This window comes from Pinus tabuliformis, chromosome X, assembly GCF_031772625.1.
Source record: "Pinus tabuliformis cultivar Carrire ecotype Pingquan chromosome X, CPIR1, whole genome shotgun sequence".
Taxonomy (NCBI): Eukaryota; Viridiplantae; Streptophyta; class Pinopsida; order Pinales; family Pinaceae; genus Pinus; species Pinus tabuliformis.
In genome coordinates, this window is record NC_142308.1 from 389,741,485 (window position 1) to 389,885,663 (window position 144,179).

The 144,179-nt window shown below is 38.4% G+C and overlaps 1 protein-coding gene across 2 annotated transcripts; it reads left to right on the forward strand.

The window, feature by feature from the left end:
• Positions 1-11,103: 11,103 nt before the first annotated feature.
• On the forward strand, positions 11,104-102,788 carry LOC149140175 (protein IQ-DOMAIN 9-like). Of its 2 annotated transcripts, none has more exons than XM_089448821.1 (7): positions 11,104-11,579; positions 34,325-34,451; positions 42,941-43,010; positions 43,115-43,191; positions 83,790-84,017; positions 101,631-101,744; positions 101,840-102,788. In XM_089448821.1, the coding sequence occupies exons 2-7, from the start codon at positions 34,368-34,370 to the stop codon at positions 102,284-102,286; spliced, it is 1,020 nt and encodes a 339-aa protein (XP_089304947.1). In that variant the 5' UTR covers positions 11,104-11,579; positions 34,325-34,367; the 3' UTR covers positions 102,287-102,788. The 2 variants fall into 2 exon arrangements, with proteins under 2 accessions (XP_089304947.1, XP_089304946.1); XM_089448820.1 differs by having other exon boundaries at positions 11,105-11,579; positions 42,938-43,010.
• Positions 102,789-144,179: the final 41,391 nt, after the last annotated feature.

The following is a 144,179-nucleotide window of genomic DNA, read 5'->3' on the forward strand; positions in this document are numbered from 1 at the left end:
CAAAATTCTTTTGGTCTGAATCTCAACAGAAGACATTCACAGAGTTGAAAGGTCGCCTCTGCACAGCACCAATGCTCGCATTACCAGACTTGCAACAACCATTTGAGGTCGAGATAGATGCCTTTGACTATGATATTGGGGTAGTCCTTACTCAACATGGGCATCCAGTGGCATATCACAGTGAGACACTTTCAGACACAGTCCAGAAGTATTCCACTTATGACAAAGAGATGTATTCCATTGTGCAGGCCTGCCGATAATGGAAGCATTATATTTTGGGGAAAGAAACGGTCATCCACATAAACCACCGACCCCTACAGTTCATACAGACCCAAGGGAAATTGCAGAATGATCGCCATCAGAAGTGGTCCACATACCTGCAACAGTTCCATTTGAATATCAAGTATAAGAAGGGCAGCACCAATAATGTTGTAGATTGCCTCAGTCGACCACCGATCATGGTGTTAACCACTATGCTCAACTCTTGTGGGCACGAGACTTCTGATTGGCCACTTCTCTACAAAAATGACCCAAAATTCGACCAGACATACCATAAACTCTTGGAGGGTCACCATGTTCCAGATTTTCACCTCTAGGATGCCCTGTTATGCCACCTGGGTCACTTTTGTGTTCCTTCAAGCGAGTGTGCCAAGATGATTTGGGAAACACACTACAGTCGAGCTGTTGGGTATTTCGAGGTCGAGAAAACGGTGGAAGTACTGCAGAAGTATTTCTATTGGCCGAATCTTCGACACGATGTCAGGAAGTACATCAGATCATGCACTGCCTGCACCATTGCAAACCGACCATCAAGAATCAAGGCCTCTATACCCTATTGCCTACCCCTAGTCGACCTTGGGAATCCATCTCCGTGGATTACATGTCAGGCCTTCCTTCCACTAAGCATGGAAACAACTATGTTTTTGTGGTCGTTGACAGGGTCTCGAAAATGGCCATTATGGCGGCCTGCAAGAAAAATATCACAGCAGAAGCCACTGCCAAACTCTTCTTTGAACGAGTGTGGGTACACTTTGGAATCCCACAGTCTATCATCTCAGATCGGGATAGCAGGTTTCTCAGTACATTTTGGTCCAGTCTCTGGTCGATGCTGGACACCAAACTCACTAAGTCCACAGCCTTCCATCCTCAAACTGATGGCCAAACAAAGGTTGTCAACAGGATGATCGTACACATTCTGCGCATGTACAACTCAAAGCATCCATGCACATGGGACAAGAGCCTCCCCTATGTTCAGCACAGCTACAACCGGGCTCTCCACAACTCGACTAGCCACAACCCTTTTCAGGTGGGCTTGGGATTCCAGCCACTATGTCCCATTGATGTGGCCATGCCATTTGCAGCTACTCACGCAGATTCGGCTCATGTCCAGTCCGAAATAGATAAGGCAAACAGATTCATTGAGCACATCCAACATATTTTCCCAGCAGGTCCATGACATTCTGGAGAAATCAAATGCCAAGTACAAGCAGCGACATGATCAACATCGGGTGCCACACAAGTTTCAGGTGGGTGACAAAGTCTGGTTGCATTTGCAAAAGGAATGCCTTACCGGAGTTTATCGAAAACTCAGACCACTCTGATATGGTCCTTACACCATTACCAAGGCTATGGGAGACAATGCATTTGATCTCAGCATTCCCCCATTCCTTGGCCTGCACCCAATGTTCAATGTGGACCACCTTCGACCATACTTTCCACCATTACTAGACACATCCGACATTGCAGAACATCTCACACCCACAGAGTTAAATCCAGATTGCATGGAACAAGATGCAACTGATCGAATCATGGACACACAGATCAAGCACACTCGCCAGCAGAATATCCAAATGTATCAAGTTGTCAAAGCAGGCCAACTCCTTCACCAAGGCAAGTGGCTCACCAGGGACCAAGTTTAGCATAAGTTTCCTCATCTCACGGAGGAACTCAACGCAATGGGGACAATTGCTTCCTAAGGGGGGACGAATTATCTAGGTGGATATTGGTGGCCACCTGCCAAGTCCACTTGGACCCCCACCATTGTTTCTTTCAACTTTTCAGTTTCCTTAATTGTAGCACAATTTACTATTTTTAGAAATTTTTTGGGTCCTGAACTTCCGGAGCCTTTTTGAGGCCCTAAACGACGTTTTTGGAAAAATTGGGAGCACCATGGGTCCATGGACATGTTTCTCTTCCCAAAGTTGTAGTTCTCGGATAGATCTTTCTAACGAGATATTGTGTGCATCAAATGGAGATCGTATGCCAAAGTTACAACCCCGGGAAGTTGATGTACCAATTTACCCAAACGGGGCCCACAGTTTGGCTTTTCATCTTCTAGGGTTAGGTTTTTGGATGTTTAGGGTTTTCCATTGTTGCTCAACAATAAATAGGCCTTCGAGCCTCATTGTAACATAGTTCAGAGGCATGTAGCCGCCACATCTCTTCTCAGAGATAAGCTACCATCGCCCTAGCTGGTTTATTTCCATTGTTGTTTGTAAGCACATTTCAGTATTTTACATTAATGAAATGAAGTATTATATCCATTGCATCTCTATGTTTATGGTTATCTTTGTGATTTGTTGTGTTCCTGTTTAAATCCGAATCACAAGGCCTGGGCCGAAAGGTCTGCGAGACTGCTATTATGAGGAGGTGTTGTCGGGGGGTTGGGAATTGGCATGGAACTGGGGTTGGATATGCCAGAATTGGAAGAATAGGGGAAGGCTTCTTAGTTAATGGGTCTCTGGCGGGATGGCTCCTGGGTTGGGAAACCACAACCTGCATCAGAATGGCTGCAAGGTCATTATAGATGGGGTGAGCCATTGGAGGGTCTGCAGGGGTGTCGAGAGGTTGCTTCTTTACTTGGGCTTGGGGAATGGTCCCAAAAGGGCTGGAACTGGGTGCGAGAGGCTTGGAATTTGCGAGCTGGGTCGCCATGCTACAGGGCCTGTGGCCAGATGGCTGTTGGGGTGCTGCACCCATGTCCTGGGTTGCAGTATATGCAAAATAGCTATTGTGGGGGTGTGCCAGTCAAGGCACAGGCATTTTCACGTGGGTGCGGGAATGGGTCATATTGGGCTCAGGATTGTCTACACTGCTTGTTATGCAAGAGGTCAGGGGGGGCACGATACTGCATGCGCAAAGGGGATGGTGGACTTTGATGGGTGGCAGAGCATGTGGGTGATGAAATGACACAGTATAATTGATTGCCAAATTTGGTTTCTTGACACCATGACAGGTACACAGAGTGGTAAACCTCCTCTGGGGGTTTCAAGGCCTATCCCGTCATTGGTTCAAGGATCGACCAGTTCACATCAAATTATTAAGCGTCGGGACAATGTCGCTATGGCTCATACTACAAAGACCAAGGGCCGAGGTAAGAGGTCACAGGGGACTGAGTAGGGAAATGAGCCCAACTCCTCAGGAGGAAAATGCGACAGAAAGCCTGTCGCGAACCTCATCAATGAAGCGACAACAACTATCGGGGGGGACCAACGAGGATATTAGGGGATTGATAGAGGAATGGGAGGCTGACCTAAACCGACAGGCGAGCGTGACTGAGATAGAGGTGGATGATTAGAGAAACCTTGTGCCAGACCCTAGACATACCTGCGTGTGAGGGATTCAGTTTAAGTAGACCCTTTATCTGTATTGGCTAATGAAAAGTCTCCTGGGCAAGGCCATGGAGCAGATTTCAGTGAGCATGGCGACAACGGTTCAGGATTTCCCAAACTACAAACAAGATTTTCAGAAGTTGCAATTTCAAATGCAGAAACAAGAAGGACGCCTTGGCCGCATTGAGAAACACCTTCCATGTCTGCTCTCACAGACAGAGCTACCAGGCTCTAATGTCAAAGATTGGCTTCGGTTGATTTTGTCTTTGCTGAGCAGGAAGATTAGAATGTTGGTTTCCTGTTAGTTTTGTTCAGTACTTATGCATATAGCTTTTAATTTTCAATATGCAGTTATATATGAATATAGGAAACTAGAGTATGGGTGTGGACATGAAAATCAAACTTATATAACTTGGCGAGAAAGACTCAAAATTTTTTGCTACTTGATGGCTTATCATGCAGTTAGATGGCCAACATACTTGGTTTTCCGCTGGGCAAATTAAGGCCACCTAAACTATTTTATATGGTATCAATTTGCTTATTATTAATGAAAAAAATCTAATAACAATAATAATAATTTAAAAGTATTTAAAAAAATAACACTTTACTTCTTATAGATTACTGATAAGTAAAGTGATTTTTCCTTTTTCCCCCTCGTCTTCTGGCCTTTCCCTCCCTCTAGATTAGTAAGATAATAATCCTTTCCATTATCATTATGATATAAATAAATGAATTAGAATTGTTGTCAGAATTTTAAAGTTGTGAACTATGGATCTTACCAACCCTTTGGACATTGTCAATAATGAATTAACTAACCTATTAGGAATAGCTATATTCTTTCTCATTAGTTCTTTAATTTAATATTCTAATTCCCTAGTGTTAGATTTCTTTAATTTAGTATGAGGTCAATTAGTTAATCTACTTAAATAAACTTTTATAAAAAACCTTATTATTATTTCATATGATATTAATGATAAGATATTGCCATGATCTAACTAACGGGGTAAGTTGGCCCCTTAATAAATAATTCTAAAAATTTCTTATTATTTCATTCTATATTAATAATATTATTTTGTTTTTAATTTGTATAGCTTTAATAGGAATAATAAATCTATCAAATTAAACCTTAGTTAATTATTAGGAGGGTGTAATAATTAATATAATAAGTTTCACCTTAATAAATAAATTTAATGATTGATGCTAATTACCCTATTATATCTTTAATATAAATGAATAAGAAATTAAAAATGAATTTAACTAATAAAGGTCCTTTGATTTAATATCTAACTAACTAAATAATATTAATTTATATTTGATTTATATTATTTTAATAATAATAATGAATCTATTATTAGTTTATACTCATTTAATATAAACAGTGAATTTTATTCCTATTTAGTAATAAAGTTAACATAACAAATTTTTTTTGAATGGCCCTATCCCTATCCCTCGGTCCAGTATAGTTTCCCGGTACAGTTTCCTGGTCAAATATAGTTGTTTCCTAGTCAAATATAGTTGTTTCCTAGTCAATTATAGTCATTGGATGATCTGCTCTCCCTATTTAAACTGCTGCCATGATTTGGTTCCTCAACTTGTCCTGATGATGAACCACACTTGTTGGTTCGAAATGCGTTGACAAATGTATTATTATGTGATTTCCGCCGAAAACTCTCCTCAAAATAACTAAATTATAATAAAAAAAATCCATTTAAAACAGAAATTTTAATCTTTTATTAATATCATATACACTCTACTAAAATATACCAATACGTTATATCAATACTTCAAATTATCTTATCACCATCAATGGATATTAATACACTTATCTTTATAACCCCCAAAAAATATCATATCAATATAGCGGAATTCTTTAATTATGGTGAAAAAGAATAACAATTAATTATTAATGTGTTTGGAACTCCCATGGTGTGCCACTACATTGCCTTCATAGATATTAACGCTGTTAATTCATGGGAATTTTCAGAAAAAATCACATAGAGAGTATTTGGTCGACGTGTTTCGAACCAGCCAGTGTGGTTCATCTCCAGGACAAGATATTAATGTTATTAAAGGTTTGACTAATTATTCCATTCGCTTATTATGATGATATTTTTTTCATCAAAATTTAAATTAAAAAAAATAAAAATAAAATAAAATAATAATAATAATAATAATATTTAAATTTGATTAAAATAGTTTTTTTACAAATATTTAAATATAAATAAAAAATTATTATAATTTATTTTGTATACATAATATAATGATGAATTGGGTTTAATTTTAAGTTAATTAATTATAAATTTTATTAAAATTAAATATTTAAAAAAAATGGTAGCATTTTATATAGGTTTAGTCTAATTTATAGATGAAATGACTTTTTTCATAATATGTTTTCTCGTTAATTTTAATCAAAATCTGGTATGAATTTTTAAAATCTTAAGTTAAGTTGTTCAATCTGGAGAATTTGAGTGCCCTATGGGTTTTCCAGGGTGCTAAATCCATTTATGCATTAAAAAATGCATTTAAGACAACAAAAAATCACATTCTTTCTTGAAATTGTTTTGTTGGATTCTGGTGAAAAGTCTATTTCATCTATAATACATACTACGTCTTTTATATATATATCAAAACTGGAAACAAGTCAGGTCCTTTACATTCACATATTGCTCTAGTTTAGTTCTTTCCCAAATTGGTTAAAAGGAGTACTTATAGCTACCCTAGTGTGTTCACCAGGTCCAACGGAGATATGCATTCCTGCCTTGCGACGTTCCTGTCCCTCTTCCTTGCCAACCTGAGAACCAGATGGTGTCGTTTCTCTGAACTCGAAGACTTCCTTCAACACACCAATTGTTGCCGCTTCTACCTTGACTTCCATGATGTCAACTTTGAAATTTAGATTGATCATTTTTGTGTTCAGTTGGTCCACAAACTTTTGCAACAACTCCAAATCCTTCCCTATTACACTGAGATGAGACATCACAACTATGAATTGGTCACATACTTCTTGGATGATTTTCTCCCCAATTTTCTCTAACATCGTTGTTATATCCTCCTTAGACAGTGACCCCTACTCCTCCATACTGTCACAACTTCCATTGGTTATGGAGGATGCCATTATAAGTGAAATTCGTCCCTGTATGCGAATAACCTTTAAGTTTAATTGTTTCATGTAACTCTTTATATTACTATACTACTCCTTATCAAATGCAGAGAACATCCTATCACATTGAATGTAATTCCCTAGTCGTTGATCAACGTCGACACGAGCCTCCATCCCTGAAACCGCCATTTCGCTCTCACAACGTTTTACGAATGAATGACGTAGTTAGAAAGATGTACTACCTTTCCATTCACCGAGGTTGACAATTAATAACATTTCCTTCCTTCTCCACTTGTCCAACATCATGACGCTTGGTCTGTCCTGCCTCCATCTAGAAACGTGAAGTCCCAACTGCTTGTCTCGACTCCCGGAAGAGTCTTGTCATACCTCGATAAGAGCGATATGAGGTAGTGGAATGTCAACATTAAAAACTTGATTATTCCATTCCATGTTTATGTTCATTCTTTGAATGTTTTCAATCATGGAACATGGCATACTTGAGAGTGTATTTGATCTAATACCAATATCCCTTGTTTTAGAGCGACTCCCTTGTTGGCTTGTTCATTTGGCACCTGACTGTTCTCTCTTTTGCAATGGTAAAATTTATAATCTCCTACTTTATTTGGGAGTATCCCTATTCGTTGAAGAGTGGGGGATAGTACTGCTTCTTTTTGTTGCTTGATCTTGATGCACCTTTAAATAATGATCATTGAATCTCCAACTATACTTATTTGACGTAGGCCCTTTGAGATAGCAATCTTTAATCCTTGACAAAGATAAAAGGCTTCAACTTGACTATTTGAAGCATTTTCCAATCCCCAAAAATACCTTGTCTCTATATTTCCGTCAAGATTGTACAACACCCCTCCCCTACAACTTCGCCCAAAATTAAACAAATTATTACAAAATTAAATCACCAAAAATAATCAAAATTTCTAATTAATAAAAAATCAAAAATTTAACCTTTTAATAACACCACAATAAAATTAAAAACAATTTTATAACTTTTATAGTTAATTATATAAAAAATATTATTTATCCTACTACATTGTTATAACTTAAAAAACGCTAAAAATTAATTAAAAAAAAATATTTACAAAATTGGTGGACAATGTTATCCTTAAAAGAAATGGGTAATATTTATATTAGAAATAAATTACGATGGGAACCAAAAAAAACATAAAAAGTACGTCTCTTAATGAAAAACCAAAATATAAAATGCTACTAAAAAACATGTTCATCGAGCACCCCATTTTAAGCAATATTAAGCAATATTAGTGGGTCGTAATTCTTGATTGGCCAAGTCCATGTCTTAAATCATTTGGTGGATTGTTTCCTCTTTCTCGTGATCAATTGTATATGTTTTTTTATTGAGATTATAAATCATATTCCTTAATATTGAACATTTAACTTCTAGAATTTGGATTTCCCTTTTTTTTTGCCATACAAGTGTGTTCCCGATCAATGCATTTCCGACACTTATTCTCATGAACTTTTGTTGTCACCAAGAATATGGACATCTTATTGTTGATGATGAAATTCTCATGCCCACACAAAACTTTGTGCATATCTTGGATTTTTCTTTTTAATTTCTTATAAACCAGGTTATTGTTCAATGAAATAAACACATAACATGAATTTAAATGTTTTCTAACCAAATTTCATAACAATGAACACTTTGGGTTCATTTATTATCATGCACAACATAAGCAAATACACAAAACCACACACATAAAATTAATAACACAACTTTTATCTTCGAACCCTCAGTGTGAGGAAAACCAATAAACATTTGGCTTTCTATTCAACATCAGAATGAGGATTTACAAGGAGGAAATACATCATCAATCTACAACAACTATAGCCCAACAAGATCTGTGTACGACCCAACTCAAAAAGGTGTTGAATGGCCCATAAATGTGTTGTATGACCTGTTCATATAGTCCATAAATGTACCCTGTTTGTCCCAACAAGTATGGCATTGTATGACCTGCCTTTCCACACTACTTTGTTCCCTTGGAAGATACTCTTCTTCACTGATCCTTTTCAATCCTTGCACTCTAGTTGAATGCCCAGTTGTACCACTCAATTTGTCTCCTCAACAGCTCGATCCCCCTTCAAATAGTGGTTGACTTAATTCTCCAAAGAGATGGATGGCTGAGATTGCATCTCATCTTTTGAGATCAAGGACCACGACTTAATCTGTCATTGACCTTTTTACCTTTTACCAAAAAGGTGGCTAGAAAGTCAAATTATTAAATTTAACTTACACCCTAAAGTCCTAACTAAGGGAATAACATGGTTGGATGCATGTCATGGCACCTAACCTATGCAAGTGCCATCTTCCAAGTTACAAATTTAACATCCTTATAATCAATATCCCAAATCCCTCACATGCTTAAATAGAGAATACACAATATACACCAAATGAAACAATTCCAAAAGGATGAGCTAGGCCTTTCCAAATAACAAGCACAACAAACACCAAATAAATTTAAATGCCAAGCTAAGAAGGAAAATACACAATATGTGCTAAATAACACAACATACATAGGAAGGAGAGATTATTGAAAACCACATGGGTATCCCTCTTAAAGTCTATTCTAACTCTAAAGTTTAAAATTCAAAACATCTCCCAACAAGAATTTAACCGAAATCAAATGGAAGAGAAGTACAAGACCACAAACTCTAGTGTTGAGAATTGGGAGAAAGAAACTAGAGCTAAGAAAACTCCAATCAAATATTGACACATGACATAGACTAGGATGGAAATCATTAGACACTTATCCAAAACCACTTTAAAAACACCATAAAACACCAATGAGGTTCTAAGGGGAAGGCTTGCTTGAATATCTAGCAGAACTAAAGTGAACTACCACCAATTCTTCTTGTTGGATGTCGCAACTGCCCCCTTAGCCATATCCTTGTGCATAAAATCTCCCCAAGTTTCAAAATGTCAACAAAGCGTTAAGGTTGGCATGTGTGGGGATGTCTTAAGGGTGATGCACATTGCATCCCACCTCCATCTAATTACATTATGACGACTTTGCTGAGTTAGCATATGTTGTTCAATGAGCTTGCAACATGTCACCATGCACAAGTTTACATTAATCCTAGACCTAAGGGATAACTTAGAAAATATTTTCCCCATTTTTCCTTGAACTTCCATTATTCAATCTTGATGCCTTTGTTGGTAAGTGTATCAATTATTGATTTAGTACCCTCTTGACTTGGAAAAGTAATATCCTCAAATCGAATAATCTCCTTTTTTATTTTAGGAATAGTATACTAGCTTATTGTGGAACATGCTTTCTTGTTATTCATAAGATTGGAAATTATAGATAAATCTCTAATAACTATTAGATCTTTATGAAAATTATATTTATAAATAAAAGTTCCTAAATAAGAACATACACCTTTTTGTAGTTGTATCTACATCTCATTCATAAATGAATTCTTAATTCCTCCAAAATGGTCAAAAGAAAATAAGAAAAAACACTTTATCATAATTCATCATTAAATTAATAATATAAATAAATTTATCATCAAATGAAATGAAATGATATTTTAAGTTCCACGAGACTAAAAATAGTCTATGAGACCAAAAACGGTTAAGGGCCAAGGTTAAAGGGGCATGGGTTTGAAGTGTCCAAATTTCTTTTTCAACAGAAGAAATTATGCCTAGAGTAGCTTCCAAGGATACATAATCTTGCCCAAAATTGGACCACTGGACCTATTGGCATCAAACCTCCCCCTAACCACTGGACTACATTACATACCTTTCGGAATCCAACCTCCCCACTTAACCCTAAAATAAAAATACAAAATTCAAGTCTAAAACGATTCTCCCATAAATAATATTAATATTGAATATTATATCATACGATATCAAAATTCAAAACTCTTCTCAATTATTTAAAAGAAAAAACCTACCATATCAAATACAAAATTTAAATTCTAAACTTCCCCTGCAACTTAAAGAAAACAAACACTTAAAACAAGCAAACCACCTATAAAACAAACACTTAAAACAAGCAAACCACCTATTAAATCTATCCCAATAATTAGAATCCGTTAGTTGGGTGCAAGGCCTTTCATAGAAGCCTTGCATTTACTTCCAAAGTCACCATCATACGCTTAAGACCACTCTGTTAGTTGGGTCTAGGGCCGCTGTAGCCTTGCTTTTGCTTTGAAAATCACTATCAACTTGACTTTTTTTGGATACGGTCTCTTGTTTTTAGCTAAAACTTGGAAAATAAAAATACTTGCAGACCCCCCTGTATTTGTCCTACACGGAAGGAAAAAAAATTCTTGCACATGTCCAGGGTCAAATAAGCAATATAAATGTTTGAGAAAGAAGCAAACTCTGGATTTTAAAGCAAGAAACCCAAGTGCCACCTGGTTTTCCAACTCATCGACCAACCAAATATCGAGGAAATACTCAAGGGCCAGCCCTGTGAACAATCACAATACACTTGTTTATTTACAATCACAATGCACCTTAAAAATATCTCAATTATGGATGGGGAAGATAAGCACTCTTAATTGTGTGGGGTCAGGGATTAGCATGCAGGAGAGACTTCAGGTCAATTGTGAGCCTTAACATGAAATTTAAGGGCTTAATGCGAGCTTAACACAATTCAGGCCAAGATGCGGTCGAGCCAGCTAGAGCTGGTGCGAGTTGGTGAAACTGTTATGATGTGAATATCAGTCATCAGCCATGATGGCCCATCTATTTGACCACCACCTTCCAATTAAAGTTTGGGTATTTGCAATCCTAAACTAGAATACCATTCCAGCTCCAATTCTCAAACTGGGCTATTATCAGTTTCTGTTGAATATTGGATCTGGGGATTGCTTTTCCACAGGTATGCGATGATTTCTGATCTCTCTGATACATTAGAATTGTGGGCCGATATTTTTATTTTCTGTTTGTGTATGAAATGAAAATTTGCCAGTATGTGAGCAGTGATTATGCTTAGCTGCTGTTATTGATGTTTGAATATGGTATGTACCCAATTCACAAGAGGCCTGAACGTTATGGGAATTTGTTGAAAGAAAGAAGGGTTTGAAAGGAATGCTGTCCTACCAAGATTTGTTTGCAACCCTAGCCTAGCTTAGTCTGACCAAAGTAGACGAATGCAGATCGAGAAGCTGAATAACAGTATATGACGACGAACATATATCTTGGTATCATATAATCATTCTAGATTAATCATATTAGAGTATAGCAGTTACTGTTAAGGTAAACATGAAAAAGAGAAGAAAATGATGTTTTTGAGGAATTTTGACACAGAATGGATTTTAATATTCATGCGTTGTTTGCCATAAGAGGTCTACTTAACCAACTGGCATACCAGCATCCATAGTTCTATGAAACCCTCCACTCGGTTTACATGAAAACGTGATCAACAATTACAATACTAACTATCAAATCTATACGATTCATGACCAAATGAAAAAAACTTAATGATTTTGGGTGCATGTAGGGTCCTGCTCTCCAAGCCTTCTTCGTTATTTTCCACAGGGAGCATGGCGATATGGTGCTCCAAATTGTACTTCACCATCAGCACGTTGAAGCTCGTGTCATGGGCATCAGATTTGCAAAATTTTCTAAGTATCGGCAAGTTATTTTATGGCATGCCAATATTTTCCTTCACCTGGTTAGTCTGGTTATCAACTCCTCTCTGCTTTTCTCCTCCCCACTATTACAACCGGCCAACGCTCAACCTTCGATTAAGATTTTCACAACTTATCTTCTGCTTTTCAGGGATAGCCTGAACAGTAGTTCCATGCTCTTGATTCTTGAATGATTTGTGTATTCTTTTGTTTTGTTCAAGAGGCTAAAATGTACATGTTTTTCCTTCCCCTTCAAGATGTTGGGTCATCTACCCAAATTATCTCTATCCAATTCCCAGTTGGGGTCTTCCGCTTAACTGCTTTGGTCCGTACTAGTTCGCAGGTACCCCATATGAGATCCGGCCTTTATCACCAAATACAAAGGCATCAGTAGGACTTAATCATTTCCATCTTCGCTTATCCATTCAATCCTTTCTTGTCAGTTATTTCCACGTTCTTTTCCTCGTGGTAGTTTTCATTCTTATCATCGGTACTGTCTGCAAGCTCCTCTCGTTAGCACTTCCAAAAGGCTAACCAAAAAGATTTCCCCCATGTTTATTGTAATCAAAATGTAACTGAGAAAGGGCAAAGCAGTTCAGCCCATATTTAACATACGGTTAAAGACCCTCCTTCCTTGTACCCTTGCTAAGTTTCCTTGTGAGCAATGGTGAAGAAGCTTGTTCCTACAATTCAAGATACACACCTGTGGCTTTCCTTTGACGTCCATCCATCCAAACATTTGAATTCTTAGGAGTAGAGATAGATGTTGCTTCCTGCATTTTTCTCATTTGTTGATATTTTGAAGTCCCTATGATACTAAACTTATTGGCTATTTTATTCTTCAATCTCCTGACATGAACAGATTCAAATTAGTAAAATCCATGGGCAAGTTGATGGTCTTCCTACTGATTCAAGTTCCTATTACCTAACATTGCTTAAATGACTGAATTCAGTTCTTATCAATCAATGATATTGGTTAAGCTTGCACTTAAACCCCCTTTAAACCTAGAATCAGCAGCTGAAACTCTGCTTCATTACCAAATGAAATTATGGAACCAATCCAATAAGTCTGGTGAATAAATAACTTTTCATCCCTGATATTCCTCTCTCCTCATGGATTCCTTTTATTCCCTTTAACTGCCCCATCAAATTCAATATGAGGTATTGCTTGTGTGGTGGAGATCAAGGTTCCTCTGTTATGATATAAGGCCCTCTTACTCTTAACAGAATGGTTGTACATTTTTTATTGCAACTTTATATTTTATAAAGTCTGAACAAACAATGTGATCCACCTTAATGCTAACCACAAATGTGGGAAATGGGATCCTGTGAATCTACTCCCTTTAGCAAAATTTAACGTTGAATAATAATTTATGCAGTAATATTCAATGCTTCCTCCTCTTGTATCTACTTAGCTATTGTAAATATAGGTACAGTCCAATTGAGGAGAGTTATACAGTGAATTCCTTAATAAAGTGCATCCTTTACCGAAGCATACACAGAGTGGCTGAAGTTGGTAATTTGAGGATGCATATGCATTTTTACCAAGATTACCAAGATTAAAGTACGACTATGGTATTTCTGCCATGGATGAATTCTGGAAGATAAATTAAGTGACAGTAAGGGTTCATTCTAAAATGCTTCAAGAATGCTAATGAAATAACATGTTGATTCTCAAAAGACTGAAAATTTCGTATTTGAAACCTGGACTGGAGGATACCTAGGAAGTAAGAATGCCTCATGGCCACATGATGTGCAAAGAATGTTGGCATTTGTTCTTCGCCATGTTTTACTTGTAATTCTGCCATGTGAAGGAAGTCATTGAACAGTCTGTTTGCATTGAGGAAGGTTGAAGAATAAGTGGTGAATTGCTGCTACTTTCACTTCGTTCCTTGATCGACACTTGTTTATTCTTGAGAATGATGTAAAGCAATCCTTGGGCATTCTCTATTCAAGATTAATATTTTAAGACGTTTTCAAGTGTTGTGGAATCATTATTTGATCAACCCACTGTCATGTTAAATTCACTCAATTAAATAGTTCTCTGTTCTCTACTAATGTGCTACAAGGAGGCTTGCACATCATGCAGCGGCAAGCTAAGGGCATAATGTTTATGATTATTTAAGAAAAGTAAAAACCATTATATGGGTTTAATGATATCATTGAAAGTTACTGTCATTGGGTAATTGGGACGTAAAATCAAGTCTTTTGGTAAAGAACTGGTAAAATTAGCTCTTGTAGCCACTGATTCCACACCATTGCTACCTACTCTAATTAGATTCATCATACTGCTAAGAAGAATGCTTATTGGATGATATGCAAGGAGCATCTACTCATTAAAACTGAACTGATGATGTCCATCAAGTGTTAAAAGAATTTTTATCAAATTTTTAAACATGTTGATAAATTTGACTTATAATATTTGGTGCATTTGTTGTTCTCCTTAACTACCCACGATTTGGGTTAAAATATTAGATAATCGGAGTTCAGAAAAGATCTATAATAAAATAAAAATAAAGGAAAGAAGGGGGCAAAATACTGAATTCAAAGAAAAGAGAATAAGAGAAATTGGAAAGTAAGAAGAGAATAGGAGTGTGCCTAGTAGGGTTTGAGCTTGAGTCATCATCATGGGAAACACTTTTTTTTACTACTAGACCATGAGCTGGCAGTCTTAGAAAAGAGATCTATATTAATAGCATGAAAAAGTACAGAATTGTACAAACTGGCGATTTGAGAAATGGCCAATAAAAATTAAACCCCTTGACATGTTTAGCTATAAGCAACAAAACAAAAAACAATCCTTCTCCCATCAAAGTGATGAAAGGGGGAGATCCAACTCTAAACCTTCCATAATTTAGTCTTACTGCGTCCTTTGAACAAGAGCAGATTTTTACAAATTGCTTGCATAAAATGACGCAGAAACAAAACATAATTAAGTTTTAAGTGATACGCTCCCCCCACTGGATCAGGGGAAATTTAGAGTTTACCACGTACCAATTAAAACCCTTGGATTTATCTCTATGATCTTGGCTTCATTTCCTACCTCTTGTTAATGGAAGGAAGGAATGCAATTTTTTCTTTAAAAACTTCTGCAAAGGATGGAGAAGTAGAGACATTAATTGCCTTTCTTCTCTTTCTCCTTTTCTGCTTCTGACTCCTCATTTTCTGTTTCTGGTTCCTTTTCTTGTGAAGTTTCTGGAAGTGCCCCAGTTGAGATTGCATTCTTTTTATGTGGAGCTGAGTTTTCTGCTGCACTTGATTGAGTTCTGGGAAAGACTTCTGGGAACTGGTCTCCAGTTCTTCTTCTTGATCCTCCTGAGCTTCAAATCTATTGTTTGAGAGATTGGGCAGACATGACTGAGGCATTTTTACAGGCTGAGCCCTCATGGGTTGATGATTCTTGTGCCTTTTTGAAACTTGCTTGAATGGTTCTTGCTCAGAATTGTTTTGAGGAGACTGATTGGAAGATGGCTGAGTTTCTTGAACTCTTGGATGGTTTTAGTGAAATGGCCATATTCATGGCATGAGTTACACTAAAAAGGAATCTGTTCATAATCAAGGGTTTGAATATGACTCCAGCCCTCTAAGTTGAGTTGAATTGCCTCCAACAAGCTCTTTTCAAGATCCGTTTCCACACAGATTCTGGCACAGGTGCAAATGTTCCCTTTTGTCTCTGCATGATCATTGTAATGACCCAACTAATCTGCAATAGCCTTAAACAAAGCATTTCCCCAGAAAATAATGGGGAGTTGTGGCAGTCAGATCCATACAGGAGTGAAAGAAATTTCTATATCAGGATCAAAATCAAGAGTCCAGTGGGAAACGAACACCCCCCTGGAGCCCATGAAGTAGGGACCCCATCTGAAGATCACGTGTCTCTCGTCTACTCTCAAATATACAAACATAGAAGCCTTTCCCACAGTAGAGCGAAATAATAGTTCTTGTAACATCCCAGATTTGTGCAATCCATTCTTTAACTATGCGAGGACTAGGTCAAAGTCCTGTAAACTTACCTACTAACCCTCTCTCATGCAGAAGAGTAGAGTTCATTTTTGCCTCACAGGATCCCATGTCTAGATTGGGGATGGTTTTGGTTCTTTTGACAAACCTGCTTTTCTGATGATGTTTCTCACCAATGATTCTAGGAGATCGAATCAAAGAAGCAAAGACCTCTTCATCAAGGATGGAAGTTGCACCCATGATGAAGCTAGAGCAAGAAAAGCACAGAGCTGATGATCAGAACAAAAGGCCCACAAGCATCCATTGATCCTTAGTCTCAACAAGTGTTACCTGCAGTTTCCAAAATATGTATCGACTGCAACAAACAGGTCAGTTGATGGCAATCTATTGCAGGCAGTATCTAGGGTGAACCCTAACCACTCAAGCAGTGCCTGCAGACAAAGACTCATGCGCCTTCACCCTCATTTTTGATTCTTTTTTAATCGTCAGAAAAAAATCTATAATGAAATAAAAATAAAGGAAAGCATGGAGAAAGACACTTAAATCAAAAAAAAGAGAATAAGAGAAATTGGAGGAGGAAGAAGAGAATAGGAGGGTGCCTAGTAGGGTTTGAGCTTGAGTCATCATCAAGGGAAGTGCTTTTCCTTATGGCTATACCATGACCTGGCAGAGCCAAAAAGAGATATATATTAATAGCATGAAAAAATACGGAATTGTACAAACTGGTGATTTGAGAAATGGTCAATAAAAATTAAACCCCTTGACATGTTTAGCTAGTGTTGTTAAACTTGTTTTTCAGATCTGAAGGGAATTTAAAGGTACACTAAGGATTAGAGCAACAAAAAAATTTAGACATTGACTGGTAAACAGGAAAAGAGGGCTAAGTAGGGGAGTTTAGTAGTTGCCTGACCTTCTCAATTTTGATTCTTTCGACTCCCCAAGGTACCCAATCTTCCTACCATTTTTGAGCTCACTTTCCCTCGTCAGTTGCTGGAGCCTTTGCTGGTTCTTCTTATTTTCTTCTTTCTGCTTCTTAAAGTCTTGGTAGCTGCTCTGTGGGTTGCATTCAGTCCTCTCTCTCCCTGTTGCCCCCCAACCCTGCCAATGTCCAACTGGGCTCCCAAAAATTACCAGGGATGGGTATTGACAGCTTTCCCCAAGGGATCAACAGCTATCAAGTTTGGTGTTTGAACATTCCATAATGCAGGTATTTTCTCACAGAATGAATAGTGTAAGAACATTCCTTATGCCATTTACTTTCTTATCCAGATTGAGCAGCTTCCTCTCAAATTTCACCAAAATGTCCTCCAAAGATTTATAGGACTCTATCTAGTGTTTGGTAGTGTTTGGTGGCCTTATTGTGGTTGTTTGGCTTACAATTTCCTTACTTCCTCTCTCAGTAGTGTGATTCTCTTATTTAGCACAGGAAACATTCTTGATGCAATATTAATGATCACGATTCATTATGTAATGCATCCATCACCAATCAATTATTACGAGTCATTGTCAAATTTGCCAGATTTCAATTATAACCCTCCATGATCAATATATGGAGTAACTTTGTTAATGACGAAATAGGATAAAACAAAATGGTTGCAAAAGTAAACATTTGTAAAGAATATGAATTATAATGGAATCAGCTAGGCATTGTGATGAAAGAAGCTTTCTCAAGGCTAATAGTTTGGAGACCAAGCGAACTATGACATGCAAGAAAGACAGATATACCACAACATGCTGGATCGAGAAACTTCTAAGCAAATAGATATAGAAATTATAAATGTATTTGTGATACATATTCACTGCATATCAAACAAATGCTATTTGTGAAACATGTGGCAGGCAAAAAGATAGAACTACGCAAGTACTCTATAAAAGGCCTGCTCAACAACCTCTATGTCACTTGGTACAATGATTCTCCTCATAGAACTAGGCAAGTTAGTGCTAACAATGCTTGAAGACTATACAAACTCATTTTAACAATTTGCATGCAAAGTACGTAACCTTTCCCAACATTGTCGAGTCTGATTGGTAATTAGTATTACTCCTTATTGTGATAGAAAACAAGATTTCCAAAGTCTTTCAACCTGATTATTTTGCATTGACTATTCATTTCATCAGAACATACAATGCTTAATTTCAAGAATTATGATGTGTTTATATGCAATTTAAGTCTAGAAACACACTGTATTTAAATTTTTAACACGGTCTTCAGAAATTTGATCTGCAATTATTTTCGACCATATGAAGATCCATTGAATATATAAGAAAAAATAAGAATATGATAAGAGAATTTCATAGGAAGAGTGTGTTAATGGATTGATCCTTGTTACTCGGAGGAAACACACCATAAGAAAGGAAACCATTATGGCAGAGTTTGTGTGGTATGCTGCCTTGGTGAGGCCCAGAAGATGTATGATCCTTAAATTATGCATTGTGATTTCTCCAGTTAACAATACTAAGGAAAGGATTTATGACCATCTGAATACCCCCACAAGCACTCTCTCCTTTATTCAGTGCCACATAAGCCCATCACCACTCCATCATTTGTAGTGGTTTACTTGTTGTCCACACACTTTGTTGCAATATTATCATAAGCGGTTGGTTCAAATTGAACCAATTGGTTTGAGTCAATTTTGGGAAAAAACTGGTTCAAGCTAGTGGCTGGCTTAGCAAGAATCCAAGCGAGCCATTGACTCGGTCTGGACTCTGAACCGGTCAGTTCAGCCCAAAGCCGGTCAATCGACCAGTGCAATGTCTAGTCAGCTGGTCTTGACATGTTGACTCTGCTGCTTACTTGCGAACTAAGTCAATATAAGAAAAACATTGAACAACTATAGCAAAAAATCCCCCTCACCCCCCTAAAAATCTAAAGTCAATCTTGTCAACACCATCCATCATCTAGTTGCCCACCTTCAACTTTCAAGCTAGGCATGTCATCTAGTTGACCTTTTCTTTGGGAGTGTATTTAACTTCTAATTTTGAAATTTACCTTTACTTATATTTTACTTTCATTAACTTAAATTTCTAACATTAAAAGTTAAATTTGAGTCCTTTTTAGCTTTCAACACACTTAACGATTTTTTCAACGTATATGCAAAATAGGACCTTATACTTTCTCTTGCACCCCTTTAGTCGGGAATTGTGGGATTCTAAGATTGAAACCTAGGAATGGTGCCAACTGATTGAAACTTATAGGCTACCCAATGGTGCCAACTTTAAAACATCAGATGGCAACAATTGCTGAAGCCATGTAGTCGATTGAGTTGGTCTAATGAGCTAGACTTCAGATTAAATACTTGAAATTGGTTGTACTTAGTGTTATCCCTATGGATCTCAAAATTTACTCATTAGACTACAATTTTACTATGTTTAGACTCTACAGGCCTTTTAGAGCATCATTGTTTGTGTATTGCCTTAGGACTTTAATTATGTATCTTAAGGCTTATAGTTTATGCATCTAAATGAAGTTTTGTCTATTACGTGCAATATAAATCAACAAACTTTGCATATTTGGGATCTAATGATTTGGATTAACATTGCGGTCGGTATATATATATATATATATATATCGTTTAAATACTTGATGTGGTTTTTGTTTGATTGAGTAGTGTACGGTTTGATGGATTATTTTGGTCTAAATTGTAATTTTGGTGCACAATGGTTTCAGTTCAGTTGCAAGCATGTAAATGTTGCTCTATCATAATCTGAGTACATCACATTTCTCCATAGTGCCTCCAAAATCCCTTACTATATTCGGAATTGAAATATTGTCTAATGATTTGGATTAACATTGAGGTGTTAATTTTTCCACAGTTCTATGTTATGTCAATTACTTTAGCCCAATTCAATTATTCAATAAGCAACCTTTCAATAACAATTAATTTTTCCAATAATCAATAGTAATTGAAGATAGAACAGTAAATGCAATGACAAAAAGAGACAATCAAGAGCATCAACAAGAGACACCAACCTGGTCAAAGACCAGGGAAAAACCCTTTGAAAATTCTTCAATTAGATTGTCTTCAAATGTTCAGTGGAGAGTAGAATGAGCCAAATCTATGAACAAGAGTCAAAGTCAAAGTTTTGACTTATCCAAAAAATCAACCAACCAAGATCCAATATGCCAGTGATGAAAAAATCTGGTCAACTGTTATAAAGTCCACAATTCTGAAAAGTCAACAGCAGTCAATGTGCCCTAACCAGTCCCAAGTTAACAGTCAATTCTGTCCTTCAAGAGCTCGGTCAACAATCCACAAACACGGCCTCAAATGCTGGTCAAAGTAAGCCCAAAACAGTCCAAGAAAACACAGTCAAACTCAGTCAAATGAGAGAAACTCTGCGGTCAAAGTCTGCAATTTATTCCTGCAGTCAACCCAAGTGAAAGTGCTCCAAATACCTTAGTTTTTGTGCCAGAAAATGTGGCTTGCCCAAACAGAGATATGCCCAAGGGATCGAACTCAAATTCAGCCCAAAACAGTAAGGTCAACGCTGGTCAAAGTGCAAATGAACTTAAGATTTTTGGACTCCTGAAATTGTCCTTCCTCCTACTTGCATGTGTGAAGAGAAACTCTGCAATTTCAGATTGTACGAACCAAATAGAGAAGAGAAGAGATGCTTGATGTGATGTCTCCAAATGAGGCTCCTTGACTTGTATTTATAGGCGTTGGAGGAGGGCTAATTAGTTTCTTATACCGACCTCAACAATTTGTGTACCTGTGGGCTTGACTTCAAAATAGAGTTTTCCTTATCCAAATTCAGTGCTTGCAAGGTCAGTTTTGGTCCTCTCGGAAAGAGGAATCTAGTCCAATGATTGGAATTTGTCACTGAGCTGCCAAATTAACATGAGGTACATGAATATGTGTTTGTGTGTGCCATTAAAGTTTAAATACTTGATGTGTTTTTTGTTTGATTAAGTGTGTATGGTTTGATGGACTGTTTTGGTCTAAATTGTAATTTTGGGGCAAAATGGTTCCAGTCCTGTTCCAAGCATGTAAATGTTGCTGTATCATAATCTTAGTACATCATATTTCTCCATGATGCCTCCAGAGTCCAAACTCCCTTACGATATTCAGAATAGAAATAAAAATGGGTCCACATGGGCTTGAATATGTTCTTTCCAAACCAAGTGCAATGACACAAAGTAGGCACTAGATTGCCCCTTATCCTTAGCTGGATTTTCCGTCACCCATGCAAACCCATTATACTTCTCTCAACACAAATAAGAATAATTATGCATAAAGCCATTTATTGACCAGGCAAGAAACTATGCAAGAACCAATGCATAAAACCAAACAAACCATATGTACAAAGTTCAAGTATAAAATATGCCTAACATCGATGCCTAACCCATGGGTAATGCAGTCATAAAATTTGTCTTGACTCTCAGGGAGTGCTTATGTCAAGGGCACACAAGGCCATATACCACCAGCTAAGGGTTGAACTCATTTATCCAACGTGAGCCATTAAACCACCTATAGAAAATGTATAATTCATTTCCAACTTCGCCCATCTTTCCACAATGTATCATCTAAGGTCACCCTAAACCATGCATTCTATGGCTTATGCAAACACAAAAAGCATAAATTGTTAGATTTATAATAATATGAAAATGATGTATCTTTTATATTTTCAAAAGGGAAAAGTATTAATTGCAACTTAGAGAAAAAAAGAGGATTGTGTTGGTAATTCTAATAATACTTAGGCCTTAGGGGTTGATTTCAACTAGTGTTATCGAATTGGTGGAATTGGCTGATCCGACTGATTTGGTGGCAAAACTGGTTTGGAACGGTGGTCTTGACTTTTTTTTATTAATGCCAGTTTTGTATCACACTGGCCGGTCCCATATTGAACCAATTGGTTTTATACAATGCCATACCGTGCGGCTAGGGACCACCAAAACCTAATTTAATAAAAATAAATTAGGGTATTTGCAAGCTTAATACCTAACCCTAGGGCCCTAATAACACTATTTAAAGAGACCCTCCCCTCTCCATTTCGCTCACCCTATTAATTAACGATAATACTAAGTTCTTAAAGCAAAAGGATGAAAATGAATAAAGGAGAATAAGGTAGAATTTTAGATTTTGTTACCACTCAAACTAGCACCATTTTGCAAAAGTCTCAACAGCGGTGCTATGAGGGTAAGCACACTTGGGAAATGTACCACTGTCACCTCAGCACGGTTTCCCCTTCACTTCACTTTAGGGCAGCTCCTTGAATCCATGGCGGGTTATCTCAATCTGCAAAACAAACTTGTAAAGTATATTGTCTTAACCTTGTAGGCACTAAGCAATTCACTTCACCTTAATACAAGTTAGATAGACCAGTGCCAATCAAGTGATAAAATACCTTAAGGTTATTCAACGAAGAGTTAGGGCATCAATCACCACCTACTAATGAGGGCTACAAGCTAATTAATGAGTGTTGGAATCTGTTATATGATACGCTACAACAGAAATATAAATCAACACAATGAATTCACTCTTTAAGCTAGAGGAAATATACCTTTTACCACCCTATAGTGAAATAATGTTGTGCAAATCAATGACGAATGATTTTCTAGGGCTACCTCTTGACTATGTGGTATAGATTGGACAATCTTGCTACTGTCCATGCTCTCTAGAATCTGATTTATGACAGAAAACATAGAAAATGCAGAGTTTGAATGAGAAAAGCCACTCGAGAGTGCTGTTAATTGAAGTTAGAGATGGAATGGTTCTGCTAAATTTAGAAGTGCACTAAATTTGGCAAAGGAATCCACAAGTGAAGCTAAGGCGCAACTTACCTTCTCTTAGTTTTGACTAAGGAAAATTCTTTAATTTTCCCATAGTCAAAATTAGTAAATCGAACTTAGCTATGCATGGAGATTTATTCTCAGTTCGACTCGAGGTCAGTAAGGCAGTTTGACTTGAGTTGAAGGAGCCAGTTTCACATGAGATCAAGGAGCCAATTCAACTTGAGTTCAAGCAGCCAGTTCAACTTGAGTTCAAGGAGCTAGTTCACTTGAATTGCGGTGCTAGTTCGATTCTATAAAGAAGAAGGACACAGACTTGGTTAATCACATGATTATGCACTAGAGAGATTTGTGTTGAGCTCAGCAAGGAGTTTCCTCTTAGTATCTTAGATGCCTTTTAGAGATGATAGGAAGGCAAGGTTGGTCTCAAATGTCTTCAGTTTATGATTTAGCACATCAATTTCTTGTTGCAGCCTTCTATTTTCCTGCACCCGATCCTTCTGAAATCTAGTGTTCTCCATTGTTGTCATTCCACATACAATTTCATTCTGATTTAAATTAAAATCTGCTATTCCCACCTCTAGCTTGAGTTTATGGACCTTTCATGCAGCTGATATGATTCTAGAAGACTTCATTTTCTTGTTATATACTCAGATGCCATGTTCTGTCTATCAAACTTAACTTCAGAGGTCGAGAAGAATATGCGTTGGTGAAAGCACACAACTGTCTTGGCCATATTTCCTTCTCCATGTTCAAAATCTGAATAAGTGACGGGTTTGGGCCAACTTCTTCAGTAGCATTTTCTTGACTTATCAGGGTGACAGTCGTTTGTAAACCACCACCTTCTTTACTTATCTTGAGATCTAATTTGTACAGGACTTGGTGTTGATTTCTGGTAGCATCGGATGTGCTCTATGTCTGAACTTTTGCAGGGAGGCTTGGACACATGTATTCCAAAGAACCCAGAAAGTGTTTTGGGAAATTCCACTCAAAGACAGTTTTATTAAAATAATTAATTATTTTTAATGAGACCCTAAGTCTAAACTTAGGAAATTAAAATAATTAATGGGTATTCATCTAACTGTGGGTGTAACTTTTAGAAGAAGACGAGGATCAAGCTGAAATGATCTTAGCCATTGATTAGCTTCTAATCTGGGCCGTTGAATGTCAACGAGAAGATCATTTAAGGAGGCTTGAGGGTCATTTGGAAGACACCGAGAGTTGATCAGTCAGATTACTGAAGCTAGAGCAACGCAGTGATTTTGCAGTGATCACATAGAGAGGGGCATAAAGAGTTTTGGTTGGAGGATCTTCTCTGGAGCCAAGAATACTCAACAGAGAGGCAGAGAGACACACAAAAGAGGCAATGTAGTTGGCAGAGAGGGTGACGCAGAGTCAGGAAGGGCTCATGTAGGACCCACACAGTGCAGCACAAAAGCCTTACATGTAGAGGTCCAAAATTTGTTGAGGAGGCTGACGTTCTGAGCCGGGAGGGCTAGAATTAGCTCCAAAGAGAAAATTGTTCCCAACAGAGGTGATGCAGTGCCTTAGAGGTTGACGCAGGCCCACGTAGGGCAATGTAGAAATAGCCGGGGAGCTCGTTGGTTCAACTACCGGATCAACCGAAAATTGCAGTGTAGAGTGAGGTAATCTCACTAATTTCTTCTGCTGAGTGATATTCTCTGTACTGGATTGCCAGCAAGGCATCCAGAGGTTGTATTCAGAAATAATTTCTGCTTAATAATAAAAACCCTCAAATCCGCTGCACCAGTTTTCCCACATTGGGTTTTTTCGGGGATGTTTGTCCAAAAACAACTGTGTCATTTGTGTTGTATCTTTCTCTGTTGTTCAGTTTCTTGTTTCGACATATTATTTTTGGTATAGGCTGCAGTGTATGTATTTCAATGTTTGCCGTAGAAAACTGCAAATAACTTGTTCATGTAAATTAACAAGTAGGAGAAATATCATCAGTTGCTGCAATAGGGATTCTGGGTTTAAGGAATTTTCACATGGTATCAGAGCAGTATAGGTGAGACAAGAAGAGCAGTGCTAGAGAACCCAACGCTGAGTAGAAAAGGAAATCGAAATAGCTGCAGGAGGCAGCAGTTCGAATCCCCAGAGGGATTGTGCAGTCCAAGCCAGGGGGCTAAATTTTCGAGGAAAGTCTTTCTTTGAGTGAGTCGACAAAGAGGAAGGGCTTCCAGATTGAAATCTTGCCATGGCAGAGGGAGTAGCGCTGAGCTCAATGTGAGGAAGAGCTGGTGGGACACAGTTTTTCAGCACGCTGATTGCTGGGCTAAAAGACATCAGAAGAGAGGAGAAGCACAACGAGGGAATTTTTCCTCAGTAGACTTCCCGCCAAAAACTCTGTTTTCTTATTTCCTGAGCAACAATAGTAAGAAGCAAATAGGAGCAGTTTGACTTTTTTGTGGCAAAGATGGCAACCAGTGGGCTGAGAGCTTAGGACAGGTAGGATGGAGCATCCAACTACGTCATCTGGAAGGCAAGGATGTCATTCCTTCTAGATGAGCGTTCTCTTAAGACCTATGTTGACAACCTGGTGGCTGTGCTTGCAAATGCAGATCCGCTGAAGAAATACCAGGCAGAAATGGCGAAGGCCAAGAGGATGATCCTTGATGGAGTAAAGGATCACATGGTTTGTCATGTCACTACCAGAGGGATTGTTAAGGAGATGTGGGATGCCTTGGCAACGCTGTATCAGGGATCTTCCGAGCAGTGGAAGATGTACTTAGAGCAAAAATAGAGATTTGCACAAATGCAGAAAGGGGAGCGCATAGCTCTGTTCCTCACGAAGCTTCAAGAGACGCAAGACGAGTTAGTAGCTATGGGGTCTACACCTTAAGGGTTCGAGTTAGTAAGACTGCCCTAAATTCTGTTTATGAAGATTGGCAAGTCTTTGTCCAGAGTATCCTGGGTAGGGCGACTTTGCCAAATTGGGATGAGATGTGGGCAACTCTTAAGCAAGAGGAGCTGAGGAGAGATCTAGTCAAGTGCAAGCTTGACGGAAGCAACAATAGTGGGTCGAAGCCCAAGGAGGAGGAAGAGAATGCAACCCTTGCATCCAAGGGGTAGCAGGAGTAGCGAAAGAGGAAGAAGGACGTCTCAAAGATCAAATGCTTTAGGTGTGGTGAAATGGGTCACTACGCAACATAGTGTCCTCTCAGGAAGAAGGACAAAGATGAGAAGCACAATCCGAAGGCTGCACCTGCGAAGATTGAGGAGGAGGAGTTTGCCATGACAGCCGAGATACCTTTAGGAGGGAGGTGGGCTGATTTAGAGCTGTAGTTCAAAAGAGCTACATATGGGCAGGATCCTTGAGAAGCCCACCTCTTGGATCAATTCCTTGCTACGGGAGCCCAAATTAGAAGTAGCAGGATGGACCAGTGTCAGTTGGTACAAAGGAGTGTTGGATAGACAGATGCAGTGGCTAAAACACCAAGTCTGAGCAATGTAGTGCAGAATTGCAACAATGCAGGGAGGCACAGTGCAGTAGCAGCAACAACGTAGTGGCTTCAGAGGGATAGCGTGGGACTAGCAGCAATCAAATCTTCAGCATCGAGATGCATCTATGCTGAACACTTGTTCAGATTTTGGGATGTTTTTCAGTTGCAGTGTAGATGAAGTGTTAGTAGTGGCAGTGCTAGCAGCAACACATATGCAACACTTGAGAGGGAGCTGTAGTACGGATGTAGTGTTGACAGTGGCAGTGTCAGCAACAGTACAGTTGCAACAACAACACAATAGTTGGTGGACAGCATGTCAGACATCAACATCGCAGAGGACGATGTTATGAAGTCAGGGTGATGCTTTAGTGGGAGGCATTGCTAGAGCACATTCCTTGCTAAGAGGGAGTGTTGATTTCTGGTAGCATCGGATGTGATCTAAGTCTGAAATTTTGTAGGGAAGCTTGGGCACATGTATTCCAAAGAACCCAGAAAGCATTTTGGGAAATTCCACTAGGAGTCAGTTTTATTAAAATAATTAATTATTTTTAATGAGACCCTAAGTCTAAACTTAGGAAATTAAAATAATTAATGGTTATTAATCTAACTGTCGGTGTAACTTCTAGAAGAAGACGAGGTTCAAGCATAAATGATCTTAGCCATTGATTAGCTTCTAATCTGGGCCTTTGAATGTCAATGAGAAGATTATTTAAGGAGGCTTGAGTGTCATTTGGAAGACACATAGAGAGTTGATCAGTCATATCAAATTGCTGAAGCTAGAGCAACACAATGATTTTGTAGTGATCACACAGAGAGGGGCAGAGAGTGTTTTGGCTGGAGGATCTTCTCCGGAGCCAAGAATACTCAACAGAGAGGCAGAGAGACACACAGAGGAGGCAACGCAGTTGGCAGAGAGGGTGACGTAGAGCCAGGAAGGGCTCATGCAAGACCCATGCAAAGCAGCGCAGAAGCCTTCCACGCAGAGGTCCGAAATTTGGTGAGGAGGCTGACGTTCTGAGCCGGGAGGGCTGGAATCAACTCCAAAGAGAAAATCGATCCCAGCAGAGGTGATGCAGTGCTTTAGAGGTTGACGTAGGCCCAAGCAGGGGCAGCACAGAAGTAGCCGGGGAACTCGTTGGTTTAGCTGCCAGATCAACCGGAAATTGCAGTGTAGAGTGAGGTAATCTCACTAATTTCTTTTGCCGAGTGATATTCTCTGTACTGGATTGCTAGCAAGGCATCCAGAGGTTGTATTTAGAAATAAATTCTGCTTAATAATAAAAACCCTAAGATTTGCTGCATCGGTTTTCCTGCATTGGGTTTTTCCGGGGACGTTTGTCCAAAAATAACTACGTCACTTGTGTTGTATCTTTCTCTGTTGTTTAGTTTCTTGTTTCGGCATATTATTTTTGTTGTAGGCTGCAGTGTATGTATTTCAATGTTTGCTGTAGAAGACTGCAAATAACTTGTTCATGTAAATTAACAATTAGGAGAAATATCAGTAGTAGCTGCAGTAGGGATTCCGAGTTTAAGGAATTTTCACACTTGGTTCATGCACCTTTGATCGCACTTCATCATTTCGGTGGTCCCTTGAACCTTCATTATCATCGATATCTGCTTCATTATCATCATCAAAACTTGAGGAGGGTGAACTGTCCTTGGAGCTTTAAATATTTTATTGTTGAAATTTGGTACCGGAGGACAGGTGGTTCCCTAAGGCTTTGATCTTTGGCCTAGGGAAAAGTGTCCAAAAGAATTTAATTTTTCTCCTAAAGTGACTTTATAATTTTTATAAAGTTAAATCTAATTTAAAAGTGACTTTAAGTGATAAAGTTACTAAAATCTAATTTTAAAGTGACTTTTATAAAGTCAATAAAAAATTAGAAAGGAAAAGTGACTTTGGAAATAAATGACTAAATGGGTCTTTATTAAAGTGGGTGAATTAAAAAATAGAAAGTGAGATTTAAATGAGCATTTAATCTCAGCCATAGATCTCAATCTATTTCAGCCATTGGATTTAGGGATCACCCAAAAGTCACTTAGGGTTAGATTAAAGGAGGAAAAGGAGGAAAAGGTCATTCATTCTTTCATGAGTAGATTGGGAGAAGGAGAGCAAGAGAGCAAGAGAGATTTCTGAGCAGGGAGGAGAAGGAGATAGCAGCTTGGCACACATTCCAAGGCAGCAGTTGAGCAGATTTGTACAGCTGATTCAGCACACAATGAAAGGCAAATTTTGGCATGATTTTCGAGGAGTGGTTTGCACAACAATTGAGGAGTAGTTTGGTGGTTTTTCTGCACGCAAAACGAGGGCCGTACAATGCATTTATTGCAGGCCGTACAACACATTTATTGCAGTCCGTACAACGCATTTAATGCTGGCCGTAAAGCAGCATTTAATGCTGAAAGTGGGCACGAAAGTCGAGGAGGCCGTATAGCATTTATTGCTGTCCTGTTTGCTGTAATTTCCTGATTGCTGTGAGGCACGGGAAAAGAGATAAGTTGTAAATTTGCTTGCTGATTATTTTGCTGAATATTTCTCACTGTAAAAAGGCAATTTTCAGAAATAAAGAAGAGCTCTCGAACTGGTTTTCCCCAAGAGTTGTAGGGGGTTTTTCCAGGGTCACCTTGACCAAAAATCTGTGTTTAAATGTGTTTTAATGGCTGTTTGTAACTGCTGAATTTTATTTCTGCATTTTCCAGTATTCTGTAAAATTTCCAGAATTTGTGTTTTCAACAAAATTTTATTTTTTCAGTGTTAAATGTATGGATATGGGAATGAGCATTTAACTATATGGGAGAAATAAGGTGAAACTGAAAACCGGGGTGGGAAAACAGAAATTTCTACATTTATTGGTTGCTCACTCAAAATTTTGGATTTAGTAAATAATCATCTCTATCTGTATTGTGACAGAAGTTGAAACCTTGGTTGTTGAAATGTGTTGTGAAGATACCATCAAGGTCATAATACTTCCTTGCCACTTTAGATTTGAGGGTAAAACTCTTCAACTTATGAGCCTAAGTCTTGAAAACTGCATGGTCTTCGTATCTCTGACAAAATGTGTGAAAACTGCTCTTCTTTCCTTGGCCAACCAATTTATAGTGAATTGGAGCAAGTTCTCTGTATACTTAATATCGAAAGTTCCTATGATCAAGTTTCAACACATTTTGTTTTCTGGACTTTTCTGGTGTCAATTCCATATGGCTGAATGTATGTCCATAATTCCCTTCAAGGCTTGCTTAGCCTATCTTTGATCCTCAGGGAATTGTAATTCTTATCAAGTTGGAAGAATGTGAAAGCAAACTTTCCATTCACCATGTGAAGTACTTTTTATAATGTTCTGCTCATATTTTAGGGTACTGGTATTGTACGGGCAGACTCTCTATATTATTTTCCCTTGCTTAGAGTCAGGCCTGGGAAATTCAGGGCATATAAAAGTGCATATACTATATAGGAGACCATAAGAAAGAGTTGAGTCTATGGTAAGTCCTAGAACTGCTTAAGTATTGTTATCACTAATGATTTGAGCCCAGGAACATTTTAATGCCATCATGCACTATGTATTTGTCAGGGAAAACATATAAATGATAGAATTTACTGCTTTTTTTCCCAAACACCTAGCACAACAGAAATATGGTATCCTTATAAGGTTTCTTGAATTTAGGAACCTCATATGACTCTTTTCTTACAAATTTCTTCAAAGGTTGCTCCTACCAAAAATTGACTTCTCTTATGGGATTGGCATACACAACAAATTAATTTGAAACCCATTCAAAAGAGAAACCAAACTTAAGGCTAGCCTTTAGGCAACCACAACATACTTGTGATAATTTCCTTAATTAAACTGCATAAAATTCTCCCAATGTTAGAGATGATAGTTCAGTCATCAGGGATAAACCATTTTGCAGACCACTGTACCCACTCTCTGCATTGGATAACCTCTGGAAGAGCAACCTCTTGAATCAACCCCGATGTCCATAATTTCTAGTTCTCCTATGTGATTGGCTGCATTTGCTACTGTACCAACTCTTTGCATGGCATAACCTCTGGATGGGCAACTGCTGGAATCAATCCCGATGTTCATAATTTCTAGTTCTCCTACATGCTTGGTTGCAATCCTTCCAAATTTATGGTTGTAGGTGTTTTCTTCGTTGGCCATCTGGGAGTTCCAAGGCACCCCCAAGGTCATTGGCCTCCATGTACCAATCTCTAGTACATTTCCAAGAAATAAATCTTCTATTGCAACATGGAAGGAAACAGTTGGATTGGGGCTGCCTTTGATGTTGGCATCAACATACTGTCCACTTTGGTGGTGATGTTGAGCTCCTGTGCTGCTGTCAATCCATGGGGAATATCTGTTGCTTGGGATGGAAACACAGGCAGCTCTTCATTCCTTTTAATCTTTACTCTCTAGTATCTACACTCTTCTCTTGATGATGCAGTTCTTGGGATGAACCTCTGGATGGAGCCTCTGACACTCTGCTTTCCAATGTTTGCTCAACTTGCAATGCTTGCAAAACTTCTTTGCGCTACATGGACTCCTTGACATGCTCTTCTTTACCATGTGCCTCTATGTTTCTAGTTGCCTTGGGAAAATCTTTTGCCATTCTTCTTTTGAAAACAATTAGGCTTGTGGCACGTGGCTTGCTTCTATTGGCAAGATACCTCAAGATGGCCTTTCTTCCCAATGAAGAAACACACCTTGGAATACCAACAACTGGCAATCCCATGGCCCTAAGTCTTAATTTATATGTTGGCTGCCCCAAAAATTTGTTTTGCAGCACTTAACATATATATCATGCTTCACTATATCCCTCCACAATATCTTTCACTGGGCACCCCGTAATTGCTCCATATCTGTCATATCTGATGGTTATATCCTTGTTGTTTACAGATCAAACTTGTAACTGCTGCTACAAGTATTTTTCCCTCATGTTTTCCTTAGCTCGGTGTGCTGGGCAGTGCTGTTTCAAGGTTAATCAGACCTGTAATGTGCTCATAAGAACATCATTCGCTTTAGGAATGAAACCATCTATGATATGCTAGCCATGACAGGTATAGACGATACTATTCTAGTGAGGGCACCTCTTTGCTCACTATCTCCCAACAAGCATGCAAGGATGGTTTTGTCTGTTGACAGTTCTTCCAAATGTATGGCTGTAGGTGTTTTCTTTGTTGGCTTGAGAGGGTAAAGTGCCTGTGCAGCCTACGAACCAAATGGTGATGTGAAGCTGCCTAGCGATTGTGAGCCAGAAATGTTGCTGCAGTCAAAGGAGGCTGAAAATCAGAAAAGGCTCCCTCTGATTGTTTGACTTGAAGTGACTCCTCCAAGTGAAGTGGTTCAAACTGCTGGAGCTGAGTGTAAAAGGGGCTGAAGCAAGAGTGGTGGGGTGCTTGAGGGGCACATCCCTGGTGAAGTATGAAGCCTGTGGAGTTTCCTTGATCAGTTCCAACCATAATATTTTTTTCCTGAGAGGTTACCCTTAATTGGAAATTACAGAATTAGAGATAAGTTTGTAGGTATATAATAGATATATCTTGGCATGAGTTAAACATTTATAAGAAGTTAAGAACACAAGGATACACAAACTAGACCTGTTTAACAAATGTTAGGCACAACTCAAATCCTAAAACAACTGCTAGTAGAAAATCAGAGTATAAAAATACCTATTGGGCATAAAACCAAACCCCAGAATAGTAAATCAGATTGTTGGTCATAATTAATGTAGGTTTGGATGACATATCCGATTGCTTGGTAAGCATGGTTAGATCTCTGCCCTTGCCACAACTTTTGATATATATAAATCAGGTGACACGGTGTAAAAATTGTGAGTTGGTTTATGTGCTGGACATGAAACTGTTGGCTGTTGTCTTCAGAATCAGTTTGCATTTTAGAGAAAAGAAATTGGACTCTTCTAATCAGACCAGTGTTACCATTATTAGCTATTTATCGCTGTTATTGTGATATATCTTGGAAAAATCTCAATGGGGATAATCACCATAAATTATCACAGTAATTTCAATATTTATTACGATAATATAGAAATTATTGCTCTTTCTTTGTCAACATCACTTTATAACCAGATTCTTGTGCTTTTAACCCCCACTTTGCAAAAGAGAGTTAGGGGATTGAGATTTGAGGGTACTGTGACAATTTTCCATCAAGCAAACAAGGGAAAATCTGTTGTTTTCATTACCATGATTCATCTCATGACATACGTTTATTTTTGTTTTGATGTGATTTTGTATCATCCTCTCAGGACTTGACTCAGGACAGATATCGTATTTCAGTATCGATATGGGATGTGCCACCTGACATCTCATACATCTTACATGTCAGTTTTAATTTCATATTCATGTAACCATGTATTTGTTTGATGTTATTGTTGCTTATATCTTTAAGAAGTGAAAAAATGATTATTTTTGAATTTTTTATGTTTCCTGATATTTTCACTGATATTGCTGATAAGTTATATGATAAATGCTGCATGCAACGTTTTAATTCAATCACTAAGAATAAGAAACATGAGGAAAGTTACTGACTGTAAAGTACAGATGAAACAAGTCACTATCAAGAAGTTACGCTACAGGAATGCCAATTTCTGGGCACTCAACAACATCTATCTCTCTATACTTTTTTATATGTCAAGTTTGACATGCTCTAAAGTTTCTGTTCCGCACCCCTCTTGAAACCTTTCTTCCTCACAAGCTCAGAGACACAATGATGGCATTGATACCACATTATATGTAATAGAATACACATGCATGAGATAAGGCACTGGCATACAATTGAAGGAAGAATCTCAACTCACCTCCATTTCTTTGTGTCACACAATAAATTAATAACATATAAATATAATGCAAAATTGTTTAAAACTTGGTCAGTAAAGACGAAAATATCTTTTCAGCTTTCCTAGCATAGATTCTCCTATCTTAAAATAACTTTTATGGATCTTTAGCTTTTCTTGCTTTCATGGTTTTTCTATTGCTGTATATATGTTTGCTTCTAAAGTATGTTGTAAGTACTCTATTTTAAAACTTGTCTTTCTACAAATTGGGCATGAAATATTTGAATGAACCCAAACACCATGATGCAATTGAGGTGGGAAGATAATATTACAAAGTTTAGTGGTTGAATGCATCGTGAATCTGTGTATGCCATAATAACTTATTTGAATCCAATTATATATCTTGTAATGCATCTAGTCAATGTCTTGACATATATTCCTTGCGCTTACCCTCCTCACTCTGCTAGTCAGGGGTCCAAACTGCAAGGATGTTAGAGTTGAGAAACCTAAGCTAGTTTAAAGTTAGCTTGACTCACATTCTAATAATGATCTCATAGAGCCAAATTCTCTAGATCCATGATGACTAATTCCCAAAAAACATAAGAATCCCACATGATGGATTCACGCCATGGAGCTTTAAATGTGCTTGAATGTCTTGTCTAGTTCATTTCATCAAAAGAGAAAAGATTTTGTAACTTGTGCTTTGGTTAGATGTAACTAACACATTCTCCATGGGCAATCAGACAGCTCAACTTGGACATTTCAGTATTCTTTCTATTCCAACAATAAGGAGCAACAAAATGTTAATGAAGGCATCATTCATCTCAATTAGGATCATGAGAAATTATTGATGCTTAGAAATATAAAACAGATACACTCTTGTATTTCATTTCATATGCGTTTTGGCTTGGCATTGTTCAACTTCCTTGTTTCTTGATGATTGAAGACACAATAACTTGCGCAAACTAGATGTAATATTATATTTTCAGTTTAAAAATGTGTGTACCCATTATTTATGGAATGACATTTAGTGCTTTCTTTTTCTTGGCAGGTTTTAAGTGGCTGCATGTGAATGCTAATTGAAAAACTATACAATGGGAGGCTCCAGAAAGTGGTTCAAGACATTAGTTACTAAAAATAGTTCAACAAAAAAAACGCCACCCAACAACCAAGATGATGTAAGTCACCTTTGTTTTTGACATAAATCTTATATTGCATTGAAGAACAATATGATTACATCGGAGATAGCATTGAACGGTTGCGTAGGAAATATTCGAATTGACTTCCTCTCCTAGTATTGGTGGGATAAATAGTTCTTGTTTATTACAAGATTGACTAATATTTCTGCAAATATATATGCAACATTGAGTAATAAATGATTGATATGAAATTGATGATTTTACAATGAGACTCTTGAATCTTGATGGAATACTTATATGCATTGACCAAGCATGAGGTAAAAGGGTGCGTGACCCTTGACTTTTCATTAACCTAATTATTATTATTATTATTATTTTGTCTTTGGTTGTGGAAGGTCATCTTGATTCGATTCTAGATTTGTTTTTGAATATTTTAAGGTTTGTTTATAGTGGGAATATGAAATTTCTGAGTTCTTTTATCACCATATCTTAACATTAAGTCTTCATGACTATAATTATTGTTGAAATTCAATTGAAAGCTAGAATTTTTTATCATGATAATTACTTGTGACTGATATATGTGTTTACTTTTAGCATTCTCTTCATTCAATTATGTCATCAAGAAATTATACATTTAATTATGCAATAAAGTAAAAATCGCAGTGCACAAAAGACAATAAACACCAGAAGTTAGGCCAGAGGCTAGGGCAAAACCTACAAGGGGAAAACCCAGCAATCCTTTCCTTATAGAATCTTTGTCAACAAGAGTGATCCAAATCATAAACGAACTGACCAGTAGACCAATTACCCAACTGCCAAGTCAGTCCCCCATCAAGCAACATTTGTCCACAAGTCTGTCCATAAGATATGCCACATGTCTGTCATACATCTGATCACAATGGTCCACATGTCTATCCTTAATATTGCCTTAGAAACTTCACACAGCTCCCCTTAGAGATTTCGCAAAGCCTTCCTTACAAAACTTCGCATAGCCTGTAATATTGCCTCAGAAACAGCATACAAACTGCCTCAGAAATATCCTTTATTCTGCCTTAGGTAATTCACTTAACTACAGAAGAATGTGCCTCAGTTAACTCCGAATTTTCCTTTCTCAGATAGATGTGCGAATTGCTTACCAAAAGGCACATTGATGATGCCAATATATAGTGGTTTCCTTGTCTGAAAAGGTGCCTTTAAGCGCTGAGCCGACTTGCTATCAGGTGGGCCGACTTGGTCAACTTGGGGATACCAAAACATACTTTAAAAATATGATTTTTCTTTCTTTTAATATGTCCAAATGGGACATGATATATATATATATATATGGATTCAAATAAATTCTTTTTGACTCTTTACAACATCATAATGATAAATTATAAAGACTGGACCTAGTTACAATTTCAACAGTCCCTCTTAACTAGGGAGGTATTCATAATGACTTATTGAAACATTCCCAAGTTGAAGACCTCTATAAGAAACGATCCAGATTGATAAGCATTATTGATGATAACATCATCATAACCAACATTGTCAAAATACCAAGGCCTTGACAAGTAAGCTCTATCGCTTCACTTGATCAGAGCACAACGCTGGGAGGCATTTAGTAGGACACCACACTACCTCTCTGAGGCACATACTCCACCTAGGTTCACCAGAGTATGTCCTCCACAGGACCATTTCCTACTTTTTTTTCAACAGAATAAAATGACAATCTTCCATTAATTAAAAAATGAGAGAGTGTTACATTTACAAAATTGCTCTTCCATGAAGCCTCATTTCACTGATGAATAAAAAGCTGAAATGTCTCCTACTTGTCACAAGGAAATGTCGGTCTACTAGACCATTCTTTCATCGGGTCAATGTACTTGGCTTGAGATGTTAATCCTAATTGTCATAGTACATGACTCAAGAATGTCTATCCAAGATGCTTATCCAATCCACCATTCTCCCTATCCGTGTCCATGTACTTGACTTACGGCTGTTAGTCCTAGCCATAGTACATGACACATGGAAAACTAGGTGTCCATCCTCACTCCCTAACCTGGGAGGAGTAATCCACAAGCCCACGATTGTCTGGGAAGTACTCATACTTCCTTTACATCAGCCATCTGTTCATCCGTGGAGATCTGTTGCAGCTTCTCGGCTCCTGTCTGCACCATGTCTCGATCATAATGTGTTTCGACCTTCCATGAAAAACTAGGTTCTCTGACAATTTTCGTATAGCTTAGATCATTGTCAAATCCAACATACCATCAAATATTTTACGGAGCCAAACTGCTCCATAGCTAACTACATAAATTGCCATATCTTCTTTCTCCGCAGTGCTTAGTGCAACGGAATCTTGCTTCATGCTCTTCCAAGAAACCATACTAGAACCTATGTAGAAGCATCCATCAGTAGTATCTCTACTCATCATCATCCCTGCCAGCCCAATCAATGTATCCTTGAATCTAATGTATCAGGGAACCAATCAGTTACCGATACAATGATGGATCAATAATATCAAAACTCCTCAACTTTTGTTAATAGATGTTGCCATAGGTCTTCAATCCATCATTCCAAACCTTTTGGAAGATCACATGCTTCCCTTCTCAGGTCTCAAGTGGTAGTGTATCAATCCAAGATCCTTCAAGTCAAATTCTGCTTCAGCTCCCTCTGAAGGCAATACCCTATCCTTTAGCTCAGGAATCCCTCTTTCGTTAGAAACAAGTTATTGAGATCATTCTTCAATCATGAGCCTCCTTTTTCATGTCATTCAAAAATATGAGGTAACTATTTCAACTGAGGCCATCGCCCTATCATAATTCTCTTCCTCTTAGTGGGAGAGCCTTCTTGTTTCCAAGCTGCTATCGGCTGCATGCTTGACTTCTCTTACAAACAATCCAGATATATACTTTCAGTTTCTTGCTCCATCTGAACTTGGTTCTTCTTTTAGTACATATCGGGAAAGTTGTCTTTGCTTGATTTTTTAGTTCTTTCATCTGCTGCCAATGTCTGAGCAGCCCTTGATATCAACCTGCAATCCTCACTAGGAGGTCATGGAAGATCAAATACCATTAACCAAAGTTCATAGACAAGAGATTATCCAAAGTTAAAGACAATAACAATAGCAGTAATTAAAGAGAGATTATAAAATACTTGTCTTTTTACAAAATTCAGTTCTCTCTTGCTATTGGACTTCTTGCATTCAACTTCATCGTCCTTGTCTTTAGCATCAACATGATGTCATATCCTTCTCGCAAAAGCTAGGGTTTTGTCTTTATAGCAGAAACTATCATTCTGAGGGTACAAACCCTAGAGCTTTCTTGTTTGAACCTTCGATAGGCTTCTTAGACCAACATACTTGATTGTAGCTTGATAAATCAAGACTTTTCCTTTCAGCCTCTTCTCAGCTTTCTAGGGTTTTTGTAAACCCTAGGCTCCCAAACCAAGTACATATGGCATTGATACTTTAGAAGTTCAGATTCTCTTGGTAACTCATCATCTTTTAGTCCAAAATCCTGTATGTGATTCCTGTAGCAGATCTAGCATTCCATACAATGTGTGTAGCCTTCTAAAAGCACACATCCTTGAGATCATCATTGCTTTGTCAAACTTATTTGTGAGCGACTTATCTTCCTTCTTTAACCTTAAAGAAGAATTCGGCTCCTTTTTCATTGAACACTTACAGATTCTTGAACAATCCATAAGATCTTCACACTTTCCTCTCAAGTCTTACGAATAGGATTGCAAGAAAATATCTTTTGACACTGTTCTCTGCCAAGTCTCCATGATACACTCGAATGTAGTGATGCCATAAGTCTTAGTGCATTGATGGACTTGTTGAGGAACATGCTTTGTATAGAACAGATTTCGTCCTTCTCAAACTTGTCATGGAATTAGGCTCTTCTTTTGAGCAGAGTGTCCTTTATAACGTTACTGATTGAGAAAAGTATAGTACAACGATGGTTGTATGGATGGCAATGATTGTACAGCATGGCTGGCTATTGTTGTATGATATGGTGGCTGAAGCACGGATGGCTATTGAAGTATGGATGGTTGTTGGTTGATTTATGATGGTTGCAAGGAAGATTGTTTGTATGACTTTGCACATTAGTTTGCCTGATGCCTAAATTGAGATCTGATACCACTAAATTGTATAAACCTGGTTGGTGTATTGCAACAGCTATACTTTATGACTGGCATTTGTCGTATAGTACAACGATGGTTGTATGGATGGCAGTGATTGTACAGCATGGCTGATATGGTGGCTAAAGTACAGATGGCTATTGAAGTGTGGAACCTGGTTGGCTGATTTATGATGGTTGTAACTTGCAAGGAAGATTGGTTGTATGACTTGTACATTAGTTTGCCTGATGCCTAAATCTAGCTCTGATACTACTAAAGTGTATAAACCTGAGGCATGTTTGTAAAAGTTCCAAATTCGAATAACATGTAAAACATAAACATAGATGAATAATTGAATGAATAATGACCTTGGCATTTATAGGCCTTATGGTGACCTTTTATGTAAAGGAATGTCCTTATTTGATACACCTGTTAATGATAACATTTTCTAGGTTCTGCAGATGTATATTACATTACTAATGATGTTATTTTATATACATAATAGCTTGCATCTTGGTCCCCTTTCTCGTCCTCAGCTGACAGCACTAACAGGGATTGCCATCCTCTCTCTCCTCTATTCAACTCTGACTTTTTCAGTGTCTAGCATTTTTATTGTATCTGTTCCTTATCTTATTCTCTTTCAGCTAGATTTTTAGCTTTGAGTTACTAACTTGCTCTTAGATCTTTACATCTTTTTTTTTGCATTACTAGGAGATGCCTTCACATCCCTATTTTGTACTTGTGCCAGATGTAATATCTTAGTCCCTTGGACCTACTTTTTGTGGTCATTTGTTGGACTTTAATAAAATTGTCTTATCTTATCTAGCTAGTGTGTTACAAAAATAAGTTTGTACGATTTGATGTAAATTTATGATCATATTTTCTAATCTGTTTGTTTTTTTGTAATTTTTGTAATTATCTGTTGGTATATATTATATAATATTGATATCTATTGAGGTTGTACACACTAGCTTTAATTCTTTGGTACTTCATAGACTAGCATTTTAAGGACAGAATATTAATAAACCTTCTAAGGGGACATGCCCCTGACACTCCATGGACTTGGGGACTTCATTATGGATGTCCCCTGCCATCCCTGGTATGCTCCTGGTACTTGAAGACCTCATTGGAGACATCCCTTGCAGAAATAGGATGCCCCTAATACTTGGGGGTACTCCAGGATGGCCCTTTAGGTGTATGTCATAAAACACATACAAAAAACAAAGCTTAATTTTTTTTTTCTTTAAAGCAAGGCAAGCTTCCCATCAACCTCTCCCTGCCTTTTTCTTCTCTTATAAGTTTCCCAAATCGTAACTTTAGACACTAGTTTGGGCGCATTAAGAAGGTTGAAGTTGCATTTCTGTGAACAACAAGCGTTCAAAGGTAGAAAGGTTGGACAGCAGGGATATTCTACTAGTTCATCAATCTTTTAAGCTTTTTTGTTTCATTAGCTGTAAAAATTAGAACATCAATTAGATTTGAACTAGAGGTTGTCTGTCTTGACATTCCCTATGATGTTGATAGTTACCTGTATCACATATATGCAAAAGACCAAGCAGAGGCTGTGTGAGTATGATCAGTGGTTCGAGCCTTGTTCCATTTCTTTTTTGTTATTTTTTGGTTTGACAGTCTGTTAGCATGAATTTTTACGCCTTAGGAGCTGATATGAACTTTGAAACCAGCTGCAAAAATCAGCGAACATATAAGGGAATCTGCCCTATGTCTCATTGGCAAATCTTCTTCTCCATTTGGGCTGGTGCTTGCCAACCTCAGGGAGGTGTCCCTAATGATTGTACCTATTGGTCTAGCCTCTATATCTTCAATAAAAGACTCAAAAAACAAGAAGATAAAGGATGTTTGACCAGCAAGATAGTGGCCAAACAAGTATGTAAAAATTCATAAATTTAATGTGTGGAATAGTCCTTGTAATTGAACTCTAATATAGAAAAATAATGCAGGAATAAAGTGTACTTAAGTGGCTAATTGTCCCAAATAAACAGCCGAAAACTCTTAATAATTTGCACAAGATAACATTGAATCAAACAAACCACAGTGAGTAGATCAAAACTGACTTTATTCTGCGAGAGCCAAAACGTTGGCTGCACCAAGATGACTTTTAAAGAACTCGAGACAATGATTTCTAGACACAGTACCAAGAGCTAGAAAAGAGAGAGAAAAATAATGGAGAGAAGAAAGTATGACGGCTTGTTCTTGCTCAAGACAACTCAACTTGGAAGGATGGCCTTCCAATTGCTTAAATAATAATTCCTTGACTATTTCGACCTAAGATTAGGAGAGGTCGAATGGTTATTATTGAGTCTTAGCTTGCTTGACTGGAGAAAATTTGAGTTCACCGATCCGTTATCGGAGTTAACATGAGATTAAAATTAGCTCTTGATAAATTTAACACTTGAGTGGTTTTTTCCTTCTCTCCTTTTTTACCAATTCGTTGTCCTCCTAATTTCTCTTTAGAAATTTGAGCCACCTTGGCTTAGTATTTTCTTTCAAGCAATTCAAATTGCCTTAATTTTCTCCTTTTTGGATTTTAGAATTTAGTTAGCCTTGTTTTTTGGTCAAGTAATTCGAGTGGCCTAGTTTCTCTCTTGCATGGCAATCTTGAGTTCAAAGGTTTTTTCCTATTTTGCCATTTTAATTAAGAGGTTGAATTTGTGGAGGAAAAATAGGGAGAATTTGTAGGAAAATGTGAGATAATGGAGGAGAACAATTAGGGGAATAAGTGATGGGAAATTAGGAGAGATTTTCGGGAAGGGAAAATGCATGAGGAGAGATAAAATATTAGGAGGGAAAATAAATATGATCAAGTGCCATGTCATTAATGACCCGTCCAGTTCTAATCCACATGTGCACCCTCAACTATTACCATGTATCCACCCCTCAGATTGCCACTTCATGCTGCAAAAAATAGACTTACCCAAAAATAGGCACTGCTAAAGTAGTAATATGTTTGCATGTCCACAATATTATATTCATTATTCTTGGAATATGATGGAGAACCTGGATTTGCTGTCAGCATCGCCACATTGAGACTGCTAAAAATAGAAAGTTCTCAGAATAGAATGAAGCCACCACCACTAGACTCAGAACTTAATGGGGAGTCCATATATGTAGTCACTGGTGCCTGGTTCTGACTACTAAAAGTAGAAAGTTCTCAGATTTGGATGAGAACAACACTATTGAATTCAGAATGCAGTGGGGAACCTATATTTGTAATCAAGCGTGACACACGACCATTGCTAAAAATAGAAAGTTCTTGGAATCATATCTTAATATACTCATTGGATTCGTCTTTCATTAAGGATTTTAAATCTGCCATCAGAGTCGACATGCAAGTACTGCTAAAAATAGAAAGTTTTCACATGTTGCCCATAAGTAGCTCATCGAACTCGGTATCTCACAAGGATTCTAAAGATACCATTATCTTTGAAATGTGAGCCTCCATATGCAACCTGCTAAAAATAGCAAGTGCCATGCTTGTTGCTTGGAAAAGCCTCGCTTGAATCATGAGTTTATAAGGACTCCAAATATGTGATATGTATCATCACCGCAACTGCCTTTCCTACAAGGTAAGGAACCTGCTTAAAATAGCAACTCTCTCAAAACTGTGCAAAAAATATGTCTCAATCATCACTGGATCAATCCTATAACTAATCAGGATAAAACCTTCCCCAGCCTGTATCTATATCAATCTGTGAACCTCCAGCTGAATGAAATGTGCTGGTCCTTAACGCTCTGAATTTGTAAGGGGCAAATTCAGCGGTTAACACCGTCTTGATTCTTTACCGTATAAATGATGATGAATATGAATTATAATTAGATGGTGTATCATTGTATTTCATTTTGATGTGGTCATTGATGATTTTACAATGAGATCTCCAATGATTCACTTATCTTGTATACCAATTTCCAAATTGTGTATTTGCTGATTGGTTCATGGATATTGCTGCTTTAATCGTTAAAATTTGTTTAATTATGTATAAAACACTCTATTAAATCTATTTTTTATATTTCAATTTTTTATCTTTAATATTTGGGGCTGGGAATCTGATGTCCTTGGTGACATCTCCTGAAATATTGGGGGTCTGTCCATGTGATGCATTCTGATGTCCCCAAATCTTGGTGGAACACTGATGTTGTATCCCTGTTGACTGACTAGCAATGCACTACATCATTACTTTCTAAGATAAAGGTCATATGAAACCAAGGCAGGTACAGGTGTTCAATGTATTTCCTAAAAAGTAACAATAATAATGTTTCCAGAATATGCTTCTATATTGCAAGGTTCATCAATTCATTAATTCATTATGGTTTATGCCATTTTTATTTTCTCAATTGACTCACTCTATATACTTGCCATATTTTTTCTATATTGGACTCATTAATTGATTTCTTTGCTGCAGCAGGAAAAGGTACCAGCTGAAAAAACCAAGTTTTGGCAAAGAAAGAATCGTTCTCGAGATAAAAACATTAGAGGTTTGGAAAATATACAAAATGAGAGTACTATTTTTTATATGCTAGATGCTGATTCAAAATATTTGGCTGCAAAATCTCTTAATAAAGTTGTTGGACACATGCAGGAATGTTTAATAAATATGGGCCTTTGAAAGAGGAGAAGGCCGCTATTTACATTCAGACTGAATTTCGTGGGTATTTGGTATGTCCTTTTGGCTTTCGCAGCAATCATTTAACACATACAATGCAGAAATGAGTAAACTAACTATTTTTTTTGAATAATGATGGAGATTCTTGTTACATGCTTTTCCGAGATTAATGCTATCCTACATTTCGGAAATGTTTATGTTATAAGCAACTGAATATTAGCCAAGTTCTTTCACTGGATTTGAAAAATCAAATGTCTTGAATAGGCTTCTTACATAAATATGATTATAGACCAAATGATATTTACCACGTTGCTAAGAATGTATGTTGCTTGTAAGCGTTGATGAATCTATATATCGATATATGAAGCCTGTCATCAAATAGAAATTAGTTAGTGCCAAACAACCTTGTCTTACAGTCTAGAATCTGGACTACAAGGTGATAGGTAGATTTTAAGCACTTATTCTCTTATAAATGAAATATGCGTCCAAGATTAAAGAGAATACTTTGGAAACTAAGAATGCAATTTGAGCTGGTTAATGAAAAGAAGTACATAAGCATGAAAGAACATCTGAAGGATATGGTACTTTACTTAGCTTGAGCAACTGCAATTTTCATGAGGACAAAAGCTTTAACCAGTAAATAGCATTTATGAAGAGTAAAATAAACAAACTAGTCTGGAGAGCAGGCTTGGGAAATCATGGGATTTATCCTCTAATAACTGGACCAGTGTTGCACGAAACGCCCCCCAGGATCAAAACCCCGAAACGCGACCCATACAGATCTGTGGGTGATCCACCCCTCGAAACACGCCCTGGAAATTTTGAAACACAGAATGGGAAACGTCCGGCCCAATCCGCGTTTCGGAATTTCCGGGATGCATGTTGGGGGGCAGATCACCCGATCAAAACGCCACGAATTGGGGCAGCTTCTGTACGGATCGTGATCGACTCCGTGGGCAGCCGACCGGTTTTGCCGTGTGGCCCCACTAATGCGATTTTATTTATTTATTTTTGTTAACTAGTGGTTGGGGGTGGGTCTTAGTTGGGTTAGGGAAGGGAATGAAGGGATTAAAAGGTTCTTTCACCTCTCATTTACTCACTTGTATTTTTGGAGAGCTTGGAGAAGAGAGGAGAAAGAGAGGAGAGACTTGAGGAGAGAGTTGAGGAGTGAAGAAGGAGGAGCTAGGAGAAGGAGGAGGAGCTTGGAGGAGTAAAGAAGGGCTTCCATCTACAAGAGCTAAAGAGGTAAGTGCAAACCCCAAACTCCTTCATTTTTTTGTCATTGTTTTTTGTATTTTTCTCCTCCCTCCCCTACTCTTTCCTATTCTTTCTTCTTGCTCATTTAATTGTAGGTTGTCCACCACCTATATTCATATTTCAAGATGGTGTTCTTTTGGCTTCTATGTATCATTCCACTTTGGTTTTCATGATGACAAGGGGGAGTAGGAATAGAAGGGAAGAAGAACAAGACGATAGTGGTCCCCATATGAGTGACCGAATGTATGATGAGGAGGAAGGGTTTGAAGAGGAAGGGGATGAACTTGAAGAGAACACTGAAACACTAGAGGGGAAAGCTGCATTGACACCCTTGTGGAACTATGTGACCAAACTTGGAGGGGGAAAAGGTGGTGGAAGCTACAAATTTTTGTGCCCTCATGTTTGTCATGGAGGAAAACCATTTAGCGGTTCATATACTCGTGTGAGGAGGCATCTTTGTGCGGTGATGGACAATGATGAGAAAAAGGGTGCTGTGGGGATACAAAGTTGGAAGAAAATACATCCAAATAGAGGAGGTTGCACAACAAAAAAGCAAGAAACAAAAACTTAGTCTGAATCAAGTGCAACCTCTAGATTTGGTAGCTCATCTCCTCATGGTACTTTTGCAAGCTCTGGAGGTAAAAGAACAATAGGGTATTTCCTAAATGTTGCTGGGAGGGATGATATGGATGGAAAGATAGTTCTATTTCTTTGTGTTTGCGGTGTACCATTCAATGTGCTTTGCTCTCCCTATTGGCATGAAATGGTAAAGGCCATCAATGAAGCCCCAAAAGGATACAAGGCCCCCAACTATGAGAAAGCTAGAACAATGTTATTAGAAAGAGAAAAAGCAAAGGTTCAAAGAGTTTTGACACATTTTACAAATGAGTGGGTGGATTGTGGGGTATCCATTGTATCAGATGGGTGGACAAATATTAGAAACCAACATTTGATAAATGTTCTTGGTGTTTTTGCTAGTGGTGCAGTATTTATTACATGTCATGACTCCTCCTCCATTAGTGCAACTTCCCAAAACATTACAGATCTCCTATTGCAATCAATCAAAGATGTTGGTCCTAATAATGTGGTTCAAGTGATCACAGATAATGCAGCGAATTGTAAGGCAACATGAAAAGTTATTTAGCATACTCATCCCCACATCTCTTGGTCTGGGTGCTTGGTGCACACATTGAACCTTTTGGTGCATGATATTGTGAAGCATAAAGAATGTGGGTGGATTAATGAGCTCTACAAGAGATGAAAGCAACTCATTAAATTTATCACAAGGCATACAAGGGTAAACTACTTCTATGGCACTTACTCCAAGTTGCAGTTGCTTAAACTTGCAAAAGTAAGATTTGCCAGTTTTTACCTCACCTTTAGGCGGCTAGTGAAGGTGAGACAAGCTTTAACTAATATGGTGACCTCTGAATCATGGGAGGAAATTAACACTATTCTTGACATGTACTTTTGGTCACAGGTTAAATATGTTTTGCAATTCACCAAACCAATTTATTACCTGATCAAGTTTGTAGATTTAGATCGGCCAATAATTGGGGAGGTGTATGAGCAAATGGATAGCATGTTGGGGCATATTAAAGACATTGTTGAGCCTAGAGATATCACCTTGTACAATTATATTCGTGCAGAGGTGGAAAAACCATGGGATATGCTAAATGTTCCATTGCATGCATTAGCATATGTTTTTACACCTAAATACTATCATCCATCATGGTTTTCAACACCAGCACCTGGGGGGGGGGGGAGCAGGAGAAAACCACACCTAGATCCAAAGGTTCTAGAAAAATATATGATTGCATTGGTTAAATTAGTCGCTGATGAGGAGGAAGCTACCATGGTATGAAAACAGTTGAGCAACTATACGCTTAGCATTGGTCCATTTGGGAGCATGCATGCAATTAGAGATTGAAAGACTTTTTCTTCTCTTGATTGGTGGAACATTCATGGAGGTGCTACTCCACTTCTACAAACTTTGGCATTGCGGGTGCTATCATAGGTGGTAAACACTTCTTCTGCAGAGAGGTGTTGGAGCTCTTATTCTTTGATCCATAGTGTTAAAAGGAACAGTTTGAGTTTAGACCGGGCAAAGAGCTTGGTTTATGTTCATTACAACTTGTGATTGTTGCCCCATTACTGTGATGATGCAAAGACTTATAAATACCTTAAGGTTTGGGACAAGAATTCAGAGGAGCCCAATTTGGAGGATGGAGTGTTGCCATTAGAGCAATTAGAGGATGCTCTTATCCTGGATGATGATGATTAAGTTGAGATGCCACCCCCATCTGGTCCCTTGGTTCCCAGGTTCCATGGTTCAACACCAACAACAGTGGCTTTATCTTCATCAGTTTCAGTGCCACAATTTCCACGGCCACCATCTACTTCATTGCCACCATGTGGAGGCCCACCGCCACGTACTCTTCGTGGTGGAAGGAGGCGAGATTAGTATATATATTCTTCACAATTTACTACTTTTGTCACAGATTAGACTTGTAGGCTTGTTGTGAATTTGAACTTTTTTGTCTTGGTGGTGGTCAAGTGGCCGATTTTGTAAACATCATTATTTGAATTTTGGACATGACTAATGTTGATAGTTGCTCACTTGCTAGATAATATGCTTTATGTTTTATGTTTTATGGTATGCTTAAATGGTTTATTTTTATAATATGCTTAAAAATTTGATGTATGTTTGTAATTGCTAGAATATAGATGGTTGATGCTCGAATAATTAATCATTGCTGTATAATGGAATCATGGATGCCATATCTATCTTGATTTATGTAAAAATATGCATGTTTTCATGTCTTCTACAACTAATTTGGTATTTGGGATGTTTGTTTTGAATATAAATGCAATATATATATATTAGACGCTTATGAGACGCTTCCGCGTCTCCACTTTGTGCAACGTTGAAGTGGACAATCACTGGCACTTTTTCATCCTCATGCGGGAAGTTGTATTTTTTTGAGGTTTTATGTCTCTTATATGGGGAATCATGGTCTATGTTGAGAATATTTTCTTAGAACATTGGTTCTAATGTAAAGGAGAATGTGTTTGTTCGATTAATCTCGGTATTACTTGTTCCTATCATTCAATTCTTATTTATAGCGGTGTGGATGTGGGTTGTCTGCAGTTTTAGTTTATTAGCCACATATCGAGATATTAATTTTTCTAATGGCCATTGTCTACAAATATCAAATACAAACAACCAAAATATATGTATTGTTGTCGCTTAAATTGTACACAAAATTGTGACAATGCTCAGGGCAAGGACTGTAGTGTACTGGGGTAATTTTGACCTAGTTTCCCTAGGGTTTTTCAATAAAAATTGCAAACAAATAATGACAATGTAGATTGTAATTCTTCAATTCACCAAGTATGACTGCAATGATACTACTAGGATAACAGTGCTATACGAATCTTTCTATCATATAATTCAACAATACTATCATCAATTCAATGATCGCAGCGTTCCGATATTCATAGCTTTAGAAATGTAATTGCATAGATATAGCTCGCAATACACATGTATTTACTACCACACAGAGTCCAAGAAATTCAAACACGAAATTCCAGTCATTAAACAATTATGTTTAACCCTAATTGCATATAGAATCAAATTTGGACCACCGGACAATTAGAAACCTTTTTTGTCCATCGTAATTCCCTTTTTCAAGAGCGACTGCTGTGATAGGTTCCCTCCATCACGCTTACAGGTCTCGATTTGGTTACTCGCTTCAGATAGTGTTTTCAAGAGCGACTGCTGTGATAGGTTCCCTCCATCACGCTTACAAGTCTCGATTTGGTTACTTGCTTCAGATAGTGACTAAGGCCGGATCACTCGATATTGCCTGACAAATCTTTGCATGCCTCAGGGAGTTGCGATTTGTGTAGACAAGAAGAGATGCTCCGTTGCCCTATTTAAATGCTTAGAATATCTTGGAATGGTGGATAAAAGCTCTTGCTGACTTGCTTGGATACTAGCCCAACTACGATTCTCGTTTTTTACGCTACAGGTTTTTCTCCGATTGGTTGATACCATAAATTAAGCTGCTGTAGAGAATTCGATTCCTGGACTCAGCTATGCTAGAATAAATGCAACAAGAAACCCTTGTTGCCACTTCTAAATGATGTGGTGCCCAGATAAAAGAAACAAAAACCCTTAACGATATCTGCTACCTCTCAGATTACACAATCATCTACGCATAATCTTGCTGCCTCTATTATGACGTTTCTGTGTTTTGAACGAGACTCGTTGTTCTTCTAGGAAGTAATTCCTATGCGAGAACAAGTAATAGAATGATGCATTCTCCAATGAGACCTTTGTGCCTAGAATGAGGGTCGATGCCAAACAAAATTCTGCTTCCTTTAAAATCATCTCTGCTAGACACAAAATCAATAAAAGTTTTGCTGCCTCTCAGCTCCCTTCTTTCCTATACCAGAATAAAGATCAAGACCACAAAAGAAATTCGCTGCCTCAGATAGACTCCTATACCAAAATAGAGGGAATAGAGAGAGAAAAATGTCAACTAGGGTGGAATATTTATCCACCGAAATTGACAAGAGAAATTGGGGTCTTAAAACCCTCAGAGCTAACACTCAAAACAAAATGAAATGATCCACAATGGTGCCTCCAAATGAATTCAATCCCCCATTATTTATAGACTTCATGGAGGGGTTTCACTTTCTTAATTGGTTGAGTGTATCTTACTCAAAACCTCAGTTTTGGGTTTTTTCCCCAACTGACCCAAAACTTAACCAACAATGGGTATTTTGGGTTTTTATCCCATTTATGAAGGACTATAGCCTACAGGGACAAATACGCTACTAAGTCCATTGATCCTCAATTTGTTGAGGACATTACTGTCCCCCGTACCCGAATTTCTTGCCCTCAAGCAATTGCAAATTCGGGTGTTTCAGAATCTGTTTTCCTTCCCACTTTGCATCCTCCTCTGGTAAATTCTTCCATCTGATGAGGTATTCCAGAATTACTCTTCCCCTTAACTTCTTTTCCTGCACGACCACGATTGTTTTTGGAATCAATTCTAGTTGTCCTTCATCTAATGGTGGCAACTCGACAGAGGTGGTGACCTACAACCTTTTTGAGGCATGATACATGGAATGCATTGTGGATTTTGCGATCACTCGGTAGCTCCAACTCATATGCCACTTTAACCACTATATGGAGAATTTTATAAGGTCCATAAAACCTCGACTTCAATTTTTTTTCCTTGCTTTTCTTGAGTGTACACTGCTTATAGGGTTGCAATCGCAAGAAGACAAGATCCCCCACCTCAAAATTGTGTTCTGTCCGATGCTGGTCTGCATACAACTTCTACCGATTTTGGGCAACCTGAATATTCTCCTTGAGTACCTTGAGAATGTTTTGACTCATGGATCTAGTTTTTGGCAAGGGGTGCCTTGCTGTCTCCAAAGATTCCGTCGATGAAGGATGGTGCATAATATCCATATAGAGCCCTGAAAGGTGTCATCCCATTGGATAGGTGTTGGGTTGTGTTGTAGCAGTGCTCCCCAAGGTACCACTTAATCCATGTTTTCTGCTGACCTGTCACATAGTTGCGCAGATACCCTTCAATCCATTTATTCACAATTTCTGTTTGATTGTCAGCTTGAAGGTGATAGCTAGTGCTAGGGGTCAATTCGGTTCCCACAAGTCTGAAAAGTTCCTTCCAAAATGCGCCGATAAATCTACTATCACAATTGCTCACTATATTCTTCGACAACCCATGTAGCCTAAAGACCTCTTTGAAGAACAATTCGATCACTTCTTTGGTCGAGTAATCAACTGAGATGGAAAAAAATGTGCTAATTTAGTCAACCTATCCACCACTGTATATATGTAGTCCCTTCCTTGCGCTTTGGGTAACCTTGTGATGAAATCTATTGAAATGCTTTCCCATTTTTGTTCTGGAGTTGGTAGAGGTTGGAGAAGACCTGCAGGATGTGTGTGCTCAACCTTATTTTGTTGACATGTCATGCATCCCCTGACGTATTTCATCACATCTTCCTTGAGCCATTTCCACGAAAATCGTTCCCGAATTTGACAATACGTCTTGAAGAATCCCTGATGTTCAGTTGAAGGAATATCATGTGTAATTGTCAATTTTTTCTCCTTGAGTGTAGATTCAGGAACCAAGTATATCCTGTCTTTATAGTAAATAACTTCATCAACTATTTTGTACTTGTCATCTTGGATGATCTTGTCGAATAGTGTGCAAGCAAACTGGTTCTTGGCATATTCTGTAGGGAGGTGTGCCTTTTAGTCCTTTGTGAGTTCCATGAGGGTGTATGTTGCTGGCTTCCTGGAAAGTGCATTGGCCACAATGTTCTTCTTCCCCTTCACATATTCAATGTCAAAATCATAAGCTTGGATTTTACTTACCCATTTCTATTGTTGTTTGTTCAGGTCCCTTTGTCCCAAGAAATGGCATAGACTTAGTCTTGACTACGAACCTATTGCCTACCAGATACTGTTTGAACTTTGCCAATGCGTGCATGATAGCCAACATCTCCTTGTCATATATGGAGTAAAGTGTTTTGGTATCTTCCAACTTCCGACATTCAAATGCAATTGGGTGGCGTTTCTGCATTAGGATGACCCCTATTCCTTCTCCTGATGCATCACACTCTAATATGAATGGTTGGCCAAAGTCAGGAAGGGCCAATATCGAACACGAGCTCATTATTTATTTGAGCCTGTTAAATGCCTTGTTAGATGCTCTGTCCATTTGAATGCCCTCCTTTTTTCAAATCTGTCAGGGGTGCACTTAACTGGGAGAATCCTTTAATGAACTGCCGATAATAGCTAAAGAACCCAAGGAAACCTCGTAATTCTGTTAGGGTTTTGGGTGTAGGCCAATCCACTATGGCTTGGATCTTCTCTTGATGAACTTGTACCCCCTTTGCCCTGATCATATGAACTAAATAAAGAATCTTCATCAACCCAAACTTGCATTTTGATGCCTTGGCATAAAGACACTATTCTTGCATGATGCTTAAAATTTATTCCAAGTGTCCCAAATGATCATCCCACATCTTATTGTAGATGAGGAGGTCGTCAAAGAACACCAACAAAAACTTCCTTAATTTCTTGTTGAAAATGTTGTTCATGCATGATTGGAAGGTAGGGGGGGTGTTGGTTAGCCCAAATGGCGTGACTAGAAATTCAAAATGTCCGTAGTGGCATAAGAATGTTGTTTTCGACATGTCACCTCTCGAACTCAAATTTGGTGATATTCGGATCGCAGATCGATCTTTGGAAAATACACTGCTCCGTGTAATTCATCCAACAACTCATCGATCCGGGGAATGGGGTACCTATTTTTGATGGTCTTCTTGTTGAGTGCTCAGTAGTCAATATACATTCTGCATGTGCCATCCTTCTTCACCAAGACCACAAATGATGCAAATGGGCTTGAGTTGGGTTTGATATGCCCCATGGACAACAATTCTAGATGGTTTTTTCTATCTCGTCCTTGAACTTCTTCGGATGTTGGTATGGTGTGGTTATCATAGGCTTAGCTCCCTCCAACTCAATAGTGTGCTCGAAACCTATTTTGGGCAGAGCAACCCTGGGGGAATATCGTCAAACACCTGGTTGTGTCTGTCCAACATATATTGAATATCTACTGCATATTGTGGTTTGTCATTGCCAGGTGGCTTCTAGGTCATAACCTTGCACTCTGCTGCTTATGCTATATCCCCGTGCCTAAAAAAGGCTCCCATCCTTCTGACTGAAACGATTTATTGCCCGCCATTTGTCATGCCTCTTAATATGACCTTACTGCCATTTGGTGCTCTATATTCCATTTCTAGCGCTTGGTAGTCCATCGTATGTTTGCCCAATGAATATAACCATTGAACTCCCAATACCATGTTGAGGTCTGCGAGATCTATTACATAAAAATCACTGTTAAAAGTATAGTTACCAAGAGTTACACTCAAACCTGGGATCATTCGTGTGCAATCCAATTTGTACCGTCCGTAACTATCACATCCAAGCCTTCAAACTCTTCGATGGAAAGTCCCCTTTTAGTTACAAGTGTTGCATCAATGAAGTTGTGCGTGGCTCCTCCATCAATTAGGGCTTTGATGCGTTGTCCCTTGACGACTTCCTTGAAATTGAAGGTGTAATATTTGGGCGTGCCTGAAAGGGTTACAATATTGACCTATGGTCATGTCCTCTTTTCTCCTTTGGGCCTTTCCTCTTGTGGCAGTTCTTCTTTGGAGCTGTCAGGCTTCTCTTCTTCCTTTGCTTCCTTTTGCAGTGGTTTTTCATCGGTACTTGGAGTGGCCTCTTCTTCTTCTTCTTAGTCGTTAGAGAGCACTTCGATGTAGTGGATCTTCCCCTTTCCTAAACAACGATGACCAAGTTCCCATGGTTCCTTGCAAGTAAAAGATAGTTTTTTCCTCGTCAGTTCGCTTCGAGTTTCCTCATCTAGTCGGTCTCTTTTGGGCCCATCACTTTGGGAAGGCTTCTTCTCATTATCTTTTGGAGGGATGAAAGGCTTGGATGAAGCCTTAGCTTTAGAGGCTACATTTCCTAAATCTCGAGTCTTCTTGATGGCTTCTTGAAGAGTGGTGGGATTGAATGCTTTGACCCATCCTTGTAGGGACTCAACTAGTGCTTCAGTGAAAAGCGTAACTAATCGCTCTTCTGATATATTTGTTACCATAACTGCGGTGCGTTCAAATTCTGCAATAAACTCTTCATGTGACCCTGTTTGCTTAAGTCGTGCCAGTTCTATGAAGTGGATTTCTGGGTTCTTTTGGTCGAATCTTTCTATTAGCCTTTATGTAAAATCTTCATAAGAGGTGATGTTAGCATGGCCTAGAGTGAATAGACCATGATACCACCACTGATGTGCTTCCCCTTCTAAATGTAATGTGGAAAATTGGATTGTGTCTACCTCAGCCATAGGATTGAGCCTGAAGTAGGTGTCCAATTTTTGCACCCAAGCCCTTGCTGTACATTTAGATGATCCATCAAATGAGGGTAAAGGAAGTTTACTCACCTTGCATGCCAGTTCTCCATTAGGCTACCCCCGAGGCCTATTCCGATATCTGAAGTTGTTGTACTCGCTGAAGGTGATGGTTGCTTGAGTGTTTTCTTCCAATCTCACATAATCTCGAACATACTCATTAAGAAGTTGATTTGGCTTAATTGCTTCTTGGGTTGGTGGTACTTGATTATTTGTGAATTGTGGGAGTAACCACTGACTGCTTCTTTCGTTGTTCGCTCGGTTATTGGGCTCTCCAGAATTGTGGTTCCCGCTTCCTTCAATTGTGGTTCGGTTGTTGGTAGCAACATTTTGTTGCCCTGTAAGGTGAATAATTAGTTGAGTGAGTTGTTGCTGTCCTTGAGCTAATACTTGTGCTATCTCTCATTGACCCTGAAGCATTTGTTGCTGTTGTTGATGCAATTGTTGGTTCATCTGTTGTTGACCCTGGATTAATTCGTGTAGCAAGATGTTAGGGTCACCTTGCCCGGTTCTTTCCTCCATGGTTGAACGAAGGGTGTTCTTTCTACGCCTTGCTATGACATTACTTGTATTCGTAGGAAGCATACAAGGCTCATATATGCACAACTGGCAGGATGCTTTGCACTCTGATGCCATTGTAGTGTACTGGGGTAATTTTGACCTAGTTTCCCTAGGATTTTTCAATAAAAATTGTAAACAGGTAGTGACAATGTAGATTGTAATTCTTCAATTGACCAAATATGATTGCAATGATACTACTACTACTATGATAACAGTGCTATACAAATCTTTCCATCATATGATTCAACAATACTGTCATCAATTCGATGATCGAAACGTTTCGATATTCACAATTTTAGAAATGAAATTGCATAGATATAGTTCGCAATACACATTTATTTACTACCACACGGAGTCCAAGAAACTCAAACACGAAATTCCACAGTCATTAAACAATTATGTTTAACCCTAATTGCATATAGAATCAAATCTGGACCACAGGACAGTTAGAAGCCTTCTCTGTCCATTGTAATTCCATTTTTCAAGAGTGGCTGCTGTGATAGGTTCCCTCCATCATGCCTACAAGTCTCAACTTGGCTGCTCGCTTCAGATATTGACTAAGGCCGGATCGCTCGATATTGCTTGACGAATCTTTGTGTGCCTCGGGGAGTTGCTATTTGTGCAGACAAGAAGAGACGCTCTGCTGCCCTATGTAAATGCTTAGAATATCTTGGAATGGTGGATAATAACTCTCGCGAACTTGCATGGATACTAGCCCAACTTCGACTTCCATCTTTTATGCTATAGGGTTTTACTCCGATTTTTTGATACCATAAATTAAGTCGCTGTAGAGAATTCGCTTTGTGGACCTAGTTATGCCAAAATAAATGCAACGAGAAACCCTCATTGCCACTTCTAAATGATGTGGTGCCTAGATCAAAGAAACAAAACCCCTTAACGATATTCGCTGCCTCTCATGGATTACACAATCATCTGTGCATAATCTTGCTTCCTCTATTATGACGTTTCTGTGTTCAGAATGAGAGTCGCTGCCCTTCCAGGAAGTAATTCATGTGCCTAGAACAAGTAATAGAATGCTTCCTTCCCCAATGAGACCTTTGTGCCTAGAATGAGGGTCGATGTTAAACAAAATTTTGCTTCCTTTAAAATCCTCTTTGCTAGACACATAATTGATAAAAGTTTTGTCGCGTCTCAGCTGCCTTCTTTCCTATACCAGAACAAAGATCAGCACCACAAAAGAAATTCGTTGCGTCAGATAGACTCTTGTACCAAAACAAAAGGAATAGAGAGAAAAATGTCAACTAGGGTGTGTTGACACCTAATCCTCAGGATTGGGTGAATATAATGTAAATAGATAAATAAGTAATATGAACAGTCATCGGGAGATGAAGTGAACAGTCTCTCCCTCATGTATATAATGAAGACCTACATGATGGAATAAGACATACAAATCATTTTTGCCTTGAGGAGTTACTGCCTGGCCTGACATGGTATCAGAGCCAGCTCCATTTTTAGCTTTTATGCCCTTGTAACTCCCTTCTGCCATTTCTGCAGTCTGTCATATTATCCATTCCTATGCTCTCTGTCCTCTATTGTGCGTTTGGTATCTGCGCACCCACAAACGTGGTTTAATACTCCACGCTACTATACCAGCGGAATCCACGCTACTGTTGGTCTCGACCTTCTACATTTTTTGTAACGTTGCATATTTCGGTTGCCATACCCTAGTTACCCTGCCGCTGCCATACGCTCCCTCTCAGCGTCGACTCCACCATCGATGTCCTACACACTGCGCGCTGGCCTGACAAAGGTTTCACCGGAGGCTTCGCCATATCCAGGAGAGGGTTGCGTGGGGAATCCCTAGAGCTTCCGGACCTGTGCTGCGAAGCGCAAGTGCCAAAAGCTGCAGAAGGGCCTGCGATTCTGTTTCGAAACTGCGTCACAGGTACATATCTGTCTTTCTGGCCTCCATACACAGGTGAACACTGTTCCACTGTTACGTTGGCTTCCTTGGTATTCACATTGCGCAACAAATGTTGTTCCTCCACCACAATCGACTCTTATGTCCACACTTTGGTGACTATGATACAATGAAGGCTTGAGCACTGCTCTCTGTCCACAGTCTAATATGTTGAAATAACGCTTTTGTATTATATTCGATGTCCGTTGTGACCTGACACCATATATATCTCTGCTATAAATGACTCCCGTATAATGAATCTCAGTAACCAGAGAAGCCAGTTTTGTGATGAGGACCGGTCGCTTTACTTTGGATTTGATTATATCTCTACTGGATCTCACTGTTCTCATAGTGTTGGCTGATAAAGTCAAGAAAAGAAAATTTTCCAATTTTTGAGCTGACATCGGACCCACCTGTTACTTGAAAGAGATAGCAAAGTCTTCAAATTACAAATTTTCCATTTTCTGAAAAATAAAGATGGTTATTACTTGACTGAATAACGACTGGAATCTTCAAATTTAAACATCCTGTGTTGAAACTGTCATACCTCCTCCATACCACTCCTCCTCCATATAATACCTCCCGCAATAATACATTTGTCTTGCTGCTACCATAATTTCATTTTTCAAAAATTGCTACTACAGTGCATTTTTTTTCTAGCAGAAGTATTTTTCTATCAGCAGAAGTATTTTTTTACAGTATGTTTTCAATCATATCTATTGTGGGAATAGTTCTCACTGGCAAGGAGAACTATCCTGAGTGGTCCCAGATGATAAAACACACTCTCATTTTCAATGAGTTGTGGAAAGGAGTGTGTGTCGGAGACGGAGACAAGAACCAGAACAGCCTACCTCAGACAAAGAGCTCGTTATTTGGGAACACAAGAACAACAAAGCTTATGCATTAATTGCAGCATCTGTAAATGAAGAGGTGAGTCGCCATATTTTGCCATTTTCAACGGCCTTTGAAGCCTTACAAAAGGTGAAAGAACTCTATGACTCACATTCTGCACTTGAAGTTGTTCAACTCATGATTAAACTCTTCACTCTTGAACTGCAAAATAATGATCCTCTTGCTTTTGCATTTGAAGTAAAGTCTATAATGCATGATATTAAATCCACTAAGGTTGAATTGGATATTCCTCTTATCGCTTTTCTCAAGGCACTTTATCTTACTTACTCCAATTATCTTGAGTCATTGCAAGCAAATGGAAATCTCAAAGATATCACCTTTGACTCTCTTGTGAAAAAGTTTGTTGAAAGAGAGAAAGCTTTTGGAAAGAAGACAGCCCCTGAATCTTCTGAAGAGGCTGTGTGCCTTGCTCATAAAGAAAAGCGTCCTGCTCAAGAGTCTTCAAGAGGAAGAGGTGGTCGAAGAGGAAGAGGAAGATATTTCAGAGGCAGGGGGCAGACACTCTCAAGGAGAAAAGGTAGATTTGCACTGCATTAGCTGCAAAAGAAATGGATCACATGATGCCTCTACATGCAAGTTACCATGGGACAAAATTGAGCAGCAAAGAAACCAACAGAAAGGTAAAACTGATGATACAAACAAAGGTAAAGCACCTGAATCCGCTCACTATGTTGTGGCACAATGTAACATTGGAGTAAACGAAGATTTATTTAATGCTTCACTTGCTTCTTGGAAAAATGTTTGGTTGCTTGATTCAGGAGCAACCTGCCACATGACTCATAGAAAAGATTTTTTTGAAGAATTTACTGACAATGTTGATGGAGCAATATACTTTGTAAACCAATAAAAAATCAAGCCATCAGGGTTGGCACAATCAGGCTTAATTGCCTGGTCTTCCAGACTTTCTTCTGCACCATGTTCTATATCTCCCACAGTTGAAGAGAAACTTGCTGTCCTTGGTTCACATCCGCCAACAACGTCACTCCATTCATATGTTTGATGGCAAGCTTGAGGTGAGAAAAGCATCTGACCACTCACTTGTCATGAGGGGAATAGAAGAAGAAAGGCTTCTCAAGCTGCAAGGAACCTCTGCTCGTGCACAACATTTCTCATACAATTCTCATCATGAAGAAGGTACTCTTCCATCAAGTTTACTATGGCATGCTAGATTTGGACATTTGAACTATGACAGCCTCCGCTTGTTGAAGAAAAATGGTGTTGCTGGTTTGCCTACAATTCCTAGGAAACTAAAGCAATGTGATGCTTGCATTCTAGAAAAGCATAGCAAACAGTCTTTTCATGATTCACATTCAAGAGCACATAGAAAACTTGAACTCATTCATTCCGATTTATGTGGTCCAATGCTTGTTCCTTCTGCAAATGGAAATAAATATATGGTGACATTTATTGATGACTACACCAGAATGTGTTGGATTTATTTATTGAAGAACAAATCTGATGCTTTTCAAACATTCAAGAATTTTCATAAATGGATTGAAAATGATGCACAATCTCATATTGGGTCTATTCGCACTGATAATGGAAAAGAATACACATCAAATGAATTTGAAAACTATCTTCGCCAACATGGGATCAAACATCAAACAACTGTACCTTATAATCCCCAACAGAATGGTGTAGCTGAAAGAATGAATAGGACAATCTTAAATATGGTACGATCCATGCTCTTCTTCAAAAATGTAAAGATAATGTTTTGGGCTGATGCTGTTTTATGTGCTGCATATATAAATAATAGATGTCCATCTAATGCTATTAGAAACAAGACTCCATATGAAATGTGGTATGGACATGTTCCTTCGGTAAAGCATCTCAGGGTCTTTGGTTCCACCTGTTATGCTTTGATACCAAAGGTACATAGAAACAAACTTGGTGCTAGAAGTCGTAAGTGTATCTTCCTGGGATATTCAAAGTTCAAACACCTCCAAGGCATACTCTCTCTATGATGAAGTAAATAAAAAGTTTGTTGTATCTAGAGATGTAATTTTTCTTGAATCATCCAAAACTGACAATGTTATTGAGCGACAACTTGATAGAATTGGGAGACTCAATCTTGATTCCATCCCAACTCAATCAACGGAGCAGCCTGGACCATCTGAAAAAGGTCCCCCAAAGTGGTTGGCAAAGACGCTTAAAAGTGTTCATCCTGATGAGATTGGAAAGACAGGAACTAGAAATTCAAACCGACAAAATGGAGGTGATGTAGATGACTCTAATTCACCTGTTGATATGGATGTTTCTTATGATTGTGAATTGAACTTGTCTACAGATTTTGAACCAACTTCCTTCAAAGAAGCTGCTTCTCATAATGAATGGAAAGAAGCGATGCAAAAGGAGTATGATGCCCTCATAAAGAACGACACTTGGAATCTGGTTGATCCTCCATTAGGAACCAAACCAATTGGCTGCAAGTGGGTCTACAAGAACAAGTATAAAGCTGATGGCTCACTTGACAAGCACAAAGCTAGGCTTGTGGCAAAAGGTTTTGCACAGAAGGAAGGGGTCGATTATGAGGAAACTTTTGCCCCCACAACAAAATGGGCTACCATCTGGACACTCTTTGCCCTAGTAGCTCAGAATGGTTGGAAAGTCCATCAAATGGATGTAAAAACTGCTTTCTTAAATGGAGATCTAAAAGAGAATGTTTTTATGTCTCAGCTTGAAGGATTTGTTGTGAAAGGACATGAACATAAAGTATGCAAACTTGTGAAGTCCTTGTATGGCTTCAAACAAGCACCACGAGCCTGGTATGAAAAACTAACTGAGCATCTTCTAAAACTCAATTTCAAACATTATGATCTTGATGATGCAACTTTATTTGTCAAGAAAGTTGGCAAAACAGTTGTATATCTTGTGGTATATTTAGATGATCTTTTGATGATAGGGAACAATGAAAGCTACATTGCATCCATAAAGAAGGAATTGGGGAAAAGTTTTGAAATGATTGATTTGGGCTATGTTCATTACTTTCTTGGCATTGAAGTAACCCAACATCTGAAGTCCATATTTTCTTTTCAAAAGAAATACATTGGAGATCTGTTGAGCAGGTTTGGCATGATAGAATGCAATCCTCTTACTACTCCAATGGAACAAAACTTAAAGCTCACATCTATTGAAGGAAAAGAATTTGAGGATGCAACAAAGTATAGACAACTTGTAGGAAGTCTCAACTACCTAACTACTACCAGACCAGACATTTCGTTTGCTGTTGGAATCCTCTCCAAGTTTATGCAAAAGCCTTGTGAGGGACATTGGTCTGCTGCAAAAAGAGTTGTAAGGTACTTGAAGGGAACTCAAGACGTTGGAATCAAGTATACACAGGTGGACGACTTCAGCTTGATTGGATACTCTGATTCAGACTTTGATGGAGACAAAGAAATTGGGGTATCTACTTCAGGATATGCTATGAGTCTTGGATCAGGAGCTGTCTCCTGGAGATCACGCAAACAATCAGTTCCAACAGATTCCACAACAGAAGCAGAATACGTGGCAGCAGCTGAAGCAACAAAAGAAATTGTGTGGCTCAGGAAAATTCTTGAAGATTTGCAGGTAAAACAAGTACAATCAACTCCATTCATGATTGACAATACCTCTGCAATAAAGTTGGCCAAGAACCCAAAGTTCCATGATCGAACAAAGCACATCAATACTAAATATCATCTGATTCGACATCATGTTGAGGCCAAAACAATCCATCTCCATCATTGTTCCACTAATGAGCAAATTGCAGACATCTTCACCAAAGCGCTTGGAAGAGAAAAGCTTGAACGATTCAGAATGATGCTTGGACTCACCAACATCCCTTTAGATTAAGGGGGGGAATGTTGACACCTAATCCTGAGGATTGTGTGAATATAATGTAATTAGATAAATAAGTAATATGAACAGTCATCGAGAGATGAAGTGAACAGTCTCTCCCTCATGTATATAATGAAGACCTACCTGATGGAATAAGACATACGAATCATTTTTGCCTTAAGGAGTTACTGCCTGGCTTGACAAGGTGGAATCTTTCTCCACCGAAATTGACAATAGAAAATGGGATCTTAAAATCCTCAGAGCTAATGCTCAAAACATAATGAAATGATCCACAATGATGCCTCCAAATGAATTCAATCCCCATTATTTATAGACTTCCTGGAGGGGTTTCACTTTCTTAATTGGTTGTGTATATCTTACTCAAAACCCCAGTTTTGGGTTCTTTTGCCCACTTGACCCAAACTTGCCCAACAATGGGTATTTTGGGTTATTATCCCCTTTATGAAGGACCATAGCCTACAGGGACGGATAGGCTACTAAGTCCATTAATCATCAATTCGTTGAGGACATTATAGGGGCTTTCACTCTGATCCCTGCCCTCTCCATTTAAGCTGTCTCCTAAATGCAGGCTAAGGGGGATTGTTAAAATTGGCAACTAGGGCCAAACTCCAAATGAGTCATCTTATTTATGACAACTGACATTTTTCTTGGATTCCTCTCTCCTAGACGTGTAGGATTGATCTAAAGATCATCCCATTCTGACATGTAAAAATGAAGTTATGAATTTATTTTGATTATGGACAAATTGTCAAGGTCGGCCAACAAACTTATGTAGGCTTAGAAGCCCAATAGTCACGTCTATTCATCCTCAACGTTAGCCTATAAATACATGATGCCTCATCCTCATTTGGACACACTTTACTTCTCACACATCTCTGTCTCCTCACATTATTGTGTACGGATTTTTGGGTAGCTCTCCACATGTGCGAAGAAGGATTGTACTTTTCTGTTCCAGCGGTTGACCAGCGTTGACCGAATTTGCAGGAGGCTGTTTTGACTGCGTTGACCTGTTTTTGGTGTGATTTTGGGTGGAGGAATTCTGTCCTAGCAGGCTGCAGATCTGGGCACAAGAACCGAGGCAATCTGACCTCCTGTTTGACCAGCGTTGACTGTACTAGGGCTAGCCGTAGGGTTTACTTGTGTTGACTAGTTTTGACTGGACTTTTTCGGACTGATTAGACTTGTTGTTGGAGGCCGAAGTTGGTTGGGTTTGACCGAGCTGAATTGAGGAAGAAATATGCCATGTTGACCAGGGTTGACTTTTCTAGTTAGGGCTCTTTTGCTGCTGTTATAAATTATCAGAATTTGTAAATTGTACTCTCTCTCTGCTGAACTATTGAAGACCAAAAGAAGATTTGATCAAGGGTTTCTCCACTTTGGGGTTTCTCCTTCGCTGATGCCACATCTTGTGTCCTCTTGTCTTAGCTTGTATTCTACTGTTTATGTTTATGTTTATGTTCTATCAACATTTTACTTACATGTTTATGTGATTGCTAAACTGAAATTGATATTGGGCTCTGTTGTCGCCCAAAGTGTACACCTAAGGCACAACGCTCAAAGTAGGGGCTGTCACCTTAATCCCTACTCACTTCGTTTAGACTCTCTCCTAGTTAAGTCAAGGGGGGTAGTCCCTAAAGGTAATAATGAGGGGAAAACTTGTTGGAACAACAAGTTCTAGGAGATTTGAGACAAGGCAATTACTTCTCTAGGTAGCTTGAAGTGCGATTAGAGAGCAAGCTATGTTATCAAATTGAACAATGTGAGACCGATAATTTCAGCTAAAATAATATGACACTTAAGATGAGACCATAAGAGACCAGTGCCTAGATACAATGCTCAAATAAATTAGAGAATCTTGCTCAATGATGAAATATTCCTCAAGCCACAAGATAGGCAATACTGCAAGGAGAAATTAGTACAAGATGTAAGACTGATATATGAACAAGAGATAACTTTGCAAGAATAAAAAAAAGCAAGATACTTCCGTGATATAGCAATATCAGATGATAAAAATGAGTGGCAAGCACAAGAGAAATGTAACTTTGCAAGTAAGATTTAAGGGTGCTCATAAATCAATGGTATGCTAATGAGATGCAAGCTGTCAAAATATTTCAATGCAATAGATGCCAAGATAGCAAGGTTCCAAAAGTGAACAATGAAGCACTTTTAAGATTACTGAATAAAATAATGTCAATGCCTCTAGATATGTGCTTATATGAATGTCTTCCACTTGTGGCCAAATGCTTTCGTATAGGAAATACTGAATTACTTGCAACCAAGATATGAAATATCTATTCATAATCCCACTGCTGTCAAATACATATTAATCCACTACTTGGTCAAGACCAGCTCACAACACCATTCACCAGGATGCAACAGTCAATACCAAACTTTAATGTTGGGAGGAATGGAAATATACCACTGTAGTATCAGATATTAATAAACAAAAATCAATCACCCACACATCAAGGAACAAGAGCCCAAAACATGTTAGATCAATTTCTATTGCTTTAGTTCTTTATTATTAGGATTGTAATGTGATTTGGGTCTGTAATGTAGTGTTTCAGATCTGGTTATTAGACAGTCTGCAAATAAGCCACAGAGGAAAGGGATTGAGACTCTAAAGATTGTAGCCTTGTCTTGGTGACTAGGGTATTGATGCACACTGTTTAGAATTCAACCCAATGTTATAATTCTTATAATCACAATGTGTTAGCCCTGCAAAACAGCAAGATCAGATCTTCAAAATTTCATATCAGAATTCTATGAGAGAAATGTCAGCGCTCTAATGAATTCACAGTCAAGCAAGATTTCAGGACAAAATACGTAGCAACCTCTGCAATCAATGTATGGTGAATTCCTAATTGTTTTAGGCTTCTTGTTGTTGATTTTTAAGTAATATAGTGCATGCTTCAGATCTGGTTAGTTTGATGACATTCACAGCGAGTAATGGCAAAAGAAACAAACCTTTAAGGCCTTGAAACAATCAATGAAATTTTATGAGTAATTCGATTTTGACTGTAATTTGATCAAGGGTTAAAAAGGTTTAAATTTTAGGCTCACTACTTTGCGGCTTCCCTAATAAATTAAAAATCTGGAAAGATGTTCTCTGATGCTTACGGTTTTGAGAGAGAAAGGCCTCAAAATTTAAGTTAAACAAAGAGAAACAAAATTTTCTTGAAACCCTCTTGCAATATGACTTTCGCACCAGGTCTAGAGGCCTTTAAAAAAAAGAAAAGAAGTGCCTCTCAAAGGCCTCGATAAATGCCAAGAATTCGCTAAAGGAAAGAGCATTCAGATCAGAAGATTTGCAGCTTAGCAACGGTGGCAAGATTTTCTTTAAATACCTGATATTAACACCGTTAAATGAGGCATAAAGATGCATAAGATATCATTTTGAAAACCCTTGCAGCTGCCACAAAATTAGTAGGAAAAAAAGCTAGATGAATTTGTCCCAAAATGATGAAAACCCTCCTTTTTTAAAGAAAAAGAAATCTGAATGGGTTAGCATATGAATTTGCAAGTAAAATCAAACCCTTAAAGGTTTTGGGCCTCAAGCAAAATTTTATTGCTTGTCTCTGCAGGAAAACAATCAAATCAACCACAAATTCGAGTTTATAAACCCTAGATCTGAAAAATACAGAGAGAAGGTAGGTGAGGCCTGTAGCTGCAAGGAATAAAGCCCTGAACAATTTTTTGTGTCACAAAAATGCAAATTAATGTGAAATCAGGTCTGCCGTGTGGTCAGAAGAGCCCTGGAGGCTTGCGGCTCTTGAAGAAAGACTGCTTGACAGTAAAAACAGCCTTAACGTGAGGCTGGGCAAGAAGAAAGCCCTTGTTATCTATTCAGTTCCTCCTCTGAAATGATACCTGCAAGAATGAATTTAAGAAAAGAAAAACCCCAACGACTGCATATATAATGGAAAAGGCAAGAATGCACTTATGAAACTGCAACCATGGAGATACTTTCAAAAATTTGATGCCGTTGAATTAATTTATGGCTTCTAGGAATTTATCTTTATAATATCTGAAGCCTAGCTTTTCTAGAAGATTACAAATATTTGTGGCCCATCTCATAAAAACAAACGAATTGCAAAGTTTAATTAAATCACCCAAAAAGAAATTTGTAAATCAAAATTTAAATTTTTTTCTTAAAAGGTGCCAAGGGTCCCACAAAATATAAATAAAAAAAAGAATAAATAGAATTTCTAATGGACTATGTACAAGTTGTTAAATGTGTATCTATTTAAATATTTACAAAATGCTAAGTCTATTCAATAAAACTAAAAGAATTTATATACAATAAAATAAAATAAAATTTACAAATATGCTAAAACCCCAAAAAAAATTAAAAAGAAATAAAATAAATAAAACATCCAAAACCCGGATATACAAAAAATAAATAAAACCCCAGAAACCTATGTCAGAAAAACCAATTTTTTTTTTTTTTTTACAGATTTGTGTATATGATTGACAGATCTATTAGATCTAGGAAGTGTGAGTCCGACTCTGCTCCAAGATCTGATAATCCGAGGCTCTCAACAGCGAAATTTACCAATTTAGTACAGAAAAAATTAAAAATTTTAAAGTTTAAAGGAGGTGCTGAGCTCAAAACCTTTCATGCGTCACCCATAAAAAATATCTTATGATAAGCCCGAGATCAAATTAAATTGGACTTTTCAGAAAACACGGATCGAGAGTTGGCTTGTCCAACTGAAAACTTCTCGAACGCCCGATGATCTAAAAATCAAGACTTTCCTGCAAAACTCAATTCAACCATCAACATAGAGTGAGAAAACGATAATAAAATTCAGATAAATAGAGATCCTTGCTATTATATTCAAAACTTAAATTATCATTCAAACCCCAGCAACTGAGCAAGATACCTGTACTCAAATCACTCTTCAGAAAACTATCATCAATGGCTAAAAATAAATCTATGCATGAAAATGACACATCTTACAGTATTTCCACAAAGAGTAACACTAGCAGAAATTAACCCTAAAGTCTTTCTTTATTGCTCATAAAAAGATTACAAGAGAGCTTTTTGCTTAGTACATGATCCAGAGATCGGATGATCCTGATTGACAAAATGACCTCCTATTTAAAGATAAATCCTCCAACTGCTAGTTCGAGTGATCCACGTCAAAGCAATCTCGACCGTTGATGAGGATCAAAATTTCTTTTAATCTCATCCATCGAAATTTTAAATTCTTGAGGAAATTCGAATTTTTTAATTAAATGAATTTTAATTAATTCAAAAATTAAATTTTTTGAATTAATTTCCTCAAAATTTTAACTTTGATTTAACCCTAGGGACCAAGGGCTTAAAATTTAGCAAAATAAGTAATTTACCTCAGTCCCTGGACCTCTTAAAATTTAATTTTTTAAGGGCCAACAAATTTTGCCTTCGGAGAATTTAAATTTACCTAGGACCTAGAATTAATTAAATTTCTAGTTTAGGATTTTAATTAATTTTGGTCAAAAAATTTAATTAATTAATTTATGAGGGGATAAATTATTTTTCCAACCCTCAAGACACTTTACATCATGATTTTTACATTTTTTACATTTCAAAAGGGAAAACCCATTTGCAAAAGACCTCACAGACTACGCAGTTCTGTGACACAAATATATCTAGCAGATCAAATAATTTTAATAAAATAACCTAACCAAATAGTTAGGATTATTCTCAAATCATTTTTACATAGACTCGATCTAGAACACTAGAACTCCCCTAAGATCCCAGTGACAAAATCCATTCCGGCTTTGGGGTAAGGCTGAAGAAAAACTCTGCCGACCATCCGAGAATGGATCGGTAAGACAAAAAACCTCCCGGAATGTAGATTGTTACAAGAAAAGTAGGTTTACCTAGGTGACTACATACACGACACGAATCTACTGAGATTATTTACATTATACACATGCAGACTGGGTTTACATTATAAGATGATGATCAAGCTGATGATGATAGTTGGACGGCACGAACATATCGATTAGGCACTATCCCTTTTGCGAAAAAAGGGGTGTATTGCTATGGGTCGTTGACACATAACGGTCAATAGGCTCATAAAGAAATTGAAGTAAAATTGCTCTAAAGTATAGAACATACCATTGTTGCCTAAAATTAACATGGTATTAGAGCTGAGGTGAAGACAAAGCCCAAGCAAGAGTGAAAGAGTAATCACCAAAGATAGTTGGACAAGGACAAAAGACTCAATGGGTTCCTCATCCTACTTCTCGGCTGAAGACAAGCTCCATGATAAATTTGACTGTCATGGATGGAAGGTGTCTCTTGATTTGACCTTGGAAGAGAAAGAAGTGATGGATTATGTGTAGGGTAAAATCCCTGAGCCTCCTTCAAATGCACCGGCTACTGCGAAGACCAAGTACAGTAAGGCTGAAGTCAAAGCGAAGAAGATTATCAGGGATTCCATTGACAAGCATTTGGTGGCCTATATCTCCGAATTGAAGACCTCTAAGGAAATATATGACAGGTTGGTCAGCATGTTCAAGGTTAGTAATGCTAATCATATTCTCTTTCTCAAGAATAAGTTGAAGGATATTAAGAAGGGTAAGGACGAGGACATTCAATCCTATTTCTTGAGGATTACTGAGATCAAGAATGATCTACTCTAGATTGGAGAAGTCATTCCTGACAGGGAACTTACTCTCACCACCCTTGGAGGACTCCCACCTGAGTGGTATGTATTTAGAACCACTATACTCAACAATGATCGAATTCCAGGGTTTGAAGAATTGATGTTGAGAATTGAGATACATTCAAGAAGAAACAATAATGGTGGAGCAAGAAATGCCTTCTAATAGAAGCAACCCCACTGCATTCTCCATTCATGCCAAAAGGAGGAATAATGTAGGGTCTAAAGGTCATTTCCATGGAAAGCCTGGATATAAGGTAGGAAGGAAGGGCAGGTGCTTTGTTTGCAATAAGTTTGGCCACTATGCAAGGGAGTGTCATAATAAAAGGGATACACCTCGAGATGATGACTATCATAACAACTCCAAGGGCAACAACAACAACAACAACGATCAAAGGAATGGCAGGTCCAATGGAAAAGGAAAAAGGAATGCGGGACATCAAGGAAATGGTCAACCCTCTAAGAAATCAAGGAACTCTAGGTATGATGAATCCAATGTTGTTAACAATAAGCAAAAAGAGTACTATCTTATATCGGCCCTCTTCACTGCCTCTCCTCTGGACACTTTGGGAAATTGGCTGATTGATAGTGGTGCCTCAAGGCACTTCATCGGATATAAGGAATTCCTCTCTTAATCTGATAGAAAAGGAGACAAACTTGGACATCATCCTTGGAGACGATGCCACTTATCCTGTGAAGGGAGTAGGGAATGTTATCCTTCAATTGAATCAAGGTAACACTATTCATTTGCACGAAGTACTATATGTACCCGATCTCAAGAAGAACCTGGTGTCCTTTTCAGCGATGGAAGATAAAGTATTCGAGGTGGTTTTTATCGATGGAAAGGTACGTGTTTGGAAAATAAATTTCAAGGATGCTTTTACTCTTGGGTTCAGGGTTGACAGTTTGTATCAAGTTGGAGGAAGTCCATTGGGAGCCATGTCTTGCGACACATCTCTAAAATCTGAACTATGGCATTGGAGGTTCGCCCATCTTCATTGTAAGGCCCTACCCGATGTGAGAGATGGTGACAGGTATGCCCAAGTATGAATCCAATGAATTCCAAGATTATTGCAGAGAAGCTGGCATTAAGAGGGAAGACTACAACGCCATACACTCCCGAGCAGAATGGTGTGGCTGAAAGGAAGAATCGCTCTATTGTAGAAGTTGTTCGTGCCATTCTGCATGATCAAGGCCTTCTGAACTTTCTATGGGGTTACACTGCAAATATTGCTGTGTATGTTCAAAACCAATGCCCTCATCACGCATTGGACTCCAAGACTCCCAAAGAAACGTTCACTGGTAAGAAACCCGATGTCTCTCATTTTAGAATTTTTGGAAGCCCCTTATACTTTCATGTGTCGAAAGAGAAAAGAAGCAAATTAGGTGCATTTGGGAAGAAATGAATCTTTGTGGGCTATAGTGAAAATTCTAAGGGATATAGAATTTATGTGGTTGGTCTAAAGGAAGTTGAGATAAGTCATGATGTCACCTTCGACAAAGATATGGCCCTAAGGAAGATCAACAACCTTCCTATCATAAGGAAGGACAAAGAAGTTGACATAGGAAATCGAGGTGAAAAAGAGGACAAAACAATCCCTGATGTTGATGGACCTATGGATCCTATTGATCCATTCCCTCATGAGCCTTCCTCCTCCAAGAGGAGACCCTCATGGCTTAGGGAGACTCTCGAAGATGCTGAGAGGCACATTGCACCAAGGGGGACTTTCCGTGAAAGCAAGAAGCCGAACAAGTTCCAATGATATTTGACCGCCATGAGCACTATCATTCAAAATGAGCCTTCATCATTCGAAGAAGCTGTGAAACATCAAGTATGGAAAGATGCTATGATTGAAGAATACAATTCAATTATGAAGAATGATGTCTAGGATGTGGTCCCTAGACCCCAGGACAAATCGATTGTCACTTCTAAGTGGCTCTACAAAATTAAGCATGGAGCTGATGGAAGTGCAGAAAAGTTCAAGGCTCGCTTTGTTGCTCGAGGCTTCTCTCAAAAAGAAGGTGTAGATTACGATGAGATATTTGCACCTGTTGCCCGATACACCACCATCGCTCGATCATAGCCCTTGTTGCCTCGCAAGGATGGAACCTACATCAGATGAATGTCAAGACCACTCTTGCATGGTTCAATCAAAGAGGAAGTCTATGTGGAACAACCCGAGGGGTTTGAAGTTCATGATCGGGAATCTCATGTATGCAGGTTGAAGAAAGCTCTCTATGGATTGAAGCAAGCACCTTGGGCTTGGTATGAGAGGATCAATAGCTATCTGATGAAGATGGAATTCACTAGAAATGAAGCCGATCCAAACTTTTACTTTAGGGTTGAAAATGATAAACCTCTCATTCTGGTACTTTATGTGGACGACCTCTTTCTGACAGGTGCAAACCCTCTCATTCTCAAATGTAAGAGGGAGTTGGCTTCTGAATTTGAGATGAAGGACCTGGGATCGATGCACTATGTTCTAGGGTTGAAGGTTTGGCCAAAGCCAGGTGAAATTTTCCTCTCTCAAGGAAAATATGTTGTGAAGATATTGGAAAGATTTGGGATGGTGGACTGCAAGCCCGTGACTACTCCAATGGAACTTAACTTTAAGAAGTTATGTGGTAGTGTTGCTCAACTTGAATCAGGAAATACCTCTGAGTATCGTCAACTCATAGGAGCACTGATGTTTTTGGTAAACTCTCGTCTGTACATATGTTTTGCAGTTAACACATTGAGCCAATACATGGTTGAGCCTCATCATAAACATTGGATTGCCGCCAAGAATCTTTTGAGATATCTTCGGGGCACAATCACTCATGGACTGGGATACATTGCTGGAAATGTGAGGCTGCATGGTTATTCTGATGCTGATTGGGCTGGCAGTGTGGTGGATCGCAAGAGCACTTCTGGATGCTGTTTTTCTTTGGGTTCTGCTTTGATATCCTGGATGAGCAGGAAGTAGAAATCGGTTGCCTTGAGCATTGCCGAGGCCGAATACATAGCTGCTAGTACGACCTCCTGTGAAGCTGTCTGGTTGAGGAAGCTCTTTAGTGAGTTGTTTGGACATGTGCTGGATACCACCGTGATCCTTTGCGACAACCAGAGTGGGATCGATTATCAGAGAATCTCGTGTTTCATGACCGCTCCAAGCATATAGATATCAGGTATCACTTTATCCGGGATATGGTACAACGAGGAGCAATAAGGCTCCATCATATTGGGATTGATGAGCAAGTCGCTGATATTCTGACAAAGCCTCCGGGGAAGGTCAAATTCTGGCCTTCCAAGAACGACTTGGAGTCGTGGAGAGACCCTCTTATGAGGGTCCTGTATGAGATGGACATTGAGCTCTGGGATCTTCGGGGGGGCTTGGGGTACTTCTTGGAGCGGTGAGCAACCATAGGGTGAGTGGTTCACCCTTCCCCTTGTGGTTTGATGTGTACAGGGTGAGTGGTTCATCCTTTCCCTGTGATACCCCTTGGCAACATGTGAGCAGGACGAGTGGTTCATCCTTCTCTTGCTGAGACATCCTACCCATGCAGTCTGGGACTCATGGGAAGTGCCTCTCATTTGGCCAATGAGTAGGGAAATGAGGATAGGGACCATAGTACTATCGATGGACGCATCGTGTACTACCATACTCGCTATGCTAAGATGTCCGATATTGATCTGTGATCAATGGGAACTGACTTCGGGTCAGTAAGAGTGGTATGAGACACTCTCTTTTGATTGGGACTGACTTCAGATCAGTAGAGAATGATATGATACATTCTTGATCACTTCTTCTTCTTCATAGTTCAGCAAAGCAGAGCAGAGCAGTGCATGGATGACAAAGATGATACAGATTGGCAGATGGATTAGCAGGTGGATTTCTCCCTAGTTGAGAGGGAGTGTTAAAATTGGCAACGAGGGCCAAACTCCACATAGGTCATCTTATTTATTACAACTGATATTTTTCTTGGATTCCTCTCTCTGGGAGGTGTAGGATTGATCTAAAGATCATCCCATTTCGACATGTACAAATGAAGTTATGAATTTATTTTGATTATGGACAAATTGTCAAGGTCGGCCAACAAACTCATGTAGGTTCAGAAGCCCAATAATCACGTCTATTCATCCTCAACGTTAGCCTATAAATACATGATGCCTCATCCTCATTTGGACACACTTCACTTCTCACACATCTCTCTCTCCTCACATGATTGGGTACGGATTTCTGGGCAGCTCTCCACACATGCGAAGAAGGATTGTACTTTTCTGTTCTAGCTGTTGACCAAGTTGACCGAATTTGCATGAGGTTGTTTTGATTGCATTGACCAAGCGTTGCCTTGTTTTTGGTGCGATTTTGGTTGGAGGAATTCTGTCCTAGCAGGCTACAGATCTGAGCAAAAGAACCGAGGCAATCTGACCTCCTGTTTGACCAATGTTGACTGTACTAGGGTTGGCCGCAGGGTTGATTTGTGTTGACCAGTTTTGACTGGACTTTTTTGGACTGTTTTGGGCTGATTAGACTTGCTGTTGGAGGCCGAAGTTGACTGGGTTTGACCGAGCTGAATTGAGGAAGAAATCTACCCTATTGACCAGTGTTGACTTTTCTGGTTAGGGCTCTTTTGCTGCTGTTATAAATTATTAGAATTTGTAAATTGTACTATCTCTCTCTGCTGAACTATTGAAGACTAAAAGAAGATTTGATCAAGGGTTTCCCCACATTGGGGTTTGTCCCTGGCTGGTGCCACATCTTGTGTCCTCTTGTCTTGGCTTGTCTTCTACTATTTATGTTTATGTTCTATCAACATTTTACTTACATGTTTATGTGATTGCTAAATTGAAATTGATATTGGGCTCATAAAGAAATTGAAGTAAAATTGCTCTAAAGCATAGAACATACCATTGTTGCCTAAAATTAACAGGGGTAGTCCCCATGGATGAGATGATAAACAACTTGTTGGGAACCAACAAGTCAAGGAGACACAATAGAATGGCCTAGCAACTTGGTTGAGATTAAGTGGCAAGTATGATTATTGAGCACAATTTGATTAGATTTCTTAAGATTGTAACTTAGAGACTAGTGCCTTTAAAGATTAATTACTTGCACAATGTAAATTAAATTCCAAGTTACTGGTAAAACGATAGCTGCAATATGCAAATTCTATCCTAGATGAAGTGCAGAACCTAACTCTATGTGAGATGCAAGCTCTTGGTATATTTTAATTATATGCCTTCTTTAGGTGAATCGTTCTCCTCAATTATTTTGAAGCTAGTCTTGAATGCAAGTTGTAGAGAGAAGTCCAAGGGAAGGAGGCTAAGGCCTCATTAACAATACCTCTCATGGAGTTCTAACCACCTAAAAACCACTAGTCTTAAAAGGGATTGCCCGCAAGAGCACTGCAAGGTCACCTATGTTAACTGCGAAAGAGGGTCTAGACTTTGCAAATTGTGCGAAGAAGGTGGTCCTATCTTTCTTACAACTGAGCTTATGCTTGGAGGTGTATTTTAAAGATGCACTTCTAACCCTGAATGATGATGCAAGATGTGAGTGATTGCTTCAGTGAGATTATATAAAGGTGTTAAGTGCTTCAACAAGATTAAATTACTTGGAATCAGAATGCTCACAATAATATTCAACACAAGATGACAAGAGCAATTGAATGAAGCACTTAGAGAGCAATTTAAAGACTATCTCAATGAAGCAAGATAAACAATTCCAATGAAACACAGTTAGCAATTCCAATTACTTCAAGAACTTATTAGAGATTATTAATGTGCAAATAAGATCTTGTTTAATTCTTCTTGTTATTTAACAATTAGGCACAAGAACAATCTTATAGCACTTATCACTTAGGTCATAAATCAATGAAGTACATTAGATGATTTTACATGATAATATACAAGCACTAATAAGCACAATAAGTGATTGCTAACAGTGATTAACAATGAATGCTAGACAACACAAATGCAATAATGCAATGATGCAGAATGCAAAGAGGCAACTTATCTGTCTTAACAATGACAATGCAAGAAATGCAAGAGAAAAGTCAATGCAAGACTTATATGATTAATTCACCAATGAATCCTCACAATACCATCATTTTGAAAAATACACCAGACTTATGCAAATTAGACCAGCAAGCTATTATTGTTAAAACAGTCCCAAAATTGACATGAGAAGCTAGCAAACACAATAGTGACTAAGCCCTTAAGTGATGAGTGTTATTTCTTAGAGTTATTAGGCTTATTTAGAGGTGTTTTTAAGCTTGTTTAGAGTGAATAACGCTTGATTATGCCGCTGTTATGCTAATCTTCAGATCTGATCATTTATGACAGTCAGCAAAAGAGAGGAAGGGATAGAGAATCGAACCCTTTAGGCCTAGTGTCCTAGCTTCAATGGAAAATTTGACTTGTTGCGGCACAAAAGAGGCCAACTATGACCTTGAAAGAACAATGCAAGGCCTCCAACACCTGCAACCACCATTGACTAGACAGAAAACCAATGAAATACTCTCAAAACCCCACGGCTAGGGAAAATTTAGGCCTTCTAGGCCTAGCGGCTATGATAGTTGAGCAAAAATGGCAAGTGTAGCCTTTGAAACTCCTGCAAAACAACTAATTAGCTTGAAACACAAGGAGTAGGCCTCTTGGACCACTGGAACCACAAATTGTTAGCCCAAATACAAATTCAAATAATCAGACTTGTAGAGAACTAGCTAACAAGACGAGGGCTTGGAGTTTTATGTCTTGGCCTTGTAACCCTTCAAAAAGGACCTGCAACACCAATAGATCAGCCTTAAAACAAGTATGTGTGATGGATCTAGCCCTCCAAAGGCTGCGGCTAGGCCTAGGAAGCCCGATAAGGCTCGCGATCTAGTGAGAAAGAGGCTCTACGCCTCACAGCTAGGGATAGATGGCCTTAGATGGCTAAGATATGATGAGATCAGCCTTCTAACCCTTCTTCCAAGTGAATGAGGGCCCACAAATACAAAAGTTAGCCACAAAAATAAATTTATTTGGAACCCTAATGACTCAAAAAATTCACAATGGAAAATTAGAGATGGAAATCACTTGAAAATCCTTGAAATCAATGCCTTTAGGCCTGCTATCAAAGAGAGATTAGAGAAAATTTTCTTGAGCAAGTGTGGCACCCAAAAAACCCTTGCGGCCTAGTCTCCAAGGCCTAATTAGGCCTGCGGCTAGGGTTCCTTGGCTGAATGGGCCTGCGGCCAAGTCCTCAAGGGCTAGAATCCCCTGCGGCTAGGGAAAATTAGCCCTCCAAACCCTGCGACTGTCTTAAATGAGCACAAAATGATTTTTGAAGGCCAAATCAATGAGGAAATCCACAAGAAACACTTGCAACAAGCTTTAGATGTTAGCGAATGACACAAAATCCCAAATTTTTAGTGAAAAAGCCCTCCTAGGGCTACCGACCTCTTCTTCTAGGCTAGGCATTGCAAAAATGGAACTTGGGTTTTGTAGCTTAGGGCTTCTAGACCCAAATCAACCCTTCTTTGTTGAACGACTTCTTTCTTCAGGCTGCATTGCTCCTTCTAAGGCTGAAAACCATCTCAAACCATAGCCGTCTAAGTTAGGTGAGGGCTAGGATCCTCACACTCGATTTTCTCTTTGAAAATTTGATCCTTTAGCACGTGCAAGTTGAATAAATAGAGCCAAGCCACATGATGTAGAAAAATCTAAAATAAAACCCCAAATATTATTTACAAATGAGAAAAATTGTATACAAGGGTTAGAACAATTTACAAATTATTTACACTATCAACAAATGATATCGTGCTCTAGTTAGCAAATACATCTTTATAGACCAATTAGATTTTGAGAATAATTGATAGAAATAATTTGTAATTAATTGTAAAAACCCAAATTTTGCACAATAGATCGTTAGATAAGCTCAGAGTCCAAACAAGGTGTGATCATCTCAAAGTCCATGAACTTGGGCTTTCACCAAGGGTTGAATCACCTGAGAGATCTCTACACACTCGAAAGATAGATCATTAGCTTCATAGGAGTTCGATTCACACAAATAGACAAGAGACCTAAAGATACCTGCTAGATCTACCAGCTTCAATGTGTTTACTCTAGCCCAAAACCTAAAGCAAGATACCTATGCTAATAGATAGTCCAACCACTGGCTATGAAACAATAATCTTCAGTTAAAATAAAATTAGAGCATTAAACCCATTCAGCACATACCATGAATCATTAAGCGAGAGACACCTTGAATTGAAACCCCAAAGACTTTTATTAATGCAGAAATTCCAACAGAGCTTAGCTCAGTACAAAAAATTTCAATCTAGTGAGATCAAGATACAATGAGGAGCTTGAGAGCTTCCTTATATAGAAAAAATGAGAGGGAATAACCCCTCCAAGTGGAAATAACGACTAGTTGCATCGATCCATGGCTTGATCCTTGAAGAAAAAATTCGATCCCTTGATTAGCTGGCACAAATCTCCAAAAAAATTCGACCTTCCTTGTTCACTGTGCTAGAGGGGTCAAACTTTGACTTTTGGACCATGGAGGACCTCCAAAAAATAGAATTTTCGTTACTTGTGCAAAATAATTATCTACTTGGCCCAAAAATTTGATTTGCTAGAGAAAATAATCTTCTAGGTCCAACAAATTTCTGGACTGGGTCCTTTTGCCTTGGAAATGAGGCATTTAATTTTTGACTTGAATTATTTTCCTTTGAAAATAGCCTCAAATATTTTTTGATGAATTTTCCACTTGGAGGGTAATTAATTTTCCTTCATTTTATTTTTTGGATAATTTTTAGCTAATATTAATTTTATTTTTGCCAGAAATTAAAATTAAAAAGACTCAAGAGGGGATTAATTATTTTTCCACCCTCCAAGTGTATCTAAAAAATATTTTGGTAATGGTGTTCTAATTATGAGGAACCATTCACCAAAAATATTTCTAAACACACTTTTACATCAAAATAATAATTCAACCCTTAGAAGGGGAAATACACATAGACATAGACCACTTGAGACTCAACCAAATTATGCAACAAGACACATGATCTAGAATGAAGAATACATAGACTCAATTAACACTAGGACTCACCTAAGACCTCGTCAATGGGTTCCACCCTAGTTTTGGGGTATATCTGGGAGAAAAACTTTGCCAATTATCTGTGTTTACAAACACAAATAATTTGGGGAGGTTAAAAAACTTCTTAGAGTGAAACCCTTTGAGAAGAATCACAGGCTTACCTAGGTGTTGTTACATGGCTTAATCTTCATACTAGAAACATTTTTAGATTACAAAAGTAGAATTTGGGATTACAATGACGATATTGATTCAATTTGTTTTTTTTCCATTGCTTTATACTTTGCTTCTTGGACTGTTGACATGTACATGGTCAACATGTATCATATGTTCTTTGGTGACAAAAAGACTTTCCCTAGAGTGGTCCCCTATCTCGTGTAAATTAAAGCTATATTATTGAGTTTCACCTAGGTTCCTCATAATGTTTGTCAGCTTGCACATGATTTGTTTCCTTAGGTAGCTTCTTCTTCAACACCCGTATTTAGCCACTAGTTTTTTAATTGTCATTATTTTCCAGCAATTTTTTTCATTTGAGTGCAACCTAGTTTTTACATAATCACCAGGATCCTTGAATTTAATTTTAGGTTTGTTAAATTTAGATATGAAATAAATAAAGAGCTGGAAATAGAAGAGGATGTTAAGAAAAGGTTTCAGGTGCTTGATGTTCATGAGTCTCTGCACTTTTGATGCAATGTACTTTACCATATAAGTTTTTCGAATTTTAAGGCCAACTGAAAAGCTTGTTTGAGAGGTGATATGTAAAATTTCTGTTCTCTTGCAGATGTGAGAAAATACCTTTGATGAATTTAAATCTAAAATTTCATCTCAATCTTAAACCTTGAGCTTAATTGTTAATTTGTTGTTATTGTAAAAAATGTGGAACTATTTGGATGTTTGTCAAAGATGTAGCCATTGTTTTACGAGTTCTTTGTGATTTCCACGAGGATAATACCTCCTTTCAAGATTTTTTTTGACTTTATCCCATCTTGAAATGAGTCGCTGATTGTTATAGCATATGGTGGACATGCGCTTGCAACCAAGTGAATGCCTGACATTCAATGTGGTTCTTAGCAGCTCAATATCTATTGCCCATTAGTGAGCTATTGAGTTCAGAAGTATGCTTCAAGAATTTTTAACCATGCATTCATTTTTATAGCATTTAAGGAGTCATAGAAATATGAAATACTTATTTTGGTTCTAATTTGGAAGTATGTTATAAAGGAACAACTAGACGGATTGTTTGTAGTTGTGCCATGATTTACTGAAACAAATTTGTCATAATTGTTCCAAGGTTTTAGTAAAATTATTTGTCCTTGTTGTTGAAGTCCCGATGTTGGACTGCTTGTGTAATCTGTGCATGTGGCCATGGCCCATTCCTCATTAAGATGGTTTTATTTATAATTAAGGCCATATTTTTTTTATAATGTTTCTAGGGTTTGGTTAAGGCCAATCTAGCGACACTCATATTTTATTATAAACTAAGTTGATAATTAAAGCCAACCTAGTCATTACTGTGGACCCTGCTACCTCCCAATTTGTACTTGATGATAAAATCTCTATGTCACAAAGGTAATACTGGGACTGTTGCGGCTTGCCATAATCACCTAAGTAACCTAACCTCCTTACTTCAGGCCAACTCTCCTTTGGCTCAAGGGGGGTTATCCCTAGTAGGGTTACTAAAGCAAAGGAGTGAGGTGCAAGGTTAAGTGAGTAGCATTAGTAAAACAATGTTTCTGGTATTTTAGGATGTAAAAGAGTTGTTGGGAGGAAATAGAGATTAGTGCCAAATCCGACAAGGGCATTGGAGTCAAGGGGAATCTAATTGTTGTTTTGTAGCCTCAGAATGTCTTCTACATTGGCTTGGTGTCTTAGCATGTAGAAGATATTTGATTGCCTCTTTAGGTGCTTGCTTGGAGTAAGTGATTTTATGATTTCTTTCCTAAGGTTAACTTAGGAAAAGTACAATAATTAATCTAATTAATTATTGTGGACTATTAGGCCAAAGTTTTAAGAATAAATAATAAAATTATTTAAGTGACTTAAGATATAGTCTCAACCGTTGATCTCTAGTAAGGCTTAGGTTTTAATCCTAGCCATTGACCACTTAGGAGATTAGTGTCAGAGATTTTGGCATAGTGAAATTATAAAATATGCCTAAGGTAGAGGTGAAGACATCATTGTTGAGGAAGCGATTTTCTCAAGGGTGAGAGGTCAATTACACTGAAGAGAAGTGAGAAGAATTGTAGTAGGGAATTTGGGGAAAAATTTCAGGGAAGTCAAAGCTAGGAAAGAGAGAGGACGAGTCACCTGAAGAGGAGGAATGAAATATCTAGAGATTGAATTACTCAAGTGCACAAGGGTTGTACGGGGGTAAAAAGAGGGGCCAAATTGCTGGTGAGGGAGGCTAAATTTTCCAGAGGTCAAGTTTCTTCAGTAGTGCCGATTTGCCTGAGGATGATTTTCCCCAGTGGGCTCAAATTCCAGCCTCCAGGTTCCCAACAATTGTATTTTTCTGAGTATTCTCTGTGGGTCTAGGCCTAAATTTTCTTGGGAAATTCAATATGAAGTAAGATTGTGTTGGGCACAAATTTTCTATTGTAGTGTGATTGTTTTCCCATTTTATTTGTGCTACATTTTATTTTTTGAGTTAATATACCAATGTGCTTATTTTATCAACAATTTTTGAAATATTTGAGATAAATATTTTTTGGGGTTTTAATAAATTGTAGTAAAATAAATCAAATAAATCAGATATGGTATAAAAGAATAAACACCAAGGGGGTATATTGGGTCAAGAAGAAACCCTTCTTCAAAGTGGCATATTTTCTCTATTAATTACAATGAGGAGACTAGGGACAAAGACTCAATAGTTTCATATGTAATCAAGTTGAAAATGAAAATCAAGAGCCCACAAAGAAGGGGGTCCTAAATGGAGAACCTTCTCTAGCAAACTCAACCATAGCTTAATAGTAGTAATTAATACCCTTGTTAGGGTTCCTAAGGGATAGACAAAGCAAGGAATTGAAATACTTACCAAACTAACAAAGGAAATAGGAGAGGAGTTACCCCAAAGAAATTTTCTTCCTAGTGGTAGAATTTGTCCTTCAATGGAATGCCTTTGCTAACTTTGTAGAAGATTTGAAAATTCCCCATATATCTTTGAGCACCAAATAACAACCAAGGGAGAAGAACTTGAAGTTTTGACACCAAATAGTTATGCATACCACAAATAAAAATCCCTTATACATCTCATATGCTCCAAGAAATATGTCAATTAAACTCCTTTTCCAAGAAGGGGAAGCTCCAAATATTCAACCGTCAGTGCAAATGAGGAAGGGATACTCTTTATACAAAGTCTAGCACAACTTTCTTTAGAATAAAATAATACTTTCTCATGTTAAAACCCTAAATCTAGCCTAGGAAGGAGTAATGAATTATTTTCTCCAACTAATTAGTCAATAATACATAACATAATGAAGTGGTCAAGGCCATATGTACAGGTCTCCAACAAAAATAGGACTAGGAGACGGGGATGTCTTCATCAATGAGGGAAGAAGATGAGTCAAAGGTACAATGCCTAGCCTCCAAAGTCCTCCAAGTGGCTAGATTCACAACCAACTCTTTAAAGTAGGCAATGAAAACCTTCTAGATCTTCTCAAAGGTGGATGTATAGTTCTCCAGGGTGAAATTGTGAAATTTTGATTAACTGTTGCAATTTCTAGTTATTATTCTCCTATCTTTTTTTGATTATTTGTCAACTGCAAAATACTTACGACAAATACTGAATAAAACACAAATGCAACTTCACAAATTTAAATACAGGAATTGAGAAAATAATGCACACACACAAGATAGATGACACCAATATTTTTGGACAAATCGTCCCTGGAAAAACCCTAGTGTGGGGAAAACCAGGGCAGCAAATGAGGGCTTATATTATTAATTCTTTAGCAATTTGAGAAATACAATTGCTTTTCTAATACTGGCAAAACTCAGACAAATAATAATCTCCACTAGAAAAATAATCTTGGAAAAAAATTCTCCTCTGCAAATCGACCTAGCCTCCTCCAACAAACTCGTACTATTGCCCAATTGTGGAAATCCTCTTCAGAATCCTTGTCCCAAATTCTCTGCTGAAACCTTTATTGCCACTGTCTCCCTTTGCGTCAACCACGCCCTTGCTCTCTCTGCAATTGGGTGAGTCAAACTGCTCAAGTGTGTCTCTCCAACCCTATCGATTTGCTCTTATAATCTCTCATTGGGAAATCAACGACCATGATCTAATCATAATCACAATCGATGGCTAAGATCATTTTGAATCCATCAAATCACTTTTCCGAAAGTCAATGCTTCAAAACTACTTGATTATAGTACAGAAGAAGATTTTTGAGTCAGTCATCTGTAAACTCATATGCACAATCTTGAGATTATAGCATCCCTTTTTTTAATAGCTATGACCAGTTATAGATGCTTCATTGACGCACAATTTGTGTAACTCTATTGAGGCTTTTCCTTCTCTTTTCATCAAACGACAAAAATGCTTTTGGTCCTTAGACATATGGGTGAGTAATTATAGTCTGTTAATTTTCTTGAAACTCTGCAACTATTTAGATGAATTTATTGAAAAATCAAGGCATCTGAAAACTAAAACCAAGTTTAACTTTCACCAAGATACAGAGTTTCTTAACATTGAACACGTAGCTTAAGATAGTTGAGATAAAAGCACATGCACACACGTAAATTTGACACCCGTGTTTTACCCGTGAAACCCAAATGTGAAAATCTGCTTTCTTTGTTGTGAGCTTTTATTGATTGTTCTTTGAGCAAATAGATTTTTTACAAATTCAGTATGTTGCTACTTGACTAATCTCAGTTCCACAATTGCTCTCGGCCTGCCTCCACAATTGTTTCCTACTTAAACTAGTCTTGGCTTGCTCCTCGAATTCCTGATCTTCGCTCCTCAACCAATGCACTCTGCCAACAACAATGAATCATCAATCTGTGCCTTCGTCCTTCTTTTGCCTTAATAGACTTCAATCCATGCAAGGAATCCAAGTTCGAATGGCTTTTCACACAAGTGCAACAAGTTCCTTTTGCTAGTTAACTGGAGCAAGTCTCAGTTACACTTGCATTAGCTCTCAGTTTACTAGCTCGATTTGCTCCTTGATTTCCTCTAGTTGTGAACCGAGTTAATTGAAGTCTTAACTTGTCCTAACTGAACTTGTTTCTACCACCTCACCCCGTAGTCTAACTGAAGAAGACTCCAACGAACTGAAGCTCCAACACTACGCATGCAATCTACTGACGACCATTCCAATGAATTGGAAATCAACACATCACACTGAAGTCTATCTCATGAATTTGCATTCATGCTAGAGAAAGACAATTCAATGTCGTTACTGGCTAAGGCACAAGCCAAAAGACCTTCCTTCGCTACATTTTCAGCATAGTCCACCTTCATGATTCAACTCCAGTAGTTTGATGTCAATTTGTCCTCCTCTTCATTTCAGAACTTCTCCCATTGTCTATTGTTGACATTTAAGTCTGAATATTCAAGGGTTTAAAAGTTTGCTCTTTTATGGTCAGCAAGGAAAACAAAGCTATATGTAGTATGTGGCACATGATCATAGACATTGTCAGGAATTGATGCATGCCGCCTAGTCACCCTTGCTACTTCTCTTTGCAAGTTTTTCTAAATATTTAGTAGTTTATATTTTGGTAAACTTTTGCTTATATAGAATAATGAAAACCACCATTTTTGTTATTGTTTTTTTAAGTTTAATAAATTTCAACCTTGCAGTACAAGAGGTGCTTCTCCCAATTATCTTGATTGAAACAAGTTTGCTGCTTCTGTTGTAGAAGAAAAGTATAAATTGAGGAGCATTGCTCTTAGAGAAGGGGGAAATTGATATGCACTGTACTTATTTTCTGTAAGAACCCTATCTAATGTACTTATTTTCCTAAATATATTTGTAAAAGGCTCATCATTAGTTTGGTAAGTTACAATAGTAATAGTGTTAGGTTGTTTAGTAAAATGCCCTAAATTCTTATCTCAAGAATGTTAATATTTCCAAAGGTTAGTGAATGCTATGTCCCAATAACCTTTCTATGATGGTTGGTCAGAAAATATCAAAACTATTGCCCTCAATGGGTGTTGATTCCTTAAAAGTGGGGCTTCTCTTTATTTGTAAAATCAGGTTTTGTGGGTTTGACATTCCTTATATGAAGCTTATTCTTATTGGTAATTTTTCAAGTGCAGTAGATACGCACTGATTTCTGAAACTGATAATTACTTCCAATGATATAGAGATTACCTTTTAGCACTTCCAGTTAATCATTAAGCAATTATACTTAAGAAATTCAACCATAACAAGCAGTAGGACAGTAGAGATCACAATGAGACTGATGCACAAAAACAAGACAAGATTTACCCTGGGGAAACCCACTTTGGGGAAAAACCCAGCAATCTTTTCCTTAGAGAAATTATTCAATTCAACAAGAGATACATCTAATTCTTCCTATCAAACATAAAGTCAAACTGACCAGCAACATAGCCTTGGTCAAACCTCGTCAAACTTCCTTCTTGTCAAGTCAAACTGCTGCTCAATAAACTCGGCCTGTCTTCTACACGTGCGAGGTCACAGAAAGAGAGAGAACTATACATGCGAGGTCAGATAGGTAGAGAGAGAATGCTTGGATTGTCTTCGTCCTTCTTGTCTTGTCTCCTTCACTTAGATGAGCAGAAGATACTATGTCTTATGTGAGATCTGAATTGTGCCAAGAGGAGTAGGTCAAGTGCCTTATATATAGTCTTCTGGGAGGCCGAATGGGTGCCACAACAAGCTGGGCTGACTTGACCTTCTTGGAGCCAAAAATTAAAATTTAAAAATTCAAAAGTCTCTTTCGAAATCGACATGAAGAACATGTCTTATGTATACTATTACATATATATTTGAAGGGATAAATTATTAATTATGAAGACTGACCATAGCTACAAAATTCAACACTTATTGCATTCTTCTTCGTGGTTAATTAATTGTGATGCTAGTTGGCATAACCTCATTGTCCTCGTACCTTTTTTCTGGTCTGGTTTCTTTCTCTTGTTTCAACTTCTTATCTTTGTAATAAAATGTTCTGTCTTTCATGTCTCTTATTATCATATTGCTATGTTTGAATATAAATGCTACTGAATACCTTATCAGATAAGCAAACCTGAGTTGAGATTCTATGTACCATTTTGACCTTCTTGTATTTGCTCATCTTTGACCAGTTGAATTCTTTTTGAGTGCCATTTTGTTTTAGCACAGAATGTTGCAGCAAATACATGCAATTTGTGGTTCGTTAGACAGTTTTACAAGATTGGCCTTGTTAATCATTATGCTATTATGTAACAAGGATGATATTTGATCATAATGACAGGCTAGGAAAGCTCTTCGAAAAATGAAAGGGATGGTAAGACTTCAGGCTCTTGTGGGGGGCAACGAAGTAAAGAAGCAAGCAGCTACCACTTTACACACTATGCAATCTTGGATCAGAATTCAAGCCCAGGTTCGAGCCCGTCGATCAATCATGGTAGCAGAAGCTCGAATCAAGCAACAAAAACGTGAACATCAGTTGAAACTTGAAGCTGAGCTTCATGACATAGAGGTATGCTTATATAGTAATGCTGCAGTTTATGCTGGAAATAATCGACAAGAGAATGCATAAATTTCAGATGTTACTTTGAATTCATTATATTTCTTATTGTTGGGAGTTCTTTTGATCTAATCTACTAATCACTTTGTATTCAAAGAGACAATTTGAATTATCTTTTCATTTTATTTTAGTGTAACAAAGATGACATGAAATGATTGACTCTGATACATTCAAAGGGGAAGAATGAAAAGGGATATAGTAAAATGCATGGTATAAGAAGAATGGATCAATTAATAGAAATAATAGTGAAGTTATACGTTCAGAAGTCTGTCTGTGATATGAATTGAGGCTGGCCATGATCTTAACTACCACTGCGCTCTCATTGAAACTGTTACAATATGTTTGTGTAAAAGGAATCACGATTACTAGCCTTGGAATCTATGAATCAAAGTCTAGAGACTGGTGAATATGTTCTTCCGTTCCTCTGCTTATATTCAATTCTGCCTTGACATTTTCCAGGAAATGCAGACATGATACTTTGGATTGGCTTCAAATAGAACAAACTTTTCATTAAGATTAGAAATCAGAATTTTGGATATTCATTTGTATTTACAAGATTCTACCAGGTTTCGTTTTCTCAATTTGTCGAAGTGTTAGTCAATGCAGACTGTGTGACCAGGATTGTCCACTGCAATTTCTAATTGTCAACGGTGTGCAACCTATGTTTAGGAGTCGCATGGATGAAATATCATTGTTTTTTACTTTGGAAACTATCTTGATCTACTAATTTTCTTGGTCCAAACTGTATTATAACAACAAAAGGATGTTTTCTTTTGAAGTGTACTCGATCATGTCTAACAATTTGGGACCTAGTTTTTGAGGCCTAGTCTCTCTGCATCAACAGGATATAATAACTGTAATGGCTGCAGCTATGAGAAACCTACTCTATTTGTTACACCACTTGATTTGTGTTACCATTCTTAGGTATTGTTGTGCAATTCTACTGTAATAATCTTTAAAGAAGAGTAATTCTGCTCTTTTAAGAAGAGCTAAGGGTGAGGTGAAGGCCAACTTGTGGCTTGTTGTTATCATTGATCAATACTTGGAAATCTAAAGGGTTGCTGTAAATGTTTTACTGTTCATGGTTGCACGTTATCTATTGTTGATTTGTAATTGTCGAGACATGCACCTTTTGCAAGGGCCCTGGCCCTACATTTTATTTGCATGTTACAGTAAATCCATGTGGTTAGTTAGAGCATGCTGATAACAAACTGGCTATTCTCCCTTCCACCCATGTACGAACCCTCTTGATTACCTATCCTGATTCAATACCCCAACTGATTGACATTTGTTACTCCATGACCTAACATGGGGTTGCTATTGTACATGGAGGAGGATTTGGATGGCTAAAAAATTTAATGGGTGGGAGATGGTTCCAGGGGATTGACATGAAATATTCGAAGCTTGTAATGATGAGGATATCTATCAATGTCCAAATTTACATCCACAAAATTAGTGGGAAGAGTGCCCAAAATTTCAAGGATACATGGACGCTTTCACAAATTGTAAACTTTAAAGCAGCCTTTTGAATTTTCCTTAGGCCCTAGATCTGGTTTAAGGCCAATCATGCACATAAACACACTAGGAACCCTCAACTTACAAGCACTTTGCACAACATAAATCTTCAGCAGTGAAATCAATTAAGCACACAGTGATTTGAGCCCAAACCTCGATTATTTAATTAGTCCATCAATAAAAGAATCATAGGGCTCCTGTACCAGAGATCATGGCCCTCGATCACTAGTACAACTAGTATACAAAACTAGGGCTTGTGATCTGCTTCTTCAGATCTGCAATCTGCCCAAAAGGCCAAGAACAAACTTGACTTACGTGCTGAAGATGCCCTTACACAACAGTTCATTCAGTCCACATTGTCTTGACACCTGGCAGGTCCTTGCCTCCTTTACTCACAGAGAGATTACTCCTTTAATATCTCTGCATACCAGCTGCTCACAGTATACTTGCTCCTTCAAATACCTTGCACATATCAGCTCCAAGATCAGTGGCTTCTCACGGTAGATTTGCACTTCAAAGTCACTGTACTTTAACCCTCGACAAACAGCTACACACACAGTAGATCAGCCCCTTTGATTCACTGCAAAACAGCTCTAAAACATGCTGTTCACACCCTCCTTTGGTGGACAGACTTCAACCAACACACTCAGAAATTCAAATTCTCCAGAACAGTTGCCTTTACAGTCCTATGCTGGCCTCTTCTTAGGCCTGTAGTGCCTCAGCCCTCCTCTACAGGTCTTAGAGGCCTCTTGGTCCTCTTTCCTGCCTGCGGCCTAGCTTCAAATAGCTGCGGCCCTTCTCTGTCTTGTCAGCTGAGGCCTTTTTGGCCCTATTCTAGTCACTTGAGGCCTTTCGGCCTGCCTCCACAGAAGTCTAGGGCTTCGGCCCTCACACAAGACACAGATGTGAATCAGCAGCAATGTTTCTCCCTGTCCAGGACCTCAGACAGAACTTTTCAGCGTTAAGAACCCTTAACGTCAGCCATTCTTGTACCTTCCAGCAGATCAGACTTTGGAGGAGTAAATTTGTTCTCCTTCTCCAGGGCTGATACACTTCCACTTCAGATCTGTGGCTTTCCTCTTGGATTATGCTCTCACAAGATGAGTTGCTATAATTTAGCACTATTCACATTCATGGAAACCCTCTAGTTTGCCCTCGATCCTTTCTCAGCATTTCTGTTCACACTGGCTGAGGCACCCTGCCTCCTTAAAAGACTGTAACAGCATGGACGGATCTTCTTCATTGGTCTTGATCAGGCCCTAAACCAAACTCAACCTGATTTCCAGCCCTCCAAAACCTCGGGCCTCTTGCTTCTCATCTACACTTTGACTTGGTGTCATCGAACATAAGATATCCTCGCTGTGGTCTTCTTCCAAGAGCAAATCTCGATCATAGTTTTAAAAACTGGCTGGCATGAATCGGAAACCGATCAAACCGGCCGGTTCATCCGGCGACCGGGTTGAACCTGGCAAAAAATCCGGTTTAAGGGCAGACTTAGCCAAAAAAACACAAAAACTGGACCAAACCGGCTGGTTTATGACGGAACCGGCCTGTTTATGGTCAAACTGTCCGGTTTCATCATAAACCAGTCGGTTCATTGGCAAGGCCGCGACGGACCCACACGAAGTCTTTTTCGAAGCTACTGGGTGTTTTGGAGGGAAAGTAAGGGTTGTTTCCCTCCAACACCACCCTCTCCAAGCCTTTAAAAGGAGCTCACCTTCCTCATTTGCCTCATATCTCATTTGTGTTGAAGGAAATGTAACTAGGTTCGGTCTTCATAAATGTACTTTTGATATTTGTATTTATTCAAGAAAAGAAATATTATTTTTATAATATATATCAATGAGTTTCTTGCTCATTGAAATAGGTCTAGCACAAGTCAAAGTGCTATAGGTGAGTCAAATAGTCAAAAGAAAAATGTTGAAGACCGTAAGGGCATGTTGCACCATGTATATGTTTGTATAGAAGTCAAAGAACACTCCTCCAAGCAAAGTCAAGTATCCTCCAAAGCAAAGGCACCATCAAAGAGTCTCCTCCAAGCGTGTGACACCACCAAAGAAGCCATCCGAAGTAAGATAGCAAGTCGGCCTACAAACTGTCCTCAAGTCAGCTTTCTAGTTGGTCTAAAAGGAGGGACAATCCTCTATATATAGAGGCTGTCCACTCCACTATAATGCACTCATATAGCTTTGAAATTAGCGAAGTTAAGGAGAAAAGAAAAGAACAAAAAAGGACGAAGTTAAAGAGCCTCTAGTGCAGCGAAGTAAAGGGAAGCATAAGTGAAGGTTGGAGGCTGGTTTCTAGAGCGAATACAGTCACACGTGCGAGGAAGAAGAAGGCTGCCTGCGGTCATAACAACAGAGACTCACAACCATACATACTTCATCATTTGGGCTAGATACTAGGCCTAAAGGGTCTCCCACTCAAGCAAAGTATGAAGGAAGCAAAGTGAAGGTAATAGGGCTGTTCTAAAGTTTATTGCAGTGACACGTGCGAGGAGAAGGAGGCTATCTCTGCTGTCATAACAACCCTCCCATTACAGTCATACAAGTTCGTTGGTTGGTGAAGAGAAGGAAGGAATCATCATAAGGAAAGGGTTTCATCAAAGGTGTCTCTTCTAGAGCAAGTGCAAGAAGATCTAACCACAGTTGGAAGGAGGACGAAGTGTCAAGAAACAAAGTGCTAGAAGAAGGAAGATGAAGTGCCAGGAACGAAGTGTAGAAAATAGGAAGGATTTGACTTGTGCTTGGAGGACATTCTAGTCAAGGGTCTAGGGTTTGGCATTGATCAAGGAGAAGCTTTAATAAGAGAAACTTACCAAAGGGTTTTCCTCTCAAGAGAAGAGAGGTTTTGGCCCCAACAGAGAGCCAACATCTTGTGTTCTTGTTCTTATGTTTCTAGTAGCAGTTTGATGAAGTACACACACATGCATTAATAAGAAGAAGAAGAAGATTACGCTGACAAGAAAAAGTAAAAAGACTCCACAAATTGTTATCAAGTCAAGAAGAATCACATTACACCTAATTGCCCTAGATTCTTCAACAATTTGGAATTTTTATGAGTTTGATTGGGAGCCTGGAGAGTGTTAAGCTTTTGCTGGAGTAGTGGAACAACAAAGAGTTTGAGCTAAATAGTAGCCATCATGCCTCCAAAAGCCAAGGATACTGCATGGGCTCATTGTGATATGATTGATGGCAAAATGATTTGCAAAAATCTATTGAAGGAGAGGGTATTAACAGGTTCAAGCAACACTTGGTTGGGCTAGGAGGCCATGTAAAGCCATGTGGAGCACCAAATGAAGTATTAGGGCATAATACCTTCAAAAGTTTGAGACTCATGTCACTGAACTAGTAGAGAAGTTTGTGACTCAAGTAGTTGCAAAGTTTGGGAGTCAAGACTCAACCAATTGAGTTTGATCATGATGAGAAGTTTCAAGTTATAATGTTGATCACTAATATCATATATGTAGACTTGTAGTAGGACAGTGGCCCCATAGTTTGTAAGCTTTGTTTTTGAACTCTAGAGGCCATTTAGAGCCTCATTGATTATATATTTGATTGTTGATATGTATTGCACTTGGTACCATTTTGATATATTCACCTTTACATGGGTATATATATCAACAAACTTTGCATATTTGTGTCTATTGGTTTGGAATCATGGTTTTAAATCTTAAAATTAGTTTTTTTCATTAAAAAATAATTATTTCATGTGTTTTTTTAAAACCGGTTCATTGAGATCTAACCAGTCGCTATTTGAAACCCAGTTTATTAGGTGGACTGGTCTAGTCATCGGTTCCGGTTTTTAAAACTATGATCTTGATCTCCATGAGCAGAACTTGACCCTCCACTACGGCAGCACCCTTAGCACAAGAGAAGTCACATCTCTCTTGCACACATTGAGCCTCTCTTTGGCTCTCCTCTATTTATCGGATACCCTTTTCCCTTGGGTCATTTAGGAAACCTCTAGACTTACGGTTTTAGCCTCTCAACTCATTAGAATAAACAATTATTTTCTTTTGGTCCTAAACCCACTGCGTTGGGTCCAAAAGCCCAAACTTTTGGGTAAATTTCCCAACCAACCACTTTTGGTGGGTTTTCCCTCTTGGAAATGCCTTCCGAGCTACCCAAAATTCTAACACAACCCATCAAGAAGATCTCCTTGGCCTTGTTCAAGATAACCTACGAGAAGAAGCCGTGATTGATCTTCCTCTTGATGCTCAAGAGGATCATGGGGTTTTGAATGGAGAAAACTTTTAAGCACTTCAAGAGTGTATTAAAGAAGACAGGAGGTTTGTGAGCAACTTGTAGAAGATTGCAGTGATGTGGATTTGCTGATTGGGCTTTCTCTTGAGTGAAGGAGGCAATTTGATATGGTGTAACAAAAATATCAAGAGGACCCTATAGAAATGCTCTTTGTAGAACTTGTTCACAAGTTCTATGCAGTAAACACCTTGTGTTATGTTGTATAGAATGGTATTGCAACCCTCATAAAGACCACAATCAACCTTTCTTTATGCCCAGAGAATTTCTGGAGCTTGACATAGCAGAATAAGAATGGGGTGATCCAGAAGAAAGCCCAAATGTGGGAGGTCATGGTGATGATTGTCCCATAGTTTTAAAAACCGATTGGCATGAACTGGAAATCGGTCAAACCCACTGGTTCATTAGGCAACTGGGTTGAACCGGGCAAAAAACCCGGTTTAAGGGCCGACTTAGCCAAAAAAACATAAAAACTTGACCAAACTGGCTGGTTTATGACGAAACCGACCGGTTTATGGCCAAACTAGCTGGTTTTGTCATAAACCGGTCGCTTCATTGCCAAGGCCGCGACAGACCCACACAGACTTTTTGGAAGCTTCCTGGGTGTTTTGGAGGGAAAGTAAGGGTTGTTTCCCTCCAAAACCACCATCTCCAAGCCTTTAATAGGAGCTGACCCCCTCATTTGCCTCACACATCTCATTTGGAGTTTTTGTGAGTTTGATTGGGAGCTTGGAGAGTGTTGAGTTTTTGTTGGAGTAGTGGAACAACAAAGAGTTTGAGCTATGTAGTAGCCATCATGGCAAAATTATCTGCAAATATTGCCAAAAATCTATTGAAGGAGGGGGCATTAATAGGTTCGAACAACACTTGGTTGGGCTAGGAGGCCATGTAAAGCCATGTGGAGCACCAAATGAAGTAATAGGGCATATTAGGGCTGAACACCTTCAAAAGTTTGAGACTCAAGTCATTGAACCAGTAGAGAAGTTTGTGACTCAAGCGATTGCAAAGTTTGGGAGTCGAGACTCAACCAACTGAGTTTGATCATGATGAGAAGTTTCGAGTTATAATGTTGATCACTAATATCATATATGTAGACTTGTAGTAGGCAGTGGCCCCATTGTTTGTATGCTTTGTTTTTGAACTCTAGATGCCATTTAGAGCCTCATTGATTATATATTTTGTCGCTGATATGTATTGCACTTGGTACCATTTTGATATATTTATTATTCACCTTTACATGGGTGTATGAGAAAACTTTGCATATTTTGTGTCTATTGGTTTGGAATCATGGTTTTAAATCTTAAAAATAGTTTTTCATTAAAAATTAATTATTTCATGTGTTTTTTTGAAACCGGTTCATTGAGATCTAACAAATACACGGTTTATTAGGTGGACTGGTCTAGTCAACGGTTCGGTTTTTAAAACTATAGATTGTCCCCTAGATGGGCAAGTAAATGATGAAGCTATGGAAGAGTTCTGGGTTACAGCTTGGGGTATTGAGTATGAGTGTGAATATTTCATGACTGCAAAGAAGAGAAAGATATCACAAAATTCAATATCGGTAAAGATTTTGCTAATGAAGAAGAGGGGCAACCATTCATTGCCACAACAAATCAAGAATACCTTGTCAGTGAACTCGATCCATCTAATGAATGGAAGGGCACGTTCTTTACGTTTTTTGATGATAACACCCAAAACAATAGAGAAAATATTTGTGCTGCCCAAAAGAAGGTTGGGAATGAGAACACTGCTGATGAAGAAATTGAAAATTGCAATAGCTAGTATGAAAAGCAGGAAATTGTTAGGAAATCAGAAAGGCAACAAAGATTTTCTTGTTCTTGATAATTACTTGTGATGTTTCTTATCATTATGATTCTTTATATCTTCTTTCTTTAGATCATCAAGCAATTACCAAAAGCAGCAACACATAAAACAATAGACACTAGATGTAGGCACATGCCAGGGCAAAACCCAGTCAAGATAATTCTTCCTTTCAATAGTTTTCTTTGAGACTCTTCACCCTAGACCAAGATCAGACCTTCCCTCCATACCAAGTCAACCTCTCAAACTTTCGATCTCTTCCCAACAACTTCAACTATGCAGCAACTTACGGCAACTGGCAGCGTCCAGCAATAGTGAAACTTGGAAGACTTCGATTTCCCAATCCATGACATGAAACAGAGAGATAGAGATACCAAAAATTCGATTTTCCTTGTCTCCTTAGACTTCCCCAAACTCGCATTCACTTTGGCTTCCCGACAACTAACTTGGCATCTTTTCCCAGCTACAAGAGAACTTCGCACTTCTACCCAGCAACAAGATATTTTCGCACTTCTTCCTAGCTACAAGAGAATTCGAACTTATGAGAGAATGATGCTCCAAATGAATTCAATGTGCTTCCTTTTATAGGCTTCTTGTGAGGTCGAATAGGGTCCTTAGGCTGACTTGATATTCACTTAGGCTGACATGGTGTGGAGGTTACATAATTCATATTTGACTAAATATTTAACCTTTTTAGATGATTCAAAAGCCCAAGAAGGGTCTCTTTAAATGTACAATGACTCTATAGACTCAGAATAAATCCTAAAGTCCTCAATGGGGACTTTGACCTAAAACATGGTGACCCAAGCATGAAACCCATGCTTTAATAAGCCACAATAATAATAATAAAAATTATTTTCTTTATTTTTTTGACATGTACATTACATAATGACTCAAATACATTATTGAAGAACGAACATAGTTACATTCTCTAACACTCCCTCTTAACTAGGGAGGTATTCGTAATGTACATATACAATGGAAGATCTCAAACTATATGAACCATGAAGAACTTTAGGCACCGTAATGCTTCCTGACCAAGGAAATCTATCCAAATAGTCACTCAACAGTTTAGGGACTGCAATGCTATGGACTAGATTCCCGACCAAGGCAATCTATCCAGGTGGGACTAAGATGGACTCAAGCATTCAACCCCTTTAGGTACCTTAGGCTTACTTGCTAACCATCAACCCAAAAATCTAGGTGTGTATCCAAAACAAACAAAGCTCAATAACCAACACCATCTTTCCAACTTCGGGACTCAGACATCAACACAAAGTGTTAGCCAAATGTCTTCTCAGGCAATGCTTCACTCACAAAGCCTCAACACCCCTTGATCCAACAGATCAAGAATGGCCAATCTCTCCCAATCAAACTGATTTGTAACCAACATGCTATCAAATCCTTCGAGAGATTCACCTGTGTTGACCCTGCCGCCTACACCTACCTACAAGTCAGTGAGAAAAGCCTTCAACCCCACAAGGTGCGGTTGGTGGTAGGGAACTCAAAGAAGAGGCTGTCACACTAATCCTGACTCTCTCCGTTTGAGCTATCTCCTAGGTTAGCTAAGGGGGGTGGTCCCTAATGAAAAGTTAAGTTAAAAGATGTGAGTTTCTAGGAGAGTGTATAGTGAAAATAGATTACTTTTAAGGATTTATGAGCAAATATGAAGTGAGCAACTTGAAATAACAATGCCAATCATTAATATGATTAAAAAACCATAAAACCAATGCCTTATAAGGAATTTGCTCAACAATTTATAGATATATTTCCTCAAAGTAAAATGCAATGCTCTCAAAAGAGGAAACAAAGTAACCTTGAAATGTAAATAAGAATTGTTAGCACAATAAGAATTGTTAGCACAAGATATGTAAGATACAAAATGTTTTTGAGATAATCAACTTTATAAATCAAAATATGTGAAACATATCTTGCCAAAACCCAAAAATTAGTAATTAACTTGGAAATGTAAAAGAAAGGAAGTGCTAAACCAAGACATCAATATGCAATTAGACTTGAAACATGAAAAAAAAACACTTGTTTGAAATGATTATAATACTTGTTTTTGGAATAGACTTTGCATATGAAAACTCAAACCATCAAGAGACAAGTAAAGTAAATGTAATGTAGAAGATAAAAAAAAAGATAAAAGCATAATATGGCCACATACAAAAGAAAATATACCACAAAATGCAAAAGATGGCCATGACAAATTAATTAGCATGTGGGAAAAAGCCAAGCATGAGCTCTACCCTTAGAAATCTTCCTTTGTGCCTTTCCTAGAGCTGCTCAGGTTTTGGTGGAATTCTGACGGTGGATTCTCCATAAATTTTGATGCCCTAATTGTCACATCAAGAGGGAACCCTAGAAGCTAATCCTTCAACTTAGGGATTATTTGAAGGCAATCTCTTTAGTACTTGGTGAAGTAAATCATTCATTGCCTTTTCTCTATCTTACCTTGACCTTGGATGCATATATATATCGTGTCAAATTTAAACCCTAGGTCTCGTGTAGTTTCTTTTCCAAGGGGTTTTTCGTGGAAAGTCTAAATAGCGTCTAAGGTGCTCCCTAGACACTCCCCAACGGTAATGTTAAATTTTTAAAGTAAAAGGATAACTTAAATTTTTAACATTACAATTATTTTTTTTAAGATGTTTGAGAGTGGTTCCAACTTCCAACCTCATGGGACTTTATATGGAGAAAATAGAATTCATATCCCGTTCAAAATTCAACAAACTTCACAATTTTCAGGATCTCAGGAATGATGGGATTGTGGCATTTCATTGGATTGTATCATGTATGAGGGTATGTGATTGGAATTTAATCAAGAGCACCAAGCCCTCTATGTGCCCCAATGTTGGTGATGTTGATTGTTGAACTCCTTTGTCATGGCCTTAGCAAAAATGTACCATTCACTAAAACCAAAATCATTCATTAGGCATGTTAAAATTTTCTACCATATTCTAGTGCTTGGATTAGGTAGTTTCATCAAAATTGGATGGCCTTGACTAATGTTCCTAGAGGATCGAGGTAAAGGAAAAGTGTTAAAGTTGGCAGCTAGGGATCAGTTGCCTCATTTGGTAGCTTCTCTTTTGATGGCACTCTTCACCCTTGAAGCACACACTTCATGGCATCATTTTTCATTTGAAATTTTGGAATTTTTGTCCACCTACAAATGCCTCTTTTCCATGTCGGCTCAGGTTTGCCTCTATTTATGTCATTTGTTGACCAACATTCTCTCTCCATTGGCTTTTGTTGATTGAGGATTCTTTGACCGAGTTCAGGAAGGCAGTTTGTGGAGGCCACTTTGACCGAATTCTTGGACTAACTGACTGAGTTTTTGGGCATTCTTTCACAGGTTTGGACCCTCCTGTTGACCATAGGTCAGCTGTGCACAATTGACCGAATTGCCAAGGTTTGCAACAATTCGAAATTCGGAACTCCAGAGGCATTTCAGAGATGAGACTTGGTAGCGTTTGATTGGTCTGTTGTTTATCCTTTTGACAACTGTTGGTTGGGTTTTTGGTGGACATTTTGGTAGTCAGAGGTTTGACTTTGACTTCATCATCATTGTACATTATTGGATTTTCTCTCTCTAAACAATTGATATTTATCAAGAAGAAAAGATTAGTTGGGTTTTGCCCTGGTATTAGCCCAAATCTCTGTGTTATCCTATCTTGGCTTGTCTTCTTGCATTTACTGTTGATGTTCTATCTACAATTACTGTCAATGGTTTTTTGAAATTGATGCTAAAGTGATTGCTACCTAAGATCATTGTGATTGCTATTGGAAATATGAAGTGAATTGTTATTGGGCTAATAAAGACATTGAAGTAATTGTTGCAAGCATAGAACATACCATAAAACTTAACATGGTATCAGAGCCAAGGAAGAAGTAAGCAATCACTTTTGGAATTCTTGCTACTGTTGGACAAGGTCTATTGGGAACAAGTCTCTATGGCTTCTAGCTTTTACTTCAAGATAGAGGATAAGTTCAATGACAAATCAGTTTATCATGCTTGGAAGATGACACTTGATCTGACCTTAGAGGAACATGAAATATTGGACTATGTGTAAGGGAAAGTGGTGGAGCCTCCTTCAAATGCACCTATTGCTGCTAAGTATAGAAAAGGTGAGGTCAAAGCTATAGCCTATAATATTTATTGACTCCATTCAAAAGCATTTAGTTACCTGCATTTTTGATTTGGGAACTTCTAAGGAAATGTATGATAAGTTGATTGAGATGTTTAAAGTCTATTGAAAATAGTATCAAGGAGAGGTGTTACTAGGCTTTTATCCCTTTTAGCCTAGTGAGCACATTAATTACTTTTGTCTCAATGCCATTTATGAGTTAAATTAATGTCATGGGTGGAAAAGGTACTTAGAAGTGTTGTACCATGTACTTTTTCTAATATTAAAGTCACTTGTACTTTATAAAGTGACTTTATGTGTAAAGCTATGTCACAAGGTTCATCGAAATTTAACCTTGAAGTTCGAATTTTGGTGAACCTTCGAAAAGTTTTGAGGTTTGGCGAACCTCATCGAACCTCATAGCCCTTGACCAAGTCCATAGATCAAACTCATAACTTCATGTCACAACTCACGCTTGTAATTTATCCTCACAGTTTCCATGTCCGTGATAACATTTTTTATGTTTACTGATGTTGATTTCTTACTATTTATCATATAATTCATTTTAAATTAATATATGTATATATAGATGAACCTAATGGCGAACCTCATCCAAACCTCATCAAAAAATTCGAACTCAAACCAAACCTAATCACTGTCGAACTCGAACCATGTGACATTGGTGTAAAGTACTAAGTGTACTTTTCTAATATTAAAGTGAGGTGAAAAATCACTTTATGAGAAAAATTAGAAAATGTACACAACTTGAAAAAGGTACTAGGAGACTTTTAAATGATGGGGCCAATGTATGAGGGGGGTCATTTCGGATAATTGATCCCAACCACACATCTTGGATCCTAGGTTTAGGGATTCAATTTTTTCCAAGGAGAAAAAAGAGGAATAAGAGATCTCATTCTTCACTTCACACTTGAGAGAGAGAGCATGAAGAGAAGAGAAAGAGGAGAAACTTCATGAAGGATGAGAGAAATTGCAGCTAGAGAAGAGCAACTTGAATCCCAAGGAGGAAAACCTTCAACATGCATGAAAATCGGGGAAACAACACGATTTTCGAGCAAAGGCACGTTTTCAAGGGACGACATGATTTTTGAGGGTTTTCTGGGCACGGTTTTGAAGGAGATTACAACAGTTGTCAGGCTACAGGCAACGTGAAAATCGAGGCACTGTTCAGTTGCTGTCTGACATGAAAATCGAGGAAAACAATCACCCTTTCAACATAGAATTCAAGGCACCTTCCAACACAGAAATCGAGGCAGGGATTGCATAGATTTCAAGGTAGAATTTGAGCACAAAATTCGAGGAGCCGAGATGTGAAAAATGTAGAAATTTTGGGCTTGTAATTTTGTGGACAAATTTCCAAAAAAGAGCATTTAATGCTATAGCAGAAAAAGGAGATAAGTATTGTGTTTATTTTATGTACTTATTCTAAATTTATCAAGCAATAAAATCCTCCTTTGAAGATCGGTTTTCCCCAAGAGGCTGTGGGGTTTTTTCGGGGTCAGATTGACCAAAAATTAGTGTCTCAAAAGTGTTGAATGCTTCCATAATTTTTGCATTAATTAGCATCCAATAGGAAAGTGAAAAATTAGTAGAAGCACTCTTTAATGTTTGCAATGAATGCACACTGAAATTTATATCAGCTTGTCAAAGCACATGGGTTGGGCCTAAACAAACACATGCAAACTTGTAAACTAGGATAAGGGTGCAAATCATTTATTTTCTACAAGTCAACAATGCAAATCAAATCCTCTTTCTCAAAGAAAAGTTAAAGGATATCAAGATGGATAAATGGGAGTCTATCCAATCCTACTTCATGAGAATAACTCAAGTAAAAAATGATCTGCTATCTATTGGAGAAGTTACTGCTAACAGGGAACTCACCCTTATTGCTTTTGGAGGTCTTACAAGGCTGTGGAAACCATTTGTCACCACCATTCTCAATAATGACAGGATACCTAGTTTTGATGAGCTATTGGCTAGATGCACTCAAGAGGAAACAAGGATGATGGAAAGAGATAAGTCCTACAATGGAAATGAACCTATTGTTTACTCAGCACATGCTAAGAGAAGGAATGATGCTGGTCCATCTAATTCAAGGGGATAGGGTCAAGGATCTAAGAAGGGATTCAAAGGAAAAGACAAAGGAAGATGCTACAATTGCAACAAGTTTGGTCACTATGCTAGAGAGTATCCTCACTAGAAGAATCCTCCAAGGGACAACAACAACAACAATCAAAGAAACAAGAAGTATAACAATAAAGGAAAAAGGAATGCTCCTGCTGCCCAAGAAGGAAATAATCGACCTCCCAAGAGGACAAGAAATGCCAAGTATGATGAAAATAATGTCGTGGAAAAACAAGATGAGTTCTATCTAATTTCTTCTCTACCTACTGCCTCTCCTCCAGATACCCCTTGGATCATTGGTTAATTGATAGTGGAGGCTCAAGGCATTTCACTGGATATGAGGAGGCCCTCTCAAATTTAGTTGAGAGGAAAACTAATTTAAAAATTATTCTTGGAGATAATGCCACCTACTCCGTGAAAGGGATAGGAACTGTTATTGTTCACTTGAACTATGGTCAAACCATACATCTTCAGGAAGTCTTGTATGTGCTCGATTTGAAGAAGAATTTGGTGTCTATTTCTGTGATGGAAGACAAAGGTTTCAAGGTAGCTTTCATTGATGGAAAGATATGTGTATGACATAGGAACTTCAAAGATGCTTTAGGGTTTAGGGTTGATGGTCTTTATCAAGTTGGTGCAAGTCCTTTGTGAGCATTGGCAAGTGATATCTCTATTCAATGTGAGCTATGGCACCGAAGATTTGTTCACTTACATTACAAAGCCTTACCGGGGTAAGGAAGATGGTCATAGGAATGCCTGAGTTTCATATGAACCATGAAGGAGTCTGTTAAGTTGATGGTCTTTATCAAGTTGGTGGAAGTCCTTTGGGAGCATTGGCAAGTGATATCTCTATTCAATGTGAGCTATGGCACTGAAGATTTGCCCACTTACATTACAAAGCCTTACCAGGGTAAGGAAGATGGTCATAGGAATGCTTGAGTTTCATATGAACCATGAAGGAGTCTGTCAAGGTTGTGTAGTTGGGAAACATACAAAGGGACCATTCCCTTCTAGTGAGAGCAAGACAACTGATATTCTTCAATTGATCCATTCTGACCTGTTTGGTGCCTTGCCCATAACTTCATTAGGAGGATACTCATACTATGCAATTTTTGTGGATGACTTCTCCCACAAAACATGGATTTATTTCTTGAAGAGGAAGGATGAAGTGTTCAAATGGTTCCGTTCTTTCAAAGCGTTGGTGGAGAATCAAACAGGAAAGAAGATCAAGATGTTGAGAACTGATAATGGAACCGAATATGAATCTAATGAATTCAATGACTTTTGCAGAGAGGCAGGCATTAAGAGGGAGACAACTGTTCTGTATACTCCAGAGAAAAATGGTGTTGCTGAAAGAAAGAATCGAACTATTATGGAAGCTACCTGTGCCATGATCTGTGATCAAGGTCTACCGAAATTCTTGTGGGGAGAAGTTGCTAACACTGCGGTGTATGTTCAAAATAGGAGCCCTCATCAAGCTTTGGATTTCAAGACACTCAAAGAAGTCTTCACTTGTACGAAACTTGATGTTTCTCATTTTAGAATCTTTGGCTGTTTAGTGTATTTTCATGTGCCTAAAGAGAAAAGAAACAAGTTGGAAGCTTATGGGAAGAAAGGTGTATTCGTTGGATATAGTGAAAATTCAAAGGCATATAGAATTTATGTACCTAGTCAAAGAGAAGTAGAAGTAAGTAGAGATGTTACTTTTGATGAAGACATTGCCCTTAGGAAAGCCAAAGATCTCCCCATCTCAAGGAAGGATGATGATGCTGCTGAAAAACAAGAAGAACCTCCGATGGATGAACCTATGCCCGATGTTGATGGCTCGATGGATCCTCTTGATCCACCTCCTTGTGATCCATCTACCTCAAAGAAAAGACCACTATGTCTCCAAGATACTCTTCAAGATGCAGAAAAACATTCTGCCCCTAGAGGAACATTTCGAGAAAGTAAGAAGCCTAACAAATATCAAGGATACTTGGCTGCCATGAGTACTATCATTCAAACCGAACCTTGCACTTTCGAAGAAGCTATAAAACACCAGGTATGGAAAGATGCGATTGCTGAGGATTATGAGTCAATCATGAAGAATGATGTCTGGAAAGTGGTGCCTAGACCCAAGAACAAGTCCATGGTCACTTCAAAATGGATCTACAAAACTAAACATGGAGTTGATGGAAGTACTGAAAAATATAAGGCAAGGTTCGTGGCTCATGGTTTCTCTCAAAAGGAAGGAGTTGACTATGAAGAACTATTTGCACCAGACTACAATAGGTTTTCTCTTGAATATCCACAATCATATACCAATCTGATGATTTCTGGAGAGCTAGGTGATAAATATCAAAACAAGAAATATCAAATGAGTTAACGAGGAATATTAGAAAGAGCTATGCTTCTTTTGTCATGTCCCTATTGAGAGATCGATATATTCCCAACTCTTTAGAGAAAATGATACTTTTAATACTTTCCCTGTCAGATATTCTTTCTTTATAATTCTGTTCCTTGTAACGACTTGCCACTCCAGGTCCCATACTAGCAGTCTGACAAAGCCACCCAGGGCTCAGTGGCAAGTGTCCTCATCCATGCAGAAGCACAGTGCACAACCCAGCTTATTTTCAAGCTCCTCTACCAGATAACATTCTATCCTTAGCTCCTCTACCAGATACCATTCTATCCTGAGCTTCCTCCATCTGACCTCAAGGTGCTAGGGGAGTGAATGCTAGCAGATCCTGTTTTCCTTGCACATCCAGATTCTGGCACCATTTCCCAAATCTGTTTTCAGCTAACTGAGCTCAGTTTTCAGGTCTTAGCATAGAGCAGGCTACAGTACCTTACATTATTTTATTTAGGAGCCACTTTTTTCACTCCCACTTTGTATCAACACTTTGTACTTAGTAACTTAGCAGTCCCATTGACCTAATTTTGTGGTTATTTGTTCAATATTGATAAATTATCTTATCTGATCTTATCAGCCCTTTTGTGCCATTCATTGTTCTGTAAGTTGACCCAATTTTCTCTTATCTGTGAATTGTTGTAATCTCATTTACCTTATGATACAGTCTGTTACTTTGAAGTTTAGCTTCATGCCTTTCTTGAATGATGTATTGTTAAGTATCATGACCTCTATCTTGCAGGTTAGTTGTTGGAAAAGTGGTTTGATTATCTTGTACATTCAGTTCAGACTGCATGTGTGTGACAGATATTGCATTACTCATACACACTCTTATTTGGCGTGTTAGTCCGAAAACAATAAGAAGTAAAAAAAATGGTCATTATGAAAGTAACCATAGGAAAGATATTCCAAATGATATTGGGTGAACCTTGCACGGGAACTCTTAAATCTTTGGGCCATTGCATTCTCACCGATGTTTGCATTATTCAAGCTGTCATTCTGACTTACACTTTGCCAGTTGGAGAAAAGCTGACATCAAGGAGCCAAACCTTCCTGTTGTCTTAAATATGTGGAAGATCAGCCTTTTATTCCTAGAGTAACTTTTATCCACTGAGCAGTAGCCCTTGCATGAACTCACTGGTGGATGCATGAAGTTTTGAGGGTTATTTAACTGCCCATGATCTTTCTTGCTAACTGCTTTTGTGGAAGTCTTCTAGATTATATTATATCTACAAATACACCTCAGTTTAATATTTATTTTTAAAAGCTTCTCTGATACAGGTGCTGAAGTTTTGTGAAACAGGTTGACTGGTTGGATGGTGCAGAAACCATGGAAGAGATTCTAGCCAGGGTGCGTCAGAGGGAAGAAGCTGCTCTTAAACGTGAGCGAGCCATGGCATATGCCTTTTCTCATCAGGTATGGTCTTAAGTCTAAAGATTTAAATGAGTTCTTAATGCGTTAGAATTTGGTTTTGTTTTTGGTGAAAGATCTTATGCATTCTGTTTCTGCAGTGGAGAGCAAACTCAAGAACTAACCATGGATATGCGGGATATGAAGCTGATAAAACTAATTGGGGTTGGAGCTGGATGGAACGCTGGATTGCTGCTCGTCCATGGGAGAATCGACTCCTTGCTCAGAGTATGAAGGATGGCTTGGAGAATAATGTTTCAAATGGGCGAAAAAATGGTAATAAACATTTGAAGGGAGTGAGTGTTAAAAAAACTATCTTACCTTCCATCAAAACTGGGCAGATGAATGTCAAGAGCTCAGCAAAAGATGTCCCTTCACATAACGGGAGCAACTCTGTCAGTGATTCTAAGGAACACCCAAATTTATCCGAAGCTGAGGCAAAGAAAATCCTGGATCTATCGAACAGTGAGAAACCAGCAATGCAAAAAATGAACAAGTCACAAGCAAGTATGAGTCAGCTTGTGGATGCTACAATATTGGCCTCTTAATATTCACAAAGAAGATAATAATCCATAACACCAAATATCAAGTGATAAGTTCTTACTGTTGAAACACGGAAAGTGAAGTCACGAGATTATTGTGGAAGATAATGGAGGTAGCAAGACACCTTTGAAGATTGGGATAGGAAAGACAGAAAAGATACGGGGATCACTAATAAATTGAGTGAGTAATTGTTCATTCCTATCAAAGGGTATTTGACATCCCATGAATGCTGTTTAGAAGGGTGGAGAAATGCAGGCGGGAATAAGAAGTGTGAAATGTTTTTTAGTTATGATTTGTTACTAAAGTGTATAATCACTGTCCACATTCGAGGATTGATTTGTAGATGACCCACTTCTGTTCTGTAATTGTACTCTCGAAGAATATTTTTGCTGTTTGTAGAATTTGTTATTCTCAGTTGGTGAGAATGTCTGTTTATAATATTTTTTAGCTTTTGGTGCCTTCTTTGCCTGCACAAGAGTGAGTAATTAAAGAGTGTTTGACTTGATATATCTTATGTCCAGTTTCAGTATTCATGGAATATAATATGCATACATGTATGCTTCAATATAAGATTGATTTTGTTCTGAACCTATTCTTTGACCTCTTGAAAACAAGTGCAATATATATTCATTTTTAAGTCCAACACTTCCTTGAAGGAAGCATCATTGATGACCATGGACTACTATCCTGATTTCAGGCTACAGAGGAACAAAATTTTGGACATAAATGCACAGGGCACTAAGTTTGTAGATACCAAAATCTCTTTGGACAGATTTGTAGGCTTTGCGATGTACTACTAAGCCATTTGTTTTCAGTTTCACTAGAGCCACACTGTTGACACATTGTTGAGCGAAGACAAGAATTTTCGTTTAACCCGTCGTCTTATCTCCTTGGTAAAGCCATTCGAATTCACATCAAACGACGTGAATAAATTCCATGACAACCGTGTCTAATTTGGGAACACATGATTTAGTTATTATGTTTTATTTTCTTAAACTTAATCTCACATTTTCTGGGAAAAATAAATTCAGTCAATGTTTAGTATCACTACAAGCCTTACATTGTGTATTGGTACATACAAACTATAAAATATCTTTATCTCCATCGCAAGTTGCTAGCTGCACATGTTCTTTCATTGCAATGCCATTTTAAAGCTGTCTAGCCTTGTGCCTTAATAATATGTTCTTCAAGGCTGCAGTTTTAATCACATTTCTATCCTTTCTTAGATAGTCTTCTATTGGTTGTTGCTACGTTAAACTCATAAATGTGTAATACGTTTAGACAATGTCTTTGCTGCGCAATTAAAGCAAGATGAATATTGGGTACTTATAGTTTTGGAATGATGCGTGTTTTGGATCTACTCGGTTGTAAGGTCATCCCTATCATCAAGGCATGCAAAGGAAGGCTAATAGGAGTTTACCATCTTGAAATGCTTAAAACAATTTTTAGAAAGGGTGATGCCTGCACTGAAAGAAATCATTAGTGGATTAAACAGCAATGAGTAAAAAGTCATATGCACCCTTGAAGTGAACTTAAAAGCCATGATAAAAATATGGGTGTGTAATAAGCATGAAATTATGTTTGAGCCCAAGCTGTCTGAGCTCAATTTTCATTTAAAGGCGAATTTTAGAAAAACCAAGTCTTAATTGTCAGTTTGCTTAAACATTTATGGGTTTGCACATTAAAGAATTGAAGGCAACAAGGATGTAAGGAAAGTTGGTGTCATAAGGAATGATGAATTTCAGACCTATTTGTACATGGAATAGTTGTAATTGATAATATCTATAGAAACTTAATATGGATTCCTTTAACATGTTGCCAACACCTCTATTGCTTCCAGAACACACATTTTATGATGTTATATAGGTGCAAACTTTTGTAAGTACTAGAATTGTGAAACCCATGTAAATGATTAATAATTTATAACACATTCTAGAAATATCCCATCCACATGCATTTTGGATTTTTAATTCCTGCTAGAGCACACATTTTATCACCTAATTTAGGTGTAAAGTTACTTAGGTACTGGAACTGTGAAATCCATGTAAGTGATAAATAATTTGTAATGCACTTCTTACAAATATCCCATCTCCATGCATTTTGGATTTTCTATTGGCTTTCATAAGCTCTAATTGCATCTCTTCACATCATAGATGATGAGAAATGACTTTATATTAAAGTGAAATACCATTACAAAATTGTTTATTTTTAAAAAGTTCGCAAGAATTGTAAAAAAAAAAAAAAATCTTACTCACACTTTGAATTTAAACAACCTCAACTCCTATAAACTACAACTGTTTATGAAACTATCTTAAGATAATAATGGAGGCTTAACATCAAATGCTTTTAGTTAGAATGAATCGCATTCAAAAAAATAAGTCATAACATAAAGATTCATTGACAACCTTTCTCACTAGGCATTTTTCTTTAAAAGCTGTATCGTGGTGATATAAATGAACAAACCCCTTCCTAGAAGGGACATTTATTCCACCATGGACTAGTGGTGTCTCCACATCATCCAATAAATAACCAGAACAAACACTATAGTAGGGGTCTTTGTTTAGAAGTCGCTGATTTCGCAAATTGCTCTTAAAAGAGTAAATACACTCATTCTTTATATCTATTCATTTTCTATATAACTAAAAGGATGTAGTCACTTTATATCATGACTAAAGAAAAATATATAATAATGCGAGACTTCCATTCTCAAAGCCATTTACAATGTACAATTCAAAGGAAAGATGACAAACTGTACATTCTAACTTTCTCCATGTAAAAATTCTTGCTGGTCATGTAAGAAACTGATTATATAGAAACAAAAACTTAACAAATATAAATATAACAATTATGTCACTGTTTGTAAATTGTTGAGTGTGTTGATATTATTTGCACAACAAACACAAATTTACCTCATTAAAAAAATTGAAATATATGAAGGATAGATGTTCCTTTCCATGTTAGATTATACCATAAAGAGGTTCAATACAACAGAGTTGCAAGGAGAAGGTTTGATGGAGGCATCTTTCAATCAGTAGACCATGTAATTTTGTGCCATTAGCTGATATATAGGAAAGAAAAACATTCAAGTAGCAACATTAAACAAATAAAAAAATTAAATATGTTAGATTATACCATAAAGATGTTCAATACAGCAGTTGCAAGGAGAAGCTTTGATGTAGGCATCTTTCAATCGATAGACCATGTAATTTTGTGCCATTAGCTGATATATAGGAAATAAAAACTTTCAAGTAACAACATTAAACCAATAACAAAACTAAATATAGGAGGGGAGAAGATTCTATTAAAGTAGAGAAGATTACATTATGCATTCATGCCACTCAAGATTCTATACAACTTGAGTGAGCCTAATGGTTAAGAGCATGTGTTTCCTCCTAAGAGGTCACATGTTCAAAACCTGAGGGCGGTAGAGTATCTATACCTTTGCAGACACAAGGGGGTCTCATACACCAATTTGGTGTCTGGCTTGGCCGTGACCTTAAAATTGGATAATAATAATAATAATAATAATAGTAATAACAATAATACCTTTAAATGAGAGGACTTTGAATCCTTTCTTCTTGGGTTCATTCATCTTTAAGGTTCTCTCATTCCAATTGGTATTCAAAGATGTTCTTCAATAATTATCAAATGGTTCTCCTTAAACCTAAGAAATAATACAAAGGGCAAATTGGGTTTTTTGTGAGAAAAAAAAATGCAAGACCAACACAAAAATCAATGAGCTAGATTAAAATTTGTTTTGACCAAAAGATATCAGCGACATGATGGAATTTAACATGCTTCTTGACTTCTAGGGTTTTTATATGAAGAAACGTACCACAATTTAGAATAATCTAGAAATATACATGCTTTGGGTGCTCAACATTGAACAAAGTGGACTAAGTCAAATTTGGAGCACTCATTCATACCTTTAAATGAGATGGCTTTGAATCCTTTCTTCTTGGGTTCGTTCATCTTTAAGGTTCTCTCATTCCAATGGGTATTCAAAGATGTTCTTCAATAACTATTAAATGGTTCTCCTCAAACCTTAGAAATAATAGGGGAAAACTGGGTTTTTGTGTGAGAAAAAACAATGCAAGACCAACACAAAAATCAATGAGCTAGATTAAAATTTGTTTTGACCAAAAGATATCAGCGACATGACATGCTTCTCGACTTCTAGGGTTTTTATATGAAGAAAAGTACCACAATTTAGAATAATCTAGAAATATCCATGCTTTGGGTGCTCAACTTTGAACAAAGTGGACTGAGTCAAATTTGGAGCACTCATTCATACCTTTAAATGAGATGGCTTTGAATCCTTTCTTCTTGGGTTCGCTCATCTTTAAGGTTCTCTCATTCCAATGGGTATTCAAAGATATTCTTCAATAATTATCCAATGGTTCTCCTCAAACCTTAGAAACAATACAAAGGGGCAAACTGGGTTTTTATGTGAGAAAAAACAATGCAAGATCTATCAAAGCTTCAAGACCAACCCAAAAATCAATGAGCTAGATTAAAATTTCTTTCAATCAAAAGATATCAACCACATGATGGATTTTAACAAGCTTCTTGACTTCTAGGTTTTTATATGAAGAAAAGTACTAACAATTTAGAATAATCTAGAAATATTCATGCTTTGGGTGCTCAACATTGAACAAAGTGGACTAAGTCAAATTTGGAGCACTCATTGATCAAGTTGACCAAATGAATGCGTGAGGGGAGAGGATGAGGAAGGTGGGTATGCATGACTTTTGCCTTATTCATATGCCTTATGCCACAACTCTAGAAGGAAAAGTTGTGACCATCAACCCTTCCATGCAATGTTTGAAGGAAATGTTTCCCCCAACAACTAATCAAGGAAAGTACTCAAGAATTCCAAAGTTTTGGAATGCAATAGGATACTCCATGCAAATAATATCAAATTGTAATGAACTTCAAGGTCATGACTACTTTATACATGTAAGTGAAAACCCACATTAATAGATGCCCCCTAATTATGAGGTCAATAGAGCATCATATGGGAAAAATATGTTAATGTTGTTTATTCATCAAAATGGACATTCCACAACCAATGGAGGAAGTCACCATTGGATAGAGGATAAGGAAAGCCCTTGTAAACACATAAAAAGGTTAGATAATCATCATTTCTTTCATGAGTCGAGCATCCCCATGCTCATGTATGAAAAAAATCATGTACAACAAAATGGCTTATGGTGCAACAAAATGGGAAGACCAAGCCATACTAATCTTTATACATGGATCCATGGATCAAGAAGAAAGAGACCATGCCAAATTACATTTATATCTCAATACGCTATTAATATACATCCTCTACCGTCAATGATATCTTTCACCAACATAAATTGCACATAATTAAAGAAAATGATACCCCAAGGTTGAAGGGACTTGGACAAGTCTTAGGGACTCAAATGTTCATAAAAAGAGATTCCAATCACAGTTATAATGTTGGATGAAGGGAACAAAAAATGTCCATGTTTTTAAGCAAAATTTGAAACTTTAACACCACAAAGTATGTATTTGTTAGAATATAAGGCTTTCCTTTGTAATAAAGTCACCTTAGTGCCTTAGTATATAAGATGAACTTTTCAATTATTAATAGATTTTGGGGTTTTGGAGGCTAAAAGATGGACTTAGATTTTAGGGTTTTGGACAAATAGTAAATCTCTGAAAATACCATCATAATCATGTCTTAAGTATTCTCATAACATATTATTATTGAGTGTATCTTCCTTTGTTCTTAGTTATGCTTCAAAACCCTATCTGAGGTTTGAGATTGATATACCATTTAAGTACTCTCTTGTCATTTTTTTAGCAAATCAAGTAGATTTTGCTAGGGTTGACATGGATATTTGGTTCAATAATGGAAATTTCATTAGAAAAATGTCTAGTTTCAATTTCCATAATTGGAAAGTAAAATTCCATATGTAGTTAATGGACAATAAACTATGAGAATAGTAAATGGGAATGATAAATATTCAATAAATTATTGGAATGGTAGACCAAAGAAGATAAAAGCCAAAATTATTATTGGCCTTGCTCTGTTAGAATCTAAGTTGCATAGGTAGATTTGGAAAAATCATCCAAGGAAATCTAAGACAATCTAAATAAACTAAGTGGAGTAAAAGTGGTGAATGTAAAGTTTTCTCTAAAGCTTAGTTATTTAGATTTGAGGGATTTGATAGAGTCACTATGTCCAACGGCATAAGAAATTTGAGATTTCTCATCAAATAATTAGTATAAGTCAATGCTATGATAGATGAAGAAGATGCCAAAGCAATTTTGTTAAACAATCTACCTTATAAGTATAACAATACCATTTTTATTCTCAGTTAGATGCCTCACAAACTCTAGAAGACATAATTTAAGATCTCTTAGTTGAGGAAAAAAGAGCAATTGCAGAAGATTGAAAAGGATATTCTCAAAATGAAAGTTGCACTATACTCAAAAGAAAACGATGCAAAAATTAATGACAAGAGTGAGTGAGATTTAGTGTTACAATTGTGAAAATACATGTCATTCAATAAATAATTGCAAAACTAGTGCCAGTCACCTCTCAATGGGCTACTTAAAGTATTAGAAAATGTTAACATTGTTGAAGATACACTAGGTATTGACAATAGAGATGACCCCCTCAAGAATCGACATTGGTCATATTTTAAGAGGCCCACACTTTGAAGGGAGGGAGTGTTGATTTATGGTAGCATCGGATGTGATCTAAGCCTCAAAATTTGTAGGGAGGCTTGGACACATGTATTCCACAATACCCAGAAATCGTTTTGGGAAATTCCACTTGGAGACAATTTTATTAAAATAATTAATTATTTTTAATGGGTGCCTAAGTCTAAACTTAGGAAATTAAAATAATTAAAGGGTATTAATCTAACTGTGGGTGAAACTTCTAGAAGAATATGAGGATCAAGCCAAAATGATCTGAGCCATTGATTAAGATCTAATATGGGCCGTTGGTTCTCAACAAAAGGATTATAAGAGGAGGCTTGAGGGGCATTTGGAAAACACATCGTGTGGAGATCAAAATATCGAATTTCTGAAGCACAACAGTTGCAGGAAGAGGAATTTGAAATGATCTTTTGCAGTGAGGGGCATGGATAGTATCCGGTGGGTAGTTTTCTTGGGCCGGAGAGTACAAGGCAGAGAGGGCAAACGACGTCTAGAAAGGCTGACACTGGGCCACACAGAGATGATGTAGTGGTAGTGCAGAGCCTGAAGGGAGATCGAATTCTTGCTGCGGAAATAAAGTTTTAGAATCCGAGAGCTGAGGTGTGAGACCGAGGATGAGAGCTAAAGTTCCATCCGACAAAGGGTCAGAAGGAAGAGCAACAGAATCCCCAGCAGAGGTGGCCTAGAGAATGAGTGGGGTTGACACAGTTTTGCGCAGAGGCTAACGTAGAAGGGATGCAGAGGCTCACTTCCAGTAGATCAGAGCTGAAACTTCCAGTGATAGGGTGAGATCATCTCACTATTTCGTTTTTTCAGGTTTCTATTTGTATCAGATAGCCAATTGGACATCCAACGAATTGTACACAAAATTTCTACTGCATAATAATAAAACCCTAGCTGCTGCACTGATTTTCCCACACTGGGTTTTTCCGAGGACATTTGTCCAAAAATAACTGTGTATATGTGTGTGATGATTATTTCTCTCCTATGTTGTATTTAGTTTCCACAATTTTATTTTGGTGTAGGCTGCAATGTATTTTGCTGTAGAAAACTGCAAGTAACTTGTTTAATTAATTTAACAAGCAGGTGAAATATAATCAATTTGTTGTAGTAGGAATCAGGTAATCAATTTTTCACAGGAAGTGATCTAGCATAAGAGAGATAGTTGTTCAACAGTCCATGATGCTTGTGAATTGGAGAAACTATATCTCATTAGGGTTAAGAGACATGCATGTGGGATTTCTTTTTCAATAGTTAAGGTGATATCCATTATCTGGAAATTTGGTATCATACCTTTATGAGGGTTATGTGCAAATGGTGTCCAATGGTGTCGAGAACTTTGATTATAGCCGAGAGACTATACATTTTAGGTGAATGGGAAGGAGCTTGAAGGAGTCTTAATGGTTCAAGATTTTTTTTCAAATAAGAAGTGTCTAAATAATGTTTGCTTCTATTATTTTTAGTTTGTTGTAAATGTCTTTGCTAGAGTATGTTTTCTTTGAATGAGTTTTGTTTGGGGTGATGTAATATTTAAGAAGGGGTGTTAGGTATAAGACTTACTTTTTTAATAAAATTGCCTTAGTGACTAAGACTAGAGGATATTTTTTTGTTTGTTTGTTATTATTAGCTTTTAGGGTTTTGTACAATATCACATCTCTCAAACTCTAGATAAGAGAGTCAAATCTCACTATAATCATGATTTAAGTATTCTCATAATATCTTATTATCATTATACATATCTTCCTTTGGGCTCAATTATATTTCTCAATCCTATCTAATGTTTTGTCATTAAGTGATCTAGCTTGTTTGTTTTGTAATAGTTTCTTCATGTGACAATTAGATGTAGCTAAACATGAGAGAAATTATTTGGCTAAAATAAATAATAAAAATCCCTACCAGACGTGAAGTAATCCATTGATAATAAAAGGGGCACAAAGACACTAGTATGATACTAAAAGTGTCAATCAATGATTTGAAGTTGAGCACAAAAAGGAACCGTTTGAGTAGGGTCCAAATCAACTACCAAATGTGAAGAACTCCACCTATGAGGAAAGTGAAACTCAAGGAACCAAACCATTAGATTAAAATTCTAGAGAAAATGTGTCAATGTTGATAGATTTAGTAGATCCATCAAAAGAAGAGTAATAATTAATCTCTCTAACCAACATTAGGTAAAATTATAGTTGATGATTAATCAATATCGACTTGAGTAAAGGGAATTGACCAAACATGAGAACGGTGATGCAAGACATCCCTTGAAGGGTGTATATGGAAGAATGATGACATGGGTGAAGTCAACAATCCTTTATAAGGGAGAGTCAAAATTAGTTGGTGAATTGGGTGAATAGACTTAGCTATGACAAGGGAATTGGGCTTCAACAAAATTCAATGACTATGATAATCAAGTAGAAGGACGTAAGTAGCTAAATTTAAGTAGACATCAAGGTAAATACCAACCACTACCTAGATAAAACTCACAGGGACTTAATAAATTGAGAAAAAGACCAATAGATCGTTATAGTTAATTTTTTCTACCCATTTTTTAAAATGAATTTTTGTGATTTTTTATGGTTAAAGAATGAAAGAATCAAAAGAGGAGGTGTATGCTCACATCACAATCAATGCAAAACCCTTTTGATCTAATGGTGATGGTTTGTGTACAACTAACCCAGAAAGGAAAAAAAGTTGTAACATATGGAATAACCTACAAAAAAACGTTCATAGAAACAAATAACCATGGGCACGTGTGTTTATGGTTACAACCATAAAGATATAAGAATGGATGATGTTTCTTGCAAAACAAACTCAATCTAGAAGGGCTATCGACCAACTAGAAAAAAAAATAGAATGTGTGTCAAAAGGAAATGAGGTGCCATTGTAACAAAACCCATCATAGGGAGCTTTCTATATGTCACATGCAATGTGTTGATACAAGTTGGGATAACATAAATGTCCAATGAGGGGGATCCTCTTCAAGTTCTTTCATGAGATTCAAATGAAACATCACAAAGGTAGATCCTCTTCAAGGATTTCTCATGTCCAATGGTCTTCAATGATGTCCTATAGTATTACCCTAGTGGATCTACTTAACTTTCCAAAATTAATGGGGTCAGTCTGTACACAAGAGAAAATTGGGGTTTCCTCTGTGTGAGAAAAAATAATCCAAGATCTCTCCAAAACTTCAAAGATCAATCCAAAAATCATTGAGCTCAATCTAAATGCTAGATCCAGTTTTATCAATCGCATTGTGAAGGGATATTTTTACATACTTAGATACTTGTTAAGTTTTTTACATGAAGAAATAATCCATAATATGGAATAATACCAACATATATGTGCTTGGGTCAACTCAACAATGATCAAACATGACTGAGTCAACTTTGGCACATGCCTTAACCAATGGGGCATGTGGATATTTTGGCCTTGTTCCTACACACTCTGCATAGCTCTAGAAGGAAAAATTGTTTGTGTTAACCCTTCGGCACAACTTTTGAAGGAAAGAGTATTCCCAACAATCAAATCAAGTAAAATGCTCAAGAGTTCCAATGCTTTGGAATAATTTGGGATATGATTTCAATTAGAATTTGGAATTTTAATCTTAGGTTTATGTATAACTTTGATCCACGTATAGTTTCACTATGGCCAAGGATTTTAGGAGGCGTCTTAATCAACCCTCAACCTTAGAAAAATCTAAAATTCACTCTCGATCAATAGGAACCATTGAGATCCATTTCAATGAGGGCTACAAAGAAAGGTATATTTTTTCCGTTTCTTATTGAGCACATTATAAGAGTACAAATTTAGAGCTAATGTGAGACTTCGATGGCTCATGACAATAGCTTCTTGTCAATGACAATATTTAGTGTTGTGGTATGAAGTTGTTTGGCCACCTTAAGGATTGTTGGCTCTAACTGACATACTAGGATCCACTTAATTCTTCAAAAAAGGTTCAATGTAGTTTAGTGTTGGCATTTTCAATGCTCATTAGGGGAAAGTCTCACTTCAAACACATGCCACTATTAAGCATAAGGCGATATGTTAGATGGTAAGGACCTCAACATTTTATCTTAACAATCATCTGTATCCATATTCTATTGCATTGATCTAAAACTCTTATATTCAATTTTCACATTTACATACATTCCATTCAACATATTCATCATAATGAAAAAGGTAAATAATTACCTACAAATCAATTGTCTATGTAAAACATAAAAAACACAATGTAAACAACATGGGGTCATTTTGCACCAAGAGGCGCTCTAAGCTTAGTATGAGGGAGATGTCGTCCTGTAAAATTACATTTAAAAATACTAAAATAATACTTACATTAACAAATTAAAATAACAAAAAATCTTTTAATCTAGGCAACAAATAAAATACTTCAATTTCCACCTTAATTTGAAATCAATTTATATAGAGAAATAAAGTAATGGAAAGTAAAAAAATTCTCATTTGGTTTGTCATTGCTTTCTACATTTTAGTACAAGAGAGATGTGTAATTCCTTCGTTACTCAATATGGAATTGAAACTAGGCATCTAAAAAAAATATCAATATTAGAGTTCAATGTGAAGGAGATGTGTAATTCATTTTGTGTTGAGGTGAATGGTATTTAAAAGAAATGTTATATATATATATTTTTTAATGCCCATATTAAATAACATAATTTTATATCAACCTTATAAATAAAATATTTCAATTCCCATACTAGGTAGCATAATTTATGCCAATTCAGGCGTGATGGGCTAAGTGGAGCTGGTGGCGATGGAGTTAGGGTTTGAAACCTTGCAGAATTTTGCTAGGGATCAGTATGCGTGCAACATGGAGATTGTGACACATGGCGATAGGAGTCAGCCAACGTGGACAGGTGGACTGTACCTGTCACTAGGGCTGGGTCAATTGGGAATGATGCCAGTGGAAAACAAAAGCTTAGGGTGGAGGAAGGATGGATTTTTTTTTATTGTTCAGGTTAATCATTTTGGTTTTAGCTTTTAGTTGCATGTGCCCGCAGAAGGAATTAACAACTATCGCAATCTGTGGAGGTCACAAGCATCAGATAGGGGAGGAAACAATGGTCAACCAACAAGATTTTGTCGATTTGGACCTCGAGCTTGGCGACATCCTATCGTGTGGGGTTTGGATGTCACAGAGCAGAATATTGAGAAGCTCATTTATCCAGGTGGGCTTCCAGCTGGGAAGGGAGAGGTCTAGGGAGGGATGGAGCCAGGTAAGCGTTTAGGGTTTTTGGAGGAAAACCTATGCAGCTCCAAAGAACAGGCATGGGGAACTGACAGGAAACCAAAGAGGAGGCAGGAACTAGAGCACATCTCAGCAGTGTGTGCAGCAGAGGTGGCGGATGGAAAACCTGTAAGTGCTCAAAACCCCTGTTTTTCAAAACCTCATGGTCTATTTTCGGGCGGGGTGGTGTGGGGGGGGGGCGCAAGAAGATGTAGTTATCAGTTGTAGGTATAAGGGTAACGAGGGTTTGAAATCTTTCCTGGTAGAGGACCTGGGGCACTCGGAAGTAATAAAAGGGAAAAGGTTGGATAGTGTGGCTGCGTGAAGAGTTCGGTGAATTAGAGGACCGAAGAGGTCTTAAGCTAGAATGAAAACCCTAACCTAGAAGGTTTTGTGGAAGAAGGCCCGATCAAGGTGTTAGGAGTTTTACTGGAGGGTTCTGAGAAGGGACAAGGGGAACACAAAGAGAAGTTTAGAAGGGATCTTACCTCTTATCTCTTGAGGGTGACGAGAGTGTTCAAATAGACTCCCTCTCGAAATGAGATAGGGGATTTATCTCTGTGTGTGGGAGAACGAGACTATTAGAGGAAGGCGAAGTATTAATCCATCGAAGTAGTTGGGCAAAGAGGTGGTTTGAGCCACTCTCTGTAGAAGGCAACAATTCGAAGGAGATTAGAACAAAGGCAGGGGAAGGGGGGAGGAACGAGACTACATGGGACAAGAGAAATAAAGGTAAGATGATAAAGAAAAAGAAGGTAAGCCCAAACCTTATGCTTGGTGTGGATATTCAAATAGACGAAGCAATGGAAGAAACATAGGTCACTTTGGTCGAGAGAGCCAAAGGAAAAAGTATTCAGCAAATTATATCACAAAATAGGCTTCTAAGGTATGGAAGGAGGCACCATATCAATAGTTTAAGGTATCCACTTTAGCAAGGGGCCAGGTTATGGTAAAATTAGCAAAGGTGAAACCCTTGAATGGGTTTTTAATCAGAATTGGTGTTTCGATAGAGCCCCCATTCCGTAAGAGATGGAATCCCTTGTTTGACACTCAGAGGGAGAAGATGGCGGAGACCCTGGCCTGGGTTCGACTTCTGGGACTTCCTCATCCTTTCTAGATGGAGACGATGTTTAGAGATATTGGGAACACACTGGGACAGTTTCTAGAAGCAAATATGTCCTTGTGACAAATAATGGATAAGGGTTTAACACAAATTCTAGTAATTTTAAACTTGAAGGAAGGTCTGGCAGAGGAAATACACCTGAAATACAAAGATTTAGCATTCACCCAGATGATAGATTATGAGAAGCTTCCTTTCCACTTTCATCGATGCTAGAGATATGGGCATCTCGCTAGAGAGTGCCCATTGGGATTTAGAAGGAGAAGAGGGCACCTAGGAGATCCAAGTATGGAAAACCAGACTTAGAGAGAAGAGAAGGGAAAGGTTAAAGCAAAGGATTCTGGGGATAGGAAGGAAGGGGATCATATGTAGATGGAATTCGAAGGTATGCAAGATATGCAAATGGAGGATGTGGCAGAACATGAGAAGGAGTAGCCTTGGGAGTCGGTTCTGGCAGTTTAGAAAATGGAGAGTGGAGAAGTTGTTTTTGCGCCCCAGATGGAGGGTACTATTCTTGAACCTACCCATTCTATTCATAATTCCTTGTTGTCTCTGCTCAATTCGATCTCGAGGCCTGGTCCTTCCAGGCCTCTTATTATGGAAAATATGCATGTTGAATCTGTAAATGAAGTTCTTGACAATATTATTACAGCTGTCCTTGAGATTCACCTGAACCAACCCCTAGCCTCGGGCCCCGTGAACCCCCGCTATAAAGGAAAACTTATAGGGAAACCACATTATAACCTTCGGCCTCGAGAGAAGAAGGTCATTCCCTGGGAAGCAGTGGGTGGGTTGGGTATCCAATCGATCTTGGTGGGTCCTTGAAAGACAAGAGGAAGGAAGTCCAACCTATCCAAGGCACAATTAAGAGAAAAGATTGATATAGCAGACAAGAAACAATTGTCACTTTCATGGGTACTTAGAGTAGCACAAACCCTAGCCCAAGTGACCTAATGATTGTGTTTTCCTTTAACTGTCGAGGTTTTTCTAGTGCCTCAAAAAAACTAGCACTGAAGGCATTGATAAGACAATATTGTCTTGATGTGTTAATGCTCCAAGAAACTCTTGGAGCAGGAGAGGGTATAAGCTTGGCATTGAACAAAATGTTTTCGGGATGGACCTTCTTATCCATGGATTCCAAAGGAATATCGGGGAGTTTGGCATTGGGAGTCAAAGAAGGAAGATTGAAGTTATTAAACTCATGGGGCTTGGAGCAAGTTCTGGGAGTAGAGATATAACTCCTTGGAGTTATGCTCAAATTTATTGCTCTTGACCAGATATGGGCCTTGTTAGGGCAAAGTACCCTTCTGGAATAATCTATTTACAAAATCCTTTATGGATAACCCAAACTTGGTGGTGGGAGGGGATCTGAATTTCTCCTTGGGCCTTTTTGAAACCTAGGGTGGGTCAGCACAAGCTGACCCACTGGCAGATTATTTCTTGAACAAGATCCATTCTAGTAAGCTTATTGACATTGACCTGATAAAATCCAGACCGACTTGGAGGAACAGGAGAATAGGGGACGCTTGGGTTGCCAAGAGATTGGATCGTTTCCTGCTTAAAGAGGACTTGGCAGCTAGACTCCCTATTTTCAGACACTGGGTGGGGGAAGGAGGAGACTCAGATCATTTCCCTATCCTATTGGAAATGAAAATCACTAATAAAAGATCAGGATCTCTTTTCAAATTTAATCCGACATGGCTCAAGGAAGAATCATATAATACTTTGTTTAAATACACTTGGAGGTCAATGACAGGTGACCAGGGAAGGGGAATCTTAAGTGCATGAAAAAGGCAACCATTGAATGGGTAAACACAAAGAAAATTATAGAAGAAGCTGATTTTAGTAGGATAGGGTAGGAACTAGCTCATTTAGAGAGTCCGGAAGAGGATGGACATGAGCCAATAGAGAAGAGGGAAATGATCAAATTTTTGGAGTCAAAGCAAAGGAAAATCCTAAATGATAGGGAAGAGCAATGGAGACTAAAAAGTAGAGCTATTTGGTTGGCAGCTGGGGATGAAAATTCAAAATTCTTCTAGAACTATGCAAAAGGAAGAAAAAAAACAAACATTATCTGGGGTCTAAATACAAAGGAAGGAGGCACTGCAAAATGTTTTGATGAACTATCCGTGTTGGGAAGGAATCATTTCAAAAACCTCTTCAAAGCTCCCGCAAAGGTTACAATAGCTGAGGTGATCTGGGCTGCCCAAAATTTCCCCATGTACATTGAAGAAGAGGAGAATGACATGCTCATGGTTCTGGTGTCTAGAGGGGAAGTATAAGGGATTTTAAAGTCAGTGTAAAATGACAAGAGCCCATGCCCATATGGGTGGACAATGGAGTTCTTCCGACATTTCTTTGAGACCATAGGGGATGAACTTACAAGGGTGGTAGAGGAATCTCGAGACAAAGGATTGGTATATGAACCCTTCAACTCCACCTTCTTGGCTTTAATCCCTAAAACAGAGGACCCATCGTCGTTTGAGGAATTCAGGCCTATCTCTATGTGTAATTGCATATATAAAATTATAACAAAAGTTATTGTTGTTCGTTTGAAGCCCATTCTATCAAGGAACATTTCCAAGGAGCAATTTGGATTCTTGGATGATAGACAGATACATGAAGCTGTAGGGGTTGCTTAGGAGACCCTGCATAGTATAAAAAGGAGTCAGAAAAAAGGAGTGATTGTAAAAATTGATCTATCCAAATCATATGATAGAATCAACTGGGTAATGGGTTGTATTTCAAATATCAGTTTTTCTATTCTAATCAATGGGGCTACTACTCCCTGTTTCCACAACCAAAGAGGTCTTCGACATTGATGCCCTTTATCCCTTCTCCTATTCCTACTGGCTGCAAAAGGACTTAGTCAAATTATTTTAGAAGAAAGGAGAAGAGGAGACATAAAAGGCATCGAAGTGGAAATAAATTTACATATTTCACATTTATTGTTTGTTAATGATATCCTCCTTTTCAATGATGGAAGTAGGAGTGATATTAGGTAGATAAAATCAATTCTTGATCTGTTTCTAATAGCTACTAGAATGTGTATTAATGCTAAAAAATCCTCTTTGATTATGGAAGGGTTCTCGAGGCCTGAAACTAGGAGGATAATAGAGGAGCTCCCCTTCGAAACAAAGAGGATGAAGGACAACTTTAAATATCTGGGTTTTTATCTGAAGCCAGATACCTATAGAAATCAAGACTAGTTCTGGCTGGTGGCCAAAATCGAAAACCGGGTAAAACACTGGAGTTATAAATGGTTGTCGAGAGCTGGAAGGATGTTACTGATTAAGTCAATGCTTATGGCCATTCCTATATACTGGACTGCATTAACATGGGTACCCAAAGGAATACTCTCTCGGATAAGGAAATTATTCAACAAATTTCTGTGGGCCAACTCAAAGGAGGATTTAGTATTGCCATGGGTGGCCTCGGAGAAAGAAGCTAGGCCAAAGGAGTGGGGGGGATGGGGTATAAAATACCTTACAACATTTTCATCCTTGCTAGCAGCAAAATTGGGATGGAGACTTCTTTCAATGGAAAACCTGTGGATGATGATCATCAAAAGAAAATATATCGACCCGATTCCATTGGATGAATGGCTGAGGAATTCGGATAGGAGGTCTCCACAAGCCTCAGTTGTGTGGAAGGTGACTTTGGATTCAATCAAGATCATAGAACAAGGGTTATCTTAGCATGTTGGGAATGGAGAGAAAATCAGACTTGGATTGGATCCTTGGGTAAGATGTAACGAGGGATATGCTTTATCCAGAGAGGTCTTAACTCATATAAATTCGAGAGGATGCTTCTACTTAAACTAGATTGAGAAGGAAGGTCATTCGACAATATGGCACCAAGCATGGAAATCAACGGAGGATATGAAAATGGAGCCCCAATGGATCGAGGAATGACATAATTTCATTAGGGAATTGCAGAGAACAAATGTCCATCTTAGGGATCATACAGAAATGACAAGAAGGGGATGGGGTGCACCAGAGTGGTGGTAAAAACCTCTATGGAAATTAAAAAGACCTACAAAATCAAGACTATTATTTTGGTGTATTTTAAGGAACAAAGTCCCAACTTGGGACAACCTTTAGAAAAGGAACAAGATGGATCCTGGATGGTGCACACTTTGCAAAAGAAAGGAGGAATTAGTTCAACACCTGTTTTTACTTTTCCCTTTTAGTAAGAGCATATGGGATGAAACTTTGAGGTTAGTAGGAAAAAAATAGAGATGGTTTGGAGAAAATATTAGGGAAGCATGGAAAAGATGGTGGGATGAATCCGAGGAGGAAAATATGAGAAACCTTCCGTTAATTATCTCTTGGGGTATCTGGCTGGCTCAGAATCAGAGCATATTCAAGGACCTAGATCCTTCACATGCTCCCATTGTTGTAGAATGTGCTTCAATCTATGGTCTTATCCCTCTACCAAACTCTGTAAAAAATACTAGGGAAGTAAGAGTAGAAAAAATTAGGGGAGACATCCCGTGGGCATATTTTGATGGAGCATGAGATCCTCAGAATAATTGTGGGGCTGGCCTAGTCATTCACACAAATCCTCAAAAAAATATAAAATCTTCGGTGGGCATTGACACTGGAACAAATAATTATGCTGAACTACAATCCTTAAAATTGTTACTTTGCTGGCTTATTCATTTGGGGTGGGATTGGTTCAGATTTTTGGAGATTCTCAGAACATTGTAAAATGGTTTAATGGAGAACACAGATGTCAAAACTACTTGCTGGTTCCATTATTAGAATAAGTATTATTATTGAAACATCATTTTGATTTTATCACTGTTTGCCATATTTACAGGGAACGAAATGTTGAAGCATACCTCCTATCTAAGGAGGGTGTACAACAAGCTATGGATGACTAGCAGATAAAAGAAACAGAAAATGACATGATCCATGTGTCGGATCAACCTCCTTTTTTATCTTGAAAATCTTACTATGTCCTGTGCGAGATACAACATTTATCGTTTTTTTATACATGATCACATATGTAGGGTTTTAGAACTATACACTATAAAAATATCTGGTTTTTTTGTTTTTTATTTAAACTATTTGTTCTTGTTTGGGTTGTTTTCCTCATAAATGAGGAAGCCCGAGAACAACCATCAACTCTTGCACTGTTTATATTGGGTTTGCACAATACTTTGTTTTACTTTCAGCCTAGATATCTACTCTATGTTTACTTGCTTGAACATACAATACATTGAATGCTTAACTACAAAAACAAATTGTTTTAGCGGCTACAACCACCCTCCAAAATTTTTCCTTAGCCACGTTTTGGAGCCTCCCTTCCAACCTTCACAACAACTTGCCTTGCTTCATCAAGTTCACAAGCTTCAGTGTCTTTCTTTCACAAAGGCAGCCTATCAGTCACAGCTTGATCCATTCCCCTCATAGGCTGTTCACTCGAACTTGGTCTAGTTACAGGCTGAGCAGCTTCCCTTGAAAATTGCGCATTTTTGGAGGGAAACCATCATTCCCTTCATAAATTACCAATCCTCTCTAGCAGCCTACTGGGTTCTAGGATTGCGTAATCCTGCCAACACTCCCAACAGGATTTGCACAAATTTCCACAGCAAGGCTGCTTAGGCCATAATTTGTGCAAATCTGGGCAGCAATCAGCTACTCTACCCAGAAATTGCACAAATCTCCTGGGCAGCTAGCCGAGCTCCCAGCCAGAAAAGCACATTTTTCTCCAGTAGTCAAGCAGTCTCTTGCATGTGCAGATGAGTTGACCGGTTCCCTCCGGGACTGAGCAAAACAAATTTTCATGCATGGGATTATTCTCCCAAGGTAGCATGCAAAGGCATCCTTTGTTTCAGGGAAATATGTTTAGTAGTTGGAGGTTACTTGCAAGGAGAAATTCTGAAACCTCCCACCAAGTGTCGCTTCCCCTAGATTCGTGGCATGCACGTCACAACCCCAATGTTATCAAAACTCATCAACCAGACACTGTAAAGCTCATTCCTCACATCAACGTTTCAGCTCGAACATCCTTGATCCAGGATCTTTCGCTTATAGATGTGTTAAATAATTACATGCATAAATTGTAGCTTAACATAGAAATTTAATGTGAACATGAGAGAAGAGGAGAAACACTTAGAGCATGAAAGAAGACAACAAGACTTGATAATAGAGATCGTCCAACTTGGACTACGTCTCCGGGCCCTGCTCGTTCAATGGGGAGGCCTTCATTCATTAAGTGGCATGAGAAAGAAGAGTACAAGCATCAGTTACAAAAAAGGAGTTTTATTCCTCCATACTGAAAAATGACCGAAAAATGCAGAAATCTGATGGAGAAACGGATAGTGCCATTGCGTTCGAGGCGTCGAGAAATGCTAAAACCATATAAAATTTATCACAATCTGACAAAGTGAAAATTTGGCCCACCTGCAAAATCTGCCTCGAACTACGTGCACTCCCTCCTCTGCTGGGCGCACTGATGAACTGAGTTTTAAATAAAAAAATGTAGACGAATTTATCAGGAATTTTGTTGTGGTGCAGTTGGTTAAAATTGGAAAGTTGTTGAGGAGGGGTCGGGGGATCAAATCCTGCCCCTCCTCTTTTACCACATATATTAATGCATTTTTATTTAATAGGTGGTGTCTTCATTAATAGATGGTGGGTGGGAGGTTGGGTCCGCGCCCCAATGGCTGGCCCACCTTTCTCACTTTTGGTTTGTTTTAAACGGGGTTGGGTCCGTGCCCCAAGGGCCAGCCCACCCAAACTCTGTGCTGTGTACAACAGTCTGTGGGAGGGGCCGGGGGTCGTGGCCCGCCCCTCCACTATAATTGTATTGACATGGTTTATGGTGGTGGGGTTGGTGGCCTGCCACCCCTTTTTTTATAATTTTTTTTGTTATAAAAACAACATGACATTTTTGAAAAATCCAGATTTTGACCGAAGGAGTCATTTTAACCATGCGACAATTTTGCCTGGAATCTGGCTAGAGTTGGCCGAATTTCGTTCGCCGGAAAAATCCAATTTGTGTCTTCATTAGTCCTGCCCAGTGAGCAAAATTCAACCCAACTTTGACTGCCTCTATCTCCTTCATCCGGACTCGGATTGGAGTGCCATTCACACCATTGGAATCAGGGAGACGACTACTTTGATCTGATTTCAAGTTAAATGTCTTTTTTCCACTTTGAATTTTGAGCCTTTTCCATGCCACTGGTTTCTAGAGATCCACCTGGATCAATCCTCCCCATTGAGGAGCTTTTGGACCACAAAAATCTTTATCAGTCAATTGGCAAGTGAGGAAATTGTTCCCTCACTCTTTCTTTTTCCAGCCATTTTTCCTTACTAGGGTGCATCCCCTTGAAACCATTTCAAAGGTATTCCACATCTCCTCGTCGTGAAGTCTTGGTTCTTCTGTCAAGGATGATGTCTTTAGGTAACTCATCGAGATACTTTGGTGCAAAGTCATCAACTGTAGGAACTGTGCCCACCTCTTCGGTGTCCATAATCAATGGTGGCTTATACATCTTTAAGTTTTCCACATTCGCTACGGAGTACATTTTCATATATATCGGCAAATTGAGATGGAAGGCATTGTTTCCAATCTTCTCCAAGATGGTGAATGGGTCATACTGGATTGGTTGCAACTTCTTCCCTTCTCCCTTCATCCTGTCCTTGCTGATATGGAACCACACTTTGTCGCCCACTTGAAATTGATGGTCAACTCGATGTTTGTCATGTCAAGCCTTGTATTGGGCTTGACTTTTCTCCAACTGCTCCTGTACTGCTTGGTGAATCAACTGGATCCGCTGAATGAACCATTGTGCTTTGTCCCTGTCATCACATCCAATGGAGTCATATTCCCTTCCAAAGACCATATCAAAAGGGTTTTTTGGTAGGTAGCCAAAACATGTCTAAAATGGTGAACAATGCGTAGATGAGTGCACTGCTCGATTGTAGGAATGTTGCACATATGGAAGATGCTCATCCCACAACTTAGGATGTTTCCCACAATAGCCTCGTAATAAGTGTACCATAGTGCAGTTGACAACCTCTGTCTCTCCGTCAGTCTGTGGATGGAATGTCATGCTTCTTTTCAACTTGGTGTCCATCATCTTACACAAGCTGGTCGAAAACTCTCCGAGAAAGCGAGAGTTCCAATTTGATACAATCGATGTGGGAAACCCAAAACGGACCCAAACATGCTGAAAGAAAAGATAAGCAGTCTGCTTTGCAGTGATCTCCTTTTTACAAGGCATTAGAATACACATCTTACTAAAACGGTCAACGACGACATACAAATAGTCGTGACTTTTCCTAGACAAAGGCAAACTCCTACAAAATCCATCGACACACTTTCCCATGGATGATTCGGAATAGGGAGTGGTGTGTAGAGCCAGAGCTTTCTATTAGAGGGCTTTGAAACAGAACACATCACACATCCCTTTACATAGCGAATCACAATGTTCTTCATATGAGGCCAAAAACAAAATCTTTTACATGACACAAAGTTTTTTCAATACCAAAATGACCAAACACAAGGGATGTGTGGGCCTCTCAGATTACATGTACCCTTTCTCCTATGGGTATGCACAATTTGCCAAGGTGATACAACAGTTTCCCCTGCAAGTGATAGTTGTCCACTTGTGAACCATGGGTTAGTTTTGCATAAATCTCCTTAAAGTCATTATTGTTAGCATATTGTTCAACATAACTTTCAAAAGATAACAAAGCATTATGGAAAATAATAGAAGTAGAAATAGGAGGGCGAGATAGCATATCGGCCACTTTGTTGCTAGTGCCCTTCTTATACTTTATTACTAGATGAAACTGCTGAAGAAAACCCATCCACCTAAAATGACGAGATTGCTGCAGCTTGGTTTGTGACTGAAGATACTGCAAGGGCTGATGATCCGTATGGATGATGGTCTCCTTGCCGATTAGGTAATGTTTCCACTTTTTCACACTCTGGACCAAGGCATATAACTCCTTGTCATAAGTGGGATATTTTATCATAGCTTGAGAGAACTTCTCTGAATGGTAACATATCGGCTTCTTTTGCTGCATCAGTACAACTCCCATGGCATATCCGCTGGCGTCTGTCTCGATCTCGAATGGCTGTTGGAGATCTGGTAAGGCCAAGATTGGTGTGGTGCTAATCTTTTCTTTTAATGTTTCGAAGGACTTCTGCTGCTTTCCTCCCCATTGAAAGACTTGCTTCACACTTGTCAATGCATGTAAAGGTGTTGTAATAATAGAGAAATTGGAAATAAATCTCCTCCAATATTGTATTGCACCCAAAAAACTGCGAACCTTGATTACACTAGTAGGCTTAGGCCAATTTACAATTGCTTCAACTTTAGAAGGATCAATTTTTAGCTGAACATGACCAACAATATGACCTAGGTAAACCAAAGAGGTTTTCCCAAACTCACACTTTGACAATTTTACACAGAGTTTTTCTTTTTTTCAATACATCAAGCACTTTCTTCACATGGCATACATATTCATTCCAACTTTTACTAAAGACAAGAATATCATCTAGATATACAAGAACAAATTCATCAATGAAAGGCCTAAAGAGATCATTCATGACCCTCATGAAAGTGGCTGGAGCGTTGCAAAGTCCGAATGGCATCACCATCCATTCAAACAACCCCTGTTTGGTCTTGAAGGTAGTTTTCCACACATCCTGCTCCGCAATTCGAACTTGGTAATAATCACTACACAAATCCAATTTGGTGAAATAGATAGCATTCTTTAACTGATCTAATAAGTCATCAATGCAGGGAAGAGGGTAACAATTTTTCATCGTGATTTTGTTTACTACTCGATAATCCATGCACATCCTCCATGTGCCATCTTTCTTCGACACTAAGACAATTAGTGAGCCACATGGAGAATTGGTTGGTCTGATGACCCCTTGGTTCAATAGTTCCTGCACCTGTTTTTTGATCTCCTCCATCTCAATGGTTGACATCCTATACATGCCAATATTTGGTAAAGGAGTGTCATGCTGCGAATGGATCTCATGTTGGATTTCCCTCTTCAGAGTTAATCCCCTTGGTTCCTGAAACATCTCATCAGTTAGAAATTAATTCACATAATTCGTTTTTATGCACATGATCACAACCCTGGAAAGCATCGGAAATTATGCATCTTTCCCCCTTACAACCATAAGCATGCAACCCTTACGGGAATTCACCAACCTCTTCATTTGTCCCGCACTTACAACGCTGGCATTGATTTTAGTTTGATGAGCCCTTACAATATATTCTACCCCATCTTTTGTGATTTGGTATTTGTTTTCATGATAGAAGAAGAGTTCCTTTCTATTATATAGATATGGACTCCCTAACACCATGCCATAGATATCCAATGGTATCACATCAAGTTTTACTTCATCCACTATCTTAGAAGCGATCACAAATTTAACCTTGCACTGCTTACTTACATTCAATTTTTCTTTATCATGTATCATCCAAGTGGGTAAGGTTTTGGATGTGGTTGGGTTTCTAAGCCTAGCTTCTTTACCAAGGACTCTAAAATTAAGTTTGCTTGGGATCCGGTATCAAATAGCGTTTCCACTTTTGTATGATTGATGATAACTCTAATATGAAATAGCTCAATTCTCTTTCGTTCATTAGGAAGAGACTCATCTATTGAACTAGTGCCTTCATGTGATTCAGAATTAACATGAGGTGTAACCGTACCTTTTGTTCCTGCTACTGTGACCAATGCTTCATCTCCGGAATTGGATCCAAGGTCTTGCTGGACAGTTGCCACTATCTTCTGCTTGCCTTTCCCTCCATACTTCCTTGGTCTCTTTTTTGGGTACAGTTTCCAACAATGATCGTCGTCATGACCTTCCTTTTTGTAGTGAGTGCAATAAGGTCTTTCTCCTTCATCTTTCTTGGTTGATGCCATCCTATTCTCCTTTCCTTTTCCTTTCACTTTGGGTTTTCCATTTGGAGGTTTGAAAGTTGGTTTATTGAAATGATCATCTCTTTCATTTTTGCCCCTGTTCTCAAGATGAATGGTCTTTACATTGGCCGAGTCAATAGTAGTTGGGTCAAACAATAATAATGAGTGTCTAAGGTAACTATGTAATGATCCAATATACTTAGTTACTACTTCAGATGAGTCAAGTGAAATGCTCAAATTAAGTGCCCGTTTTCTAAATTCCTCTGTAAAGCTTTGAACATCCTTATCTCTGCCTTGCCTTAAGTATTGCCAATCCATTAAGGCTTTTTGTTTATAACCCAAGGGATGAAATTGTTCCTTTAATGCAGAAATGAAACTAGGCGATGAGGAAAGAAGATTACCCACACTCTTACTGCTTCGCAATTTGCTCTCCCACCAAACGAGTGCGGTGCTACTTGGCCGAAGAGAGGCCAACTGAATCTTTGCCTTGTCCTCTTCGAACTACTGGATCCTACAATAGATTTCAATCTGCCTAATCCAGTTACTAAGCCTTTCTGCATTACTTTCATCGTTAAACATGGGAAGATCAAATTTGACATCTAATTTAAAGAAAGGTTTCTTAGATGAACCCTTGAATTTCTATGATGATGGTTATGAGAGGAAGAATAACTTTCACTCGTGGAAGGAGAAGGAGGGGGTTCTTCTTCACCATTTCCATGCACTGAACCCTATTCTTCTGCCTTTTTCCCTTTTTCTTTCTCCAGTCTTGAAAGCAATTGGCCGACATTTTCCACCATTGTATAGAAGGTCTTGCGAAAATTGAGCTCCTCTTCATAATGATCCTCTTCATGTGCCATGTTTCTCCTTCGAAGTGCATGCCCCGCTTCGGGATCGAAAGACTTTAGTTTCCCTTCGCCTCTTTGGAGCCTATTTCTTGTTAGCATACAAACATGCAATTCACATCTAAAAAGACCTGCTCTAATACCACTTGATCCAGGATATTTCAATTATAGATGTGTTAAAGAATTACATGCATAAATTGTAGGTTAACATAGAAATTTAATGTGCACATGAGAGAAGAGGAGAAACACATAGAGCATGAAAGAAGACAACAAGACTTTATAATGGAGTTCGTCCGATTTGGACTATGTCTCCGGGCCCTGCTCGATCAATGGGGAGGCCTTCATTTATTAAGTGGCATGAGAAAGAAGAGTACAAGCATTAGTTACAAAAAGGAGTTTTATACCTCCATACTGAAAAATGGCTGAAAAATGTAGAACTCTGATGGAGAAATAGACAACGTCATTGCTTTCGTGGTGTTGAGAAATGCTGAAACCATATAAAATTTATCAAAATCTGACAAAGTGAAAATTTGGCCCACCAGCAAAATCTACCTCAAACTACGTGCATTCCCTCCTCTCCCTGGGCACATTGATGAATTGAGTTTTAAATAAAAAAATGTTGATGGACTTCTCAAGAATTCCGTTGTGGCGCAGTTGGTTAAAATCAGAAAGTTGTTGAGGAGGGGTCGGGGGATCAAATCCCGCCCCTCCTCTTTTACCACATATATTAACACATTTTTATTTAATAGGCGATGTCTTCATTAATAGATAGTGGGTTGGAGGTTGGGTCCGTGCCCCAAGGGTCGGTCCACCTTTCCCGCTTGTGGTTCATTTTAAATGGGGTTGGGTCCGTGCCCCAAGGGCGGCAAACCCAAACTCTGTACTGCGTACAATAGTCCGTGGGAGGGGCTGGGGGTCCCCTCCACTATAATTTTATTGATATGGTTTGGGGTGGTGGGGTCGGTGGCCGCCCACCCCTTTTTTTATAATTTTTTTTTTGTTATAAAAACAACATGACATTTTTGAAAAATCCAAATTTTGACCAAAGGAATCATTTTAACTAGGTGACAATTTTGCCTGGAATCTGGCCATAGTTGGAAAAGTCCAATTTGTGTCTTCATTAGTCCTCCCCAGTCAACAAAAGTTAACCCAACTTTGACTGCCTATATCTCCTTCATCCAGACTCGGATTGGAGTGCCATTCGCACCGTTGGAATCAGGGCGACAAGTACTTCGATCTGATGTCAAGTTAATATCCTTTCTGCCACTTTGAATTTTGAGCCTTTTCCATGCCACTGGTGTCTGGAGATCCACCTGGATCAATCCCACATCACATCTAGGAGTAGTCGGCACATTCAGCTCAACTGTTTTGGGGTAAGTCCACTTCCCATGCCTTGTGCTGCATTTATGTCACTTCTTGTGTTTTCACTTGTGGGAGTACTGTTTGCTTGATTTATTTGAACATTTGCTATAGTTTACATCTATACTAGCTTGTCCTTGCTCTGTTTCAGTTTTCATTGCTATCTTACTGTTGTTGCATGCATGAAACTATTTTACATGGACGTTCGCCCAATTGGCGAACTGCCTCACCCACTTGCATGTTGATCTGTTTGCTGAATATTTCATTCATGTTTTTCACGCATTGTCAATCACTTTTGCTATCACTTAGTGTTGCCACGCGTTTACTGTTTTAGTTGCTTTCAGTTGCCCGTCGGTGAGTCGCGCCAACCTTGGCCCAGACTCTGCCTTCACCAAGGCTGCATTGTGCAATTTGGGGAAGGAAGGCTCACCTTCCTCTCTAGATTTGCGCATTCCTGCCTAGCACTGGCCTCTAAGACGGTTTTTCCCCTTTCTGGATCACAATGGCTGCTTAGCCCAAGAAATTGAGTAAATCTATCCCTAGGCTAGCAATCATTCCCAGCTAGAATTGCACATTGCGCAATCCCAACAATCGACAACCAGAATGGACTGTGCATTGCACAATTCTAGCAGTTAGGTAGTCTCCCAACAGCCCAGACTGTGCCTTGTGCAGTCTTGGCAGTCAGTCTCCCGACCTCTCAACCGAAATTGCGCAAACTTCATGATCATGCACCTAGGTATGTTGCAAGTCAGTTCTCATGTTCATTTTCGTTTTTGACTGACAGATTGCTTGCCATGAGTGTTTCCATGTCTCCAGGTATCCTAGTTGTTCATCTGCCTCTCAACAGTACAGGTACAATGGTTTCGAGGAGAGCAAAGAAAAAGACACCGTTTAGAGCACACTTGGGGATGCAGTCGATCAAGTGTCCATGGACTTGCCTACCCATGAAGACATCAAGTTGTTTGTTGACAAGGACATCAAGATATGACAACAACAACATCACAACGAGAAACATCATGAACAATAGTTGAAGACAACATACCAAATGCAATGAAGGCAGGAGGAGGGTTGTTGAAAACACTGAGGCGGAACAAGGTTGCAAGCTCAAGAAGGTCCATTGATGATGAAAGAAACTTTGGAGACTCTGGCTATGAAGTGACGGCACGACATGAAGATCGCACAAAGGCAGAAGATGGAACAAAGAAGGAGTTGCATGTGTTGAAGTAACAACTCAGGAAGAACATGAAGTTGCACATGCAAACGAATGTATTGCAACAGGAACAAGAACAGGAACAACAGTGGGTGCAACATGCACTCACGGATGAAACTGTGCCTGTACAAGTTAAGGTTCCATCCCAACAGCTGACAAAGAGCAGACATGGTGAGAAGTGTTGTTGATCGCATGCTAGGAATTCAACAACATGCATGTCGTTGAGCACACGCATGCAATCCAACCCATTCAACACACTCACCAAGGTGAAGACAAGAAGCAAGTTCGACTGGGACTGAATATTTACTTCGACAAGATGATGCGCATGACTACCAGTGCACACTTGAAGATCAACACGGACACTATGCATCAGTGTGTTACCGGTTCAACCGTACCCAAGAAGACCATGCACATGTTAGCAGACGAGTTGGATGAAGTGGACGAACCAATGCACTGGTTGCAACGGAGGCAAGAGTTCGCTTCAACAAGATGTCACCATGAGGTGCATGCACACCATCTCGAATGACCAAGCTTGGCATCATCTCACCACCTTCACCATTACAAGCATGTCAAAGAGTTGGTCTCATCATAGCAGACCGAGTGTCAGTAATGTCTTGCAAGGCTTGCTCAATCCATGTTGTCTCACATGAGCACATGTGCATTGTAATGTTGAGTCATGTCAAGTGTAAGTCAAGCATCAATGGCTGGATGTAACAATCATAGAGTAGGTGAAGAGTCATGAGGGTAGTTGAACTGTCACAAAGGGGGATGTCAAGGGTCACCCCACCCTTTGTTATAAATAGTCCCTCATAACTCATTGTAGAGGCTTTTCGTTAGCCAAGCTTCTACTAAGACTATTTTGAAGAAGGCTTGGACAATATTGTAACGCACCTTGGCTTCTCCACTGCATGGAGCTAGTACATCTCTTTGGAGGAGCAGGCAGATGTGGCTGTAACATTCCATTGTTGGGGCTAGTAGGGTTACATGGATGTATTGTATGATTATGACTTACGCTTCTTTATATAATAAGAGCCAACACATTTTCATGCATATGTTGTTATTGTAGTTGGACTACTCCAGTTGCTTTAATGATATGTGTTGTTTAATTTACGTACTTGTGTATGAACTGATTCACATGCAATTATATGAATCTTTCTATTAATGTGTTGCAGATGTTGTTAATGATGTCACTGTCTCTGTCGACTACTATGCCAAACATCAGACATACATTTCACTTGAAACTTACTATAAAAACCGTAACGCTCGTCTTAGATTGATCCGTGAGTGTTGTATGTGTTATCTTACCTTGTATGATGTGACAACCACATCCGAGTGGACTGCTCCACTGGAAGCTGTGCATGTCCTTTATGTTGTGTGTTCCTTGCTGAGTTGGGATTGATCCCTTTCAACCTAGAACTCAACTTCACCTCCTTCCCCTTTTGAAGTGTTGGAACCTCTCATACACCTTCCTTGACTCACTGCATCAGTCACACCCTTGCTGCTGACAGAGTTATTATACTTTCCTCTGTGCGACACCGTGGTCAAGACATTACCTTACGACCCACTGTTGGGACTCCTACACCAAACGGTCTGAGGTCTAATTGGGACTTCTTACCGGGGAGATCCCCTTGACATGTTAGCAGGTCCAACACCGTCAACATTTCCAGCGCTAGAAGGAGGGCCTGGTGACAAGCAGTGTCCTCTCATCCAGTTTTTAACCTTTGCATATCTTTCATGGAGTCTTGCACTCTGCTTCCCCCGAGGTGTTTTTCGAATTGTGAAGATGTATTCATCTTGGGGAAGTGTAGAAATTTTGAATAATATGACACATATTCACAGAGATTATCCTGATTATACACTTATAAGTGGAACATGCATAATACATAACCTCCTCTACGTTGATCATCAATTTACAGAATCAAAAACATTCACAGGCATACATAGAAGCATCAATCACACATATCAACACAGTATTTTCCCGGGAAAAGCATCTCGCTAAAAACCCCAACTATCTGTATATTATATTGATTGAATCATGTAACAATACATAGTACAATACTCCTCACAAGTATCTCAGTACTATCTCCACTTGTTACACACAATACAGCTTAGATCTGATCTCCAAATCTCCCCTGCTGCTTTGCCTGCCTCCACTACACAATACCTGCTGAGAATTTGATGAGAATGGCTTACCAAACTCGTATTTGACCTGCAAATAATCACTCACACTCTGTTGGACGTGAGCACAGGCTACATTTCTTGATATTGGCCAATTCATTGGCATACTCAATCCCTCTGATTGTGCAAATCATCATGCACAACTATAGTCACAACTGATAGCAATATGATCCTCTAACACCTGTCCCTGCTGAACTGAACATGCACTGACATGCAACTGAGTTAAACGATGTATTCTATAGTTGCATTATAAGTTAATAACTTTTGAATTAATTAATAACTAATTCACCCAACTCATCTCTAGTCTATTGATTAGTTAGACTAAATACAACTAGTTTAACAAAGCTAAACTGAACACAACTCCATCAACTGCACCTCCAGTCCACTAAACTCAACTCACTTGAGTTCTAATTGAAGTCCTGCATGCAAATATTAGTCATCCCATAGGTAACCATGTATTTCCCTCTCGGATCTGCATGTACCACATCCGTAGCTCATCCTGAAGTGCTCCAAGAGAATAAGATCAAGTTTATAGTCCAAATATTATTATGAGACAATAATATTTGACTTTTCTATTTTTGACAGCCAATCTAAAAATAGACTTTGATCACTCACACTGTGATCACTCACACTGTGGTCACCCACACTGTGATCACCCACACTATGATCACCCACACTGTGATCAAAAAAAGAACTTGCACCATAATTTGCCTGCGGGCCTACTTAGTGAAGGCGACTCTTTTCACTAAGCTCCATCATCTTGTTGCATTCTCAACAAGCATTTCTTGTTGCACACTTTTCAACACTCCCTCTCAACAAGAAAGGCTTCCTCTCAAACCCGATCCTGTAACTCTGGAATGTTCTCCATGCAACACATCTGGCCGGTCCACTTGCTCTGTCATCAAAGTCTCTGACTACTATTGCCTCTGTCGACTGAAGCTCTGCATCTCTGTGCTCTTCAGTATCTGACTGCTCTAGCCTCTATCACTTTGATCTCTAACTGCATCCGTGCTGCTGCTGGTTCTATCTCCCAGCATTGCATCCGCACTGCACCTCCCAACTGACCTCCCTCTTGGGCTAGAAACACCCTCTGATGCTGAAGCTCTACTTGCTGCTGACAAGTGCTCCCTCTCTGACATCTGTGCTACTACAACATCTCCATGCATCTCGCACCATTGCACACCTCTCTGTGCCACCTAACACTGTGCAAAACACTTGTGCCTCTCGCATTGCTGCAGCCTGCTAGCTATGCGCTGTCCTGGGATTCCCTGCACTGTCGCTCTCTCTGCCGCTCCATCCGCATCTGTCTCTACCCAATCAGTCAGTTCCTGCTACTACACATTGGGGCTCCCGTAGCAAGGTCTCATCCAAGAGGTTGGGTACCTCAAGGATCCTGCCCCTCCTCCTTGGGACGATCAATCCACATCACCCCACCTCCTACCTGGAGGTATGGCTGCATGCGATCCCTCAGCCCACTTGGCTCGAAGTTTCCCCCTACTGGAGGTCTCTGGATGAGTAGATGTCTCTACTCGATCTCCTCTCAGCTTCCCCTGTTGTGGCTCCTCCACAACCTCCTGAAGCTGCTGCACCAATCGTTGCTCCTCCACAATTTTCTGAGACTTCTTCTGGCTCTACATGTTGAAAGGTAACATACCTTCCCTCTCAAACACCAAGTCTCCATCAATTGCCTCGCTGCTCAAGGCTTTGCATGCATCTTGAACCTCAAGAGCATATAGGTTCTTGACCCGTGAACCCTCCTCATGACAATGAAAGCATCGCACTTTCGATTTGTCAACCTTCTTCCCACCACTAGAAGAACTGGATTCGGAAAGAGAACCCTTCTCCTTCCCCTTCTTCACCTTACTCGCGGCACAGTTCTCCTCATCCTGCATGGATGAAGAACCGTCTCTGGTGCTCCGTCTAATCTCCTCCTGCACAAGATCCGACCAAAGTCTCTCCCATCCTGGCAGTTTCTCCCTTCCATTCACGGAGTCCTGGTAGCTATGCCAACTCTTAGGAAGGTCAAGGAGTGCTAGACTCACCATCCTCATTCGACAGTCACCCCCACACTTCCTAGCTCATCCCGACATTGGGTGAAATTCGTGAGATACTGGGGCATACTGTCTCCACTCTCACACTTAATGTTTCTGAGTTTCGCTCTTTCTTTGGAATTAAATTCGAATTCCACCAGCTCAAAACTCAACCACTTCCGATCTAAAATTCGTGAGAACACAATATTTCTCGTACAGAGATTGACTGTATGGGCATTCACCGGATATCTCACCTTCCAAAAGAAGGATGAATCCAGAGGCTACCTGGCCCGATTACAGACTCTGCCTGAAGAAATAGAATGTAAACACTTCCTGAATAGTAGATCAGATGATCAATCCTTGCTTGATATCCTGTAAAAATCTCTTCTACAAATCAAGCAGCTCCGATACCATGTAGAAATTTTGAATAATATGACACATATTCACAGAGATTATCCTGATTATACACTTATAAGTGGAACATGCATAATACATAACCTCCTCTACGTTGATCATCAATTTACAGAAGCAGAAACATTCACAGGCATACATAGAAGCATCAATCATACATATCAACACAGTGTTTTCCCGGGGAAAGCATCTCGCTAAAAACCCCAACTATCTGTATATTATATTGATTGAATCATGTAACAATACATAGTACAATACTCCTCACAAGTATCTCAGTACTATCTCCACCTGTTACACACAATACAACTCAGATCTAATCTCCAAATCTCCCCTGCTACTTTGCCTGCCTCCACTGCACAATACCTGCTGAGAATTTGATGAGAATGGCTTACCAAACTCGTATTTGACCTGCAAATAATCACTCACACTCTGTTGGACGTGAGCACAGGCTACAATTCTTGATATTGGCCAATTCATTGGCATACTCAATCCCTCTGATTGTGCAAATCGTCATGCACAACTATAGTCACAACTGATAGCAATCTGATCCTCTAACACCTGTCCCTGCTGAACTGAACATGCACTGACATGCAACTGAGTTAACTGATGTATTCTATAGTTGCATTATGAGTTAATAACTTGTGAATTAATTAATAACTAATTCACCCAACTCATCTCTAGTCTATTGATCAGTTAGACTAAATACAACTAGTTTAACAAAGCTAAACTGAACACAACTCCATCAACTGCACCTCCAGTCCACTAAACTCAACTCACTTGAGTTCTAACTGAAGTCCTGCATGCAAATATTAGTCATCCCATAGGTAACCACGTATTTCCCTCTGGATCTGCATGTACCACATCCGTAGCTCATCCTAAAGTGCTCCAAGAGAATAAGATCAAGTTTATAGTCCAAATATTATTATGAGACAATAATATTTGACTTTTCTATTTTTGACAGCCAGTCTAAAAATAGACTTTGATCACTCACACTGTGGTCACCCACACTGTGGTCACCCACACTGTGGTCACCCACACTGTGATCACCCACACTGTGATCACCCACACTATGATAAAAAATAGAACTTGTGCCATAATTTGCCTACGGGCCTACTTAGTGAAGGCGACTCTTTTCACTAAGCTCCATCATCTTGTTGCATTCTCAACAAGCATTTCTTGTTGCACACTTTTCAACAGGAAGCTTTTCGATCTCTTGTCCACTCACACGTATAATGGTGAAGGCGAAGTGGCCTGGCCTGAGCACTTACATAACTTTCTTTCCATGATTCATGAGGAAGATGAGTTTTCTGAAGAACAGGCCAATTTTCTACTTGCATACACACTTCGCGAATCTCCATTTAATTGGGTGCTTAACCTACTGGCTAACACCGTGCACTCCTTTGAGCACTTTTGTGATCTTATTGAAGACAAGTTCTATAATTTTGATCCAGACTGTCTTGACTGGAAACTGTTACAGCAACTGAGGGCTCTACATGAATCTGTTATTGATTTTTGGCAGCACTTCCGTGACTTGCAATTTCAAGCTCTGAGGAGCCAGATGAAGTTTGCTTATCTTTGGGACCGATTTGAGTATTTCCTTAAGAAATCTTCCCGTCCCATGAGCAAGCTTGATATCAAGCCTTTCTCAACATTCTTCATTGATGTTGAGGATCATGCTCACACACCTGTTCATCCTTCAGACTCTCCCATCGCTCTACTCAATTTTCACACAGATGTGCTTGTGAGTCGTTTGAGTTATCATATGAATTATTTTCTTCAATCTCCGTCTTCACACTTAGGTGTTCCTCTGGATGACGCTGTCTTGTGTTCGTCCATTCCGGACTCTTCACTTGTTGTGAACGAGGAACAACCCACTGACGGAGTTGGTGTTTCACAGCCAACCTGCGCTGTCATTCATGAAGAGTATGAGTGGGAGCTTGAACATCAACACTTAGCGAAGGATGACTCCCTTAAGTCTGAGCCCCCTTCGTTATTTACTAACCTATTTGGTGAGCCTGCCATCCATGATTTTGCATGTGTGTCTTCGTCCATGGGTGCACCCATTGTTGATCACTCGTAGGACTCATCAGATGTTAGTCCATCATTTGACAACGGAGAGGATAAGTTATTCATTGAAGATCCACTTGATACTTCATTTGTCTTTTCCGGAATCATAGAGGATGAGTTCATTTGCTTTTCATCTACCCCTCTGTTTGATTCATCTGATCATGAGGATGCCAAGGAATTTATTGATTTTTTTGATCGTGGCAGTTGTGATCCATTTGCTTCCAATTTTGATCATGATCATGAATCTATCACAGTTGATCTTTCAAAGCCTCCGGCGTATGATGATCTACCCAATGATGAAGTTGAGACACCCAAGACTGTCGATGCACTTCAACCCGAGGTGACGGTTATGTCAGAACCTCGCTCTCTTGGGGTTAGCCTCACTTTCGATCATGAAACTGTTCAATCACCCAAGGCTCCTCATCACTCTTCTGTTTGCATTGAAGATCCATCTCACTCACAGATCACACTTCATCCACTCGAACTGCAAGATCCCATTGCTCATACATTAGAGGAGTCTTACATTGCAAGCACTCATTCGCGACACAAGTTATCTTTGTTTCTTTCATTTGCTTGCATATCATAGTTAAGAGTGTACTTATGCTTCAAAGTTCCACGTAGTGTCACACAACACCACGATAAGTCCACGGACTGCCTGTCATGTACATGCACTCACTCATGTCCCGTGGGAACTTTGAAACACGAAGTGTGGTTGTCTTCATTGTTATATATTTCTTGCTTGCTGATTCGCACCACTGGGTTGCTCGTGGACCTAGCCTTCACCAACATGGGTCTACCAATGCACCAGTGGCTGCATTGGAAGTATCACTTCATGTGATCAGGCCCATGCACCGTTAGTGTAGGAGTAGGAGTAGTGTTTTCTTTCAGTTGTTTGCTTGCATGCTTTTTTGCTCATATGATTTGTTTGCCTATTTGTTTGCTTGCTTGTTTTCTTACTTGCTTTGATTTCACTTTCGCTTATGCTTTTGCTTTGCTTTGATGTTTGTTAGTTCGTTTGTTTCGTCCGTAGGTTAGTCTTGCATGAAACCATGTATGACTCTTGAAGCGAGCTGGGTAAAGTACAAGAGGGCTTGTACAACTATCACTACTTGGTTATCTGTCATCTTGCCTCTGTATGATGAGCTTGTTACTTTTAGTCCATGATACGTCAAAGGAAAATACGTACTGTTCGAAGTGAACCTTGGTGTAAACACAACGCTTGCGCGCTAACTAGTGTCACCTTCTCTAGTCGATTGTTTTTGGGTTAACCCTTGTCAGCTCAGTCAAGTAGAGTAATGTAATGGAGAAACCTTAACAGGCATGTCAGAGATACAATAAACTACTTCTCTGCTGGAACAACCTATTCTCCTCTCAATAAGTTGGGATCCCTCTTTTGCTTCTCCACTGCACGGAGCTAGTACATCTCTTTGGAGGAGCAGGTGGGTATGGCTGTAATGTTCCACTGTTTGGGCTAGCAAGTTTACATGGATGTATTGTATGATTCTTACTTACACTTCTTTATATAACAAGAGCCAACACATTTTCATGCATATGTTGTTATTGTAGTTGGACTGCTCCGGTTTCTTTAATGATATGTGTTGTTTAACTTACGTACTTGTGTATGAACTGATTCACATGAAATTATATGAATCTTGTTGTTAATGTGTTGCATATGTTGTTAATGTTGTCACCGTCTATGTCGATTGCTCTGCCGGACATCAAACAGACCTTTCACTTGAACCTTGCTATAACAACCGTCACACTCGTCTCGGACTGATCCATGAGTGTTGTACATGTTATCTTACCTTGTATGATGTGACTGCCGCATCTGAGTGGACTGCTCTATTGGAAGCTGTGCATGTCCTTTGTGTTGTGTGTTCCTAGCTGAGTTAGGATTGATCCCTTTCAACCTGGAACTCACCTTCACCTCCTTCCAATTTCAAAGTGTTGGAACCTCTCATACACCTTCCTTGAATCACTGCATCAGTCACACCCTTGCTGCTGACAAAGTTATTCTACTTGCCTCTGTGCGACACCGCGGTCAAGGAATTACCTTATGACCCACTGCTGGGGCTCCTACACCAAACCATATGAGGTCTAATTGGGACTTCTTACCAGGGAGATCCCCTTGACATGTTGGCGGGTCCAGCACCATCAACACAAATGTAACTTTTTATTGCCTTAATAGAAAGTTTGATTTTTTCTTCGGAAAAAAAAAGTAGCATAATTTTATGTCAAATTTATATAAAGAGAGAAAATAATTGAAATTAAAAACAATCTCATATTTTCACTTTGCATTATGAAGAGGAGATTTGTAGTTTATTCAATTCTTAATATGAAATTAATATATGATATTTAGAAATATTAATAACAAATGCAATGTAAATTTTAAATGGAATATGTCAATATGCATACTAAGAAAGAGATTTCAATGTGTTTGTACATGCGTGCATGCACACACATATAGAAACACACACACACACTTTGTAATATAATGTGTATAAAGGTTTGATATTTAATATGGAGTCGACATGCAACTTAAAAAAGTAATTAATTACAAAAATATATTCAATGTATATATTCATGCATCTAGAAAGAGAGAGAGAGTATATATGTATCATATAAAATAAATGAAAATAATAAAGTTCTCATGCTTAAAATATTTTGTTAGTGTGTTTCTCAAGATGAAGGAGATGTCTATAAATATAAAAAGAGAGAAAAAAACGGAGATATGTCTATCTATTGTACAAAGCAAATGAAAAAAACCAATTTCTTATGGTTAAAACAATTTATCAATGTGTTGCTCAAAATAAAGAGATGTGTTGTTCCTTAGATGCCTTGTTATTTAGGTTTTAAAAAATATTTTAATTCTTTTAATGTTTAATGTGGAGTTGGCACGTACTATTAAAAAAATATTAATAACAAAAAATGTAATGTAAGTATCTATCTATATATACTATATAAATAAAATGATTATTTTAAAATGGTTAAAACATTTTATTAATGTGTTGATCAAGATGAAGGAGATGTGTAATTCCTTCCTGATAACATAATATGTCAAAACACACACACACACACACATACTCAAATTTGTTAAGAACCGAGAGTGATAAAATCTTTTGAAGTGTAAACTTTCTTCAAATTTTGCACTCTAAAAGAGGTTTGCATAAAATCCATTCCCCTAATATCCCACATGAATTGCATAATATGCTATAACTCATTCAATGAAGTAAATTTAGAGGATTCCATCTCCAAACATTCAATATGTCCCCACGGGGAGTACATGCACCTTCAGTATTCAATTGTATCTAGAACCCTTGGATCGATATCCAATAGATGTTTCCAAATCATGCATAGGGGTGGTTCCAAAACCATCATTTCCTCACTTTTCACTATGATGGGTGATCAATCAAAGCCCGTAAAGAAGCATTGGTAGATGAAAATCTGTTGGAAGTGCATCAATCTCCATGTGAAGTTGGAAGAAATTCCTCAAAGGCATTAAGTCTAATTCATAATATCAATTGCAAGGGACTGTACTAGGGAAAATCATGCCTTTGCGTGGAGGTTTATTGTTGTAAGCTTTAGCTAGCCGCTTCAATTGGCCTATAAAGTCTTTGTCTCCACTTGTCTTCCTCGTTTCTGTGGAAATATCATTTTCAATTATGGGTCTCCAACCTCCTCTCTGGAGCACTATGTTACCAGAAACGAGAAACGGGAAACGAAATGAGAAATGACAACGATACGAGAAACAGAGTTTGGAGGTTTCACACTCGAGAAACGAGTAGAGAGAAAAAAACAACAAAAATATGAAAAACGCAGATTTAGTTTCAATTTTCAATATAGTTTCAACTAGATTTATAGCCTAATTTAATTAAAAGACTAAATAATGAGTACCATTTATCTCATACAGATACTCAACAAATTGGCCATTAAGTATATACATTCTTGTGCCTCCTGCTAATTATTGTTTCTTATGCCTTCTGCTAATTATTGTTTCTGTGTGGAAATTTCAAAGGATTATATATATATATATATATATCTGTCACCCAAGACCAAGATACACCTTGAGGAGGGAACAATAAGTAGAATCTACAATTGATATGGAATTATGTTTAAGCTATGAATTTTACCAATATACATGCTATAGAAGCAAATCCTTTATAAACTATTAAAAAAAGGAAAATAGTTTCCACTATATTAGATATAAGATATCAGATGAATTTCAGGCTTATTTTGACACTATCTTGAATAGATTTCTTTTTTGTCACAGTGTTAGGGCAATTAGAAAAAAGACATCAAATAACGTGAAGAAAAGACATCGAATAACTTTCTAGCGACTTCTCATAGGCCTCTAGACTACTAAATAAATATATGCATGAAAGCCTTACAATAAAGAGAAAAAATACAAGTTGAGAACGAATTGTAAATGGAATGAACTACAATGAACTGAGCTCAAACACGTGGAAAAGTACAGGTTATTTGTTCAAAATAAAATGTATGCACTTGTTCATGAAAACGGGCGTAGAAAACGATGTTTCCATTTCATCGCGTTTTTAGGGCCTTTTTCTTAGGGAATGGTGGCTACCGTCCCGTTTCTTGTAATGAGGTTGGAGCATATATATCATAAGTGAATATCTTTACCCTTCCACTCCATTATTTTTCCTCTGAATCTGGTAGCCCTTGGTTGAGGTTTTAAGGTCATCTATTTCACTTTTATGCTGTTGTTTGGAGTATCCCCATGACCATCTGTTCATTGACCCTTCAGGTTCCATATTTCTTGGGAATTGCTCTCCTTTTGCCTTATCTTGCCTAGCTGTTCATTTTGTGTTCCTATCTACAATTTATCTTGGATTCAATAGTATCATGGCCTTCTTGAAATCTTTGCTTCTGTTACTTTGTATCCTAATGGATGGAGAAGGGATAGCGATGGTTCCCCTTCTGAATTTTAGAATCAATTCCCATAGGGCTGATACCCTGTTAGAGAAGGTCTAAGACTTGTAACTCTACGTGTTTTCTATGTAATGCATTCAAGTTTCAGTACTTGTGTAGAAGAATATGATTCCTAGGGACAACTTAAACGAAGATTACAATAGTATTGTCCAACATAAGAGCTCTTAAACGAAGATTACAATAGTATTGTCCAACATAAGAGCTCCTTCTCAACTCAATCAAAACTACACATACAATCTGAAAATTCATGTGAATGTTCTACTATCCCAACCAGATGAGATGCATATGAAAATGGAAAATATTCAACAAGAAAATCATGAAGATGAAAGTGCCTTCAAGGGCTATTAGACTCATAAATAACCACAATGGATGAACTGTAATTTTTGTTTTTTGATTGACTGCTTCTAGTGTTTTTATATGCATTGAAAAATGATAATTAGAATTGACTTCGTAAAAATGAAACATCTGGAAACAAAGATTATATGAAACTAGAAATATGAACTCTTGGAAAAGTTTCTATAATCAATATTGGCATGTAAAATTTCAACTTTAATCTCAGAAATTTTTAATACAAAATATTCACAGTTACTTAAAAAAAAAATTGCAACTCAAAAGATTTGATCCCCTCAACACTTAATGAATTCAGAATTAAAATGACTATATATTGATATTACTACATATTAAAATAAAAATATAATACATCTTAATATCTATAACTAAATTACACTACCAACCACAATAATGATAAAATTCCAAAACACAATACAGAAAACAATAAAAAAAATCTACAATTATAATAACAACAATGACCACAACTTGTAACTCTTAAAAACAACTACAACGTTTTGAATTAGTAATTATTGTTTACTATTAATATAAAAGCCTAACTTAATTAGATTATTTGGCTACAGAAATATATTATATTACATTCAAATAACTACCAACAAAACTAAGCCACACAAACTAGGGCATTCTTTCTTTAGCTCCATGTGGTGCAGATACAATGTCCTAAATGTTTTGTTATTTCTTTCCTATGTTTCACATCTCGTGAAAATAAAGGGGTTGCCTAGTTGCAACCATACTTGTTGACTCACAATTTAGTCAACTTTGTTGATCTTCACTTGTGCCTAGTTTTAGTGCCTGAATCAGATGAAGGGGCCAATTCAGGTACCCAATCCAAGGCATGAACTCAAAACTCGCTTAAGGTCTCCATTGGCCTATGTCACTTAACAAAATAGAGGCCCTCTAATCATAAGGACTAGGCATGCTCACTATAAATAGTAAGTGGATGCATATACGAACAACATATCCTTTTGGGTACACAAAACACTCCAGCTGTTGTAAGTCTGGGTAAGTGGTTGGAGTTGTCACAAGGCTGTGTTGTTTGCCATCATACTATCATGCATAGATGCTAACTCTATGTCACGTTCAACCAAAGGGTTGGCCAAAGCTTGGGCGTTGACATTCATCTATTTAATGCAGTCTCACAACTCTTCTATGGGGTGCTCTCATTGCCACAAGATTCTCATTGTATTGTATATGGTGAGACTCTCCTTCATGGCTTGGCACAACTACTCCCTAATAATTCAACCTTCATGAGGAAGAGGAGCTATTATATACATCAAGCCTCGCAATTGATTCTCTTGGTTTTTCTGAGTCTTCCAACTTTGACTATAATGATGGAGTTTGCTGGTGCAACTTTCTCCACAAACAACACACTACATCTACTGCATAAGTAGGCTGCCAGTGGGGTGAATGCTCCACCCACTTGACAGTTCACCTATCACCATTCTAGTTAGAGGTGCTCCAATGAAAACAACCAACTTTGATTCTTGTTCTAAACATTGCCTCACTTTGTGCTTGGGGATATTTGTTAGTGGTGATCTTAGTTAAATAAATGCTAAGGCATGGATCAACCTGTTATACCTCCTCATAGCCCTTCTTAAGCGTATAATGCACTATGTATCTATCTCAATAGCGTGCTTGGCCCTTCGGAACAAATCAGGGTTGATTGGTGTTATACCCTTACCCGACTTATGTGATGTAAATATATGTACATATGGTATTTAAGTTGGTGAGCCATAAACATGTGATTAATAAAGCTGGTGAATGAAGGTATATTTTGGGGGTTTGTGTGCTCATGTAAATATGTTTATATGTTTTGGGGCCAGTGTGTCTGAGAATATATGTCTTTAAAGGCTATAAGGTTGAGGATTCTAGAATTGTAATTATGATATATAATATATATATATATAAACAGACTGCAGACCAATTCCACGAAAATAGTATGGGGGACGTGAAACTCCATGGAAAAAAATAACAACAATTTTGATGTCATAATTTTGGTGAAAAGGCACTAAAGCCAATGTGGCTTTAGAAGGTCCCACATGGCAAGATAAATCCATGCATATAAAATTGAATGGTTTTTATTATTAAGGAAGGGGGGGTGGAGTTATATAAGGACCAATTATGGATGAATTTTGGTGAGCCCAGGTGGTTGTGAATTATGGCTAGGGAGTGGAATAAGTGGATTCACTCCAGCCATGGAGTTATGGTGTAACTCGATTTTGTGACTAGTCAGTGAGTTTGGAATTCTGGGCTATATAACTAACTAGATGTTGTTTGGTTTGGCCTGGAAGGGTTTGTAGAAGCCTCAGAGAGCAACAAGAGCTGCTCGAAGCCATAGGGTTGAGACTGTCATTGGATGGCTAAAGGCTCCCTAGAAGGTTGTGGCATTGCTGAGGGACTGCTAGGTGCAAAGCAGGGTTACACCACTTGGGCACAAGCTGGAGGGAACATGAGATTTTGGTTGGAGGCTGAGGCTATTGAGGTTTGTACCTTGGTCGATGTTTGTGTTTGATACTTGGTGTATATATTGTTGCCCATGGA

Bases quoted from the DNA above. Each gene is read 5' to 3' on its own strand.
- LOC149140175 (XM_089448820.1), top strand. From the start codon at position 34,368: ATGGGAGGCTCCAGAAAGTGGTTCAAGACATTAGTTACTAAAAATAGT. The intron at 34,452-42,937 runs GTAAGTCACCTT...TCTTTGCTGCAG, and splicing joins CACCCAACAACCAAGATGAT to CAGGAAAAGGTACCAGCTGA. The intron at 84,018-101,630 runs GTATGCTTATAT...TTTGTGAAACAG, and splicing joins CTGAGCTTCATGACATAGAG to GTTGACTGGTTGGATGGTGC.